The sequence below is a fragment of the Pseudorca crassidens genome, chromosome 7, assembly GCF_039906515.1.
Source record: "Pseudorca crassidens isolate mPseCra1 chromosome 7, mPseCra1.hap1, whole genome shotgun sequence".
In the NCBI taxonomy this organism is placed as follows: domain Eukaryota; kingdom Metazoa; phylum Chordata; class Mammalia; order Artiodactyla; family Delphinidae; genus Pseudorca; species Pseudorca crassidens.
The window spans coordinates 100211657-100330660 of NC_090302.1; the positions used below are offsets into that span (position 1 = coordinate 100211657).

At 40.6% G+C, this 119004-nt stretch overlaps 3 protein-coding genes across 4 annotated transcripts in view; 2 read left to right on the forward strand and 1 right to left on the reverse strand.

Moving 5' to 3' along the window:
• Positions 1-47, reverse strand: part of PHYHIP (phytanoyl-CoA 2-hydroxylase interacting protein) — a 10960-nt gene extending 10913 nt beyond the window's left edge. The window contains exon 1 of the mRNA XM_067745097.1: positions 1-47. This exon is cut by the window's left edge and continues 530 nt beyond it. The gene's annotated coding sequence lies outside the window, so the exon portion shown is untranslated.
• An 8514-nt stretch (positions 48-8561) lies between these two features.
• Positions 8562-16193, forward strand: POLR3D (RNA polymerase III subunit D). Its single transcript, XM_067745100.1, has 9 exons — positions 8562-8715; positions 8943-9112; positions 10096-10139; positions 10752-10903; positions 11066-11190; positions 11401-11569; positions 11902-12167; positions 12584-12736; positions 12909-16193. The coding sequence occupies exons 2-9, from the start codon at positions 8948-8950 to the stop codon at positions 13029-13031; spliced, it is 1197 nt and encodes a 398-aa protein (XP_067601201.1). The 5' UTR covers positions 8562-8715; positions 8943-8947; the 3' UTR covers positions 13032-16193.
• Positions 16194-27876: 11683 nt separating this feature from the next.
• On the forward strand, positions 27877-114764 carry PIWIL2 (piwi like RNA-mediated gene silencing 2). 2 transcript variants are annotated; one of them, XM_067745119.1, is made up of 22 exons: positions 27877-28068; positions 29639-29726; positions 29873-30011; positions 30513-30719; positions 31340-31450; positions 33739-33856; positions 34311-34435; positions 35495-35575; positions 35865-35978; positions 73903-74091; positions 74668-74752; positions 75454-75543; positions 77027-77167; positions 79617-79730; positions 81202-81390; positions 83690-83791; positions 84331-84447; positions 85030-85118; positions 86237-86342; positions 112829-113082; positions 113532-113639; positions 114439-114764. In XM_067745119.1, the coding sequence occupies exons 1-22, from the start codon at positions 27877-27879 to the stop codon at positions 114593-114595; spliced, it is 2916 nt and encodes a 971-aa protein (XP_067601220.1). In that variant the 3' UTR covers positions 114596-114764. The 2 variants fall into 2 exon arrangements, with proteins under 2 accessions (XP_067601220.1, XP_067601221.1); XM_067745120.1 differs by lacking the exon at positions 113532-113639.
• The last annotated feature ends 4240 nt before the right edge of the window (positions 114765-119004 follow it).

Sequence of the window (119004 nt, forward strand, 5' to 3'; positions counted from 1 at the left end):
CTCCAGCACACCCCTGCTTGGAAATCTCTCACTTGAAGGCAGCCCCTAAACTTCAGGATGCTGGGAGAGGGTGGGGCTTAGCCTAAGGGCTCAGGAGCTCCAAAGCAAGGATTCTGATTGGCGGATGGGAAGGGGGGCTGTGAAGGGGAAGGGTTCACATGGGGTATGTGAGCTGCAGGCGGGCAGGAGGGGGGTTCTGCCTACAGTCTGGATTCTCTCCTCAGGGCCTTTTGCTGATCTGTGGCTCCATTTTCTTACCAACTCAGTCAAGAGATATCAGACCTGCAGCTCCAGGGCCCCCTGATAGTCAAGGGAGAATGTCTGGCTACTTAAATTCCCCAGGGGGAAAAAAAAAAAACAAGAGAAAGAAGTTGTGGGGCAGTGAAGGAAGAGCAGAGGCAAGAAAGTGGGGGTGGGAGGGACACACAGAGCTTGGAGTGTTCTCATCCCAGCCAACCACCTGGGCTCAGAGAAGCCAAGCCCTGAATACCTTGACCAGAGAGATTCCTATCTGCTGTCTTAACAACAGGAAGCTTTTCTGCCACCCAGAAATGAGGACCCTGAGCATGCCACCATGAATAACACTCAAGGAAATTTGAGTCAAGCAAACAACAGTGACAAAGAGTATGTACGGTGTGGAAACGCACAGGCTTTGCAGTCAGACAGATACGGTCAAAATTCTTGCTCTGTCACTTTCTAGCTGGGTGACCTTGGACAAGTTACTCAGCCTCTCAGAGCTTCAGTTTCTCCATCTGTCAAGTGGGATGATAACACAGGTTTGTTGTCATCACTGAATGAGAAATCACATCGTAAATCTCAAAGCTCTGGCTGATCTACCAGATGTGCCCAGTCACGCATCAGAGCTGTTATCATCACCATCATTATTGACCGTGCCTGCCTGCAAAGAGCCCACTGCCTTTTAGGGGAGAAAAGATGGGCATTTAGAGACCCAATTAGAGAACAAGGCGTATACAGCTAAATTGAGGGTACAGATGTGGATGCACAAAAGGAGTGAGGACCAGCTCCAGAGAGCAGGGGGAGCGCAGGCAAGAGGAGAAGGTGGAAGCAGCAGCGTGGTGGAAGGTGGGGAGGTCTTGGTGCAGACACAGCAGACACAGCAGGCAGGCCCTGGGTGAGGGCCTCAGAGAGCCGTAGGAGGCCTGAGCTGAGTGTAGGGACACTCCCTGAGAGGGACTCAGAGGCTGCAGATATCGGCAGCAAAGGTTAGAGGAGGTGACAGTGGACAGAAAGTGAACAGTTCACAGAAAGCAAAGACAGCAGAAGCCAATCCTACCCTAAATGGGCATGGAGAACCCGGGCAAGTTTGGTCAGATCCTGAACCTCACAATGCGGTGTGGGGTGTTACACCGAGGCAGGGTTAAGCCCTCCCTTGGCCAAACATGAGTAGGTCCCGCTCCTCACACACCTACACTGAGAAGTTGAAACTCCAAAGAGATGCACCGTGTCATCTCATGGTCATGGCCAGCATCAGACATCTGGACCGACACCTGGCCCTACAACCCACCTGAGGACAGCAACTCAGTTTCCCCATCTGTAAAGGAAGGCTAGTCTCAGCACACCCCCACCTCCGACCTTCACAGGATGGCACACAGACCGCATGAGATCATGTGTCCCAAGCAGAGAACAGTCGCTATCTGAATGCACTTTCGTGGAGCTGGGCGCTAGTGTCAAGTGAAGACGCAAACCCTCTCAGAGCTCCTGCCTCCTCTTGCCTCAGAGGACTTCTCTGCAGATCACATGAGAAAACACATGGTAAGAAGAAAGCATGATGAGCCAAATATAACTAACTCCGGATGAAACCAAACAACTGCCAAGATGCACTTTGGCTGCATTTTTTTTTTTAAATAACTTTTTTTTTTTTTTGCGGTACACGGGCCTCTCACTGTTGTGGCCTCTCCCGTTGCGGAGCACAGGCTCCGGATGCGCAGGCTCAGCGGCCATGGCTCACGGGCCCAGCCGCTCCGCGGCATGTGGGATCTTCCCGGACCGGGGCACGAACCCGCGTCCCCTGCGTCGGCAGATGGACTCTCAACCACTGCGCCACCAGGGAAGCCCTAAATAACTTTTTATTACACAAGCTATGCGTGATCATTGTAGAAAGACGAGAAGAATTAATTCTAAAATTTGAGAGAATTAAAATTGCTGGTTTCCTCACCATTCAGAAATAGATGTATATGATATATACTTTATTAGCAAAAATAGAAAGTATAAATACTGTTTTATAACCTGCTTCTTTCACTTAACAATACTTTTTCTGTTCATTACATAGTCTTTCTACAGTTGTGTTTTTGTTTTTTGGCCACACCGCTCTTAGTTCCCTGACCAGGGATTGAACCTGGGCCTACGGTAGTGAAAGCACCAAGTCCTAACCACTGGACCACCAGGGAATTCCCTACAGTATTGTTTTAAATTTAAATATGTTCTATTTCTTTGGAGCCAATTCCCATCTCCTCTGATTAACTTAGTTTACTTTTTCTCCATTCTAAACAACACTGCAAGGGACATTCTTGCAGCAAAATCTCTTCCCACGCTTTAATTATTTTTTCCAGTAAAATATTATGAGGTATAATAAATATAAAGGGACCTTATTTGGATACTGGTTTCACAGCAGTTAAAATTTGAATACTAACTGGATCTTTGATAATATTTAGGAATTATTAGTTCTGATAATGTTTTAGTTCTTTTAAGTTCTTTTAAGAGAATATCCTTCAGCGATACACATTCTAATATTTATGGATGAATAACATCATATCTGTGATTTGTTTCAAGATAATCTCGGGGGGACATGGGGTGTGTATATGAAAGATCAGCATGGGTGGATAATTATGGAAGTCAGGCACTTTGAGATTCAATAAGCTATGGTCTCCACTTTTGTGCATGCTTGGAAGTTTCCATGTTAAATATTATATCTAAGCTATGATTACAATTATAACAAAAGCGTCTATTAAGCACCAAGACACAGTGCTAGGCATGCGATTCTCACAACGACCTCGAGGGGTCGATCTATCAACCCCATTTTCAAAGGCGGATAGTGGGAAATGAGACTCGATCCATAAGGAGTCAAGCTAGAGTCAAATCACGTCTGAGTACAAAGGCTGGGTTCTTCGTGGTAGACGGGCACAGAGCAAATATAGAGTCTGAGGTAACAGAGAATGAGTCTGTAAGTGAAAAAAAATCTACAGTCTTAACATTGCTCATGCACTTTTTAGACTCAAAATGTTTACGTCTGTTTCCCCATGGTTCAACTACGTGTGGAGATCTCAGGCGCCAATGAATGCAGACACATCCAGACAGCCTATAAAAACCACCTTGTTCATTTACAAGTGTCGACAATGACAGGAGAGGGCAGTGACTGTTTATGAGAACTGTGTGGATTTCTCAGTGCTTATTTATCTGTTCAAAATTATGTTTAGACCTCCTACAACCCTCACCAGTCACCTATTTCAAATTTACTAAAGAACATTAATTCTAAAATCTGGACACATTCCTGAGTATTCATTCAACTAAAGAATATAATGTTTTTTTAGCTTTTTTAAACTTAAATATGTAACAACTTTAAGACATGGAAAAATACCGAATTATATTTAAGGACTCTGAAAAGCTATTAGAAGAGACACTAATGAAACGTTGGAGGGGCAGAAGAAATTTCAAGGGAAGATCAAGAACAATGAAGAAAGAATCACAAGTGAAATGAGAAGGGGAAGGACTAATCAGATAGAATGAAGGTACTGGAATAGTCACTAAACTATACCTGAAGTGGACCAGCATAGCATAGGAACTATGGAATACCCCTGGGCACAGCATGGCAAGATACAACACATACTGAATATGTGAACTCCTGCCAGGCTGGAAAGGCTTCCCTCCACACTTATTTAGAGAGTTGCATAGGAAAGAACCTATAGAGAAGACATAGGAAAATGCAAGGCAAAGATGGCTTTTACATCAATGGTGCCAAAGTTAAATTACAGTTACAATCCACCTGGAAATAATCCACCCTTATTTTTCTTTTTTCTTTTTTCAAGATTTTTTTTTTTTGGATGTGGACCATTTTTAAAGTCTTTATTGAATTTCTTACAATATTGCTTCTGTTTTATGTTTTGGTGTTTTGACCGCAAGGCATGTGGATTCTTACCTCCCCGACCAGGGATTGAACCTGCAGCCCCGACACTGGAAGGCGAAGTCTTTTTTTTTTTTTTTTTTTTTGCGGTACGCGGGCCTCTCACTGTTGTGGCCTCTCCCGTTGCGGAGCACAGGCTCCAGACGTGCAGGCTCAGCGACCATGGCTCACGGGCCCAGCCGCTCCTCGGCATGTGGGATCTTCCCGGACCGGGGCACGAACCCGTGTCCCCTGCATCGCCAGGCGGACTCTCAACCACTGTGCCACCAGGGAAGCCCTGGAGAGTACTCTTAATGGGAAATGATAATAATTGTTGTTAGGAAGTAAACCCCAAAATGTAAAAGGTAGAAGGCTTAAGTATTCTTTCCTCTTGTCCTTTCAGCCTGAAAAGTGCTGCGGAAATCCAAGAAGCACTGCAGTAAGGAAACTGGTTAAGTAAAGTATGATGTAAGACAACAATTTGGAATAATATTTAGCCATTAAAAACCATAATTTAGGGCTTCCCTGGTGGCACAGTGGTTAAGAATCCGCCTGCCAATGCAGGGGACATGGGTTCGAGCCCTGGTCCAGTAAGATCCCACATGCCGTGGAACAACTAAGCCTGTGCACCACAACTACTGAGCCTGTGCTCTAGAGCCTGGGAGCCACAACTACTGAAGCCTGTGTGCCTAGAGCCCGTGCTCCGCAACAAAAGAAGACACCGCAATGAGAAGCCTGCGTGCCTCAACGAAGAGTAGCCTCCACTTGCAATTAGAGAAAGCCTGCGCCCAGCAACAAAGACCCAACACAGCCAAAAATAAATAAATTTTAAAAACCATAATTTAGAATATTTAATAACTCAGAAATGTTTATAGTATATTAAGAGAAAAAAGCAGATTATAGAACCATATATAAAATGTTTCCATTTTTAACTTTGATATAATTTTTAAAGGTTACTTTCCATTTACAATTAGTACAAAATATTGGCTACATTCCCCGTGCTGTACAATACATCCTTGAGCCTATCTTACACCCAATATTTTGTACCTCCCACTGCCACACCTCTATATTGTCCCTCCCCCACCCCCACTGGTAACCACTAGTTTGTTCTTTATATATGTGAATCTGCTCCTTTTTTGTTATATTCACTAGCTTGTTGTATTTTTTAGATTCCACATATAGGTGATACCACACAGTATTTGTCTTTCTCTGGCTGACTTATTTCACTTAGCACAATGCCCTCCAAGTCCACCCATGTTGCTGCAAATGGCAAATTTTCATTCTTCTTTATGGCTGAGTAGTATTCCATTGTGTATATATACCACATCTTTTTTATCCATTCATCTCTTGATGGACACTTAGTTTGTTTCCTTGTCTTGGCAATTGTAAATGATGCTACTATGAACATTGGGGTGCACCTATCTTTTCAATTAGTGTTTTTTTTTTTCAGATATATACCCAGGAGTGGAATTGCTGGGTCATCTGGTAGTTCTAATTTTAGTTTTTTAAGAAACCTCCATACTGTTTTCCACAGTGGCTGCAACAATTTACTTTCCCAAGAACAGTGTACAAATGTTCCCTTTTCTCCACATCCTCGCCAACATTTGTTATTTGTAGACTTTGATAATAGCCATTCTGACAGGTGTGAGGTGATATCTCATTGTGGTTTTGATTTGCATCTTTCATAATTAGTAGTTTTGAGCATCTTTTCATGTGCCTGTTGGCCATCTGCATTTCTTCTTTGGAAAAATGTCTCTTCAGTTCTTCTGTCCATTTTTTAATTGGGTTGTTTGCTTTTTTTGATGTTGAGTTGTTATACTTCATTTATAGTTATTATACTCCATTTACAGTTATTATAAAACATTGGCTGTATTCCCATTGTTGTACAAGATATCCTTGTGGCTTATTTTACACCTAATAGTTTGTACCTACTGTTGTACCCCTACTCCCAGATTGACCATTCCCCACTTCCCTCTTCCCACTGGTAACCACTAGTTTGTTCTCTATATATGTGAATCTTCTTCTTTTTTGTTACATTCACTAGTTTGTTTTGTTTTTTAGATTCCACATATAAGTGATATCATACGGTATTTATCTTTCTCCATCTTACTTATTTCACTTAGCAATAATGCCCTCCAAGTCCGTCTATGTTGCTGCAAATGACAAATTTTCATTCTTTTTTATGGATGAGTAGTATTCCATTATGTATATGTGTGTCTCTCTCTCTCTTTCTCTCTCTCTATATATGGATGCTTTTTAAAAATTTCCAAATTTTCTACAATGAATAAGTATCTTTGTAAAAAACAAAATAAAACAAAAACCTAGGAGCTGCTAGAAAGCTGCTGGACCTCAAAGCCCAGAGAATGAAATCAAAGCAGTTTTATCTAGTGCCCCAGTCAGAAGCTAAGAGCTGCTATGCGTAGCTCTGTAAGGGACAGGAAGAGTTTTCCTTTGTTTAGGTTTAGTTATATAAAACCAATATGGAGAAAAGAAGTTGAAAAAAGTCTGGCTTAGAAACCAACACAATATTAATATATTATTAAATTGACAACAATTTAAAAAATTTTAAGAGCCAATACTCAAAACAATGTGGCAAAATGTTATATATATTCTTATATATGACATACATTTATGTATACGTTTTCTTACTGGTGATGCATATCAACACAACCCTTTGAAAGCAATTCAGCAAAATGGATGAACAACCATAAAATGTGCATGTTCAGAATGGTACAAGCCACTGTGGAAACAGCTTGGCAGTTTCTGATAAAATTAAGCATACAACTATCATTCAACTCAACAACTGCACTTGTGGGCATTTATCCCAGAGAAAGAAAAACTTGCACAAAAACCTGTACATGTGTGTTCATAGCAGCTTTATTTGTGATAGCCCCAAACTGAAAACAACCCAGATGTTCTTCAAAGGATGAATAGTTAAACAAACCATGGATATTCAGCAATAAAAAGGAATGAACTAGTTATACGTGCATGATACATGCAACAACTTGGATAATCTCCAGGGAATTATGCTGAGTGAACAAAGCAGTCCCAAGAAGTCACATATTGTATTATTCCATCTTTGAATGATTTCCACTCTGGAAATAACAAAAGTATAAGATAGAGAACAGATTAGCAGCTGCCAGGGATGTGTGGGAGAGAGGGAAGTGTGGCTGTAAAAGGGCACTAGAGGATCCTTGTCGTAATGGAAATGTCTTGTATTTTTCCTACCAATGTAGATATTCTGGTTGTGATAGTGTACTATAGTTTTACAATATGATACTATTGGGGAACCTATGTAAAAGGTACTTGGGATCTCTGAATTATTTCTTACAACTGCACGTGTATCTACTATTATCTCAAAATAAATTTTACTTAAAAAAATAAAGTACGTCTTCTTTTGGCCAGTTATCAGAAGTCTGGAAATTTGTTCTAGGAATATTATCCAGAAGAAAAAACTTTAAAGGCACCAGATGTTCACTACAGTGGTATTTACAATAGGGAAAAGAAACAATTTAAGTGTCCAAACAGGAACACAGACAAATCGTGGCATAGCCACCCAAGAATTATGCAGTCGTTTGATGCAACAACAAAGCAACGTTATTTGAAAAGGGAGGATTCAAAACTGTGGTACAATGTGAAATCTCTGTGAGGAGGATTGTAATATATTACAGAAGTTTTAATAGTCTATGTGAAATTCTAACAAATGTTTTCCTTTCCTCAAGCTATCTGTAAAGTTACATGGTTTTTACATGGTTTGGGGGTGGAGGAAACGACAGTAAAGGACATTTTTTTATGTTAAATTACAAATGTCGGAGTCACGATAAAAGTTCTTTAAATCTGTCCCCCAGAACCAACAGAACAAACTTCGTTTTTCAGGTTCCAGGGTGGGAACAAGACTGCATACAAGGGCCCACAGTCACGAGTCCAGGGCAGGTGCCATTAGGCACCCGATTCATCCGCTGCAGCTGCTCCAGCGCTATGCCCACAGCCCAACCCCAGGATCCCACCAGGAGTCCTGGGAAAGGACCCTCGAACAAGGGCGAGGATGCAGCCCAGAGGTGCAGTGACCACTCCAAGGTCACCAGCGAGCTGGCAGTCCAGGCTCGGCCCGGCCCAGCCCAGAGCTCCCTGACTCTGAGTCGGGGTCTCGCTCTCTCCCCCGCGTCCCCTGCCCCAACCCAAGCTTCGACCCCAAGGCTCCGCAGCGGCGAACTCCCACGTTGCGTCCAGGCGGCCACCCGGCCCCCAGCCCCTGAGCTGGCGCCCCCACCTCACGCCGCCGGCCAAGACCCCCCGAGCGCTGCAGCGTGGCGTGACCTAGACCATTCCCCGCTTCCTTTTTCGCCCTCTCAACCCAGCTTTTCCCGACTCCGGGAAGAACCGGGAAGAGAAGGCGAAGGGGAGCCAGGCGCCGCCGGATAAATACTGTGGCTCGGCCCCGCCCACCGACCTCACTTCCGCCCCGCGACAAGATGGCGGCGCCCGCGCCGTGCCACGCAGACTTCCGCCCGGCGCCGAGGCCCGGGGCCGACCGCGGGTCGCCTCGGAGGTGAAGTCGGGACGTGCGTGGTGCGGAGCTGCAGCCTGGGTGCGCTGAGGTGCGTCGTTGCCTCGTGCCTGGTCGGGAGCCTGGGGAGACGGCGAGCCAAGGGGTCTGGCCGCGGTGGTCCGGGGAGTCTCGCCACGTGGGAGGGGGAGGAGCTGAGACGCTGCGGGAGGGACGCCCTGACGGGGGGCGGGAGGCCACGTGGGTGGGGTTTCGCCCAGGGTCCGCGTGTCCTCCCCCTCGAGTGACTTCGTTACCCCTCTCCTCCTTCTCTCCCAGGCACCATGTCAGAAGGAGACGCCGCGGGCGAGCCCAGTGCTCCAGGAGGGCCCCGACCCCTCCTTTCTGGGGCGCGGGGGCTTATCGGGCGGAGGCCGGCGCCTTCCCTCACCCCGGGCCGCCTTCCCTCCATCCGCTCCAGGGATCTCACCCTCGGGGGAGTCAAGAAGGTACCCGACGGCACCTTTCTAAAGAAACCCAACTACCCTGAATTCCAGGCACCTGGGGGTTTGACTGATGTTCCTGGAGGGCCTAGCGTGGTGTTGGGCCTCAGGACTCTTGTCCTCAGACTTACGCCGACAATTTCTGGGGCGCCTACCCTACCTTCAAATCAAGACACTGGGTACAAAATATTGACATGGCTCTCAGAGATGACTGAAGAGCAGAGAATCCTAATAAGCTCAAAAGCAACTTGAGCAGTGTTTATTTCGTTTTTGTGTGTGTCTTGGATACCTTTAACAAACCCACGAAAGCCACGCAGACATAAACTTTGCCTTCAGTTTAAGAGAGTTCTGAATTTGACCTGGATCCCAGTGTGCAAACTTCTGATCCAAAGTATTATGATTCTTAGACGTGGTGTCAGAGGCTCTGAGTCCTTTCCTGTTATGTTTATGACTGTAGATGTAAAGTGTAGCCCTTAAAGAAGATGGGGAGGATGACAGCATAAAAGTAGCCAGTTTTTGAAGACCAAAGTTTACCTTTGGAAATTCTGGTGGCAGTCTAACCTGATCCTCTGTTTGTGAGTGCTGGCAGATCTGTCTTCCCTACTTGAGCGTTGCTGCTAGAGCTCTTTCCCTATGATACTGTCTGGTCTGTATAGCAGTTTGAAGACAAGGGGTGAGGTTAGGTAAATTGCTTTGCTATTAGAAGTCCTGAGGGCTCTCCTTTCAGGGGGCAGAAGCTGAGGCTGCTATTTAAATGTTTTTTGATGCCCCTTTTCTTCTATGTGTAACTCCACTGTCACCACGACATGACATTCCTCCTTTTCAAACACATGTCCCTTTCTGTAAGTCTTTGACAACAGTGTGGAATGTGCAGAAGAGAGCCATGTTGGTCTTTGTCCACAGAAGTTGCCCCTTTGGAAGTTTTTATTTTCCCCTGTACTTTGGGATCAGAATTTACCAAATCAGTGACTCCTGTATTTTACTTTCAGAAAACCTTCACCCCAAATATCATCAGTCGGAAGGTCAAGGAAGAGTAAGTAGCTAGGCCTTCTGAATACTTGCCTCTTATTTACTTGTTCTGAATTTGGGCCTTTGGGGAAATAACTAAGTATGTGGCTCAGAAATTTAAATTTGTAGATTTAATTCTTTTCAGTAGTGATTTTCAACCCTGGCTCCCAGGTGATTCTAGCGTGCAAGCTTTAAACAAATACGGATGCCTGGGAGTCCATCCCTAAAATAGTGGTTTAACTTGTTTGCAATGAAACAGAGTGATTATCTTTTATAGCCAGAGTTGAGAGCCAGTAGTTTGGGCAAAGATGTATCAGGTTTTCTCTTAAGCTCTTTTGCAATGCAGCTTTCCTACTTTCAGTCAATACCCAAAAATCCACATTTTGGGGCAGTCTCTATAATTCAACTTTTGAGTTATAGTTCTAACATACACTCTCAAACAGAAAGGTAAAGTACAGTAAACTGAAAGGACTCTGCTTCAGCAAGGAAGTGAAAAAGGTGCTAGACTTAAGATTGGGTGTTCTGCTTCTCATGATGTAGTTGTTGGCTCATGTGGAGCGGAGTGTATGGGAGAGTAAGACCAGTTCTCAGAGGCAGGGGAAGTGAGTGGTTTCGCTTAATCCAGTGTCTTTTCCAGGCCCAAGGAAGAAGTAACTGTCAAGAAGGAGAAGCGTGATAGGGATAGAGACCGACAGCGAGAGGGCCATGGACGGGGCCGGGGGCGCCCAGAAGTGATCCAGTCCCACTCTATCTTTGAGCAGGGCCCAGCTGAAATGATGAAGAAAAAGGGTACAAAGCTGCCGGGGCTCCGGGAGGAAGGAATTGGTGGATTTCAGTTCAGACTGCTCACGAGAAGGGCAAGGGCGGTGGCATTCCCCTGCTTGCTCCCAGTTAGTGTTCCTTGCTGTTGGCCCCTTCCTTACTCCTGGTGAACTGGGTGGTTTCCCACAGGGAACTGGGATAAGACGGTGGATGTGTCAGACATGGGGCCCTCTCACATCATCAACATCAAAAAGGAGAAGAGGGAGACAGATGAAGAAACAAAACAGATTCTGCGTATGCTGGAGAAGGATGATGTAGGTACCAGCAGGCTGGGGGGATGGGGCTTCTTTGTGTGATGAAAAGCGCTTCAGGGGAACCAAGTCGGGGGAAGCAGAGCTCTCTGATGTCCCGGAAGCCTGGTGAGCGGCAGGAATCTTCGATTAGAAAAGGACTAAGGTGGACTGCACTCCCAGGTATTTGTGTGTGCTGGCCCCGCCATGTGACCCCCGACTCTTCTTTGGCAGTTCATCGATGACCCTGGGCTGAGGAATGACACTCGAAATATGCCTGTGCAGCTGCCGCTGGCTCACTCGGGCTGGCTTTTTAAGGAAGAGAATGAAGAACCAGATGTTAAACCTTGGCTGGCTGGCTCCAAGGAAGAGGACATGGAGGTGGACGTGCCTGCTGTGAAAGGTACTCTGTGTCAGTTAACGTCTTGTCTCCTTTTCTCCAGCTGTCCCCCAAGAGCGAGTTTCCCAGACTGCTGCTGCCAGGCCGGTCCTCTCCCATTCCACAGGACCTGAGCACGCTCAGCGGGTTCACGCTGACAGGGATCGGTGGGCCCAGCCTGCGATACCCTTTTCTAAATAAGTCACACAGCTTCTGGATCCCTCTTTCAAAGCAGAGTTTCCTTGCAGCTTCCTGGCTGAGTGACAGTGGAGCAGACCAGGCCGAAGGGATGGGTGCAGTGAGATGGCATAGGGGCTGGCCACTGATAGCCCTTCCAATTCTGTTATCTCGGGCAGTGAAAGAGGAGCCACGAGATGAGGAAGAGGAAGCCAAGATGAAGGCTTCCTCCAGAGCAGCCAGGAAGACGCCGGGCCTCCCGAAGGACGTATCTGTGGCAGAGCTGCTCAGGGAGCTGAGCCTCACGCAGGAGGAAGAGCTGCTGTTCCTGCAGCTGCCAGACTCACTCCCTGGCCAGCCGCCCACTCAGGACGTCAAGCCTATCAAGACGGAGGTGCAGAGCGAGGACGGACAGGTGGTGGTTATAAAGCAGGAGAAAGACCGGGTACGTTCACGATTGAGTTCTGTGAAGATGCAGGGGACCAGGAGGGGAAAGAGCCACCTGCAGGGGGAAGCAAAGGTGTGCCGCCCACCCACGCTGAAATGCGAGAATAATGTGCATTTGTTCTTTCTGCCCGCGAGGGCCTTGGGGCTTTGTACTTCAATGCCAGTTGTATGTGTGTGTTTCACAGTGAGATATTTTGAATGTGTACAAATCAGAGAACATAGACTCTCATATACCATCACCCAGCTTTATCAGTTACTGATATTTTGTCCGTTTATTTATGTTTGCTGTGGTTTGGGTTTTGTTCTGTTTTCTGACCAGTGTCAGGCAGCCCCAGGAAAAGGCCCTGTCTGGGGAGCTAAAGGATGGAGGGAACGGCTCCTTACCCAGTGTCCATCCCCTCGTTGTCTTCTCAGGAAGCCAGGCTGGCAGAGAATGCTTGTACCCTGGCCGACCTGACAGAGGGTCAGGTCGGCAAGCTGCTCATCCGCAGGTCGGGGAAGGTGCAGCTCCTCCTGGGCAAGGTGACTCTGGACGTGACGATGGGGACCACCTGCTCTTTCCTGCAGGTGAGAGCCTGCTGGGTCGGGACGGAGGCTCTCCGAGACATTGAGGAGCGTTGAGGACTCGGTGCTGAATATGGAGGAAGGGTTCTTGGGATTATCACGTTGAAACCACAGGACTGAGCGAGTGATAGGCTATGCGGTTTTGGTTCTCATCTCTCTCTCTCTTCATTGGCAGGAGCTGGTGTCCGTGGGCCTTGGAGACAGTAGGACGGGTGACATGACGGTCCTGGGACACGTAAAGCACAAACTTGTATGTTCTCCCAATTTTGAATCCCTGTTGGATCACAAACACCGGTAAAAGGAGCAGATGGAGGATGGCGGTGATTGTGTCCACGGCTGCTGCCTGCTCCAGACATTTTGTTCTCAAATCTGTTCAACCCAGAAGGCGCCTGTTTAGCCCACCCACTCCAGCCATCGTCCCAGTTTTCCCCACATGGCTCCTTCCCGCAGCAGCTGTGAACGGCGCAGTGACCTTCCCGCAGCACGGAAACTGCACACCCTCACTGCTGGGGGCTTGTCCCTGCTATTTATTTTTATATTTATGGCTTATCTCTTCAACTGACTGCACCCTCCCCAGGTGGAGAGGCGGCACGGTCTGGGAAGGGACGGGCTCCTTCTCTAGGTGACGTCTTTGTTCTCAGGGTAGGAAGTGTAAGGACAGCTGCTGCTGCTGCTCCCGCCTTCCTCCCAACAGGTGGCACCAGAGAGAGAGAGCAGGGACTTCTCGAGTCTGAGACTCAGCCCCAGCTCTGCCCATTACTAGTTGTGTGATTGACAAACTACCTAACGTTTCTGAGCCTCATATTCCTCATCTGACAAAAATGAGGACGATACCTACCTCACAGGGTTGGCATGAGGATGCAGTGGAATATTGTCGATGAAAACTTGCACAAGGCCAGACATACACAGTAGGCGCTCAATAAATGTTAGTTTAGTTTCCCTTCGACTGAATCTATTTTCAAACAAAAGAGAGATTCTGAGAATCTCAGATAAAGTGAATGGAGCTGCTTTATCCCACATTCTTACTCCGTGTCCTATCCCCCCAGCCTGATGCTCTGAAGGTTTGGGTTTGGGCCCTTCTATGCCCTTTTTTTCCTAAGCACTCTTAGGCAAGTGCTTCCTGTCCATTGCTGCGAGGCCCTAGCTGTAGGTGCCATCAGAAGTGACAGAGTCAGAGACTCACTCCTCCCAGTGCCCTGCAGATGCCTTTGGGTGACATGGTGGTCCCAGGACTCCCTCCACCCTCACTCCTGCAGTAAGTAGCTGCTACTCTTCCAGTAGCAGCTACTGGAAGAGTAGCTGCTTCCACTATTTCTCAGAAGAAACCTGTGACCACTCCTGGAGAATTATCACCACACCGAGTCAAATACTGCTGAAAAACAACCCTGGCTGAGATAGTAAGTAGAAGATTTATTGAATAATGGCCTCACTTTGAATTTGAGAGGCCCACCTCTGTCTCCTGTCCTGGCATCAACTTGGATTCCACTGCCACTGGCCGCACTGGCCTTGTAGTTCATTGGTCTGTGGTCTTGTTCCTTTCAGCAGCTCACCACACTCTTGACCCTTCCAGTGTGTGGTCCCTAAGGAGCAGCTTCTCTTTCCTCGTCCCTTGTCTGCAGGGCAGGGTCGGGGAGGCACGTCGGAGGTTGGGGAAGGCCTCCTGTTGCAGTGTTCGTGGTCATTAGACACCGGCAACTCGGCACCCTTTGCTGTGAGCTTAGCAGACCACCTCTGGAACAGGTGTGAACCACACAGACTCCTCTTAACTTAGGTGGCCCAAGAGGTTTTGGAAGGATATGCCTTTCTTTAGTCTCGCCTTCTGTTCCTTGAGCCTATTTTTCATTCATCACCACTGGGGCTTCTCCACCGAGCCCCTCAAGCCGCCTAGCCAGCAGCTAGGAGGCAGGATTGACTGTGTAGTCCCCACATCGCCCCTTCTGTAGCTAAGAGCTCACGTGAGCTCTGTTGGATGGTACTGTTCTGGTCTCTGTTCTCACTGTAGAGGACAGGTGAGCAGAAAGGGTCTTGGAGATGTGTGCCATGGAAGTCCTGTTTGGTCTAATGCTGAGCTTTGATGAACCAACTCCTTTTTGTTCTCTGGGCTTCAGTGTTTGCTGCTTCTCCTTTTCCACAGCTAATGAACTGCCAGTGAGTCTCCATTGTAATCCTCTCTTTCTCTTGGCTACTTTGGTTCAAAAACACTCTTCTGCTTTTCCCGGCTAGCTCAAAGGCCCTGCCTCGTTAGATGTTTGGTGTTTTGCAGTCTTGAGTTCTTTGACTCCTCCACGGAAGCTTGAGGAAGAGTGTGTGCCACTTTAACGTTCACCACTTTGCCATTTCAAGTATCTTGGGGATCGACCGTTATGACCCTGCGTCACAGTCCCCACGATCTGTCTCTACATTCCTGATACACAGATTGAACATCGTCAATAAAAGTGTGGCAAAAAGACGAGGCAAGTCTGCTTTCTTGGCCAAGCCTCCAAAGCATACATTTCTACCAACAAATAAATGCAAATGACAGGAGTAAAAAGCCCAAAGCCAAATTCATGTATGAGTGCAAATGGATGCAAATTTATTACTACCTGCATCTGTGTGTATGCATTTTGTTAAGATGCCGAAAGCAAGCTGTAGGCTTGTTCATTTCTTAATTACATGATTAAGTGACAGAGTGTGGGCCTTAGAGTCAGGGTGGGGTTTGAATCTAACTCCGAAAATCATTTATCCTCCCTAAGCTCAGTTTTATACATTTTCTGTAAAAATGAGATAATAGTAGCTTTTTAATAGGGTTGCTTTAAATTACAGTGGACATAAAGCATTTATTTCCTGCCAGACAGAAAGGTGCTTCTGTCAGGACGTGATCAGCACAAGTAACAGAAAACTAGACTGACAGTGACGTAAGCAATAAGAATGTTTAATTATCTCATGTAACGGGCAGTCTGGAGATAGATGGTTCCAGAGTTGGGTGGCAGCCAAAACATCAAGGTTTTCTTGGATGCATTTGTTCTGCCATCCTTGGTGTTACAAAGTGGCTGTAACAACTCAGCATCATTTCTTCAAATGACAGTGTCCAGAGCCAAAGCAGGAAGCAAAGTAGACAGCAGTTAAGGAACTTCCTCCTCATTCTCCTCATATCAGGGAGGAATGTCCTTCAGAGGCCCAAAGAGACTTGCCCCTATGTCTCTCTGATAGAGCGGACCACATAACCACCCTTGGATGGGCACTGGCAAAGAGGGATAGGTGGACCAGTTTGTCCCCTGGCACTGACGTCTTGTTGCCTTTGAGACGGGGTTTTGTTAGTAGGGAAGAAACAGGAATGGCACTTAGGTATAAACAGTCCATGATAGTTGCCACCGTGATTAAAAAATACTGTCTATTGTACTAAACTCTAACTATATCTAGGTAGAATTTTTTTTAATGTTCAATTACCTTTTATTCTAAATAAACCAGTTTTAACATCTTAGTGCATATTCTTTCAGACTACAAAATTGTGTATGTTACATATAATGATATAAACATGCTGTTTTATCACATTTCATCTCACTCAAAAATACAGTTCTTCCATGTTAATAGTAAGCCTCTTGTACTTCAGATACTTCTGATCTAGCTGAAAATATCAGAGACAGCGCCCTTTAATCCTCCCAGACCTACCCACATGGTCCAATTGATCACTCACACTTGGCTCTTTAAAGGAAGAGGCTTATTTCCTAGGTATAGTCAGAGTGAAAACAGTGACGTCCATTGCCTATTCATCCCACCCCCAGCCTAGTGCAGGATACTTCCACAGCTGGGGCATCCCCCTCTTAAGATGGCTACAGCTATAGTGACAGATGCCATGTTGACAGCTGCTCTTGGACTGTGGTTCAGCTGCCGAAGTTCTGATGGAGGGTCGGAACTGGAGTGGGCTTAGGTCTCAAGGGCATCATCTGAAAAAATGGAGATAGAATGCCAATTCTAGGAACTCCTCTGTGCGGCCAACTTCTGACTCAGCTCTTCTGAAGCATTTCTTCCGTCCCCTTCCATGGGAGCAGTCACTGGTCCAACTCCCTGAAAGCTGAGGCAGAGGTTAGACTCCCTTCTGTTTGGCTCATTTACATTTAAGACCCAGTCAGTTGGAAAAAATGCAGTCTTGATCATCATTGGCCCAACGGTTTTATCTTGTGTCCTTTTCAGGATTCAGTGGAGAAATAGAAACCATTCTAGGTACTCCAAGCAAAAAAGTTTAATACAGGAAGATAAGTATTTTTAGACTCATTGGAAAGCTGGAAGAGTGAGCCATAGGTTGAGTCTCCAGGATTCAGAACCCTAGAGAACTGATATACCAGGGGAGCTACACCCTCTGCTAGAATCAGGAAGGCGGAGGACCTGGATCGAGCTATGAGGACACACTGCACGGCCGCAATCTAGGGATCAGGCAGTGCCCGCAGTCTCAACTGCCTGGGGAACCACAGAGCTAAAGGTTGCACCCTGGAACACCTGAAGACAACCCCCCACATGCTGAGTGCCCTCTGTGTGCTAGGTACAGTTCAAGCGTAGTATTTGTCAGTGACAAAACAGAAAGGTCTCTGTCCTGGTGGAACTTGCATTCTAGTGAGGGAGACAGACTATAAGTAAGTTACAGAGTATTTAGAAGGTGATGAGAGCTTGGGAATTTTTCTTTTAAAGGGTAAGGGGAGTCTATGGGTGGTCGTATCACAGTAAGTAGGGTAGGCTTCATTGAAAAAAATATTTGAAGTGAAGCAGCCGGATCAGTAGGCAGTGGGGACAGCTAGGAGCTGACACTGTGAGAGAGGGGACAGTATCAGAGGTGGGGTGGGCAGCCCAGGTCCTGCAGGGCTTCGAAGCCATCATAAGGACTTTGGCTTTATTCTAAGGGAAATGATTAGCTGTTGCAAGTGTCTCTTAGGTTTCAAAAGGCTCCCATTAACTGCTGGGTTGAGACAAGGGTAGAAGCAGAGGCACCAGTTTGGAGGCTGCTACATTAACCCAGGCAACAGACGGCAGTGGCTTGGACCAGGGTTAATGGTGGAGGTGTTGGGAGGTGGTTGGATGCTAGATACTTATTTCAAAGGTAGAGCCACCTCGATCTGCTGATAGAGTAGATGTGGGATGTGAAAGAGCAGAATCAAACAGCCAAAGCAGTAGGAAGGTGGGCCATACTTCCACCTTTCAAATCCCAATTGACAGAACCTAACTCACACCCAGCATCCTCGTGCAAGTGATTTTGGGAAATGTAGCATCCGCCTTCTAGCCCCAGTAATCCAGGTTGGCACTTTATGAAGTGGTGGTGGTTGCGTGCATGTTCAACCACATTCAGCAGAGTTGGCTTAAGGATCCAAAATTTGAAGGTAAAGCTTTCTGTGGCCATGTCGTGCTGCCAATACAAAGTTCTCTGATTCATTTCCTCAAAACAGTATACTCCAAATGAAAACACAATACCCAAGACTGACTGTACTCAGTGTGACTCACGCATTTTCCCAGGGCAAGATAATACAGGAATTCTTTTGGAAACAGCTCTTACGCTGTACAACATAACATTAATGGCTACATTAGAATGCATCTTTGGACTATCAAAACTGACCCAAATATTCCCTGATTTCTGGACAATTTTGGTTTTTCCAATTTTTCACGATTTTAAAAGTGATGTGATAAACAATTTTGTAGTTAAATTGTTTCTGATAGCCTCATTATTTCCTTAGGATGTTTTTAAATTAAAAATGGCTTTTTTGACATTAAAAGTGTCAAATTCTATGCCATCTTTAAGGCTTTTGGTAGATAACGCCCTCCAGAATGTTTGCACCTGTCCACATGCCCATCAACAGTGTGTAAGAGTTGCTTGTGCATTTGTAAAGTTAATGTATTAAGATTCTGGTTTTGAACTATATAAATGTAAAAAGATGCTGAGTAGAGACCTGACCTGTACTCAGCTGACCCTCAGGGTAGATAACTAATGTTTCCTCTCTTCCCTCTGTCAGACATCAAAGGGGGTTGATGTGTAAAGAACACGCTGCCCCCGCGGTTGGGTTATATGCTTTCCAAAAGTCAGCTGTGTTTTTCCCAAGCTTGCTTTTGCCAGTTGTGTTCACTATTGTACTTACATAATTAAGTTAAACATGGTATAAACTAATAAAATATGAGGATTAGAAGGAAGTATTTCTGATGAAAATAAGGTAAGTACATAATTTAAATATATAAACTGATGAAATGTAAGTGCTAAAATAAAGTTCTTATTTCTGTGTAAACCAAGGTAAATGCTTTGGAAAGAATAAACGTGAGTCACTAAATACTACCATTGAATTAAGTTTAGGCAAGGTAAACGTAAAGATGGGGACAATCATAATTATCTAAAGTAATTCTGCATTCACATTTCCCCGCCAGGTGTCTAGTGCTTTGACTTCACATTCTGCTTTTGGAGATATCAAAACTGGTGATCTTAGCAGTGCATTGTAGGTGTGTGTAATTTTCATGGAATGCTAATCAGTGGACCCGTACTCAAAGAAAAGGACTTGTCCCTACACCAAAAGGGGATGAATGTCCATTTATAAGTGTTAAGTTAAAATATTTAAAATATGTGCATTTCTTTTTTTTTTTTTTTTTTTTTTTGCGGTACGCGGTACGCGGGCCTCTCACTGTTGTGGCCTCTCCCGTTGCGGAGCACAGGCTCCGGACACGCAGGCTCAGCGACCATGGCTCACGGGCCTAGCCGCTCCGCGGCAATGTGGGATCTTCCCAGACCGGGGCACGAACCCGCGTCCCCTGCATCGGCAGGCGGACTCTCAACCACTGCACCACCAGGGAAGCCCTAAAATAGATACATTCCTTGTATTAAAAATTTTCCCCAAAATATCAGTTACGATAAGGTTCAGCTAAGAGAAATAGAGCCCCAAATAACAGTGGCTTAACCAAATTGACTTTTGTCTCTCATAAAAATCTAGAGATGCACAGTCTGAAGTGGTATGGCAGCTCTGCTCTACAGAGCCCCAAGGGTCTCCGCTCCTTCCAGCTTACCTTCCCATGGTGTCTAGGGTGTGGCTCAGCCTCAACTTCTAAATTGAAACCAGACCTCTGTTCATTGCATCCCCACCCCTGGCAGCCAGATGAATGAAAGGTTTACATATTTCCCCATCCCCCCACCCCTTGCCAAATGACAGGGCATGTATTCAGGGTTATATCTTCTTTAAGGAAGACACCTAAGAGCTGTCCCATAACGTTTATGATTACAGTTGACCGTTGAACAACACAGGTTTGAACTGTATGGGTCCACTTATGTGGGGATATGGAAGGGACTTGAGCTGACTGTAAGGGAATTGAGCATCCATGGATTTAGATGTCAGCAGGGGGTCCTGGAGCCAATTCCCCTGGGATATGGAGGGGTGATTGTACACACCATTGTCCAGAAAGTAGTGATATGGCATCAGCCTCCAAGGAGGCTGAGAAATGCGGTCTTGATCTGGAATGAGCAGGTACCCTCCTAAAAATCAAGATTCATTATCATGAAAGAAGGAAACGATACTAAGGATCAACCAGCAGCCTCTGGCACATCTATTTCACTTACTTTAAGAATAACTGAACATCTACTGGTCTCAATTGTGACAGAGAAGAGCTTCCAATTTACATCACTTGTGTAAGCAAACCCTCAACTGCCGGCACAGATATAGTGTGCTGTCGTTATAACCACTTCCTTGCATACACTCTCAGTGTCCTTGCCCCTCTCTCCTGTTTACTCATAGGACAAAAGCCCACTTCTGGGTAAATCTAAATCTCTGCCTACTCTGCATCTCTCCTGAGGGCTTAAACCTGGCTGGAGAAGCACCTGACACCATGCTGAGTCATCTCACTTCAAGACCAATAATCTAGCACATTTTCCTTGTCCATTTACTCCTCGCACTCCCCAGAGAGTACTGTGTTCTCAAACCTCCAACACCCCACTCTCAGCTGGTGACCCTGCTTCTTATCGCAGTAAGAAAATAGAAGCAGTCAGAACACCACGTGTTCCCACTACTGTATCTGTCAGTCTGTTTGCAGCTGTGTCCAGGTGCACCGTCTGGCCTGTTACTATGGATGAACTGTCTGTCCTCCTCGCGGAGATCAGACCCTTCACAGGAGCCCTAGATTCCATCCGTCTTACCTACTCAAAGGTTAGTGTTCCAGCAACCCCCTACACACACATCTATTTCCCTCTATTAGGTCAGTGTCACTTAGGGATCCATCTTGAAAATAAATTTTCCTTTGAGGTAGCATTCATCTCCAATTATCACCTCTTTTCTCTGCTTCCGTTTGCAGCAAAACTTGTTTTTTAATACATTTATTTATTTATTTATTTTTGGCTGCATTGGGTCTTTGTTGCTGCGCACGGGCTCTCTCTAGTTGAGGTGAGCGAGGGCTACTGTTTGTTGTGGTGCACGGTCTTCTCATTGCGGTGGCTTCTCTTGTTGCGGAGCATGGGCTCTAGGCGCATGGGCTTCAGTAGTTGTGGCATGCACGCTCAGTAGTTGTGGCTCGTGGGCTCTAGAGCGCAGGCTCAGTAGTTGTGGCGCACGGGCTTAGTTGCTCCGTGGCATGTGGAGTTTTCCTGGACCAGGGCTCGAACCCGGGTCCCCTGCATTGGCAGGCGGATTCTTAACCACTGCACCACCAGGGAAGCCCTGCAGCAAAACTTCTTGAAAGAGTTGTCTTTGTTTATCTCCACTTCCTCTCATCCATTCTCTCTTGAACCCATTCCAATCTGCCTTCACCACTCCTCCCAACGGCTCTTCTCAAGGTCACCAGTGCCGAACTCAATAGTAAACTTGCCATCCTTATGTTACTGAATCTATTATCACATTTGACATAGTTGATCACTCTTCCCTTCCTTAAATACCTTCCTTTCTTGGCTTCAGGGTCACTGTCCTAACTGTTCCTTCTTGTCTCACTGGATGTGCTCTCCATCTCCTTTCCTGGTACCTCCCCATCAGGCCTTAGAGCATTTCTCTTGCCTGTCTACTCTCGTTCCCTCAGCCATCTCACTTAGAATCATGGCTTTAAACTCTCCATGCCTATGACTCCCAATTTATTATCTGCAGCTGAGACCCCTCTCCCAACCTTACATCCAACTGCCACTCCCTCATCTCTTCTTGCATGTCTGGCAGGCAACTCACCCCTGACTACCAATTTTGGGAAATACAGGGACAAAGAAACATCTTAAAATAACCCATGAGAGTCCCGTCAGCAAAGCCTTGAATCTGTGGGACAAATGACTCAGGTTCTTCAACAAATTGTAAGGGAAAAAAGAAGAATGAAGGAGGAACCTACAGATAAAAAGAGATTTAGGATATAATGTCAATCATACAATGCAATGTATGAACCTTATTTGTATTAATTTTATTTTTTAAAATTTATTTGATCGAAGCATAGTTGATTTACAATGTTGTGTTAGTTTCTGGTATATAGCAAAGTGATTCAGTTATACATATATATATATATATATACACATTTTCATATTCTTTCTCATTACAGTTTATTACAGAATATTGAACATAATTCCCTGTGCTATACAATAGGACCTTGTTGTTTATCCATTTTTTATATAATAGTTTGCATCTGCTAATCCCAAACTCCTGAACTATCCCTCCCCCAACCCTCTCCCTTGGCAACCACAAGTCTGTTCTCTATGTGAGTCTGTTTCTGTTTTGTAGATAAGTTCATTTGTGTCATATTTTAGATCCACATATAAGTGATATATGATATTTGTCTTTTTCTGACTTACTTCACTGAGTATGATAATCTCTAGGTCCATCCATGTTGCTGCAAATGACATTATTTGTATGAACCTTATTTGGATAGCGATTCTGAGAACTGCAGTGAATCTCAGCGTGAAGACTCCATTCGAACTCCTGCACTGGGAATTCCCTGGTGGTCCAGTGGTTAGGACACTGCGCTTCCATTGCAGGGGGCACGGGTTCCAAGCTGCATGGTGCGGCCAAACCAAAACAAACAAACAAAAAACCCCTGCAGTAGGAGAGTCTCGACCAAACTTTAACATGGCCTCTAGCAGTTTAAGGCCATGTCTCTGGGACCACCCAGCCTGTTTTGAGTGCCTGTTTGGAAAAGCTCAGAGCTGTCAAAAAAATTTGTTGTTTGTCAAAAAACTTTGCTGTTTGTTTTAGCTAACACCTGACATAGTCCCCTGGCCTCCCTTTATTAGAGCATTTACTCAAAAAGGGCTTATAATTGTGAATCCTTCCTCTGTCCCTTTGAGATGATATGTATCTTCTATAACTGCGGAGCGTCTTGTCTTAAGGACCCGAAAGCCATTCCTTTGAAATGTAATTATCCGGAAGGAGAGGGCTTCCAGTCTCTGGGAGGATAGAATCCTAACTTCCATAATCGCCAGCAGTCACTGCTGGCCTAATCACGTTTACAGTGACCAACGCTTTGTAATTTTTCACTTGAGTCCTGTCCCCATTCTCCCTTTACAATTCCTCTTTGCAAATCAGGATGGAGCTCAACTTTTTTGCCTACTGTCAGTAGTTACTGAATAAAACCTGTTTTCACCATTTTAACTAATACCTGACTTTGTTTATCTTTGATATTTTTAACAAATTTTTTAAAAAATCATGAGGCAGTCAGGAATGTTGGCATGTTGACTAGATATTTGATGATATTAAATTATTATTTTTGTTTTTTTGGTATGATAATGGTGTTGTTATATTTTCAAAATAATCATTAAAAAAAATCTATCCCAAATGTTATCACTTCTTCCTACTTATCCAGCATTATTACCCTTGACCAAACTAACATCCTCTCTTGTGGGATTTTTTTACAATTGCTTCGTAAATGATCTGCCTGCTTCTACGCGCCCCCCCACGCCACCAGTCTGTTCTCAGCACAGCAGCCAGAGACACCCTGGTAAAATGTACCATATTATACCACTTCCCATCTCATTCAGAGTAAAAGCCAAGTCTGTTCAAGCTACAAGACCTCATGGGATCCTCCTATGATCCCTGTGACCTCGTGTCCAGCTCTTCTGGGTCATTCCACTCCGTCCATTTCTTATGTAAAAGAGTAGGCAGGCCCCAGCTTCAGGGGTTTTGCATTATTTTCCCCCCCCGCCTAGAACCCACTTTCCCCAGAAACCTTCATGTCTTGTTTCCTCATTCCCTTCAGGTCTCTGAGACTCTCCCTGACCATCCTGCTTAAATTAGGAAAGTTCCACTTCTACTCCTTCTGCCCCTTTCCTTGCTCTTTTTCTCCATAGCATTTATCACCATCTGACATATTATCTATTTCCTTTTTTTTTTTGTCTGATATTCCCATTAGAACATAAGCTATGAGAGACTGTTTTGTTCATTACTGTGTCTCCAGAACTTAAAATAGTGCCTTGTACATAATAGACACCAAACAAATGTTAGTTGAAAGAATGAAGGAATGACTGCTATTGTGTGAAGGCTGTGTGTGCTAAAGTATTGATAATTGCATTTCTGAGCAAGTGCAAAAAAGACTTTTGAAGTCTTCCAGGCATCCTCCCGAGGGAAGAATGGCCCTCACTTTTCCAGGGACAAGAAAGGAGCTGGCCAACCTTGTGGGCAGGGCTTTGGGCCAATTCAGTGGACTGTCCTCGTGGCTTCCACTGCTGGGTGTGTAATTGACATTGGTGTTTTCCATGAACATTCCGTGAATTCTCATAAACGCCAGAAGGGATGATACCTGTGGGGAGTTGCTGTATGTAGAGAGGTGCTAGTGCCTTTGAGACCCCACAACCCTATGATCCCTTTTTGGTTTTTTAAATTAATTAATTTATTTATTTTTGGCTGCGTTGGGTCTTCGTTTCTGTGCGAGGGCTTTCTCTAGCTGCGGTGAGCAGGGGCCACTCCTCATCGCGGTGCGCGGGCCTCTCACTGTCACGGCCTCTCGTTGCGGAGCACAAACTCCAGATGCACAGGCTCAGTAGTTGTGGCTCACGGGCCCAGCCGCTCCGCGGCATGTGGGATCTTCCCGGACTGGGGCACAAACCTGTGTCCCCTGCATCGGCAGGCGGACTCTCAACCACTGCGCCACCAGGGAAGCCCCATGTATAACTATTTTTGAGTGCACTTGCTACTAAATGTTGGCATGAACAACAGAATTCAGTATACATGTTATTATAACATAACATTGTAACATTGTAAAGTAGGAAGGCTGTGAGGTAGAAGAACTCACATATAGTGTTAAACAAATAACATCTACAAAGAGGGAAGGGGTATCCCACCAATTAGATTCCCGCTTTGGAAATTCTCCTGCTCCAATAATTTTCAAGCTATTCTGTTTTGGGAAGGAGAGGAGAGTCCTTGAATGTAGGGATTAAAACGAGGTATGAGATATCTGAGGCTTGGAAAAGCCGTGTCTAGCCCTATTCCATATAGAGTATCTACATGTCTCTACAACATCAGCCGAGGTCTCTGGAAGCTTGACCCCAACCACCTCAGAAAACTTGGGGTTGGAGAGGAGTGCAGTTATTTGCCAAAATGATTGGAGAGGGAGAGAGATCTTTATTTATTTGGAAATTATACCGTTGCTGCAGAGTTAACCACCAATGCTTTTATATAGTTTGAAGAAAGCTCTTCTTGGCTCACAGATTCAGGTATTAATAAATAATAATGATAGGCAAAATTTATTGCAGGCAATCTTCTCCTTGTGCCAGGTATTTTACACGCATCATCTCATTAACGTATATACATTTCCATACAATCCTATGAATGGATGATTTTCTTCCAGTTTTATATATAAGTACAGTGAGGCTTAGAGATCACATAATTAGGTGTTTGAATGTCAACTCAAGCTCTTTCCTATTCATCACCCACATCCTTACATCCTCTAACTGGAAAGGATGGGGCAAGTCAATCTCTTCATGAGCGTGTAAGCTAACTCTGTTACAGGAGTTGCCAACGGCATGGGAGTCAGGATCTTAAAAACGTAACACCAAAAAAAAAAAAAAAAAAAAAAAAGTAACACATTTTAACGCTTAGGTTCACTCCTAACTTCTGGACCCCCACTTGGAGCACCCCTTTCGGATGAACCTAGTGCTATAGCGAGCGAAGCTGCTGGAACGGGAGAGGGAGGCACTCTTTGCAGAAGAGCCAATGAGACCGCTGGTTCTTGTGAGTGGCACTTCGTTTGGCCAATGGGTTCAGCCCCGGAGGCACCGCGAGAAGACGGGAACTTGGGGTCTGGAGCATGTGGGACCGTGGCGCTGCGCGAGCGTTGAGCCCAGGGTTCGCTTGAGGACTCGCTGAGGTGCGCGAGTGCTCGAACGCTGGTGAGAGGAGGGGACGCAGGTGTGGAAGGCCGCGGAGGCCAAGGTCGCTCTGCTACAGGCCAGGTACGCTTTCGCTCAAGCTCTTGCTGGTGAACGGGGGCCCCTCCGGCCCACTCGGACCCTCCCCTGTTCTCTCACCCCATATCCCTGGGGAGCCGCGAGGGCCTGTGGGCCCCTGGGTGGAGCCTGGGGCGGGGGCGAGGAGTTGTTATTTGAGGCTGGGGGGGGTGGTTAGGAGGAACGCAGGACCTGGGAGAGGTGGGAAGGTGGTGCCTGGGGAGGGAGGGGACTCTGAGGGGGAGAGGGGTTTGGGCGGGCGTGAGTGTTACTCGCACACAGGGGGTGGGCAGGACCCCCAGGGGAGTTTTGGTTTGGGGAATGATGCTTTCTCCAGCGTGGAAGGCATGTAGTATTTGCCTTCAGGAACCTCTTTTCTGGTTAGGCCCAGTCATATGCCCCAGCCCGGAGCTCGCACTTGGAGGGGTGGGGAACGTAGGCCTCACCGGTCCTGGGACCTGCCTGTCCTTGGACTCTCCCAGCTTGTACCTTATAGTCAGCCAGCCACCTGCTAACTAATCAAATGAGAAAATCCACATTAAGGGAGGGCCTGAATCTGTAGAAGTGATGGTGAAGGTGAGGGAGGGGTGGAGAAAGAAGAGGATTCCAGAAATCCAGTGATTGGTAGGTGTTATAGTGTCTCTCAGTGTGTACCAGTTAGGCTACTGAATGTTCTGGTTTCTTCCAATGGTGGTGAGAAGTTGTGAGTGAAGAGGCCAAGCTAACTGAAAAGGAGTTTAAACAATTAAAGGGGAGAACTGTAGTAGCCTTTGAGTAAGGGTATCCTCCCATTTTAGTGTAAAAGATAATAATTTATTTAAAAATTTTTTGCCAGATCCTGAACCGCCTTCACCTATAGTTGACTTAGGAATTGTATGTCAGTCTTTTCTTTATATGCATGGCCTGATTTCTCTGTAGCTAATACTTAAGACACGTTTGCAGAAGTTAAGAAGAGGCTTACTTGTTGGTTACAAAAGATTCTTCAGGGAGCAGGGGTGAGTCCAGACAATGAAGGGAGCCCCTGAAAGAAGGAGTCCTGAAGTCTACAGATTATAAAGTGATTTTGAAGAAGCTTAGTGAGTCTGAGACTTGAGGGGCGAGAAGAGCATCATCCCTGGTTACCTTGGGGGGTGGGGGGAGGTGTTAAATGTCACCTGTGAGACTCAGCAGGAATCATAGGCTCAAACCAGAAAGGGTCTGTACCCTGGAGACCTCAGTTCTGGTAGAGTTTGAAAGAAGAGTTTTATAGAGAGGAATTGGATAAAGATTCAGAGAAGCAGCTAAGGAACCAAGGAGGAGATGGAAAAGTTTAATGTGAAAATAGACTGGAAAAATATTAGGACTCTGGTAGAAGAAAGAGTGACCCAAAACGAAGCAAAACCCATAAATATTTATGGACAAAAAAATTTTATGATATGGCTATGTTAACTGTAAACTTACTTACAAAGCAAAATCATGCCCATACATGAAAAGCGTTTCCGTCTACAACTGGTAGTTAACTTACAGGACTGAGTTCTGTAAGAGGCCGTTTGGGTAGAAAATATAAGTAAATTCAAGGAGGGCTTGGCCTTTAAGAGATTGCTGATGGAGAGTGTTTAGAATATTCTGTGCTAAACAGAAGCTTTTGAAGTGAGCATAATATAGGAGGATGGTTGTATCACTGGTCTGATCCAAAGTAGCTATTTTTTTTTTTTCTTAATGCTTTGTGAGTCTGCCTTGAAGGAAAAGGAAAACAATTGGGAATCATTTAAATTATAAAATGATGGCAGATAATTAACCAGAACAGATTGACACCTGTGTCCTCTGCAGCCTTGCAATGGATCCTGTCCGACCACCCTTCAGGGGCCCGTCTCCTGTGCACCCATTTCAGTCTGTTCGGATGCCGGGCTCTTGGCAACAGGCTCCAAAACCTTTGGACCCAGCTCTGGGCAGGGCAGGACCTGCAGGCAGAGGCCATGTATTTGAAAAGCGAGAGGAGCCAGGCCCACAGAGTGGGCCAGTGCAAAAGGTAAGACCGTGTCTGCATACATAGTAGCAGCACATAGCTTTTCATCAGGGCAAATAAGGGATTTCAAGGTACTTAGGAAACTGGGAAGCCCTATATGAAAGCAAGGGTTTGTTTTTTTTTCCCTTGAACAAGTGGTTGCCTCTTGGAATATATTTCAAATTCTTGAGTTGAAAGTCTAGAAAAAGGGCCTCGTAATGAATGTTAGATGGACCTGGGTAAATGCCTTAGTTCTCTAGCTTCTATAAATATAAATATATACATACATAAATGATAGGTTTAAAGATACAGTCTTTTGTTTTTTTGTGAGTGTTTAGATTTCCACTCTGGGTTTGACTCTATGGTATTAGCAGCCACTCTTGCCTCTAAGGTCATAATTGTTAAGAATGGTTTCTTTCAGAAGGCTCTTTGCCTGAATCTTAAAGAAAAAGAGGATCTTCAGCTATTGTTAGTGCTGTGTGTATACTCGCATGGACATGCATTCTTAATCTCCTAATTATATAGTAATTTTAAGAATGGTACTTGTCTATAATTAATCTCAAAGAATAAAGAGTTAGCAAATACAGGAAGAATCTAATAGTGCAGTTATGACAATTTTAAGTAGGTTGACAATGTCAGATGTAACGTTCTGTAAGAAGAAACATAATTGACAGTAATTCTGTATTTTTACTCAAATGGATTGCTTGAGTCTATATGTGGCAACTCTAATTGGTGTAACAGTAGTAAACTTCCAAGACTGCTACAGGAAAACAGTAGCAAGTTTTGTTGAGGTTATTTTAAAAAAAACCAAAATTCTGATACCCTTAAATGATCCATTTTTTTGGAAAATTTATTAGCCAGTACACTTGTTCTCTCTTACCTTAGGTGTACAGGAAATGAACTAGAAAAATAATTCTGTTGCATTTGTTATACTGTATATCAAATCATGAACTGTAACTGTTTATGCTTGAAAACCTAATATGACATAAGTGTTTTGTTTTTTGTTTTACATAAATTTATTTATTTTTGGCTGCGTTGGGTCTTTGTTGCTGTGCACGGGCTTTCTCTATTTGCGGCGAGCGAGGGCTGCTCTTTGTTGTGGTGCGTGGGCTTCTCATTGCGGTGGCTTCTTTTGTTGCGGATCACAGGCTCTAGGTGTGCGGGCTTCAGTAGTTGTGGCTCGTGGGCTCTAGAGCACAGGCTCAGTAGTTGTGGCGCATGGACTTAGTTGCTCTACGGTATGTGGGATCTTCCCGGACCAGGGATCGAACCCGTGTCCCCTGCATTGGCAGGTGGATTCTTAACCACTGTGCCACCAGGGAAGTCCAACAGAAGTGTTTTTTTTAAGACCATAAGGATTTAAACAATTTTTATAAGGTATTTTTATTCTTGTAACATTTATAGAATTTGAAGTGGATGATTTTTATTATTTTTTAATTTATTTTTATTATTTATTTATTTATTATTTATTTATTTTTATTATGATTTTTATTATTTATTTTTTATTATTTATTATTTACCAAGACTTGAAGAAAACCAAGACTGAGGTTTTAAACTACATCTTAGAATAACTTTATTCTTTGACTTTCTATAGGAATCTATGGGTTTGGTCTCAATGTTCCGAGGACTGGGCCTTGAAACAGTGTCCCGGACCCCTGTGGAACAGGAAATGCCTCCTTTAGGTATGTGGAAGACTAACTTGAGAAAACGTGGTGTTATATATGACTGCTTTGTTCTTAAATTCACACAGTTTATCTTCAGAAAAATTACTGTACTTTATAAAATGTTCAGCTCACGATTACAGCTGGGGTTTGACTCTTCCGTTTAGGTAGAGGCATTTTAGGTCGAGGCTTGTCTACCAGTATGGCACGCAAGGACAAAGAAGCACCCCATCCCACTTTTCTGGATCCTTCAGTGTTGGCGTCTGGAGATAGCAAGATGGCAGAGGCCTCCGTTGGTTGGAGTAGGTGGGTAAAGTTGCCTTCTTGGGTAGCCATCAAATTCAGATGAAATATCTGTAAGTCCAGAGAGAAACTCTAAAGTGGGTTGTATTATCTCACAAAGAAACAATGCATGGTTTCATGGTAAGAATGGGTATTTTCCAAGAGTAGTCAGCAGCTACTGACGCAGTCAGTCTTTGGACGAGGGTAAAAGCAGTACTCCACTGCACAGTTCACCACCCTGTTTGCCCTCTTAAGAATTCAGCCTGGTGGTAGTGGTTCTTTAACCCAGGTGGGTCAAACTTCCATCTCAATTTCTGCTGTGGAAGTTGGCCCTGAGAGTCAATATTAATAACAATTGATGCATAAGTCATGTTAGCATATTGGATTTGGAGAGAATCCCAATGCTTGGGTCCCTTTTGCTGACTCCTCCAGGAAGAGAATATAGATTTGGGGGACTCATTTAGATAGGGCATAGATAGAAGCATGATTGAGAAAGTTCTGATTTGCCTCTTTTCAACATTTCAGAACGCTTGGAAGAGGGAATTTGGATGCCTTTTTATTACCGATGGGAAGAGCAGCTGGTGGTATAGGCAGAGGAGTATACAAGGCTCCCGGTGCTCTCAGCCTGAATTCTCAGGATCCTGCCCAGCTGTCATCTCAGCCACCTCTGACCCCAGCCCCACTGCATTCTCTGGATTGCCCACCACTTGGGACTGCAGAACACAAGGAAAAGTAAGTCAGGAGTGCTGCCATCCCTGCTTGGTGATGATGTGGAGGAGACCTTCGCATAGTATTGCAAACTCTGTTCTGTTGTGTCTAAAGTCCTCCTTGGGTGGTAGGTACTGCAGGGTTGTTTTGTTTTTTGCCAGTGGGGAGAATGACAGAGAGGTGGGGCAATTCCTGATGAGGTGAAATGGGGTTAGTGATGATAGTATGTATTTATCTAGAGTCTACTCATGGCTTTTCATTTCCTTCCCAATTCAGACATAATTCTTTGTCATGTTGAAGATAAGGAAATTACCTAGGAAATACATTGCAGCAGTTCATTTTTCTCTGTAGAACTAATTCTTATGTTCTTAGTTAGCTGGCCTAGTTATTCTAGTGATATTACTAGGACAAATAGGGTGACCTTGCTTCTCTAATTAGAGATTGCTAAGAATTTACCTTCTGGCTTTCAAAGCTTCTTTCGTATGTCTTGATTCTTGGTCTGTGTACCTGTAAGCAAAGTGTGAAATACTACTTCCCCCAATCTATCTTTCCTTTCCTTTTCTTTCTTTGCATTTTTGTGGCATGGATTATTTGTTTGTTTTTGGCATATGTGGGTGCTTTTGTTTTTTATTTTTATTTTCTAGAGAGCCTTTTGTGAAGCAAGGATCGAAAGGAACACCTCAATCTTTGGGATTGAACCTTATCAAAATACAGTGTCGTAATGAAGCAGTTTATCAATATCATGTGACTTTCAGGTATTCACAGCTTTTTTCCCCCCTGTATTGTTCACTTCTTAGAGAACAGTAATGAAATAGTTCCACAGGAATAACTGAATTGTTTTTGTGTATAACTCCTGATGCAGCTCCCCCTACAGTAATTCATATATTCATATCCTTGCGATAAGTTTAAAGTTAACATTTTTTTTGTGTGTTTAGCTATTTTACCAATCCAGATTTTTACTTAATAGGTGCAATTTTATGCATGAGATTAGAGGTGGATTTTCTGTAAAGTTAATGAAACTTAAGTTCAGGGCCTTTTACTTGCATAGACCCCTTCATAACCTTTTTAACTTATCTTGTATCTGTAGTTTTGTATTCCTCTTCTTAAAGAGACCCCCCCCCCCCCACAGTGGTATCAAAAACACACCCCACAATACCTGGATCCTCCCTGCATGAGTGCTATACCAGCATTTGATGGCTCACCAGTGATAGTCTAGGGTTAAACTTGAGGGTGAAAAAACCAGAGAAAATAACTTTAATTTTATATCAGTAACTTTAGGATTTATCATACTTATTTAAAAGTTAAGAATTTATATTAGTCTGTGTTCTTTTTTAAAATCTCAGGAGAGCCATTAACTGAAGGTTATTAGCTGGAATTGTGAAAATAAATGAGTGTTCTGGAATATTTATGGAGAAAAAGGAAGATGGAAGACTGAATTTTTGAAGCACAGCTATTAATTGGTACAAGAAGAAGAAGTGGAATGAAAGAGAGAAGAAAGGAACAGTTAGGGGAACAATACCCTGAAGACAGGGTTATAAAGCCAGAAAGAAGGACCCATTTGAATGAGGGAGAGGTGGTTGACTTTGGCCACAGGGAAAAAAGTTGTTGAATTTGCTTTCAAGAGGCACCCTTGGTGATTTTCTAGTAGCTTTATTAGTGTTATGGGGAAAAAATGAGACTAAAAGAACAAAGGAGAGCCTGGGCCATGAGAAATAGCCAGTGGATTGGCCACTTATTTTAAAAGTATGTAAGAGGAATGAGAAATGGAATGATAATTGCTTTAAAGGTTTCGGTGAGGTAAGAAACTGGACGTGAACACATATGACAAGTGAAGAGAAGGAGTCAGGAAACCGGGTGAAGTTGAACTAGCAAGAGGGGAAGGTGGTGGGAATGGGCCTGTTCTGGAATGTAAGGGATGGAGATGGGTGTTAATGAGAGGGAAGAGTACTTGCTCTGGAAATGGATTGACAACTGATAATGAAACAGAAAGGAGTGTGAGACTCCTCACGGGTCTCTGCATTGACCAGGCTCTGGAGAAGACATGGATTCTATTAATTTCGAGATTGTAGATGCAGACCTTTGAAGCCACAATGTGAAGAGGATGAGAGAATACCGAGAGGATGTATTACCGTGACTGGTCATCCTGTAGCTTCCTTGACATCATGGGGCTCTAAAAAGACAAATTTAAATATAGTGTCTTGGGCATAATGCCATGTATGTGTGAATTTTTTAGAAGAAGCATTTTGGAATGTGATGTTAGCATGTGAGTGCTTAGTTTGGGCGATGACTGTATTGGATTACCGCTTGATTTTTTTGTTGATGTTATCTTTCTTCATGTACTTGAACATGCTTGACCCTTTTTAGCCTTGGATTTGTTTAAACTTCGAAGTTGTAGAATAGGTTGTGTGTTACTGTGATCTGTTGGGACAGTCATTGTACAAAGTAGCTACTGGACTTTTTCAAAGCTGTAAGATTTGTGACAGTGAATTGATAAAAAGTTGAAATTGCTGTGAGTGAAAAATGGTTAGAGTAAAATCCTATATTTTTTAAAAATATACTTTTAAAAGTGTATATTTCTATAGATGCTAGAGCAGGGATTAGCAAACTGTGGCAGGCCTGCTGGGCAAATCTGGCCCACTGCCTGTTTTTGTAATAAAGTTTTGCTGGAACATAGCCATACTTATTGGTTTACATATTGTCTGCGAGGCTTTTGTGCTATGTTAGCAGAGTTGAATAGTTGTAGCAGAGACCATATGACGTGTAAAGTCTTTCCATAAAAGTTTTCTGACCCTCTGGTCTAAACTCTCGAAGAATGTACACTGACATGATAAGGCAGTTGTGTTTGGGTGGTGGAATTATGGGTTATTTTTATTTTCTGTGAGCCAGTATCCTTGGGTCAGAGTTCTTTTTTTAGTCAGATGTATTTCAATATTTTAATATGACCACTAGATGGAGCAGTAGTCATAAGTGACTGCATCTCTAACAGACCTACCACACAGCTGTAAAGTCAAACTGAAATAAAATCCTCTTTATTATTTTCTAGCCCCAATGTGGAGTGCAAAAGCATGAAGTTTGGCATGTTGAAGGACCATCAAGCTGTCACCGGAAACATCACTGCTTTCGATGGATCCATTCTCTATCTGCCTGTTAAGCTAAAACAAGTGAGACCAAATAGGAAGTGCACTTGGGGGCAAAGCACGGGTGGTGGGAAATCATAGTGTCCCTGAACATTTGAGTTGTACTTTCCTATTCTGAGAGGAAAGGCAGACTTCTCCATAACAAAGAAATTGCAAACTGAGAAACTTTTACATCTGAGTTCTTTCTAGTCCCTTCTCTCTTAAGAGGAGTGGTTGGAAGCCTTTGACCTTAGTGACAAAGAATATTCAAGATTGCAAATTCGAAGGGCTCTATTGCTAGTTCTCCACTGGGTTTCTCTTACCAAATTCTTTCATAAGTCCTACTTGTCATGCTGTGATTTTGTCTAGTGTGGACAGCAAAGTAACAGTAAAGAATAAAACATGTTTAAGATATTATAGTGTTCTAGAACACAGTTGGATTAGATTAGCGCTTGGTAGTGTTGTAATTTCTCTTTACTTGCATATGTTTATTTGTTAGGTTCTTGAGTTAAAAAGTCAAAGGAAAACTGACAGTGCCGAGATCATCATTAAGATTCAGTTGACAAAGATCCTGGAGCCCTGTTCTGACTTGTGCGTTCCGTTCTACAATGTTGTTTTCCGTCGGTGAGAAACGGCTGAAGTCTTATTTTCTTTAACCTCAGTCTTGTATTTGTAACAGAGCTCTTCAGGAAGCTTGGATGGTATTAAAATACAGTGCGTATATAGATGAGTTTGGAAACATTTAATAAATAAATGGATGACATTAAGGCTAACTTATTAAAAGTTATCTCAAGTGATTGTCCAGATTTGGGTATATGAAAGTAGGTTTGAAGTAGCTCGACAGAGGGGGCTGGTTTCCTTCCATTCATTCAGGAACTTTAAAAGCAAATGTTTATGGTACATATTTAATGGTGTCAGTGTTGGGGCTACTTGAAGAGGTAGCATGTAAAAATTTTTGCTAGAATTTTTCCCAGTCCTTTGAATTTTTGGATACAGACAGCTCATAATTTTTTAACTTTTCTGAAGACTCCCAAATTTTCATAAAACTGTTATTCCCAAACCACCTTTTTTAAAATGAAACATAGAACCTGATTTCTACTTAGTCAGCTGAACTGCCAGGAACAAACATAACTTCCTAAGCCTGACTGATAGTCACAAATTTAGAAATGGACTTTTTTTTTTTTTTTTTTGGCAGTACGCAGGCCTGTCACTGTTGCGGCCTCTCCCGTTGCGGAGCGCAGGCTCAGCGGCCATGGCTTACGGGCCCAGCCGCTCCGCGGCATGTGGGATCTTCCTGGACCAGGGCACGAACCCGTGTCCCCTGCATCGGCAGGCGGCCTCTCAACCACTGCGCCACCAGGGAAGCCCAGAAATGGACTTTCTTGTGCTCTTTTTAGTTAATGGGGAAAAGTAATGTAAATTGAGCTTGGGAAGTCAACTTGATTTTTGGTTACCTAGTTAGCAGAAAAAGCTGCAGTCAGTTGCATATACTGCAAGATAAATACTTTGGTAATTTTTATTTTTCTTTTGGCTAGAGTGTTCTCAGCATAAAAGCTATATTGTGCAAAGAGCATCAACATTTCTGCTCTTTTAGGCTTTCAAAGGAAAATGTAGCTAAGAGCAATTGAACTTAATTATTTTTAATTCTTCTACTAGAAAACCCATTCTTGCTCTTTATTTCAGGGTAATGAAACTTTTAGATATGAAGCTGGTGGGGAGAAACTTCTTTGACCCTACAAGTGCTATGGTACTGCAGCAACACAGGTTGGTGGTGTTTTCTTCTTCCTCACTTTTGAATGTTCTGGAAATAAATTTTTCATTGCAATCACCATATTAGTATTTTATGATAGTGAGTACAGTTTATGAGTTAATTATTTTCCATAATTTAGGTTTTCAGTAAGTTCACAATGATGTTGACTTAATTTGTTTCCTGTTGCTTTCTCATTGTTATTGGGGAGGGGCAGTATCTGCTCAAAGTATTGCCTCAAATGGAGGCATGGAAATATCTGTGGTTCTTTTAGAACCCCAGCATAAAGGCCACGTATGTCTTCAGATTGCAGATCTGGCCGGGCTATGCAGCTAGCATCCGGAGGACAGATGGAGGTCTTTTCCTGCTAGCTGATGTCTCCCATAAGGTCATTCGGAATGATTCTGTGCTGGACATCATGTGAGTGGATGGTGGCATCTACGTTTAACAAACAATTTTCTGAGAAGTTCAGTAATAGCTGGTAATAAATACAGATAAGCCATTGTTCCGTTTGGGTTTTAAATTGTAGAATAGATTGAGAATGCTGAATTGATGTGCTCTTTCTGTGAGTCCTACCAGGATAGGCATCTGAATAGAGACCTGCTGCACTTAGACTGAGGAGGAATGTATGTAAGTCTCTGGTTACGAAGACTTGGTTTAATATACACCTACCCTGAGTTCTTGTTTAAGTGTATTACTCTAGTAAATATTTACTGTAGTAAATATAGGTGTGTATAATTTGTAATCGTTACATGAAATCCTGTCTTATACATAAATCTGTGTGCACCTATGATTTTTTTAGGTTGTGTACCTAGAAGTGGAATTACTTAATGAAAAGGTCGAACATTTTAAAGACTTGAAATATTTACTATAATAAGATGTTTAAATATATATTGACTGATTACCCTCTAGAAAATTTACTTAGTTTATTTTCTCACCAGCTATGTATAACTACTGGGTATTACCAAGCTTATAATCTTTGCTTATCTGATAAATTCATTCATTCCATCAACATATATGTATAGCGCTCCAGTTTGTACCAGAGTTTTGGAACTTATCAGTTAACAAAACAAAGATCCCTCTCCTCATGGAGTTTGCATTGTAGTCAGGTGAGATAAATAGTAAATAATAAGCATGATAAGTAAATTGTATAGGGTACTAGAAGTGATAAGAGGTATGGAGGAAAGAAAAGATAGAACACAGGGTAGGAGAGATCAGGAGGACTAGGGGTGGGATGGAGAGGGGAGAGAGCTGTCATTTCAGTAACATGTCAAGCTCATTTGAACCAACACTTGGAACAGGTGAAGGAGTTAGCCAGGTAAATAATTGGGCTAAGGGAATTCTTGTTAGAGGGACAGCTGAGGTAAAGGCCTAAGCCAGAAATATGTCTGGCTCTTCAAGGAGCAGCAGGGAAGCCAGGGTGGCTAGAGCAGAGCAAGTGAGGTGAGGGCAGTGGAAGGATAGAGTAGTTGGAAGGAAGAGCTGAGGATATAGAGCTTTGTAAGTCTGTTGTCAAGAGTTTCGGTTTTAGTGTGAGTGAAACATAGGGCTTGTAGCCAAGGAGTGACACAATGTGACTTGAGTTGTGAAAGGATCCCTCTTGTTACTTACTGCGTGGAGAATAGGTTTGGTGGGATGGGGTAGAAGTGGGGAGACCAGCCAGGAAGCTCTTGTAATAATCCAGTGGAGAAATGAGGGGGTGGCAGCAGTAAAGGTGGTGAGAAGGGGTTGGCCTCTGGATATGTTCTCAAAGTAGCGTTCAGTCAATTTCCCAACTGGGTGGTGGAGTGTGAGAGAAAGAGAGAGGTTAAGGAAGACTCAGACCTTTTTGACTGAATTTGTAATTAATTATTTTGTCTCTCCTAGACTCACTCTCCTTGATAGTGGGGACCATCTCTCTTTCTCTCTCATAGTACACCCAGACGTAGTTTATTCCTAGCCTGTAGTAAGTGTTCAAGAATGTTTATTACATAAAAATAGATGTCTTTAAATTCACTCTTTTTTTCTTTATGGTTACTTTATGGTCTTTGTTTTTCTACTTAGAAAGGTCTACTTGTTTTAATTTCCAATGTTTTAAACCTTCTGGAACTTGGTGTGATGTTAGGATCATAATGATTGTTTTGGTACCGTTACACAATTTATTGAAAAACATTTTTCTTTAGATTTAAATCACTATCAAATGCTAAAATACTTGGATTTATTTCTGAATATTTCATTTTGAACCACTGGTTCAAACCAGTGTGATACTGTTTTAATTATTGCAGTTTTATTAGGTTTTATTATTTGTCAAGGAATTCTGTTTTCAGAATTTTTATTCTGTACCCCCCCTTACTCCTTCGTGTGAAACTTTGAATAATTTAGTGAAAATAAGACAGAAAGTCAATTGGCAATTTGATTGATATTGACTAGGGAGAGTGTTCAGTGACACTGGACTGGTTGCTCTCCAGCGTAGCTGATAGTTACTGTCTGGGATTCCCCTTCACTGTGGCGATGACTCCCTTTCCCTCTCACCACAGGTATCCTGTAGTTCGATCCCATGACGACTTCTTCCTGGTTTACTCTCTTGTTGCTGAGCTCTTAGGTGTTTGAAATCTCTTTATTTTACCTTAGTTTGATTGGGCATAAAATTTGAGTTTGGAGATAGTTTTCCCTTGGAATTTAAAAATCATGGTTCCATTTTTTTTTTTTCCTTTGGTATAATCTTTATTCATGTTCACATATTCTTTCACAGTGAGACTATTTCCTTATTTAAATTTAACTCTTTGGGTGTTCTCATAGTACCGCTCTATTTGAATACACCTTATTTCTGAATTTTTCCACTTTTTCATTCTGTAAGTGAGTAAACAACCACCTCTTACACCATCCTTATATCTTTTTTACCTTATTTGTACCTTTTGAGCAAGCCCAAACTTGATTTTAATATTGCTTCATCCCTTCTTTTTTTTCATATTTTAATTTTAGATTTGATATGTTAAATGCTGTGTAGGTACTACACTTCTAAAAAATTATTATGGTTAGTAATATATTTTAGTATGGTAAGGCAAGTCCTTCTACCTTGCTCTTATATCCACTATCTTCCTTTTTCTTTCCTATAACTATTTTTCACATTTATTTTCCAGATTAATTTCAGAATATTTTTGTTGAGCTCTCGAGAAAATGCCACTGCAGTTTTGCTCCATTTTCTTTTTGCTTTCAGATTTACTGTTGAAAAAATCTAAAGCCATTCTGATTTCTTTTTTGAAATTAAGTTTATTTTTTATTGAGGTATAGTTGATTTACAGTATTACATTAGTTTCAGATGTACAATGAAGTGATTGAAAATTTTTATAGATTATACTCCATTTAAAATTATTATAAAATATTGACTATGTTCCCTGTGCTGTATGGTATATCCTTGTAGCTTATTTATTTTGTACATAATAGTTGGGACCCCTCTGAATCCCATGCCCTTATCTTGCCCTCCCCGCTTCCCTCTACCCTCTGGTAACCACTAGTTTGTTCTCTCTGTGAGTCTCTTTCTTTTTTGTTATATTCACTAGTCTGTATTTTTAGATTCCACATGTAAGTGATAAAATGCAGTATTTGTCTTTCTCTGACTCATTTCACTAAGCATAATACCCTCCAGATCCTTCCATATTGTTGCAAATGGCAAAATTTCATTCTTTTTTCATGGCTAAGTAGTATTGCAGTGTGTGTGCGCGCACGCGCACACGCGTGCACTCGTGTGTGTGTATGTGTATGTATGTATCTCAGTTCTTCTTTATCCATTCGTTTGTGGACACTTAGGTTACTCCCATATCTTGACTATTGTAAATAATAATAATGCTGTTGTGAACAGTGGTTTGCATGCATCTTTATGAATTAGTGTTTTCTTTGGATATGTACCCAGGAGTGGAATTGCTGGCTCATATGATATATTTTTAGTTTTTTGAGGAACCTCAATACTGTTTTCCTCAGAGGCTGCACAAATTTATATTCTCACCAACAGTGTACAGAGGTTCCCTTTCCTCCACATCCTTGCCAACATTTGCTATCTGTGGTCTTTTTTTTTCTTTTTAAAATTTATTTTATTTATTTATTATTTTTGGCTGCATTGGGTCTTCTTTGCTACACGTGGGCTCTCTCTAGTTATAGCGAGTGGGGGCTACTCTTCGTTGTGCGTGGGCTTCTCACTGCAGTGGCTTGTCTTGTTGCAGAGCACGGGCTCTAGGCGCATGGGCTTCAGTAGTTGTGGCACACGGGCTTCAGTAGTTGTGGCTCGTGGGCTCTAGAGCGCAGGCTCAGTAGTTGTGGCTCAGTAGTTGTGGCGCTCGGGCTTAGTTGCTCTGTGGCATGTGGGATATTCCTGGACCAGGGCTCGAACACGTGTCGCCTGCATTGGCAGGCAGATTCTTAACCACTGTACCACCAGGGAAGCCCCATCTGTGGTCTTTTTGATGATAGCTGTTTTGACAAGTGTGAGGTGCTATTTCATTGTGTTTTCTATGTTTTTTTAAATTTTTTTTATTTTTTATTTTATTTATTTATTTTTTTAATGCAGTACGCGGGCCTCTCACTGTTGTGGCCTCTCCCGTTGCGGGGCACAGGCTCCAGACGCGCAGGCTCAGCAGCCATGGCTCATGGGCCCAGCCGCTCCGCGGCATGTGGGATCTTCCCAGACCGGGGCACGAACCCGTGTCCCCTGCATCAGCAGGCGGACTCTCAACCACTGCGCCACCAGGGAAGCCCTCTATGTTTTTTTTTTTAACATTTTTATTGGAGTATAATTGCTTTACAGTGTTGTGTTAGTTTCTGCTGTATAACAAAGTGAATCAGCTATATGCATACGTATATTCCCATATCCACTCCCTCTTGCATCTCTCTCCCACCCTCCTTATCCCTCCCCTCTAGGTGGTCGTAAAGCACTGAGCTGATCTCCCTGTGCGATACAGCTGTTTCCCACTATCTGTTTTACATTTGGCAGTGTATATGTGTCAGTGCCATTCTCTCACTTCGTCCCAGCTTACCCTTCCCCCTCCCCGTGTCCTCAAGTCCGTTTTCTACATCTGCGTCTTTATTCCTGTCCTGCCCCTAGGTTCATCAGAACCAATTTTTTCTTTTTAGATTCCATATATATGTGTTAGCATATGATACTTGTTTTTCTCTTTCTGACTTACTTCATTCTGTGTGACAGACTCTAGGTCCATCCACCTCACTACAGAGAACTCAGTTTCGTTTCTTTTTATGGCTGAGTAATATTCCATTGTATATATTTACCACATTTTCTTTATCCATTCATCTGTTGATGGACACTTAGGTTGCTTCCATATCCTGGCTATTGTAAATAGTGCTGCAGTGAACACTGTGGTACATGACTCTTTTTGAATTATGGTTTTCTCAGGGTATATGCCCAGTAGTGGGATTGCTGGATCATATGGTAATTCTATTTTTAGTTTTTAAGGAACCTCCGTACTGTTCTCCATAGTGGCTGTATCAATTTACATTCCCACCAACAGTGCAAGAGGGTTCCCTTTTCTCCACACCCTCTCCAGCATTTATTGTTTGTAGATTTTTTGATGATGGCCATTCTGCCCAGTGTGAGGTGATACCTCACTGTAGTTTTGATTTGCATTTCTCTAATGATTAGTGACGTTGAGCATCTTTTCGTGTGTTTGTTGGCAATCTGCATATCTTCTTTGGAGAAATGTCTTTTTAGGTCTTCTGTCCATTTTTGGATTGAGTTGTTTTTTTGATGTTGAGCTGCATGAGCTGCTTGTATATTTTGGAGATAATTCCTTTGTCAGTTGCTCTGTTTGCAAATATTTTCTCCCATTCTGAGGGTTGTCTTTTCGTCTTTTTTATGGTTTCCTTTGCTATGCAAAAGGTTTTAAGTTTCATTAGGTCCCATTTGTTTATTTTTGTTTTTATTTCCATTTCTCTAGGAGGGGTTCAAAAAGAATCTTGCTGTGATTTATGTCATAGAGTGTTCTGCTTCTGTTTTCCGCTAAGAGTTTTATAGCATCTGGCCTTACATTTAGGTCTTTAATCCATTTTGAGTTTATTTTTGTGTATGGTGTTAGGGAGTGTTCTAATTTCGTTCTTTTACATGTAGCTGGCCAGTTTTCTGAGCCCCAGTTATTGAAGAGGCTGTCTTTTCTCCATTGTATATTCTTGCCTCCTTTATCAAAGATAAAGTGACCATATGTGCATGGGTTTATCTGTGGGCTTTCTATCCTGTTCCATTGATCTTTATTTCTGTTTTTGTGCCTGTGCTATCTTGATTACTGTAGCTTTGTAGTATAGTCTGAAGTCCAGGAGCCTGATTCCTCCAGCTCCGTTTTTCTTTCTCAAGATTGCTTTAGCTATGCGGGGTCTTTTGTGGTTCCATACAAATTGTGAAATTTTTTGTTCTAGTTCTGTGAAAAATGCTGTTGGTAGTTTGATAGGGATTGCATTGAATCTGTAGATTGCTTTGGGTAGTATAGTCATTTTCACAATGTTCGTTCTTCCTTTCCAAGAACACAGTATATCTCTCCATCTGTTTGTATTATCTTTAATTTCTTTCATCAGTGTCATAGTTTTCTGCATACAGGTCTTTTGTTTCCCTAGGTAGGTTTATTCCTAGGTATTTTATTCTTTTTGCTGCAGTGGTAAATGGAGTGTTTCCTTAATTTCTCTTTCAGAGTTTTCATCATTAGTGTATAGGAATGCGAGAGATTTCTGTGCATTAATTTTGTATCCTGCTACTTTACCAAATTCATTGATTAGCTCTAGTAGTTTTCTGGTGGCATCTTTAGGGTTCTCTATGTATAGTATCATGTCATCTGCAGACAGTGACAGTTTTACTTCTTCTTTTCCGATTTGGATTCCTTTTATTTCTTTTTTTTCTCTGATTGCTGTGGCTAGGACTTCCAAAACTATGTTGAAAAATAGTGGTGAGAGTGGGCAACCTTGTCTTGTTCCTGATCTTAGAGGAAATGGTTTCAGTTTTTCACCATTGAGAACAATGGTGGCTGTGGGTTTGTCATTATATGGCCTTTATTATGTTGAGGTAGGTTCCCTCTATGCCTACTTTCTAGAGAGTTTATCATAAGTGGGTGTTGAATTTTGTCGAAAGCTTTTTCTGCATCTACTGAGATGATCATATGATTTTTATTCTTCAGTTTGTTAATGTGGTGTGTCACACTGATTGATTTGTGGATATTGAACCATCCCTGGAATAAAGCCCACTTGATCATAGTATATACATCCTTTTAATGTATTGTTGAATTCAGTTTGCTAATATCTTGTTGAGAATTTTTGTATCTATATTTTTCAGTGATATTGGCCTATAATTTTCTTTTTTGGGGAGATCTTTGTGTGGATTTGGTATGAAGGTGACACTGGCCTTATAGAATGAGTTCAGAATTTGCATTCCTTTGCAAGTTTTTGCAGCAATTTGGGAAGGATAGGTGTTAACTCTTGTATAAATTTTTGATAGAATTCACCTGTGAAGCCGTCTGGTCCTGGACTTTTGTTTGTTGTGAGTTTTTTTATTATTGAAATTTCATTACTGGTAATTGGTCTGCTCAGATTGTCCATTTCTTCCTGGTTCAATCTTGTGAAATTGTACATTTCTAGGAATTTGTCTATTTCATCTATGTTGTCCATTTTATTCACATAGTTGTTTGTAATAATCTCTTGTAATCCTTTGTATTTCTGTGGTGACAGTGTAACTTCTTTTTCACTTCTGATTTTATTGATCTGGGCACTCTTTTTTTCTTGATGTGTCTAGCTAAAGGTTTATCTATTCAGAGAACCAGCTCTTAGTTTCATTAATCCTTTCTGTTGCCTTTTTAGTCTCTATTTCGTTTATTTCTGCTGTGTTCTTTATGATTTCTCTCCTCCTACTGACTTTCGATTTTGTTTGTTCTTCTTTCTCTCGTTCCTTTAGGTGTAGGGTTAGGTTGTTTGAGATTTTTCTTGTTTCTTGAGATAGGCTTGTATCACTATAAACTTCCCTGTTAGAACTACTTTTGCTGTGTCCCATAGATTTTGGATCATTGTGGGGTTTTTTTCATGTGTCTTCAGGTATTTTTAAAATTTCTTCAGTGACGCCTTTTTGAGTAGCTTATTGTTTAACCTCTACGTGTTTGGTTTTTTGCAGTTTTCTTTTCTTTGTAGTTGATTTCTAGTCTCATAGTGTTATAGTCAGAAAATATGCTTGATATGATTTCAATTTTCTTAAATTTACTGAGAATTGTTCTGTAGCCTAGCATGTGATGTACCCTGGAAAATGTTCCATATGTACTTGAAAAGAATGTATTCTGCTGCTCTTGGATGGAATGTTCTATATATATATATCTATTAAGTTCATCTGGTCTAATGTGTCATTTAAGGTCAGTGTTTCCTTACTAATTTTCTTTCTGGATGATCTGTCCATTGATGTACGTGGGGTGTTAAAATCCCCTACTATTATCGTGTTACTGCCAATTTCTCCCTTTATGTCTGTTCGTACTTTTTCATGTGTTTAAGTGCTCCCATGTTGGTTGCATATATATTTATAATTGTTTTATCTTCTTCTTGGCTTGATCCCTTGATCATCATGTAGTGTTCTTTTTTGTCTCTTTTAACAGTCTTTGTTTTTAAAGTCTATTTTGTCTGATATATGTATTGCTACCCTGGCTTTCGTTTGATTCCCATTTGCACAGAGTACTTTTCCATCATCTCACTTTCAGTCTGTGTATCTCTGTAGATCTAAAGTGAGTGTCTTGTAAGCAACATATATATGGGTCTTGTTTTTGTATCCACTCAGCTCCTCTGTCTTTTGATTGGATCATTTGGTGCCTTTACATTTAAAGTAATTATTGGTAGGTATGTACATATTGCCATTCTTTTAATTGTTTTGGGTTGTTTTTTAGTTCTTTTTTGTTATGTTTTTCTGTTTTTGTTCTCTTCCCTTGTGATTTAATGACTATCTTTAGTGTTATGTTTGGATTCCTTTTTCTTTTTTGTGTATATCTATTATGGATTTTTGGTTTGTGTTTATCATGAGGTTTATATATATGATTATTTTAAGTTGCAGCTGTCTTAATTTCAAACACATTTTAATAGCTCTGCATTTTTTACTCCTCTCCCCCAATGATTACTGTTTTTGATATCATATTTTTATCTTTTTGTTTTGTGTATCACTTAACTACTAACTGTGGATATAGATGATTTTACTGCTTTTGTCTTTTAACCTTCCTACTAGCTTTGTATGTGGTTGATTTTCTACTTTTACTGTATATTTACCTTTACCAGTGAGCTTTCTTCTTTCATAATTTTCATGTTTGTAGTTGTGGCTTTTTCTTTTTTGCTTAGAGAAATCCCTTTAACATTTCTTGTAAAGCTGGTTTGGTGGTGCTGAACTCTTTTAGCTTTTGCTTGTCTATAAAGCTTTTGATCTCTTCATGAAATCTGAACAAGAACCTTGCTGGTTAGAGTGTCCTTGGTTTTAGATTTTCCCCTTTCATCACTTTAAATATATTATGCCACTCCCCCCCTCCTTTTTTTTTCTGGGAGAGGGAAGGATTTATTATTACTTGCAGCAAGTAAGGAGAACACCGGGGTTGTTTCCCAAAGCAGTGTCTCTTGTGCCACTCCCTTCTGGCTTGCAGAGTTTCTGCTGAAAAGTCAGTTGATAGCCTTACGGAGTTCCTTTGTATGTAACTTGTTGCTTTTCCCTGGCTGCTTTTAGTATTCTCTTTTTATCTTTAATTTTTGCCATTGTAATTACAGTGTGTCTTGGTATGGTCCTCTTTGGGTTGATCCTATTTGGGACTCTCTGGTGCTTCCTGGACCTGGATGTCTGTTTCCTTTCCCACGTTAGGGGGATTTTCAGCTATTATGTGTTCAGATATGCTCTCTACCCCCTTTCTTTCTCTCTTCTCCTTTTGGGACCCCTATAATGCGAATGTTATTGCAATTGATGTTGTCCCAAAGATCTCTTAAATTGTCCTCATTTCTTTTTATTCTTTTTGCTTTTTTTTTTGGTTCAGCTTCAGTGATTTGCACTACTCAGACTTATAGCTTGCTGATCCATTCCTCTGTATCATTTAATCTACTGTTGATTCCATCTAGTATATATTTCATTTCAGTTACTGTATTCTTCAGCTCCTTTTGATTTTCCTTTATGTATTCTAACTCGTTTTTAAACTCCTCACTCTGTTCATCCATTCTTCTACTGAGTTCTTTGATCATCTTTATGGTCATTACCTTCAACTATTTACTAGGTGGATTGCCTGTCTGTACTTCACTTAGTTCTGGTTTTATCTTGTTCCTTCATTTGGGCCATGTTCCTCTGTCGCCTCATTTTGCCTAACTTGCTATTTCTATGTATCTGGTAGGTTGGTTATATTTCCTGACTTTGGTGGAGTGGCTTTTTTTGGAGACATTCTATGTGTCCCAGCAGCTTGGTCCCCTCTGGTCTGTATGCCCTATGGGTGTCCCCATGTGGGCTGCATGGGTCCTTCAGTTGTGGTGGACTGACTATTGTGGGTGGTCTGGTAGGCGTGGCTGGCCCTGGTCCAGTTGGTTGCCAGGCCCTGCATTGTGCAGAGGCTGCCAGCCTCTGATTGGCATGACCAGTCACAAGGTGGCTGGCTGTGGAACTCCAGGGTGTCCTGGGACGAGTGCTGGCTCACTGGTGAGCACAACTGGCTTCTGGCATAGGTGTTTGTGAGACTGGTGTTCCCAGTTGATTGGGGCTGGTTCCTGACACAGCTGACTGCAGGTTCTGGGGTGTCCTAAGGCTGATGCCAGCCTATTGGTGAGTGGGACTGGTTCCTGGAGTGGTTGGCTGAAGAGACCAAGGTATCTTAGAGCTGGTGTTGGCCTGCTAGTGGGTAGGGCTGGGGCCCAGGACCTCCTGGGGCTGTGTCAGCCTGCTGGTATGCAGGAATGGGGCCCAGGGGGTCCTAGGGATAGTGCTGGCTCACTGGTGTGTGGAGCCAGGTCATAGGCCATCTGGTGGAGAAGGTCATGTCCAGTGGTGGCTGTGAGCTCAGGCGGGTCTTTAAGGTAGCCTGCCTGCTGGTGGATGTGGCTGTTTCCCTGCCTGGGTAGTTGCCAGATCTGAGATATCCCAGTACTGGTGCCTACAAGCTGGTGGGTGAGGTGTGGGGTTGGGTCCTGAGGCTGACAAGCTAGAGGGAGGATTCCAAAGTGGTGCTTACCAGCACCAGCGTTCATGTGGTAGAACAAGCTCCCCAAAATGCTGCCAGTGTCCGTGTGCCTAGTGTGAGCTGGAGTTGCTTCCTGCCTCTCTGGGAGACTCTCCAGATAAGCAGGTAGGTCTGGTCCAGGCTCCTTTCAAATTACTGCTTCTACCCTGGGTCCTAGAGTATGTGAGATTTTGTGTGAGCCCTTTAAGAGTGGAGTCTCTATTCCCCACAGCCCTTTGGATCGCCTGAAAATAAGCCCCACTGGCCTTCTAAGTGAAACATTCTGGGTGCTCATCTTCCTAGTGTAGGACCCTTGTGCAGGGAAGCCCAGTGCAGGGCTCAGACCTTCACTCCTTGGGGAGAACCTCTGCAATTGTAATTATCCTCCTGTTTGTGGGCTACCCACCCAGGGGTATGGGACTTGATTATATCAGAACTCCATTCCTCCTACCCATCTCATTGTGCTTCCTTCTTTATATCATCAGTTGTAGAAGATAATTTTCTGGTAGAGTCCCATCTTTCTTATCAGTAGTGCTCTGTAAATAGTTGTAATATTGGTGTGTCCATGAGAGGAGGTGAGCTCAGAGTCTTCCTTCTCTGCCATCTTCCATTCTGATTTCTGATTCCAGAATCTATGTTTCTCCCACATGCTCCCTTGGGAGTTTTGGGAGCCCCTCTTTACTCCAGTATTCTGAAATTTTATTTGTTCTTCATTTCTTCTGCATCTCTTAGGATTCTATCTTATTTTCCCTTTGCTTGAAGAACCCCCTGTAGTATTTCCTTTAGTGTGGAATCTGCTAATGACATATCTTTTTGTTTGTTTAAGGTATTATATGTTTTTTTTTTTTTTTTTGCCTTTGGTTTTCAGCAGTCTCGCTATTCAGGCATTCCTCATTTTATTGCGCTATGCATTATGGTGTTTTTTACAGGTTGAAGGTTTGTGGCAACCCTGCATCAAAAAAGTCTGTTGGCACCATTTTTCCAACAACATTTGCTCACTTTGTGCGTCTCTGTCATATTTTGATAATTCTCACAATATTTCAAACTTTTTATCGATATTATGTTTGTTATGGTGATCTGTGATCAATGATCTTTGATATTACTATTGCAAAAAGATTACAACTGGCTGAAGGCTCAGATGATGGTTAGCATTTTTTAGCAATAAAGTATTTTTAAATTAAGATACGTACAATTTTTAGACAACGCTATTGCACACTTAATAGACCACAGTATAGTGTAAACACAACTTTTAAAAAAAGTGTTTATTTCACTTTCTTTTTTTTTTTTGCGGTACACGGGCCTCTCACTGTTGTGGCCTCTCCCGTTGCAGAGCACAGCCTCCGGACGCACAGGCTCTGCGGCCATGGCTCATGGGCCCAGCCGCTCCGCGGCATGTGGGATCTTCCCGAACTGGGGCACAAACCCGTGTCCCCTGCATCGGCAGGCGGACTCTCAACCACTGCACCACCAGGGAAGCCCTCACTTTCATTTTTGAAAGATATTTTTGATGAGTATGGAATCTTAGCTTAAAATTGTTTTCTTTCAGAGCTTCAAAGATGGCACTCCTCTTCTGGCTTTCCATGTCTCCACAAAGAAGTTTGCTATCATTCTTATCTGTGTTATCCTGCATAATTTTTCTTCTTAGACTGTTTTTCAGATTAAACCAACTTGATTTAATCAATTTGATTAAAAACTGCCTTTAGTTTTCTTTATATTTTTTAAATTACTGGGGCTCATTGAACATCTGTGAGTTTACAGTTTCATCAGATGCAACTTTTACATGCACTAGGAAACCAAAAATTTTGAGGGACTTGCTTTGTAATACTCGCTTTATTGCAGTTTGTAACTTAACCACAGTATCTCTGAGGAATACCTGTAATGTGTCTAGATGTGGTTTCCCAGTATTTCTGCTGCTTGGCCCTTCTGTAATCAACTCCTCCTGCCCCCCTGAGTGTGGGCTGGATTTATTGACTTTTGTTTCTAATGAATGAAATACGGCAACAACCAACCCAATTAAAAAATGGTCAGAAGACCTAAATAGACATTTCTCCAAAGAAGACATACAGATGGCCAACAGACACATGGAAAGATGCTCAAAATTGCTAATTATTAGAGAAATGCAAATCAAAACTAGAGAAATGCAAATCAAAGCTACAATGAAGTGTCACCTCACTCTGGTCAGAATGGCCATCATCAAAAAGTCTACAAATAATAAATGCTGGAGAGGGTGTGGAGTAAAAGGCACCCTCCTCTACACTGTTGATGGGAATGTAAATTGGTGCAGCCACAATTGACAACAGTATAGAGGAACCTCCATTACTTAAAAAACTAAAAACAGAGTTACCATATGATCCACCAGTTCCATTCCTGGGCATATATGCAGAGAAAACTCTAATTTGAAAAGATACATGTACCCCAATGTTCACAGCTGCACTGTTTACAATAGCCAAGACATGGAAGCAACCTAAATGACCACTGACAGATAAATGGATAAAGATGTGATGTGTGTGTATACACACACACACAATGGAATATTACTCAGCCATAAAAAGGATGAAATAATGCTACTTGCAGCAACATGGCTGGACCCAGAGATTATCATATTAAGTGAAGTAAGTCAACAGAGAAAGACAAATATCATATGATATGACTTATATGTAGAATCTTAAAAAAAAAGTTAAAAATGAACTTATCTACAAATGAGAAATAGACTCACAGACATAAAAAAACAAACTCACGGTTACCAAAGGGGAAAGATGGGGAGGGATAAATTAGGAGTTTAAAATTAATATATACACACTACTGTATACAAAATAAACAACAAGGACCTTCTGTATAACACAGAGAACTATATTCAATATCTTGTAATAACTTATAATGGAAAAGAATCTGAAAAAGAATAGATATATATGTATGACTGAATCACTTGGCTGTCCACGTGAAACTAACACAACATTGTGAATCAACTATACTACAGTTTTAAAAAAAGATATGGCAGGGCTTCCCTGGTGGCGCAGTGGTTGAGAGTCCACCTGCCGATGCACGGGACACGGGCTCGTGCCCCGGTCCGGGAAGATCCCACATGCCGCGGAGCAGCTAGGCCCATGAGCCATGGCTGCTGAGCCTGCGCATCTGGAGCCTGTGCTCTGCAATGGGAGAGGCCTCAACAGTGAGAGGCCCACGTACCGCAAAAAAAAAAAAAAAAAAAAAATGACAAAAGGGATTGGATAGAATATTACTTTTAAAAAAATTGAGATGTAATTGACATATGTCATATTAATTTCAGGTGTACAACATAATGTATGTATATATTGCAAAATGATCACCACAGTAAGTCTTGTTAACATCCATTACCAGACATGAACAAATTTTTTCTTGTAGTGAGAACTTTTAAGATTTGAAAGCAACTTTCAAATATACAGTATACTATTATTAACTATAGTCACCATGTTGTACATTACAACCCCAGGACATATTTATTTTATAACTGGAAATTTGTACCTTTTGACCACCTTCACCCATTTTACCTATTTCCTACCCCCTGCATCTGGCAACCACCAATCTGTTCTCTGTATGAATTGAAGGTTTGGTTTCTCCCTTCCTTCCTTCCTTCCTTCCTTCCTCCCTCCCTCCCTCTCTCCCTCCCTTCCTTTCTGTTAGATTTCACACATACATGAAATCATACAGTATTTGTCTTTCTCTGTCTGCCTTATTTCACTTAACATAAATGCTCTTGAGGTCCATTCGTGTTGTCACAAATGGTGGGATTTCCTTCTTTTCTTTATAGCTGAATAATATTGCAGTGTGTGTGTGTGTGTGTGTGTGTGTGTGTGTGTATACATATATATACGTTTCCTTTTTCCATTCATCTATTCATGGACACTTATGCTTCTAGGTCTTGGCTTTTGTAAATAATGCTGCAAATATGGTAGTGTATATATCTTTTTGAGTTAGTGTTTTTATTTCCTTCAGGTAAATTCCCAGAAGTGGAATTGCTGAATCATATGGTAGTTCTGTTTTTAGTTTTTTGAGGACCCTCCATTCTGTTTTTCATAGTGGCTGCACCAATTTACATTCCCACCAAAGTGTATAAGGGTTCCCTTTTCTGCACATCCTCACCAACGCTTGTTTCTTGTATTGTTGATAGTAGCCATTCTAACAGGTGTGAGGTGATCTCGTGGTTTTGATTTGCATTTCCTTGATGATTAGTGATGTTGAGCACGTTTTCATGTACCTGTTGGCCATTTGTATGTCGTCTTTGGAAGAATATCTGTTCAGATTCTTTGCCCATTCTTTAATCAGATTGTTTGCTTTTTTTTTTGCTATTGAGTTATGTGAGTTTTTTATATATTTTGGATATTAACTCCTTATCAGATATGTGATTTGCAAATACTTTCTCCCATTTTGTAGGTTTCTTTTCATTTTGTTGATGGTTTCCTTTGCTGTGCAGAAGCTTTTGGGTTTGTTTTTTTTTAAGAGAAATGGGTGTTTTTTTTTTTTTAATTAATTAATTAATTTTTGGCTGCATTGGGTCTTTGTTGCTGCGCGTGGGCTTTCTCTAGTTGTGGTGAGCGGGGGCTACTCTTCCTTGCGGTGCGCGGGCTTCTCATTGCAGTGGCTTCTCTTGTTGCGGAGCATGGGCTCTAGGTGTACGGGCTTCAGTAGTTGTGGCTCGCGGGCTCTAGAGCACAGGCTCAGTAGTTGTGGCGCACGGGCTTATTTGCTCCGCGGCATGTGGGATCTTCCCGGACCACGGATTGAACCCGTGTCCCCTGCATTGGCAGGCAGATTCTTAACCACTGCGCCACCAGGGAAGTCCCAATCTTTTTGGTTTGGTGTAGTCCTACTTGTTAATTTTGCCTTTGTTGCCTTTGCTTTTGGTGTCAATGGATGTCACTTCTGAAGTGAGATTATAAACAGACTATGGTGTCTGTCTTGGGTGCTCTCTCTTGCTGTCTCAGGTCACTCACCCTGGGGAAGCCAGCTGCCAGGTTGTGGAGCACCCCAATGAAGTGAGCTTAGAACCAGATCCTCCTTCAGTTGAGGCTTGAGATGTCTGCAGCCCTGGTTGACACCTTGCTTGCAGCCTTGCAAGATGCTGAACCAGAGGCACCCAATTAAGCCACACTCAAATTACTGACCCAGTGAAACTGTGAAGTAATTAATATGTGTGATATATATATTTTTAATATTGACATATGTCATGAATTTTTAAATTTATTTATTTATTTATGGCTGTGTTGGATCTTCGTTTCTGTGCGAGGGCTTTCTCTAGTTGTGGCAAGCGGGGGCCACTCTTCATCGCGGTGCGCGGGCCTCTCACGGTCGCACCCTCTCTTGTTGCAGAGCACAGGCTCCAGACGTGCAGGCTCAGTAATTGTGGCTCACGGGCCCAGTTGCTCCGCGGCATGTGGGACCTTCCCAGACCAGGGCTCAAACCTGTGTCCCCTGCATTGGCAGGCAGATTCGCAACCACTGCGCCACCAGGGAAGCCCTATGTGTGATATTTTTTAACAGCTTTATTAAGACATGATTCACACACCATTCAATTCACCCATTTTAACTGTGGCTTAATATATTCACATAGCTGTACATCCATCTGAACAGTCAATTTTAGAACATTTTCATGGCCTCAAAAAGAAATCCTGGGGCTTCCCTAGTGGCACAGTGGTTAAGAATCCACCTGCCAATGCAGGGGACATGGGTTCGAGCCCTGGTCTGGGAAGATCCCACATGCCGCGGAGCAACTAAGCCTGTGCACCGCAACTACTGAAACCCACACGCCTAGAGCTCTTGCTCCACAGCAAGAGAAGCCACTGCCCTGAGAAGCCCACGCACCACAACAAAGAGTAGACCCCGCTCACCACAACTAGAGAAAAGCCCGTGCACAGCAACAAAGACCCAACGCAGCCAAAAATAAGTAAAATAAATAAATTTATTAAAAAAATAGAAAAAGAAATCCTGCACCCCTTAGCCATCACTTTTTAATTCCCTCATTTTCCCCCAGACATAGGCAACCACTGATATACTTTCTATATCTATAGATTGGCCTATTCTGGACATTTCATGTAAATAGGATCACATAATATATGTGTAATAATCTTTCACTTAGCAATGTTTTCAGGGTTCATACGTGTTGTGGCCTGTATAGGTACTTCATTCCTTTTCAGTGGCTGAATAATATTGCATTGAATGGTTGTATCTTATTTTGTTTTATACATTCGTTTATAGACAAACATTTGAGTTATTTTCACTTCGCGGGCTATTATGAATAATGCTACTATGAATATTCACGTGCAGGTGTTTCTTGTAGACTTACGTTTTCATCTCTTCTGTAGATACCTACAAGTGGAATTGCTGGATCATGTGTTAGCTTTATGTTTCACCATTTGAGGAACCGCCACACTGTTTTCCAAAGTGGCTGTACTGTTTTACATTCCCATCAGCAGTGTGTGAGGGTTCCGATTTGTCCATATCCTCACCAACACTTATTATTATCTGTGTTTATGATTCTAATCATCCAAGTGGATGGGAAATGGTGTGGTTTTGATTTGCATTTCCCTGATGATTAATGATGTTGAAAATCTGTTTATGTGCGTATTGGCTATTTGTATATCCTCTTTGAAGAAATGTCTATTCAGATCCTTTGCCTGCTTTTTAAATTGAGTCATTTGCCTTTTTATTACTGAGTTGCAAGATTTCTTTATACATTCAAGATACAAGTCTCTTATCAGATACATGATTTGGGAATTTTTTCTTATTCTGTAGGTTTTCTTCAGTTTTTTGATAAAGTCATTTGAAACACAAAAATTTTCAGTCTCATGAAGTCCAGTTTATCTGTTTTTTCTTTTGCTGCTTGTGTTCCTGGTGTCATGTAAAAATCCATTGCAAAATCTGAGGCCATAAAGATTTACCCCTATGTTTTCTTCTGAGAGTTTTACAGTTTTAGCTCTTATATTTAGGTCTTTGATTTATTTTGAATAAATTTTTGTATGTGGTATGAGGTAGGGGTCCAACTTCATTCTTTTGCATGTGGATATCCAGTTATTTCAGCACCATTTATTGGAAAGACTGTTTTTTCCTCCACTGAATGTTCTTGGCACCCTTGTTGAAAATCAGTTCAACACATGGGTTTATTTCTGGACTCTCAGTTCTGTTCCATTGGTTTATATGACTGTCTTAATACAGTGCCGCACTGTCTTGTTACTGTTACTATGTATTAAGTTTTGAAATTGGGAAATACGAGTCTTCCAACCTTGTTCTTTTTCAAGATTGTTTTGACAATTCTGGATCTCTTGCACTGTATATGAATTTTAGAATCAGCTTGTCAAACTCCACCAATGTGTCAACTGGAATTCTGATAGGGATCTGTTGCATCGGTAGATTAATTTGAAGAGTATTGCCATCTTAACAAAATTAAGTCTTCTGATCTATGAACAGAAGAGTTTTTCCATTTATTTAGATCTTCTTTAATTTCTTTAAACAGTGTTTTGTAGTTTTCAGAGTATAAGTTTCACATTTATTCCTAAGTACAGGTATTTTAGTCTTTTTGAGGATTTTGTAAATTGAATTTTTAAATTTCATTTTTGGATTGTTCATTGCAAGTGTATAGAAATACAGTTGATTTTTGTATATTGATCTTTTATCCTTCGGCCTCTTTTTTTTTTTTTTTTTTTTTTGCGGTACGCAGGCCTCTCACTGTGTGGTCTCTCCCGTTGCGGAGCATAGGCTCCGGATGCGCAGGCTCAGCGGCCATGGCTCACGGGCCCAGCCGCTCCGCGGCATGTGGGATCTTCCCAGACCGGGGCACGAACCCGTGTCCCCTGCATCGGTAGGCGGATACTCAACCACTGCGCCACCAGGGAAGCCCCCTTCAGCCTCTTTGAATTCATTTATTCTAATAGTTTTTTCATGGATACCTTGGAATTTTCTATATAAGAGGTCATGTCATCTGAAAATAGAGATATTTTTACTTCTTCCTTTCCAATATGGATGTCTTTTATTTTTTTCTTGCTGAATTGCCCTGCTGGGACCTCTTGTACAGTGCTGAATAGAAGTGGTGAGAGTGGACATCCTTTTCCTGTTCTGATTTTAGGGCGGAAAAGCATCCAGTCTTTCATTATTAAGTATGATGTTAGTTATGGGTTTTTGAAGATGCCCTTTATCAAGTTGAGGAAGTTCCTTTTTATTCTTAGTTTGATGAGTGTTTTTATCATGAAAGGCTGTTGGATTTTGTTGACTGCTTTTCCTGTGTCTATAGAGATGACCACTTTAAAAATTCTATCTGATTTTTAAATTGAGTTTTGGATGTTAAATCCACCTTACATTCTTGGGATAAATCCTACTTGGTCATATTGTTTAATTCTTTTCCTATGTTGCTGGATTTGGTTTGCTTGTATTTTGTTGGGAATTTTTGTGTCTGTATTCATAAGAGATATTCGTCTGTAGTTTTCTTGTGATGCCTTTGTCTGGTTTTGATATCTGGGTAATACTGACCTTATAGAAAAAAAAAAGGGAAGTGTTCCCTCCCTGTTCTATTTTTTTGAAGAGTTGTAAAGGATGGGTATTCATTCTTCTTTGAATGCTCAGTAGAAATTCAACAGTGAAGCCATCTGGGCTTGGGTTTTTCTTTGTGTTCAGCTTTTCAGTTACTAATTCATTGTCTTGTTAGAGGTTTCTTCACATTTTTAATTTATTCTTGGGTCAGTTTTGGTAGTTTATGACTTTCTAGGAATTTATCCATTTCATTTAAAGGGATCTAATTTGTTGGCATACTGCTGTTCAAAGTATTCCCTTATAATCCTTCTTATTTCTGTGAGGCCAGTAGTGATGTCCCCTCTTTCATTCCTGATTTTAGCAATCTGGGTCTCCTTTTTTCCACAGGTGGTCTAGCTAAAGGTTTGTCAGTGTTGTTGTTCTCTTAAAAACACCAGCGTTTGGTTTTGTTGATGTCCCTGTTTCATTACTTTCCACCCATATTGATTATTTACTTCCTTCTGCTTGCTTTATTTTTAAATGTTTTAAAACTTACTATTACTGGTTCATTATAAAGGGTGCAAACTCAGGAAGAGCCAAATGGAAGAAATGCTTGGAGCAGTGGAGGAGAATAGGGGGTCGGGGGCTTCCATGCTCTCTCCAGGCACACCCACCCTCCCAGCACTTCCATGAATTGAGCAATCAAGAAGCTCCCCCAAACCCATCAGTTAGAGGTTTTTATGGGGGTTCTGTTATGTAGGCATTATTGGTTAGATCATTGGTCTTTGGTGACCAAGTTCAATCTGCAGCCCCCTCTCCCCTCCCCAGAAATTGAGGGGTGGGGCTGAAAGTTCTCAGTTATGGGGCTGAAAGACTAGGTTATGCCTTAGTCTTTCTGGGGACCATCCCCAATCCTGAAGCTACTCATGGGCTCCCAGCCCCCTGTCATCTCATCTTCTGCTTGTTTCAGGTTTAGTTTGCTCTTCTTTTTCCAGTGTCTCAAGGTAGAAGTTTTGGTTATTTATTTGAGGTATTTTTTCTTTTTAATGTAGGAATTTACAGCTATAAATTCTCCTGTAAGTATTGCTTTAGATGTATACCGTAAGTTTGATTATGTTGTATTTTCATTTTCATCTAACTCAAAGTATTTTTTAATTTCCCTTGTAATGTCTTGTTTGACCCATTGATTATCTAGGGTAATATGTTGTTTAATTTCCACATACTTGTGTACTTCCCAAATTTCTTCCTGTTATTTATTTCTAATTTCATTCTGTGGTTGTCAGAGGACTTACTTTGTATATTTCTATCCTTTTATTGAGGTTTGTTTTATAATTTAGCATGTGATCTATACTGGAAAATGTCACGTGTGCACTTTGGGCATTTTAACTTTAACTCAAAAAAATTTTTTTTCTATTTACCAAGGAAAGTGCAAGAGTTAGGATTGTAGTGTGTCTTTATATCAGAAGCAGGGAGATGTTGAGACTTTGACATTAGCAAACCCATGACAAACAAGAGAAAGAAGCACTAAGGTCATCTAAGGATGTGTGTTTGTGAACTGTATCTCAGGTTCCAACCACAGATAGGAAGGGGCCATGAGATCAGTGACCCAACTATCATTGACCCTGGAATTTGAACTAAATAAACAGTCACCTTCTTTCACAAATTGACAAGGAATGCCTTCATGACATTTGAGAAATTTGCTTTTTTACAAATTGGTTGCTGATCTAATGGACCTCCAACCATAATGTCTCAGGAGTAGGTTGGCTTGTTTTCAAGACTTATCTGGCTATGCCTCTATCCATTCTTTATAGAACAAACACTCCCTCGTACATTTAACAGAGACAAGGAAATCGAGGACAAAACAAAAACAAATGAAAGAAGACTTTATGCATATTGACAAGTAATAGCAAAAGCAAAATAAGCAAATGAAGAATAATCAGTTTAATAGCAAAAATATTTTCAAATAGTATATCTTCAAAACAAAAAGCCTAAAAACCTTGTACAAAGAGCTAGGTCTAATTATATACCAGATAATGCACTTCTAAACTGAAAGGTCAATATTATTAAAGCAACTAGAGCCTAAAGAAACTAGTTAGACGTCAGATGGTTGTTGGGATTGACTAACTTGGCAGCAGATCTGAAGGACAGTGGAATTAAGCATAAGGGGCCCAATGAGTGCATCTATTGGTTTGAGACTCCCTGGAGTGTTGCCTGGGAAGAGTTTTCACAGTTATCTTGCTGAGACCTCCAGAATTATCAAAGGATGATGAGACCTCTTAGAGAAAGCTGATTTACTACAGTAAGAGACTGTTGATCTTATATAGAGTACTGTATTTGAGAAGTGTGTAGTTCAGGACTGCAGACTTACAACGGGCCAAGTAGGTCAACATTGTCTGTAAAAGCATTGTTGCTCAGGTGAGACTATTGATTGATTAGCGCTTGGTGGGATGCTTATTGGATTATCATTCCCTCATTTCCAGAAACAAGGGGATGACACTGGTTGAGTTGGCTTGCAAAAGTGTGTTTTCTGAGGTGAGTTGATGTAGATTAATTAAGCAGGTTTAAAATTGGTTCTTATGACTACTTGTTACCATTACTACAGAACAATCCATCTTTTCTGAAGTTTGTGGGGATTTTTTTTATTCCCAAGAGTGTATGAATATCTATGTTTTCATCCAGTTTTATTGTTTAATTTTTTACATATTAATTTTTAAAAATATTTTTAAAATTTATTTTATTTATTTATTTTTGATTGTGTTGGGTCTTCGTTGCCGCATGTGGGCTTTCTCTAGTTGCAGCGGGTGGGGGCTACTCTTCGTTGCGGTGCGCGGGCTTCTCATTGTGGTGGCTTCTCGTTGTGGAGCATGGGCTCTAGAGCGCAGGCTCAGTAGTTAGTTGCTCCATGGCATGTGGGATCTTCCTGGACCAGGGCTCGAACCCATGTCCCCTGCATTGGCAGGTGGATTTTAACCACTGTGCTACCAGGGCAGCCTCTACATATTAATTTTAAATTCATAAAGAATTTTAATTTTTAAATGAGTAGGAAATTATTCTATTTTTTTTTTTTAAATTGAAGTATAGTTGATTTACAGTATTGTGTTAGTTTCAGGTGTACAGCATAGTGATTCTTCTTTTTTGCAGATTATAGTCCATTATAAGTTATTACAAGATACTAGGTATAATTCCCTGTGCTATACAGTAAATTCTTGTTGCTTATCTATTTTATGTATAGTAGTTTGTATCTGTTAACTTCATACTCCTAATTTGTTCCTCTCCCCCTCTCTCTCCCCTTTGGTACCCGAAAGTTTGTTTTCTATGTCTCTGAGTCTGTTTCTGTTTTGTATATAGATTCATTTGTATATTTTTTTAGATTTCATATACAAGTGATTTATGTTTCTCTGCCTGACTTACTTCACTAAGTGTAATATTCTCTAGGTACATCCTTATTGCTACAGATGGCAATATTTCATTCTTTTTTATGGCTGAGTATTTTTCCATTGTGTATATATACTACATCTTCTTAAACCAATCATCTGTTGATGGGAATTTGAGTTGTTTCCATGTCTTGGCTATTGTAAATAGTGCCACTGTGAACATTGGGGTACATGTATCTTTTCAAATTAGAGTGTTTGTTTTTTTCTGGATAATATACCTAGGATTGGAATTGCTGGATTATATGGTAGTTCCATTTCTAGTTTTTTAAGGAACCTCCATAGTGTTCTCCATAGTGGCTGAACCAATTTACATTCCCACCAACAGTGTAGAAGAGGGTGCGTTTTTCTCCACACTCTCCAGCATTTATTATTTACAGACTTTTTGATAATGGCCATTCTGACCAGAGTGAGGTGATACCTCATTGTAGTTTTGATTTGCATTTCTCTGATAATTAACGATTTTGAACATCTTTTCATGTGTCTGTTGGCCATCTGTATGTCTTCTTCGGAGAAATGTCTGTTTAGCTCTTCTGCCCATTTTTTGATAAGATTGTTTGTTTTTTTCATATTGAGCTGTTTGTATATTGGAAATTAATCACTTGGCAGTAGCATTGTTTGCATATGTTTTCTCCCATTCTGTAGGTTGTCTGTAGTGTTGATGGTTTCCTTTGCTGTGCAAAAGCTTTTAGGTTTGATTAGGTCCCATTTCTTTATTTTTGCTTTTATTTATTTATTTTTTTTGCCTTGGGAGACTGATCTAAGAAAATATTGCTACAATTTATGTCAAAGTTTCACCTGTCTTCTCTTCTAGGAGTTTTATGGTGTCATGTCTTACATTTAGATCTTTAAGCCATTTTGAGTTTTTTTTTTGTATATGGTGTGAGAAAGTCTAATTTCATTGTTTTCCACGTAGGCCAGTTTTCCCCAACACCATTGTTGAAGAGACTGTCCTTTCTCCATTGTATATTCCTGCTTCCTTTGTCATAGATTAATTGACTCTAGCTGCATGGGGTTATTTCTTGGCTCTCTGATCTATTGATCTATGTTTATTGGTCTACAGTGTGTTTTTGTGCCAGTGTCACTGTGTTTTGATTACTGTAGCTTTGTAGTATAGTTTCATGTCTGGGAGGGTGATACCCCAGCTTGTTCTTCTTTCTCAAGATTGCTTTGGCAGTTTGGGATCTTTTGTGGTTCCATATAAATTTTAGGATTATTTGTTCTAGTTCTGTGAAAAATGTTCTGGGTATTTTGATAGGAATTGCATTAAATCTGTAGGTTGCTTTGAGTAGTATGGCCACTTTAACAATATTAATTCTTCTAGTCCAAGAGCATGGGATAGCTTTCCATTTTCTTTGAATCATCTTTAATTTCCTTTTTCATTATTTTATAGTTTTCAGAGTGTAAGTCTTTCACCTCCTTGGTTAAGTTTATTCCTATAAACTTTGTTCGATGTAATTTTAAAAGAGATTGTTTTTTTAGTTTCTGCTTCTGATATTTCATTATTAGTATATGTAATGCAACAGATATCTGTGTATTGATCTTACACCCTGCTACCTCGCTCACTTCATATATTAGTTCTGATAGTTTTTGTGTGGAGACTTTAGCATTCTGAAAATGGAGTATCATATCATCTGCAGGTAGAGACAGTTTTACTTCTTCCATTCCAACTTGGATACCTTTTATTTCTTTTTCTTGTCTGATTGCTGTGGCTAGGACTTGCAATACTATGTTGAATGTAAGCAGTGAGAGTGGGCACCCTTGTCTTGTTCCTGAATTTAGTGAAAAGGCTTTCAGCTCAATACCATTGAGTATTACGTTGGCTGTGGGTTTGTTGTAAATGAACTTTATTATGTTGAGATATGTTCCCTCTGTACCACTTTGATGAGCAGTTTTATCATGAATGGATGTTGAATTTTTTTCAAATACTTTTTCTGTGTCTATTGAGATGATCATGTGGTTTTTGGCTTTCTTTTTTGTTAATGTGGTGTATCCCATTGATTCATTTGCGTATATTGAACCATCCTTCTGTGCCTGGAATGAATCCAGCTTGGTCATAGTGTATGATCCTTTTTATGTATTGTTGGATTTGGTTTGCTAATATTTTGTTGAGGATTTTTGCATCTATATTCATTGAAGGTATTGGCCTGTAATTTTCTTTTTTTGTAGTGTCTTTGTCTGGTTTTGGTATCAGGGTAATGGTTGTCTCATAGAATGATTATGGGAGTGTTCCCTCCTCTTCAGTTTTTTGGAGTAGCTTGAGAAGGGTAGGTATAAGTTCTTTATAAGTTGGAAAGAATTCCCCAGTGAAGCAGTCTGGTCCTGGACTTTTGTTTGCAGGGAGTTTTTAAAAATTACAGATTCAATTTCACTTCTAGTGATCAGTCTGTTTAAATTGTTTCTTATTTCTTATATATATAAATTTATTTGTTTATTAATTTTTGGCTGCCTTGGGTCTTCATTGCTGTACGCAGCCTTTCTCTAGTTGTGGCGAGCGGGGACTACTCTTCGTTGCAGTGTGCAGGCTTCTCCTTGCAGTGGCTTTTCTTGTGGAACATGGGCTCTAGGCACGCGGGCTTCAGTAGTTGTGGCACACAGGCTAGGTAGTTGTGGCTCGTGGGCTCTAGAGCGCAGGCTCAGTAGTTGTGGCGTACAGGCTTAGTTACTCCGTGGCATGTGGGGTCTTCCTGGACCAGGGATTGAACCTGTGTCCCCTGCGTTGGCAAGCAGATTCTTATCCACTGTGCCACCAGGGAAGTCCCTCTGTTGTTCTTTTAACTCTATTTTATTTATTTCCTCTCAGATCTTTATTATTTTCTTCCTTCTGCTGACTTTGGGCTTTGTTTATTCTTCTTTTTCTAATCCTTTTAGGTGGTAGGTTAAGTTGTTTATTTGAGATTTTTCTTGTTTCTTGAGGAAGACCTGTATCACTATGAACCTCCATCTTAGAACTGCATTTGCTGCATCCCATACATTTTGTAAAGTTACGTTTTCATTTTCATTTGTCTCTATCCATTTTTTAATGATCCTTTTTTTCTCACTAATTTGAAATGCCACAGGTAATTACTGTGTACTCAATCCTAATCTGTATTTCAGTCTAGTTCTCGCTCCTTTATTATTTCTTTTTTTCATATTTGTTAAGGCACAATTGACACACAATAAACTGCACACATTTAAAGTATACACTTTGATGAGTTTTGACATATTTTTGTATCTATGACACATCATAATGAAGAAAATGAACATATCCATTGTCCTCTCAAAATTTACTCATGTTTCTTTGAAACCTCTTCTCACTTTTACTTTTCTTCTGCCCTGTGGGCAGCAAACGCTCATCTTCTCTCTGACACTAGAGATTAGTTTGCATTTTCTAGAATTTTATATAAGTGGAATCATATAGTATATACTTTTTTTTTTTTGCCATGCCACGTGGCTTGTGGGATCTTAGTTCCCTGACCAGGAATTGAACCCAGGCTCTTGGCAGTGACAGCACAGAGTCCTAACCACTGGACTGCCAAGAAAATCCCAGTATGTACTTAGTTGTAGTTGTAGGTATGAAAAGTTTGTTCCTTTTTTATTTCTGAGTAGTATTCTTTTATGTGAATATACTATAGTTATTAAAATCTGCTCACCTGTTGTTTCCACTTGTTGGCTATTACACATAAAGTTACTGTAAATATTAGGGCACAAGTCTTTCTATGGACACATACTTCTGTTTCTCTTAGTTAATACCTGGAAAGTGGAATGGTGGGTCATGTGATAGGTGTACATTTAACTTTCTAAGAAACTGTGTTCCAAAGTAGCTGTACCATTTTACATTCCCACCAGCAGTGTATGAGATTGCAGTTTGTTCTACGTTCTCACCAACACTTGATATATTCAGTCTTTTTAATATTAGAAAATCTGATCAGTATATAGTGGTATCCTGTTGTGGTTTTATTTTGTTTTATTTTATTTCTTTTTGCGGTGAGAACATTTAAGATCCTGTGTTTGATTTTAATGCTTTCTAAAGCTTTTTAAAAAATTTTTATTTTATATTGGAGTACAGTTGATTAACAATGTTGTGTTAATTTCAGGTGTGCAGCAAAATAATTCAGTTATACATATACATGTATCTATTCTTTTAAAAATTCTTTTCCCATTTAGGTTATTACAGAATATTGTGATTTTAATTTGTATTTCCCTAGTGACTAATGATGTTGAGCATCTTTTCCTGTGCTTATTTGCCTTTCATTTACCAACTTTGATGAAATGTCTGTTCAAAATTTTCACCTATGTTTTTTGGTGTTATCTTTTGTGTAAGAATTCTTATATGTGAGAAATATAATCCCTTTATCAAGATACATTATTTGCAAAACTTTTCTCTCAGTCTGTGGCTTGTCTTTTCATTTTTATTAATGATGTCTTTTAAGGATAGAACAGTTTTATTTTGATGAAGTCTAAATATCCTTTCATGGATTGTGTTTTTGGTGTCATATCTAAGAAATTGTTGCCTAACTCAAGGTCATAAAGATTTTCTGTGTTTTATTTTAGGAGGCATATTGTTTAGCTGTTACATTTAGGTCTGTGATCCATTTTGAGTTAACTTTTGTGGACAGTTTGAGGTAGTGGTCTAAGTTCATTTTGTTGCATATAAATACCCAATTATCATAACACTGTTTCTTAAAAAAGACTTTCCTTTCTTACGATTTACCTATGACACCTTTATCATAAACATGTAGGTTTATTTCTGCCTTTCTTTCTCATATAATTTAAAGCTATAAACTTCCCTCTGACCACTGCATTAGCTATAACTCATGATTTTTTGATATATTGGTTTTTTTGTTTTCTTTCAGTTTGAGATATTTCCTAATTTCTCTTGTGCGGCCTTCTTTGAATTATTTAGAGGGTGAAGTTTAATTTCTTGATATTTCCTTTTCTCTCTGTGTTTGGTTTCTAGTCTTATTCTGATGTATTTGGAGAACATATTTTGTATTATTTCAGGTGTTTTAATTTTACTGAAACTTGTTTTATGGCCTAGTATAGAATCTGTGCTAGAGAAAGTTCCATTTGTTGTTGAAAAGGATATGCATTCTGCTGTTTGGGGGTCGACTTTTTTATATATATCAGTTAGGTTCAGTTGGTTTAATAGTGTTGTTCAAGTCTTCCATATCTTTCCTGAGTTTCTACTTATGGTATCAGTTACTGAGAGAGGAATATTGAAATCTTGTCAAGTTGTTTAATTCTTCTTTAAATTGTCAGTTTTTCCTTCGGATATTTTCCTTCGGATACACACACATCTATATTTACATAAATATATATATTTATAATTGCTATATCTTACTGATGTGTTAACCCCTTTATCATTGTGAAATGTGCCTCTTCGTCTCTAGTAATGATTTTGTCTTGAAGTCTATTTTGTCTGACATTAATGTAGCCAGTCTAGCTTTTTTATGGTTACTGTTTGGTATATATTTTCTGTTCTTCTATTTTCAACCTGTTTATGTCTTTGAATATAAAATGTGTATCTTGTAGACAGCATATATCTGGATTTTGGGCTTTTCATCCAGTCTGACAATCTCTGCTTTTGGATTGGCCTATTTAATACTTTTTGTTTGTTTGTTTTTGCGGTACGCGGGCCTCTCACTGTTGTGGCCTCTCCCGTTGCGGAGCACAGGCTCCGGACACGCAGGCTCAGCAGCCATGGCTCACGGGCCCAGCCGCCCCGCAGCATGTGGGATCCTCCCGGACCGGGGCACGAACTTGTGTCTCCTGCATCGGCAGGCGGACTCCCAACCACTGCGCCACCAGGGAAGCTCTATTTAATACTTTTTAAAAATTTTATTTATTTATTTATTCATTTATTTATGACTGCCTTGGGTCTTGGTTGCTGCGCATGGGCTCTCTCTAGTTGTGGCGAGCAGGGGCTACTCTTCGATGTGGTGTGTGGGTTTCTCATTGCGGTGGCTTCTCTTGTTGTGGAGCACGGGCTCTAGGTGCGTGGGCTTCAGTAGTTGTGGCACGTAGGCTCAGTAGTTGTGGCTCATGGGCTCTAGAGCGCAGGCTCAGTAGTTGTGGCGCACGGGCTTAGTTGTTCCGTGGCATGTTGGATTTTCCTGGGCCAGGGTTCTTACCCGTGTCCACTGCATTGGCAGGCAGATTCTTAACCACTGTGCCACCAGGAAAGCCCTGATTAATACCTTTATATTAAACATTAGTATTTACATTGTTGGCTGTATGTCTGTCATTTGCTATTTGTTTTCTGTATGTCTCCTGTCTTTTTTCCCCTTTATTCCTTCTTTATTGCCTTCTTCTGTGTTAAATATTTTTTAGTGTACCATTTAAATTCCTCTGTTGATTGTGTGTGTGTTTGTTCTAAGGACTTCAGTAAGTATCTTACACGTATCATAGTCTATTTTACATTAATACATAATTCTAGTAAAACAGAAATTTGGCTCCAGTATAGTTCCATATTTCTCCCCTCTTTATGCATACACACACACACACACATAGTATATATGTTATAAACCCAACAGTACAGTATTTTAGTTATTGCTTTAAACAATCAATATAAACAGTCTTATGATTTTTTTAAGAAATGAAGAAAAAATATATTCATATATAGTCTTTTTATATTTACCTACATATATATCATTTCTAGTATTCTTCCTTCCTGTGGATCCAGGTTGCCATCTGGTATTGCTTTCTTTTAGCCTGAGGGACTTCCTTTAGTATTTCCTGTAGAGCAGGTCTTCTAGCAATATGTTCTCTTAGTTTTTGTTTACCTGGGAATGATTTTATGTCGCCTTCATTTTTTTTAAACAGCTTTATTGAGATTGAACTATATACCATACAGTTCATTCATTTAAAGGATACCATTAATGGCTTTTAGTATATTCATTATGCATCCATCACCACAGTCAATTTTAGAATATTTCCATTACCCCCAGAAGAAACCCTACACCCCTTAGCCATTACCCACCCCTACTCCCTATCAAATTTCCCTCCCCAGTTCTAGGCAACCAATAACCTATTTTCTATATCTATAGATTTACCTGTTCTGGACATTTCATATAGGAATCATACAGTATATGGTCCTTTGTGACTTCATTTTCATCTTTGAAAAACAATTTCGGGAATTCCCTGGAGGTCCAGTGGTTAGGACTCCATGCTCTCACTGCTGAGGGCCCAGGTTCGATCCCTAGTCAGGGAACTAAAATCCCGTAAGCCACAAGGCGTGGTCAAAAAAAAAAAACGGATATAGATTTTTCTGTTAGACATTTTTTTTTTCCTGCCCTTTTCTGCCCTTTGAACATGTCATTACACTGCCTTCTGGCCTCCATTGTTTCAGATGAGAAGTAGGTTTATCTGTTTATTTATTTATTTATTTTTGGGTGTGTTGTGTCTTCATTGCTGTGCGGGGGCTTCTCGTTGCAGTGGCTTCTCTTGCTGCGGAGCATGGGCTCTAGGGGCGCAGGCTTCAGTAGTTGTGGCACGTGGGCTGGGCTCAGTAGTTGTGGCTCACGGACTCTATAGCTCAGGCTCAGTAGTTGTGGCGCATGGGTTTAGTTGCTCCACGGCATGTGGGATATTCCTGGACCAGGGCTCGAGCCCGTATCCCCTATGTAGGCAGGTGGATTCTTAACCACCGCGCCACCAGGGAAACCCGAGAAGTAGGTTTTTAACCATATTGTTGTTCTCCAGTATATGATGCGTCATTTTTCTCTTGCTGCTATCAATATTTTTCTCTTTCGCTTTGGATTTTGGTCCATGATGTGTCTAGGTGTGGTTCTCATTGCGTTTATCATACTTAAGATTCATTGAGATTATGGATTTATAAGTAATTTCTTTAATCAAATTTGGGAAGTTTTAGGCCACTGTTTCTTTTAATATTTTTCTTTCCTCTCTTGTCCGCCTTCTGGGACTCTCAGTATATTTATGTTGTCACTCTTTATATTGTCTCATAGGATTTTGTGTCATTTGTCTTTAATATCTTTCTCTTCTTTGCATTGAGTACTTTCTATTGATCTATCTTTATGTTGTTGGCTATTTATTCTGCCATTTCAAATCTGCTGGTGAGTTCATCTTATCAATTTTTCTTTTTTGTTGTTGTTGTTTTTTTGTTTGTTTTTGTTTTAGTTTTGCGGTACGCGGGCCTCTTACTGTTGTGGCCTCTCCCGTTGCGGAGCACAGGCTCCGGACGTGCAGGCTCAGCGGCCATGGCTCACGGGCCCAGCCGCTCTGCGGCATGTGGGATCTTCCCGGACCGGGGCATGAACCCGTGTCCCCTGCATTGGCAGGCGGACTCTCAACCACTGTGCCACCAGGGAAGCCCCAATTTTTCATTTTGATTGTATTTTCCAACTTTATAGTTTCTTCTTCCCTGCCCCCTCCCTCTCCCCCTCCTCCTCCTTCTCCCCTTTCTCCCCCCTCCTTCCCCTCCTCCTCCTCCTGTTTTTTTTTTTTTTTCAGTTTCTATTTCTCTATCGAGATGTGCCCTATTTGGCAATTTGTCATCATATTTTCCTTTAGTTATTTGAAGATGCTTATAATAGCTGCTTTGAATTCTTTGTGTGCAAAGTCCAACATGTAAACCCTCTTGAATAAGTTTCTGTTGACTGCTTTTTTTTCATGATTATTGGCCATGCTTTCCTGTTTCTTTGCACATTTAATAATTTGTAATTGAAAAGTAAACATTTCAGATAACATATTGTAGCAAATCTGGATCCTGTTTTATTTTTCTGAGTTTTGAAAAATTATGACTTGTTCCTACTTAAACTGTGGACTCTGTATCCTCTGTGGAGTGCTGCTGCTGATGTTTCTGCTCAATTTTTCTATTCTTATCTGATATTTTAGCCTAGCTTCCTTGGGATCACACCTTTGTATAGTTTAGAGGCTCAGGCAATAATTTGAGTAGAGGTTGTACCTTATAGGTTGAACCCATAAGGCTTTCATTCTCTGCTGATGAATCTATGTGTGGGTTGAAAAGCTCAATCAAAGTTACGGGTAGTTCTCACATGTGTCATGGCTTTCACTTTTAGCAAGTCTTTCCTGGCTTTCTCCTGAGCATATGTAAGTTTCCTAGTCAGCCAAAGATGTGTGGTGAGCTTATCTTAAACCTTTCTATTGCCCTCTGATTTCCAGAATCTATTTGTTAAATTTCTAGCTACTCTGCTCCTTGTACTTGGGGTACAACCTTGGACTAGCAAAACTTTGGTTTTACCCATTACCATAGGTAGCTGGCTTGCTATCCATTTCCACTCCATCCTCAGGTTGTATTTTCCCACTCTGGCAGGTAAAACTGCCCTTTCTCAGTGACTGAAAGGGTGGGATAGAAAAGATGGGGACCATCCCAGGAAAGGTCACAAATTCTTGCTGTTCTTACCAGAAACTTTAGGTGTTGTTTAAAATTAAAAAAGTGCTTCTCAATTTGTTGTCTGCCTTTGGTTGATTTCCAGTGTGTTAAAATGGTTGTTTTTAACAATTTTGTCTAGTTTTATACTTGATTTTTATAGAAAGGAATTGCTGACATCTTCATACTGCTGTAATAAGAGGTCCTTTTTTTAATTTCATTTTTTGTTATTGAGGTATAATTAATATGCCATAAAATTAGCCACTTTTAAAATTCACTGGCTTTTAGTATATACACAAATCACTGTATGTAAAAAATGGTGAAAGCTAAATAAGGTTACTATCTTATTCTAGAACATTTTCATCACAACCCACAAAAGAAACCCCTTACTTATTGCCCCTTTTTATATTTGAAATGTAAATTTTTTCAGAACTTTCAGATTCAGGTTCCTTTACATTAATTTGCCAGCCATTTTTTGAGCTCTTTCAGCTGGACCCAACTCTTTCTTCAGCTTTTAAAAATTTTTCTTTGTTTCCCTTCTGTAAATTATTTTGTATTTATCTTTTATCCCTTGGACTTGTCTTCTGTGTCTGGATATCCTTCATTTTATCATACTCATCTCTTTATTTCCTCAGAGTGCTAAAACAATTTCTTTCTTTTTTCATGGAAAGGCATTTTATTTTAAATATAGCAGGGTGTACATGTCAATCCCAAACTCCCAATCTATTCCTTCCTCACAACCGTCCACCCTGATAGCCATAAATTTGTTCTCTAAGTCTGTGAGTCTGATTCTGTTTTGTAAATCAGTTCATTTGTATCATTTGTTTTTAGATTCTGCATATAAGCGGTATCTTACATTTGTCTTTCTGTCGGACTTCACTTAAGTATGATAATCTTCAGGTCCATACATGTTGCTATAAATGACATTATTTCATTCTTTTTAATGGCTGAATAATATTCCATTGTATATATGTACCACATCTTCTTTATCCATTTATCTGTCGATGGACATTTAGGTTGCTTAAAACAACTTCTTAAGACCAATTTTTAATTCATAAATTTGATTTTCTAGGCCAAGATTCGCTGCCTCTGTTACCTTTGCTAAAATTTCTAATGGTTGGCACTCTTGCTTTATTTATTTTTTATAAATTTATTTATTTTGGCTGCGTTGGGTCTTCATTGCTGTGCGTGGGCTTTCTCTAGTTGCGTCGAGCAGGGGCTACTCTTCGTTGCAGTGCACAGGCTTCTCATTGTGGTGGCTTCTCGTTGCGGAGCACAAGCTCTAGGCATGCGGACTTCAGTAGTTGTGGCATACAGGCTCAGTAGTTGTGGCTCGTGGGCTGTAGAGCGCAGACTCAGTAGTTGTGGCGCACGGGCTTAGTTGCTCCGCGGCATGTGGGATCTTCCTGGACCAGGGCTCGAACCTGGGTCCCCTGCATTGGCAGGTGGTTTCTTAACCACCGCACCACCAGGGAAGCCGCGCTTTATTTTTCATTAAAGCAGTCTCTACTGCTTTCAAATTATTGTCCTTTCATAAATTCAGTAGTCTTTTGAATATCATTAAAAATAAGAATTACTGTTAAAATATTTTTTATTTTATAGATGCTTTTTTCTTTTCTAGAATTAGAAAACTTAGTGTTGAGTTTATTTTTCCCTCTTTCCAGTGTTTGTATTTATGTTTTAATTATTATTTTTAATTTATTTTTTTGTTTCTTTTTGCTTCATATTTTTTATGTTTAAAAGACTTTAGGGCTTCACTGGTGGTGCAGTGGTTGAGAGTCTGCCTGCGGATGCAGGGGACACGGGTTCGTGCCCCGGTCCGGGAAGATCCCACATGCCGTGGAGCAGCTGGGCCCGTGAGCCATGGCCGCTGAGCCTGCGCGTCCGGAGCCAGTGCTCCGCAACGGGAGAGGCCACAACAGTGAGAGGCCCGCGTACTGCAAAAAAAAAAAAAAAAGACTTTAGTTATGAAAAATTTTAAACATTTTCAAAAATAGAGAGAATAGGATAATAAACCCCCTCATTCTTATTTTATATAATCAATAATTATTAATTCATGAGCAACCTGTTTCATGCGGTCTTCTACCACTTTTTCCCACTAAACTTAATTATTTTGAAGCAAATCCTGGACATCTTATTTCTTTCAGAGATATTTCAGTATTTATCTCCTAAATTGACTCTCTCTTTAAAACATAACCATAATGTCATTATTACACCTAAATTTTAAATTTCTTATGATCATTATTATATTGGTCTATCCATAGATTCTTCCTGTACCAGATTCTCTTCATAAATCAAAACCAAAACTGGCAAATGTCAGTTCTTTGAGATCTAAAACAATTTGTTTAAAAGTAGTCCTTTGTTTTAAGAACCTTATGTATTTGTATTTACATGGAAGACTATCTAAACTATATTAAGTTAAAAATCAAGTTGCAAAACACTGTATCTGATATGATTATACACTTTAGGGGGAAATTATTAGTATTCACAAATTTAAGAAAAGCTGAGGAAAAGTGGGTCTCTCACGAATGGAGTACAAACCATGTTCAATTTCTGTTTTTTTATAGTAACACTTTTATTTTATAAGCAACATGTAACACTTTTAAAGCAAAACCATAGTAAAGATTAAAGAAAAACAATGATCCCTTAAAAGTTGGGCAAAAGATATGCACTGACATTTTACCAAAGAGCTGATTTGTAAGGTAAATAGGTACATGGAAAGGTGTTCAACATCATTAGCCATTAGGGAAATGCAAATTATAACTACAGTGAGATACCAGTATACATCTATTAGAGTAACTAAAATAAAAACTAGTGAAAATACCAAATACTGGTAAGGATGTAGAGAAACTGTCCCTCGCTTACTTGTGTGTGGGAATGTAAAATGGTTCAGCTATGCCAGAGAGTTTTTTGGCAGTTTCTTATAAAGCTAAGCATATACTTATAAAACTAAGCATGCACTTAACCATACGACCCCACAGTCACACACTTGGGGCATTTTTCCCAGAAAAATGAAAATTTAAGTTCGCACAAAAACTGATACACAGATAGATGTTCATAGCAGCTTTTATTTGTAATAGCAAAAAAGTGGAAACAACCAAAATGGCCTTCAGCAGGTTAATGGTTAAACTCTAGTACCTCCATACAGTGGAGTACTACTCAGCATTAAAAACAAATGTGCTATTGATACAACAACCTGGATGGATCCTCGGGCATTACGCTTAGTGGAAAATGTCAGTCTCAAAAGGTTGCATAATAAAGTTCCATTTATATGGCATTCTCAAAATGACAGAACTATAGTAGAAAACAGATCTGTGGCTTCTGGGGCACAGGGAAGGGGAAGGAGTGTGACCGTGATGGGATAGCATGAGATAGTTCCCTTTATGATGATATGGAACAGTTCTGTGACTGTGATGGTAGCTACACAAACCTATAAATGAGATAAAATTGCATAGAACCACACACACACACTCACACACACACACACACACACAGTCAATGTGTGCAAGAAATGGTGAAGACGGAATAAGGTCTGCAGTTCAGTTAATGATATCGTAACCAGTGCCAATTCCACACATGAAGTTCTCTGTACGAATCCTTTGATTTTATAATTATTTGAAAGTAAGAAAATTTTTTAAAAAGATAATTTTTAATGCCATTAGGCTTTCATTACAAGAATCTTAAAGTTCTAATCTTATATTTATTTATTTTTTAAAAAAATTTATTTATTTATTTTTGGCTACGTTAGGTCTTTGTTGCTGTGTGTGGGCTTTCTCTGGTTGCGGCGAGTGGGGGCTACTCTTTGTTGCGGTGCGCAGGCTTCTCATTGCAGTGGCTTCTCTTGTTGCGGAGCACGGGCTCTAGGTGCTCGGGCTTCAGTAGTTGTGGCACGCAGGCTCAGTAGTTGTGGCTTGTGGGCTCTAGAGTACAGGCTCAGTCGTTGTGACACATGGGCTTAGTTGCTCCGTGTCATGTGGGATCTTCCCAGACCAGGGCTCGAACCCGTGTGGATTCTTAACCACTGCGCCACCAGGGAAGTCCAGTTCTAACCTTTTAATCTAGTGATTTCACTTATGGGAAATCTGTCTCAAAGAAGCAATTTTAAGTATAGAAGAATCTTTATAAAAGACGTTCATCCAGAATTATTTGTTAAGAGTGAAACAATAGAACTATTATTTAAAAAGTAAAACCAGTGAATTAATGTACCCTCCACTTAGTGAAATAGTATTATGGAACCATTAACATAGTTGAAGGTTTTGATTTAAAATACTTTTAATTAATTTTTCTACAATGTTGCATGCATTTAATAGACAGTAGTGAGTTAGACAAGCATAAAATGTATTGATGACTAAAACTGTGCAAATAGGAAGCAATAATTCATGAAACTATCTGAGATAAAATCTCTAACCTTATTTCAAAACAACTTTATGTTCTAAGTGCTTTATATGTATAAAGTCATGGAGTTCTCTCAGCAACACTGTGAGTTAGGTGGTTTTTTCTGACTCTACTTTCACACAAGGAAACTGAGGCACAAGGAGGTTAAGTAACTTGCTCAGGGTCTCACATGCTGCTAAGTGGCAGAGCCAAGATTTGAACCCAGGCTTTGGCTCCAGGGTCTGTAGTCAGTGTTGAACTGTTTCAAGTTTCTGATGGTTTTTCATCACTTACTGCAGCAAGTTCTGCAGGATAATAATTGCCTACAATGGTAATAGATGTTCAGTGAGGGAAAAGGGAAGGAAGAGTCTGCGGTTCAATAAATTTGTAGGTAAATGAAACTAAATATGTTTCTCTTTTTTATCAGCCTGATGTGGTAATGTATGTTGTGAACCTCTAAGAAGGGATTATATTATGCAGAATGGACTCAACTTTTTTGATTGTAGAACCTTTTTCACCCCCCTCAGGACCTCTCAAGGGACCAATGTTCCTGAGGAATGTACCGTAGTTGACACTGGCCCATAGAAGAGTCCATGCTCTGACCCACAAAGGAATTCATATCTGGTCCCTGTCTGTCTACAGCCTACACTGACCGTCTTCTGACCCTTTTTCACCTCCTTGCTCGCCCCAGTCCCAGATCCCTGATTGTCCCCTGCATACCTATGCTTCTGCCTAGGGTGTTACTTACTGGCTGCCGTGGTGTCTCTGCCTGGCAGGTTGCTCCTTCAAGTATCACCTGCCTCTGTAAACTTTCCTTGACTCCCTGTGCATGCTCAGACATGCTTTCTGTGAGTTTCTGTTGTTACCTTGTTCATGGCACTGTTATAGAGGTTGGCTCGAGAGTACATTTGTCTGTGGTGAGTCTTTTCATCTCTTCATATTTAGCATCTTCACCAGTGGTGTCTTCTGATAGGTAGTTGTAATTTCTTCCTTCAGCTAGAAAGGGCAAATATAGTTTAAAGAATGTTTTATTGTTCTTCTGTAGACTATCTCCTAATAATGATACAAATTATTTTGATGATTAGTGTACCTTATTTTAAGGAATACAGTGCATTTTGTCAATTTATAGTTGCTGTTTTCAATTTCATTTTTATCCTTTCACTTTTTTTTTTTTTTTTTTTTTTGCGGTACACGGACCTCTCACTGTTGTGGCCTCTCCCGTTGCGGAGCACAGGCTCTGGACGCGCAGGCTCAGCGGCCATGGCTCACGGGCCCAGCCGCTCCGCTGCATGTGGGATCTTCCCGGACCGGGGCATGAACCCGTGTCCCCTGCATCGGCAGGCGGCCTCTCAATCACTGCGCCACCAGGGAAGCCCTATCCTTTCACTTTTTTGGGTAATGTTAAAAAGGGAAGAGATGAGGGTCCTATCTCTTAAAAGAGACAGCTGGAAACTTTTGGTGCTACATAGTTGCGATTGTAACTCTAAAGTACTTATTTGCATCCCCTGTGCCTTTCATGCTGCTCTGTGTATACTGCATATGATCCAAAGGTCTTTTGTCTCTTTCCAAAGGCATGCCATGTACCAAGAGCACAAAGAAGACTTCCAGGACGAGTGCACTAAGCTTCTGGTTGGCAGTATTGTCATAACTCGATACAACAATCGTACCTATCGTGTTGATGATGTGGATTGGAATAAGACTCCAAAAGATAGCTTCACGATGTCTGATGGGAAGGAGATTACATTCTTGGAATACTACAGGTAGAGGGAAGAGACTGGGCTTGGGCCTGCGGGTTGGGGCCGTAGTCTCCTGTTCTGTAGGAGGAGTGGCACACAGCAGGACACTCCAAAAATAATTGGATTGGTAATGCATCCAAGATTGATGAGCTCATTTGTGGGATTTGACCTGAATTTGCTACCCTTACAGTTTTACTTCTTTCAGTACTTTTTGGAAGTTATTTCATAAGTTAATCTCAGGGCTTCGAATTGTGTTTCCTTTGCTGTTTTGGTTACAAGTCTGTTTGGAGAGATTAAATTCAAGTCATTAATCATTTGACTATCATTTTGCCTTTCTAGTTACCTAAGTCCTTGAACCTGATACAGTTTTTAAACAAATTCTTTCCTGGACTATTATCCTATTTCCCCTCTATTTAATTGCAATGTTAAGTTGAGCCTGCTTTTTCCAGTTATGTGTATGCTATGGTGAGTTTCTGATGGATCCTTGACAAGGGTATAATGCAGATTGTGTACCTCAGTCCTGGTTAACACTTTGACTGTGATGCCATAAGAGTGGTGATGCTGCTTCTGAATTTTTCTCCTGCCTCTGTTCGGCTCTAGCAAAAACTATGGGATCACAATAAAGGAAAAGGACCAGCCACTGCTGATCCACAGGCCCAGTGAGCGACAGAATAACCAAGGGATGGTGAGTTGGAGGTGGGGTTCAGGGTGTCAGGCCTATGCTTCCATCTAAGTTCTCCACCCATCAGCCCTGGGAGCCATGGGACCCATGATTACAGTGGAGCTATGATTACAGTGTGGTTGGGGAAAGCTGTGTAGGGTTTTGTCTCTCTCCTCTAGCCAGAGTTGCTTTTGCAGTCTCCTTAGTGAGGAACTAAACATCCATAGAGCGAGTTAGGTTAAGGAATAAGGAGAGTTTAGTGCTAAAGAAGATGAAAACACTGGGTCCATTAGGGAAGTTACAGGCATTTTAATAGAACTGGGAGCCAGGGAAAAGTGCCTTGGTACCTGACTCCTCTGTCTTCAGAGTAGAGAATGAAGATCAATAGGTTAAGATGAGACAGAGGCACCAGCTTGATAGGAGGTATTGTCTCAGCTTATCTGGAGGCCGAAGTGGAACAAAACTTTTAGTTTTTCTAGTTTTTTCTCTCCTTTTGACAATTTGAATATTTTTCTCTTTACCTAATACAACAGGCTATCATGATTTGAGGGAGAAAAGGGTAAAACACTTGTAGTGTTTCCTGCCCTCTTCTCTGGGGTTTTGTGTTCCTTAGTGTGCCAGTGGTACACCTGCAAGACCAGCTCTGGGCCTGGGAGCTCTTGTACTGGTCAGGGGAAGAAGATTCTCTTTTACTGCCTTGCTTTCCCTCTGTTCTCTCCTCGAAGCTGCTAAGAGGCGAAATCCTGCTGCTGCCTGAGCTTTCCTTCATGACTGGAATCCCTGAGAAGATGAAGAAGGACTTTAGAGCCATGAAGGTGAGACATGCCTGCTTTGAACCGAAGACCTTTTTGATAGCAGATATAGCTAGAACTGGGCCAGGTTTGCACATCACCTGGGCAGGTTCATTTTTCCTCTATATAAAGCATAATCTGTGTCCCTTCCCACACACTGTGAAAAAGCCAATCAGAACTTTCTTTGGAATGTTGTTACAATAGTAGAACGACTGGATTATAAAGTAAAAGGAAACAAATAGTTCTGGCATCACCCTCACCAATCAGATGGATGACTGTAAGCTGGTCATATGACCATAAATGAGGTTCTTTGAGAGCACTGAATTTTTTTAACATTTCTGTAAGCCTTCAGTTTATTTGAAGGGAGGAGGAGATAATGTAGCAAAAAGTCAACAAGTGAGAGGATGAAATTAAAGGATAGAAGTTTACACTGTGGGGCTCGGGGTGTCCTGGAAGTCTCATGTTGGGCACAGTCTTGTAGGAAATAGCTGGGAGGCAGAGATGTCTGCAGCAGTGTGGGTCTAGACCCCAAGGGCTTCACCTCCACACTGTCTGCTTGGGGCTTTCCACCCTCACACTGCTCTGCTGCCTCTCTCTCAGTCCTTGTCTGTCCTAGTTTTAGAACCCCGGCCCTGTCTCAGATGCCACGTATTGTTTTTAGTAACATCATAAAGAGCTAAAATGAATTTCTGTAAGAGACGTCTTTCATGTTTACCTTCTGATACTTCTGCTTTTAGTATGTAGGTCAAGGCTCCTTCCTTACAGCTCTCAGTAACGTAATGATTTTATGATCTATGGGGTTACCTGTATAGCCCCATAGACTCAATGCCCTAATGACTGCTACACAGGGAGCAACAGCTGCACAGTTCATTAGTCCCAGAAGAATGAAGAAAGAACTCACTTACGTGATTCAGAATCTTCATGCACACCTATTAGATATTCATTCAAGAATAAATATTTAGAAAACACCTATTATGGGCCACACACTGGATCTAACAAGTGTCTTATGGTGACATTAAGTGGCTAGTATCATGTGACATAAAGTATAAGACTGGATGTGTTTTTCCATTCCATTATGTTGGCCTGCATGCCTGGCATAGGGCATTCCCCCCCGCCCCCAGATATTAAATAGATGTAATCAAGCCCCCTTACATGGCTTTGAGAAAAAGAATAAGATTTAGATGTCATAAGAAAAAAACAGTGACAATTTTAAATACTTTTAAGTATGTATGTATATGTATAACTGAATCACTTTGCCGTACAGCAGAAATTAACACATTATAAATCAACTGTATTTCAATAAAAAAAACCCCAGTGGTTAACATTTTAACCTCATACTTCATTCACATTCATGAGATATTTATTAAAGTCCTTGGAGATATTTTTAAATTTCTATAGATTTCAATGGGAAGGAGGTTTTCTATGGAAATTTGTTATACATTAGGGTTTATTTAACCTCATACTGGAGAAGGTAATAACTTAGTATCTCCATTTTGATTCTATTTAGGATTTGACCCAGCAGATCAACCTGAGCCCCAAACAGCACCATAATGCTTTGAAATGCTTGCTACAGAGAATTTCAAAAAATGAGACAGCCAACAGTGAACTGACACGTTGGGGACTCTGTCTGCAGAAGGATGTACATAAGGTAAACCAGAAAATACGATGGTAGGAAACAGCATTAACCAAAGATTTTAGAGCTTTGTGAGACTAGGTGATAACTTCCTATCTTGTCTTTATTTTGCAGTTTTTGCTTTATAATTACACTTTTTTTTTTTGGTCCTAGTCATAATACTTGAATTTCCTTGACTTAATTTGCTAGTATCTCTTACAGATTTTTTGTATTTCCCAGGATCTGAGCTGTTAATTTCAGTCGAGCAAAAGGAATATTGACTTAAAATTTACCTCATTTTTAGTTTTCCAAAACAAATTATTCTTAAAGTTCTCTATGTCTTTTTCCATTTTTCCCCCTACGTTTTTCTTTATCTTTCCCAGTAATTAACTTGTGTTTCTTTGAATATACTACTCTCATTCTTTCCGTAGGCATAAAGTCTCAGACTTGAACATTTTAATTTTCGCATGGCCCTTTCTGCCTGCAATTTGCCTGAGTCCATTCTGTTGTATTTTGTGCAGCGCGAGCCATAGTGCAGAGGCAGCATGAGGTGGTGGTGAAGTCCTTGGCTTTGAATCTCAGTTCTACCACTTGCCATCTTAGTTACTTGGAACAAATTGCTTAGTATCTCTTATTTTCTTTATCTGTGAAATAAAGATAATGATTGAGTTAAAGGAACTAAATGGTAAAATCTTCAGCATACTATCTGACACTAGCAAGTGCTCAGTAAATATTAGCTTTTATTACTTTTAATTTTCTTTCTAGGTTATACCAAAATAATTAATTTTATCTTTTCTCTAGTTCTCTTGCACTCTGAATTGACTCCTTGTTAAAAACTGTTTCTTTTTTCTTTTTTTTTTTTTAATAAAAGTAATGGAAAGTCAATAAAGAATATGTGGGTACTGTGTAGAAAATGTAAAGAAGGAAATAAAAACATCAGTAGTTTCATCACCCAAAGATAATATCTTAGTGATTTATTTTAGACACATAAAGATGATATTATTTTCAATATATTTTGTTTCCCTAAACTTTTTTTCTGTGAGGATGAATCTTTTCTTAAAAAATTGTGCTTATAACTGTATATGGTTTTGCATCTTCTTTTTCATTTATTATTATATCTTGAACATGTGTTCATGTTATTAAATATTATTTGAAGAGGCAGAAAAGCCAGAGAAGAGAAAAGTTTATCCATAATCATGCTGTATCAGAATAAACACTGTTAACATTTTGGTATATATCCTTCAGTGTTTTTTGTCTGTGTGTATGTATATGCACACAATCACATGCAGCATGTTTTCAGATGGTTTCCTTTTTTTTTTTACTCAGTTTATTTAGAACTTTTTTCCATGTCATTTAATATTTTTCTAAATATTTTAATGGCTAACAGATATTCATTTTATTAATAATTTCCTATTCTTTTACATGCAAATTGAATTTAGTATTTTCCTGTTATAAATAGTGAATCTGTGAACATCCTTATAACTAAATCTTTGCACATGATGTTTATTTTCATAGTCAGATTTATGGAAGTGTAATTGTTAGGTCAGAGGACATTTATGTTTTTAGTACTTTTTATTACATATTACCAACTGCCTTGTAGAAAGGTTCAGTTTTTTACTTTCATAAGCAAAGGTGAACATTCTTGCTAATACAGGTATTGTTATTCTTTGTGTTAAACTTTTATAATATTAAGAAAATCATTAAAATTTTTTTTGATTATAGGTAAAATAAGTATTTTGTTACATTTTTAAGAAAGCAAGGAGTAGAGCTCATAAAAAGTAAAAATCCTACATAATTACATATTCCCCCAGAGATAGTCATTACTAAATGTGGACTCATTCAGTTTTTATAATGCATACATTACTATTTATTTTTTGCAGAAACAGGATTATATTAAATGCACTTAGAAAGTTATTTTAATAATTGCAAATATCCATCATATTGATATGTCATCAACTTAGTTATCCTCTTACTTTTGGATATTTAGATCTAATTGATTCATTATTATTAACTTTAATTTGGTCTTTCATTATATTTATGCTTTTTTTCCTGCTTTTCTTTTGTATAAAGTATAATAGTAGTTTATGTTCAGCCTTATTAAGAAATATTCTCTAATTTTCTACTTAAATTTTTCCCTTAAAATATTCTTAAAGATTATTTTCCTGTTCACCTTGTATTTATAGGCATTTTACATGAATTCCCTGGTTCTAAAGAGACAGTGTTTTCTGATTCCTTTCTTGTGGACCATGTTGGAAGCTTCAATAATTAAAGAGCAGCGCCTATCAAAATTCACCTGTATGTGTGTCCAGAGTTGTATTGACGTGGACTCTTAACTGCTAACAGTTGCATTTTTCTACCATTTTCAGAAGTTATGACAGGGACAGGTCTATATGGTAGAGTTGACCAGGCCCCAGAACAGTATCAGCGTTTTCCTAAATAGTGTTTACAGATGGTTCATGTCATAGGCACTTTATTTTCTGTTTAGATTGAAGGACGTGTTCTGCCAATGGAAAGAATTAACTTAAGGAATACGTCATTTATCACATCTCAGGAACTAAACTGGATTAAGGAAGTAACCAGAGACCTTTCCATCTTAACCGTAAGTGACTTGTGAGGTGGTAAAGAGAGTTCCAGTATTCCTAGAGGTGTGGAAATTAGGAAGCAGGAATTATTTAGTGTCCTCTTTTTGAGAGGAAGTACCAACTGAATTCCCATCCTGAATTATTTACAAAACAGAGGTCCTTTGAACAAGAGCGAGTTGATGAGTTGGTAGAGGGAACCCCTTTGCTTGACCACAGACTTAGGACAAGGAAATAAACTGCCGTGGTAATTCATTCAGTGCCAGCCTATTACCCACTCTCTCTTTGTTCTTCCTTCTTCTTTTCTCTTTCCTTCCTCTTTTTCCCTAGGGTTTCCATGAAAGAAATAAAATTAAAACAGTTCCCACCAAGGCAACCAAAGAACAAAATGGTATTTTTTTTTTTTTTCTTTGAGGTATGCGGGCCTCTCACTGCCATGGCCTCTCCCGTTGCGGAGCACAGGCTCCGGACGCGCAGGGTCAGCGGCCATGGCCCATGGGCCTAGCCGCTCTGTGGCATGTGGGATCCTCCCGGACCGGGGCGTGAACCCGTGTCCCCTGCATCGGCAAGCGGACTCTCAACCACTGCGCCACCAGGGAAGCCCAGTATATAATTTTTTTGTTTTGTTTTGTTTTTTTTGTTTGTTTGTTTTTTGTTTTTTCTTTTTGCGGTACGCGGGCCTGTCACTGTTGTGGCCTCTCCCGTCGCGGAGCACAGGCTCCAGACGCGCAGGCTCAGCAGCCATGGCTCACGGGCCCAGCCGCTCCGCGGCACGCGGGATCCTCCCAGACTGGGACACGAACCCGCGTCCCCTGCATCGGCAGGCGGACTCCCAACCACTGCGCCACCAGGGAAGCCCTATAATTATTTTTAAATGTTTTTGGCTCACCTGGTCTCTATGGCCGTGCATAAAGTACACACATTTGTTTCTAAAACTTTTTTTTTGAAATATATTTAAAGAAAAAGTACACTTATGTATATAACTTGATGAATTTTCACAAGTTAAATCTGTGTAATCAACACTGAGGGTTAAGAAACAGAACTTTACCAGTGCCTCAGAAGCCCCACCCCCATGCTCCTAATTACTACCTACCTGGCACCCTTACCCAACCCAAGAATGACCACTATTCTGACCTCTAACGGCATTGATTTTTTTCAGCTGTGTTTGTACTTAATATATACATGAAACCATACTGTATATATTCTGTCATGTCTGGCTTCATTTCTTCAGCCTTGTTTGGTAAGTTTCTCCATACTGTTAGGTATAGTTACAGATCTTCTATTCTCATTGCTGTGTAATATTCCATTGTGAGACTGTGCCACAATTTACTTATCACACACATCTGCATTAGTAATCAGCATTAGATAAGACAGGACTCAAGCAGAGAGAGTGAAAAGCAATTTGTTCTTTAGAATAACATCTCCTGATATGAAGTTGGGGTGTTGGGGAAGTTGTGGGAAGTACTAAAAATAGCTTGTTGTTGCTCCTAGGTCCCCATGCATTTCTGGGCGCTGTTTTACCCAAAGAGAGCAATGGATCAAGCCCGAGAACTGGTGAAGATGTTAGAGAAGGTAGCTGGCCCCATTGGCATACGCATGAGCCCGCCAGCCTGGGTGGAACTGAAGGATGATCGCATAGAGACCTATGTCAGAACCATTCAATCCATGCTGGGAGCTGAGGTAATAAATTAATTTGAGTAAATTTTTAGGATGTCCATTCTGAAATAGTTGAATACTTGATTTTTTTTTTTTTTTTTTTGCCATACGTGGGCCTCTCACCATTGTGGCCTCTCCTGTTGCGGAGCACAGGCTCCGGACGCACAGGCTCAGCGGCCGTGGCTCACGGGCCCAGCCGCTCCGCGGCACGTGGGACCCTCCCAGACCGGGGCACGAACCCATGTCTTCTGCATCGGCGGGCGGACTGTCAACCACTGCGCCACCGGGGAAGCCCTTGAATACTTGATTTTAAATTATCTTGGTTATTGATCTGCTGTTGATGATATCCAGGAATCTGTATCTTACTCATGTGCACGTGAAATACTGAATTAACAAAGTAATCGTTATGCCCTTTGGTTGGTTTCGCTTCTCTCCTCCTTTGTTGGCACTCTCACTCACTCCAGCGTTCTGTTCCTCACGTAATTGGCTGAGATAATAGCTGACTTAACTTCAATTTTTTATCTGTATAGAACATGTTGTGCTCAGAAAGCAATTTCCTGGGCCAGGTGCCATCTTGCACGATTCAGTACTGAGCTGTCACAGTCTGGTTTGATTCAAGATTCACATTGCTCCAATGATGAACTTGGCAGTGGGCCCATCAGCTTGGTCCAGATAGCCGAACGGGACTACTGGAGCTGAGTAGGTCATAGTGTTCACAACTCAGTAGTTCAGGCCTGCAGTTCTTATCTGTTCGTACATAAAACAGAGGAAGAAGATTAAGGAGGGAAAAAAAGCAGACCAAAAGTTTTTGGAAATAACTAGTCCTTGAATTGAAGAGTCAGTTCTTGTGAGATCAATACTAGAATTGATATTCTAGTATTGACTAGAATACTAGTCAGTCATGACTTTTTTCTCTGTTCATCCACCGCTCTGGGTGTGTCATCTGTAGCAGCACACTCATGTTCTCTCTTTCTTTGTATTTTCTTCCTGACTTCCCATGCCTTCTTACTCTGCCATGGCCTCCCCCGGGCCTGATCATTGATAAATTCTGCCCTGCTTTCAAAAGAAAAACCCAGCTGAGCACCTCAGCTCCCCCATCTCACGACTTGGCCTCTTTTATGTATGAGAGTGCACTGCCAACAGTCTTCATGTAGCATGGATATGAGTGTCATTCATAATGTTGACTCCTATTGGTCTTGCTGTCTCTCTGCCATCTCTAGGGCATTCTGTTTTATTATTCTCTTTGTTTCAGGGTCATAAACTCAGATGTCTGTGGGAGTGAAGTGGGCCAGGAGGGGACTCTAGGGAACTAAAGAGAGTAAACCCCATGACTGCAGATAACAGCCCAGCATTGTCAAATTGATTTTTAGTTTGTTTATTTTTCAATAGAAGCCAAAAGTCTAGATTTGCATATGTGTACACCTACCTATGTTTAAATGTTAATTTTAAAAAGACTTGTGAATCATTATAGGAACTAAAAAACCACATCTGTTTCCTAGATCCAGCCCACAGGCTCCCAGCATGCAGCCCATGTTCTGCGTGGCTTCGGAAGTTCTTTGATCTGATTGCTGGAACATGTGTCCTCTGAGAAGTCTTCATTTAAAATTAATCTTGATTTGGAATAGTATACTGTTGATTTCTGTTTCTGTCATAAAGCGTTGGCAACTTCATTTCACTTGTGTGCTACTTTACTTTATTCAGATTTTGAAGGATCCTCTGTTCTTAATGTCAGATCTCTTAAGCAGTGAGAGGTAGAAGATGCTGATATAAGATATTCTTCTGGCAATATCATTCTCTCTCCTAATCGGAAAGTTAGGAAGATCTACTTATGGATTTGACAGTAGCTTCATTTCCTCTGCATTTGGCTCTGAATCCTTTCTTCTGGTATTGTATCCCATGTTTCCTAGTTAAAGTTCTATGGCATGAATGTAATAAGGTGCTTAGTTTACTAAAGAGAGTGGCAAAAAACATTATAGTGCATTGAAAGCATCAACTAATAAGAAACCCTTGCATATTTTTAAGCCTGGTTCTTTTCCAGGGATCTTAAGTGTCCTAATAAATTAATCAGGTAGTCAGGACCAGCTCTAGGTAACTTACGGTAACATGTTATGTAGCTAAGCGAAGAAGCCTGGAACCCAGCAAATACTCCCTCAGGTTCAAGGACCTTTTTCTCTGTTGGAATGTCCACCATCTTTGGTTCAGTCCTCTCTTTACCCTAAAGGTCCTGTGGCTTTGCAGACTCTTGAACTGCCCCTGACTGGAGCCCTATCAAGGTCCGCTCAGAGTTCCAAAGCCTGACTTATATATACTTTATCTCCTCAAGGGGAAGATACAGATGGTTGTTTGCATCATCATGGGCACACGTGACGATCTCTACAGGGCCATTAAAAAGCTGTGCTGTGTGCAGACTCCCGTGCCCTCGCAAGTGAGTGGAAACTGGGCAGGAGGCACAGAGGGAAACTCTAGCCTCCCTTGAGGCTTGGAAAAGAGGGACTAAAGTAACTATTAGAAGCCAGCATATGTAGACCCATCTGGTGAAACTTTCCTGTTACAGTAACCTGGCTAATAGCAGATGTTCTTTGTAAATGCTGCTTTCATGTTCCCAAATGAGCACTTTTGCTTGTTCATGGGTGAGTCGCCAGGTGGTTTCACATGACTGGGTTCTGAGAGTATAGGCTTTCCTTTGAAAGGAGAAAGCTGGTTTTCCTACGGAGGTTAATTTTTTTTTTAATCTGCATGAGATCTTTTTGAAAGTTTTTGTTGGCTTGTTGTTTTTTGGTTTTGATTTGTGTCGTGTGTGTGCACACACACACAACATGCCTGACCAGAAACTCTAGAATTAGAACTGTTAGTACCCAGTGCATTATCTGCCAGCCGGAGTTTCTTAAACAAATGTAGTACTTGCTCTAGAATTGTTTACATTGTTTGAAAGGTTGATAGTGTCCGCTTTCCCCTCTATTACAGGTCATCAATGTCCGAACCATTGGCCAGCCCACCAGGCTTCAGAGTGTGGCCCAGAAAATTTTACTTCAGATTAACTGTAAATTGGGTGGTGAGCTCTGGGGAGTGGATATTCCTCTGGTGAGTGATGCTGAGATATGTCTTCATTCAATTCAGCATCCCAGAGAGTCCTACCTAGCTATTTTCCTAATTTTCCGCCTAGAATTTTCCTCATTCTCAGTGCTTATAGTCTGAGTGGTTCATTGCTTGTTTTTGTATAGCCCACAAGCTTTAGAATGGTTTTCACGTTTTTAAGTGGTTGAAGAAAATAAGACTAATATCTCCAGACACATGAAAATTATATGAAACTCAGTTTTCAGTGTCCTTAAATGCGTTTTTATTGGAACGTAGCCATACTCCTTTACGTACTACCTGTGGCTGCTCGTGTGCCGTAATGGCAGAATTGAATAGTTCCTCCAGAGACGGTGTGGCTCACAAAGCCTAAGGTATTTACTTTTTAGTCCTTCACAGAAAGTTTGCCAGTCCCTGGTCTTGACGATCTCTGACTTTGTTCATAGTGTTTAAAAAATATCAAGTTGATTGCACTCTTTCTCTTCCTTTCCCAGAACTTATTTTCGTATGTTGCTTTGGGGTTCAGATAACAATTAAAGATGGGGTGATGTGTTGCTTGGATTTTTGGTTTGTTTTTGTCTTCTAACCCAGAGACAATTAATGGTGGTCGGGGTGGATGTTTACCACAACCCCAGCAGAAGCATGCGCTCCGTGGTTGGCTTTGTCGCAAGCATCAGTCTGTAAGTACCACTCCTGGCTCTATTGTGTTTGGTTACCTTATTTTAATGCCTAATCTTACTGTAAAGCCAGAAAAAATTTTTGAATATTTAATATTATAGTAAAAGTATACTGAAATTCTTCCTTCTCTATCTTCCTGTGATATTAATTTGTACAATCTCTTATCACATGTGTAAGTTTGTTCCCTGACTACAGTGTAACCTCTTTCAGAATGGGGTCTGTGTCTTGCTGGTGGTGGGGTTTTTCCCCTAGAAATGAGGGGTTTTGTTTGTTTTTTCTGATTGTAAAAATAAAGCATGCTCATGCAAAAATCTCCAGAAATTTAGAAAGTGAAAATTCCTCATGGTCTAGCTTTCATTAACCACCACCAAAGATTTGGAGTATGTATATACTTTTAGGTACTCTTTTATGCATATATTAACATATAGGTAGCTGGTATACACATACAAGTGGCACATTACTATGTATACTGTTCCTCATCTTCTTTTATGTACTTAAACTGTATATTTTGGTCATTTTCCTGTATTGACACAAATAAATCTCCATCAATTCTTTTTAACTGCTGCATGGAATTTATTATATGCTATAGCACTATTTAACTAGTCCTCTGTTGGTGGATATCTAAGTTGTTAAATTTTTTCAATTGGAAGCAGTTTTGTAGCAGATATCCACAATTATGCCTGTATTTATTTATTTTTTTTTTGCGGTACGCGGGCTTCTCACCGTTGTGGCCTCTCCCGTTGCGGAGCACAGGCCCCAGACGCGCAGGCTCAGCGGCCATGGCCCACGGGCCCAGCCGCTCCGCCGCATGCGGGACCCTCCCGGACCAGGGCACGAACCGGTGTCCCCTGCATCGGCAGGCGGACTCTCAACCACTGCGCCACCAGGGGAGCCCATGCCTGTATTTTTATATTCTGTAGCTGGCTTACATGTATCTTTTCCCTACATCAGTGTGTGTTTTTCCATGTAACATAAATGCGTTTGCTGGGTACTTGTGTGACTGGTGCATGGAGAAGCCTGTGTATGCTGACATTCAGCTGTGGGCCTTCCTTTGTGAGTGTGTGTTCATCTCTCTCTCTCTCTCTCTCTCTCTCTCTCTCTCTGCTTGCCTCTGCCCCAGCACCCTCACAAAATGGTATTCACGAGTGGTATTCCAGATGCCGCATCAGGAGATGGTGGATAGCCTGAAGCTGTGCCTGGTGGGCTCCTTGAAAAAGTTCTATGAGGTGAGGAGAACAGCAGTTCTAAAGTATCAGGGTTTTTAAGGCCTGCCTTCCTGATCACTTTAAGAGGAAGTCTGATTTAGTGAGAGGGATCCCAACTCGAAGGTGAGTTTCCTAAACAGACTGACAGGCAGCTCAGAAGCACTGTTTTCAGGCTTCTACTTGTACAGAGCAGCTTAAAGAGCTCAGTGCTTTGATTTGATTTGGTAAGTAATGATTATTTCCCTGGTTGTCAGTCTGATGCCTGTGTGCATAATCTTCAGGCCCTTATCAGGAAAGTCAGGGTACATTTTAGTAATTAAAGCAGCTTATTAATTTTCTCAGCTTTCTATGGCTGTCATTAGGCACTGGTTCTTTTCATTTAAGTTCAAGACCAGTGCCTCCCTGAAAATCACCCCTAGAACTCCAAAGAATGCTAACCATGGAGAATTGCTGTCATTAAGCTGATATTGGGTCTGGAACAGTGAGCAAGCAAGGTACTGGGTTTTGCCTTGGCCAGTACATCAAAGGAAGCACTGATAAGTGGCTTTCATTTCTTAGGGTTCAGTGTTAGCCCTTTGCATAGAGATTAAACAGCAAGAAACTTAATGATTTCGCATGATTAAAGTCAATCTCTAGAACTCCACCTTGTTTCATTTTAGAATAATGTTTCCTATAGTGTCCTTCCAATGGTTTGGTACTGTTTCAGTATTAGAGATTATGTAAACCAGAAGTTAAATTTTGTCCCTGTAGAGGTCCATGTGATATGCTACTTTGTTATGAAGTCCCACTCACACCTTCCTTCTTGTAGTCGCTATTGTTTGCCTGCAAAGTTGTGTATGTCTTTTCAGCCCTAGCTCGAAGATTAGTTCTGTGAAACCTTTCTCATTTCCCCTCCTCTGCTCCATCCCTTAGCTAGACTTATTTCTTTATGATCCTCTCCCAAGGCCCTCTGTTAACATTCTGTGTAGTGATTATCACATCCTGCCTTTTATTAGTTGTTTGTATCCTTATTTATCTCTCCCTCTGGGTTGTAAATTACTTGAGCACTGTTTGGTTATGGATGGTTCTGTAGTATATTACCCTAAAACTTAGTGACATGCAGTGAGCATTTATGATGTTCGCTGTCAGGAAGTTGGACAGGGCACAGTGGGCTCCAGTTCTGCTCCATTTGGGCCCCTTCATGTGGTCTTTTCACATGAGCTAGTTTGGGCTTCCTCACAGCATGGTGGCTGGGTTCAGAGCTTGAGCATTCCAAGAGATTGAGAGAGCCAGGTAGAAAATGTGTTTCCTTGTATACCTTAGTCTTGAAAGCCATGTAGCGTCACTTCCACTGCATTCTGTAAGCCAAGTAGTAGTATCATTGTGAATATGCCTGAGTTTTGGAGGAGCCAGTGTGGGGTAGAGGTGGACTTAAAGAAACAACTGGTATGCTCTATAAGGCCATTACATATATTCTGATATTTCTGTACTAATTACTCTTTCCCCCCTTCATCTATTATAAGGCACTGTTTGTACCTTACAATAAACTTGTGCAGAACTCTTTAGCATAGAAGTTAGCTGGTGGTTAGCTAGTCCTGTTCTTCCTCAGGCCAGTAGTTTTTCCATTTATATTACATCCTGAGGAGGCTTTAACCCAATTTCCCAATATATTTGCTTATCAATATTGGTATTATCATAAGACTTATATACATGGTATAGTTGAATCTTACCAACAAGGTTAGTTGAATCTTACCAACAAGGTCACCCTACATCATGATGCAGGGTGGTAGTAGACATAACCTGAAATATAAGAGTCAGCAGTGGCACATTACTAGAGACCCACGCAGGCATGAATAATTAGTTCAGTTCATCATTATATTGTAGGACCAAAATATCTCCCAGAGCCATGCCACTTTAGTTTGCAGGCTTCCATTCAACATTGTCAGGTTCTGAAAGCAGCAGTTCATTCGCCATTTCAGACATTGGTATACTTGAGCTAACAGACAATGTCACCTCTTGCTCTGAGTGTCTTTTAAGGCACCAATGTAATATTGTATTTTCCTCATTGCACAACCATTTATTCATTCCTTTATCCTCAACTACCATTCTTCCTTCTCTGTATTTATACCCAAACTTTTCCACCTTTAAATGGAACATTAGGTTTAGCCACTGTGCTGGTCTAGGATGCTGCCAGCAATACTAGTCTAGCAATTGCCTCCCCCTCAGTCCACTGCCATTCACATAGGGTAGGATTACATAGGTCAGAACGAGTGGGCTGTCTCACCTCCTAGGCAATATAGATGCGTGTCCTGTGAACCTCAATTTTGCCCGAGGGGGTGAAGGCACAGTCCACCCCGTTAGGCCCTTAGGAACTCTAATTACAGTTTCTTGCTTAGGGACTGTTATGGGTTGAATTGTGCCCCCTTAAAAAGATATTGAAGTCCTAACCCCAGTACCAGTGAATGTAACCTTTTTTGGAAAGAGTGTCTTGGCCGATAATCAAGTTAAGATGAGGTCATTAGAGTGGGCCCTAATCCATTACGCCTGTGTTCTTAGGAAAAGAGGACATTTGGACCCAGAGACAGACACACATAGAGGAAAGGCAGTGTGAAGACACAGGGAGTGCACCATCTACAAGCCAAGGAACACATGAGGCCACCAGGAGTCACAGAATGATAGATTCTCTGTCACAGCCCTCAGAAGGAAACAACCTTGCCAACACTTTGATTTCAAACTTTAGACTCCAGCACGGTGGAACAGTACACTTCAGTTAGTGGTACTTTGTTATGGCAGCTCTAGCAAATGAATACATGGTTCATCACAGCTTCTAGCACCCAAAGTTGCAGTCCTGGTCCGAGAACCACTGCATCAGGTAGTAAAAAAGAGGGTTAACGTCATGTGGAGGAAAACAAAAAGTATTGTCATAGCAGCATCTTTCCCCACCCCTTTTTCTTTAGATCCCCCAGAAAAGGAGAGGAGTTTATCTAGTGGGGACATTCCCTTGGCCCCTGTCATGTTGAATATGAGTACACACTCATAAAATCATGTAAGCTAGCCCTTCACACCTTTATTCCCTTCATTTTAAACAATAAATGTTTCAGTTGCTCATTCTGATTTTCTGTCAAACTGTTACTCTGGGGATGAAAGTGTGTTCCTTGGTCTGAGGAAATGTGACTTGGCAGTCCAGATTGGTATAGTGTCTTCTGTTTTAGTTCTTTTATAGTATTTTGAGAATTTGTATCTACCAGCAGATATGCAAAACCCAGTCCAGAATAGGTGTCCGTTTCTGTCAGGAACAATTTGTAATCTCCTGGAGCTGCAGAGTCAGTCCAATTTGCCACTGTGTGCGGGGCCTTCCCCTCAGGGAATCTGACCCCAGAGCCATCTGCATTCTCTGTCCTCTTGGCAGACAGAACAGTTTATTGGAATTTTGCACTTCAGAGGGTATGAGAAAAATATGTCTAGATTTAGCCCATTTCTTCATTGCTTCAGCCCTCAGTGTCCACTCATTTCATGGACCCAGGCAGGTACCGCTCGAGCAGACACACCAAGATATCAGCTTGCTGGTAACTACTTTCTGATCCTGGAAGGAGGTAGTTACTCCCCATTCACCCTTCCCCCTACTTCCTGGTAACATCTAATCTGCTTTCTGTCTCTGTGGATTTGTGTATATTATATAGAGATAATAATAAAATACATGATCTTTTGTGTTTGCCTTCTTTTATTGATCGTGTTTATAAGGTTCATCTAAATTGTAGACTATATTATTACTTTGTTCTTTTTTATGGATGAATCATGTTCTATTGTATGTTTATCCGTTCATCACTGATGGACATTTGTACTGTTCCCACCTTTTGACTATTGTGAATAGTATGAATAATACAGGCTGTGAACATGCCTGTATATGTATTAGTTTGAGTACCTATTTTCAGTTCTTCTGGGTATATACCTAGGAGTGACATTGCTGGGTCATATGGTAATTCTTTAACTTTTTGAGGAACCCTCAAACTGTTTTCCACAGTGGATGCACCATTTCACGTTCCTATCAGCAATATAGGAGGGTTCCAGCTACTCCACATCCTTGCCAACACATCTTATTTTCCTTTTTTTAATTGTAACTCTGGTGAAGTGGTATCTCATTATGGCTTTAACTTGCATTTCCTTAATGACTAATGATGTTGTACATCTTTTCATGTGCTTATTGTCCATTTGTATAACTTCTTTGGAGAAGTCCTTTTGAGTCCTTTCCCTGTTTTTCAGTTGATCTATTTGTCTTTTTCTTTTTGAGATGTAAGAGTTTTTGTTTTTATTTTTACATATTCTGGATACAGAACTCTTGTCTGATGTACGGTTTGCAAATATTTTCTCCCATTCTGTAGAGTGTCTTCACTTTCTTGATTATGTTATTTGATGCACAAAAGTTTTAAATTTTGATGGAGTCCTGTTATCTATTTTTTCTTTTGTTCCTTGTGCTGTCAAATCTAAGACTCTGTTGCCAAATTTGAGGTCATGAAGATTTATGCCTCTGTTTTCTTCTAACAGTTTTAGAGCTTTAGCTGTTACCTTTAGGTCATTGATCCATTTTGAGTTACATTTTGTATGTGGAGTGAGGTAGAGGTCCAACTCTACTCTTTTGCATGTGGTTATCCACGTGTCCCAGCACCACTTGTTGGGGAGACTATATTCTTTATAGAATGGTATTGGCACCCTTATTAAAGATCAATTAGCCCTGGATGTTTGGGTTTATTTCTGAACTCTCAGTTCTGTTCCGTTGGTCTCTATGTCATCCTTATGTCAGTACAACACTGTTTTGATTATTGCTTCTTTTTAGTTAGTTTTGAAATTAGGAAGTCTGTGTCTTCCAGGGTTTTTTTCAATATTGTTTTGGCTATTCAGAGCCCCTTGGAATTCCATATGAATTTGAGAATAGGCACTCCCATTTCTGTAAAAAGGGCCATTGGAATTGCGATAGGAATTGCATTGAATTTATAGATCACTTTGCAAGTGTTGTCATCTTAATAATATTCACTCTTGCAATATGTGGGCACAGGATGTCTTTCCATTTATTTAGGTTGTATTTAATTTCTTTCAGCAATGTTTTGTAGTTTCCAGGTTCAAGTGTTTCACCTCCTCAGTTAAATTTATTCTGGGTATTTTATTCTTTTGAATGCTACTGAGTATGGAATAGTTCTGATTTCATTTTTGGATTGTTCATTGCTGGTGTATAGAAACATAATTCTTTTGTGTGTTAATCTTTAACCCTGCAACTTTTCTGAACTTAACTAGCTTTAGTAGATTTTTTTCCCCAATTCTTTGGGATTTTTCTATATAGAGTCATGTTACCTGCAAATAGAAATAGTCATACTTCTTTTTTCCCCAATTTTGATGCCTTTTATCTATTTATCCTGCTTAGTTGCTCTGACTGGAACTTCCAGTACAATATTTAATAACAGTGGTAAAAACAGGCATCCTTGTCTTTTTCCTGATCTGAGGGGGATAGTTTTAAGTCTTTCACCATTGAGTATGATGTTAGCTGTGGGTGTTTCATAGACTCACTTTATCATGTTAAGGAAGTTTCTTTCTGTTCCTAATTGGCTGAGTGTTTTTATAGTGAAAGTGTGTTGGATTTTTATCAAATGCTTTTTCTGCATATTAGTTTATAACAGTCTCATTCATATTAATACCAAATTGATTTCAGTAGTACACAAAAATTTGTTCCTTTCTGGTACTATGGTGTCCCTCCTTCTCTGTGCTAATTTTATTTTATTTTATTTTAATTAATTCATTAATTTTTGGCTGCGTTGGGTCTTTGTTGCTGTGCATGGGCTTTTTCTAGTTGCAGTGAGCGGGGGCTACTCTTTGTTGCAGTGGTGGGCTTCTCATTGCGGTGACTTTTGTTGCGGAGCACGGGCTCTAGGCATGTGGGCTTCAGCAGTTGTGGCGCACGGGCTTAGTTGCTCCGCGGCACGTGTTATCTTCCCGGACCAGAGCTTGAACCCATGTCTCCTGCATTGGCAGGTGGATTCTTAACCACTGTGCCACCAGGGAAGTCCTGTGCTAATTTTATATTAGGGTTTCCAGAGAGACAGATCAATACGGGGTGTGTGTGTATGTGTGTGTGTGTGTGTGTGTGTATTTTGAGGAATTGGCTCATGTGATTTATGGAGGCTGGCAAGTCCAAAATCTGCAGGGTAGGCCAACAGGTTGGAGACCCAGGGAAGGGCTGATGTTGTAGATCAAGTTTGAGTTTATCCTATTTGGTATGTTTTAGTCTTCTTGAATGTGTCAGTTAACTTTTGAATCATATTTGGGAATTTTTGGTCCAATATTTCTTCAAACACTCTTTTGCCCCTTTCTCTCTCTCCTCTGCTACTGAGACTCCAATTATTCGTATGTTGTTATGCTTGATGGTGTCTCACAGGTCTCAGAGGCTGCATTCATTTTTCTTCCTTTTTTTCTTTGTTTCTCACACTGGATAATCTTGATTGATTTATCTTTTAGTTCACTGATTATTCCTTCTGCCTGATCACATCTGCTCTTAAGCCCCTCTGGTGAATTTTTCATTTCACTTATACTTTCTGATTCCAAAATTTTTGTTTGGTTCTTTCTTACAGTTTCTATCTTTTTTTTTTTTGCGGTACGCGGGCCTCTCACTGCTGTGGCCTCTCCTGTTGCAGACCACAGGCTCCGGAAACACAGGCTCGGTGGCCATGGCTCACGGGCCCAGCCGCTCCGCGGCATGTGGGATCCTCCCGGACCAGGGCATGAACCCGTGTCCCCTGCACCGGCAGGCAGACTCTCAACCACTTCGCCACCAGGGAAGCCCACAGTTTCTATCTTTATTGGTAGTCTTTACTTTGTGAGATTTTCCTTAAGGTCTTTAGATATAGTTTTCTTTAGATCTTTGAACATTATTTAAAAATGGTTGGGGGCTTCTCTGGTGGCGCAGTGGTTAAGAAGCCACCTGCCAATGCAGGAGACACAGGTTCGAGCCCTGGTCTGGTAAGATCCCACATACCGTGGAGCAGCTAAGCCTGTGCGCCACAACTACTGAGCCTGCGTACCACAACTACTGAAGCCTGTGCACCTAGAGCCCATGCTCCGCAAGAGAAGCCACCGCAGTGAGAAGCCCGTGCACCACAATGAAGAGTAGCCCCCGCTACTAGAGAAAACTAGAGAAAAGCCTGCGCGCAGCAACTAAGACCCAGAGCAGCCAAAAATAAATATAAATAAGTAAATAATTTAAAAAATAAATAAAATAAAATAAAAATGGTTGATTTCAAGTCCTAGTCTAATATAACCAATGTCCGGGCTTCTCCCCGTACAGTTTCTATTAACTACTTTTTTTCACGTGAATGGGCTGTGGTATACTATTTTTTGGCATGTTTCATAATTTTTTATTGAAAGCTAGACATATTTATTTATTTATTTTTATTTATTTTTTTTTTGCGGTACGCAGGCCTCTCACTGTTGTGGCCTCTCCCGTTGCGGAGCGGACGCGCAGGCTCAGCGGCCATGGCTCACGGGCCCAGCCGCTCCGCTGCATGTGGGATCTTCCCGGACCGGGGCACGAACCCGTGTCCCCTGCATTGGCAGGTGGACTCCCAACCACTGCACCACCAGGGAAGCCCGACATATTTATTTTTAATTAAAAAAAAATTTATTTAAAACTACATTTCTTTCTTTTTTATTTATTTATTTATTTTTTGCGATACGCGGGCCTCTCACTGTTGTGGCCTCTCCCATTGCGGAGCACAGGCTCCGGATGTGCAGGCTCAGCGGCCATGGCTCACGAGCCTAGTTGCTCCGTGGCATGTGGGATCTTCCCGGACCAGGGCACAGACCCGCATCCCCTGCATCGGCAGGCGGACTCTCAACCACTGCACCACTAGGGAAGCCGTCTTTCTTTTTTAAAATATTTATTTATTTATTTGGCTGCCTCGGGTCTCAGTTGTGGCATGCAGGATCTTCGTTGCAGCATGCAGGATCTTTCATTGTGACACGCAGCCTTCTCTCTATTTGTGGCTCATGGGCTCCAGAGCACGTGGGCTCAGTTGCCCTGTGGCATGTGGGATCTTAGTTCCTCGACCAGGAATCCAACCTGTGTCCCCTGCACTGGAAGAAGAATTCTTAACCACTGGACCACCAGGGAAGTCCCTAGACATTTTTGATATAATGTTGGCAACTCTGCAAATCAAATCTCCACCCCCAGGGATTGTTGTTGTTGCTCTTCGATGCTTTCCCTGGCCCGATTCTGTAATCTTCGTAATCTAAACTGTGTGTAGCCACTGAAATCTCCCCTTAGTTTAGCTTAGTGATCAGCTAATGACAGGACAAAAATTTCTTCAAATGCCTTGAATGTTCTGCACCCTCCAGTGATTGCTAGATTATTTTCTCAGTTACCATGGTAGTGAGGCTGCAGGTGTCACAGCTACCGCAGAGAAAGGGGAATATGAATAGAGCAAGTTAAAACACCACAAAGGTCGAGATTCAGCCAATTTCATTGAATAAATGCTGTTCAGATTGTTTTAAGCCTCTGGTTAGTTTCCACAGTTCTAAAAAAAAGTTGATTTTGACCATTTGTGCAGTGTGCTTGTTGCTTTTATGGTTGAACAGATTTTTGGAGGTCCTTACTTTCTCATTCAAGAAATATTTCTTGAAGAGTGCTTTTGACAATCTGCTTTTGTCAAGTGCAAGTGCTTTTCTAGGTGGACAGTGATTAGAGTTTAGAACCCACTAAGGGTAGATTGCACTAGAAAACCTCCATCATTTTGTTTTAGGGCCCCAAAGGGCTACATTCTAGGAATAAGGGTGATTGAAAGCAAACTGCAGCTCATCTTTGAATTATTTTAAATTTTTGAATCAGATATGATGATCCAGCGTGCTAGTGTTTCTAAGTTTCTCATAGTGCTAATACTCTAGACACCTGGAAGAAACAAACTTGAATCTTCTCCTTATGAACAGTATCATTCCAGGCGCCATGTTATTTCTATTAACAATACTGTAAATACAGGCATACCTCAGAGATATTGGGGGTTCAGTTCCAGACTACCACAGTAAAGCTAGTACTGCACTAAAGTGAGGCACAAATTTTTTAGTTTCCCAGTGCATATAAATGTTAGGTTTATGCCATGCTATAGTCTGTTAAGCGTGCAGTGAACAAATGTGCATGTTTTAATTAAAAAATAATGTGTTGGAAAAATGGCACTGATAGACTTGCTCAACACAGGGTGACACAAACCTTTAATTTGTGAAAAAAAAAATGCAGTTATCTGCAAAGTGCAATAAAGTGAAGCACAATAAAATGAGGTATGTCTGTGCTATGTTTGGCAATTTTTAAAAAGGAATATATTTATATTATACACACATGTAGGCACATATGTGTATATATTTTTGAATATATATATTACGTATATACACACGTGTGTGTATATACACATACATATGTCATGTATTTATTATATGAATACATATACATATGTATATGTATATCTACTTGAATTTAATTGAGAAGTTAATGAAGCAAAGAAGAATAAGTAGGTGAAGATACAAAACGACAGAAACCCAGAGAGATGATGAGAGCTGCATTTGGGTCCTTTTTCTTTAGGGAAATATGCTAATTCTGGAAGAGGCAGCTGAAACATTGAAAAGCTGTGGAGAACTTTTGAAGACTTAGGGATCAAAAGCTGGAGGCCAGGGCCCCCAAGCCAGTGGTAGTCGTGAGTCTTCTCCCCACTATTTGGGCTGTGAATCTGAAGAGCTGCAAACTAGGAGTAAAGAGCTATAGGTAGATCAACTCTGAATGATACTAGTCCTTGAATATGGATTCAGATGAACTCTGACTGCTAGTTTTACTGCCCACTTGCCAAAAGCAAATAAAAACCCTCTGAAGGAAGATAACATTATCCTGGGCGTCAGATTTTTCTGCAATATCTAGCAATCAATAAATAATAACCAAGAATACAAGAGAGAAAATGAAGGGACTGAAAAACTAAGAAAACCAACAGATAATTGATCCAGATGCACAGAGGATTCAGATAGACGAGTAGTCAGACATATTTTAAAATAGCTACACTTAAGTTCAGAGAAATGGAAGACAGCATTAAGAATTTTAGCAGGGCTTCCCTGGTGGTGCAGCGGTTGAGAGTCCACCTGCCGATGCAGGGGACACAGGTTCGTGCCCTGGTCCGGGAGGATCCCACGTGCCGCAGAGCAGCTGGGCCCGTGAGCCATGGCTGCTGAGCCTGCGCGTCCGGAGCCTGTGCTCCGCGGCGGGAGAGGCCACAACAGTGAGAGGCCCGTGTACAGCAAAAAAAAAAAAAAAAAAAGAATTTTAGCAAACAGTTAGAAACTGGGGAAAAATGGAAATTTCTAGAACTAAAAATTATAATAACCAGAATTAAACACTTAGTGAATGGGTGTATTAGGTTGCTAGGGCTGCCAGAACAACGGCTTAAACAATAAAAATTTATTTCCTCACAGATCTGTGGGACGGGAAGTCCAAGATCAAGATGCTGTGCTGGCAGGGCTGGATTCTCCTGAGGCCTCTCTCCTTGTCTTATAGATGGCTGTCTTCTCTCTGTGTCGCATGGTCTCTACTGTATGTGTGTCTGTCTCCTAGTCTCCTCTTCTTAGAAAGACACCAGTCATATTTGATTAGGGCCCACCCCAGTGACCTTTTTTAAACTGAATAACCTCTCTAAATATCTGTTTCCAAATACAGTCACATTTTGGGTGTGGCAGGTTAGGACCTCAACACAAATTTTGGAGAAACACAGCTCTGTGCATAACAGTGGGCAACAGTAGTTTAGACTTAATTGAGGAAATTAAGAGACAATTGAAAGATAGGTAAGAAGAAAATAATCAAACTGCACTGAGATACGGAGGGTTAGAAAATATAACAAGGCAACAGACGTGGGAGTTATGGAGTTAAAATATATTATACACGTAAGTGGTCCACAAGGAGGTTAGAGAGAGCAGAGGGCAGAAAAACAATGGTAAAGAATATTCCAAAAGTGTTAGAAGACATTAAGTCACAGATACGAGAAACCCAACAAATCCCAAGCAAGATATAAAAAGAAAAGTACACTTAGGCACATTAGAGTAAAACTGTTGAAAGTAAAGACAAATATATATATACATATTAAGGCAAGTCAAAGGAAAATAAAAGAGGTTACCTTCAAGGAGCAACAAATTGACTAATAGTGAACTAGTCAAAAGAAACAGTTTAAGCCACAAGATAATAAAATAATAGCTACAAAATGCTGAAAGAAAATAACTACCAATATAAAATCCAATATCCACTAAAAGTAACTTCTAATAAGGTGAAAAAAGACACTTTGTGGCAAATAAAAAATTGAGAATGCTTGTCACCGGCAGATTTGCACTGAAGGAAAATACAAAAGAGCATTTTTCACCTACAAGGAAAATTATCCCAGAAAACACTTAGAAATGGTTAAAGGAATAAATACAGGAATAAAAGTGCCAAGTATGGGGATAAATTTAAATGAATACCTACCATCTAAAATAATAATGTTTTTGAGTGGATATATATTCATTTGTGTGTATAAATTTCAAATTGATGACAGTAATAGCATGTATATCTGGAAGAAGTAAATGAAGTTCCAGTGCCTTTAGTTTCTTGAATTGTTGAGGAAAAGGTGAAAGTACTAATTTATATTACAGTTTGATACACTAAGAGCTATGTTGTAATTTCTAGGGTAGCCACTAAAAGAATGAAAAAAGAGTTATGTAACAATCAAAATGAGAGAAGAGAAAATAACAAAAATTTTTTTAAGGAAGAAAGGAGAAGAATATAGAACAAATAGCAAGCAGTACTTGGACCTTGAAAATGTTATGCTAAGTGAAAGAAGCCAGTCATAAAAGACCACGTTTTATATGATTCCATTCATAAGAAATGTTCAGAACAGGGAAGTTTACAGAATCAGAAAGTAGGTCAGTGGTTGCTTAGGGCTAAGTTGGGGAGAGAATAGGAGGTGGGTAGAATGGTGGTAGTTTAAGAGTGTGGGGCTTCTTGTTGAGGTGATGAAAATGTTATAAAATCAGTTGTGGTGATGGTTTTACATATCTGTGGATATACTAAAAAACATTGAATTTTACACTTTAAATTGATGAATTATATGGTGTGTGGATTATGTCTGAATAAATAATTTTTTTAAAAAAATTTAAAGAATCATATAGAAATTCTGGACTTCTAAAATGTAATAAATGAAAATTTCAGTAGAGGGGCCTAACATCAGATTGGATTAAGCGGAAGAAATAACTACCAAATTTGAAGATAGGTCAGTTGAGATTATTGAGTGTGAAGAAAAGAAAGAAAAAAATAAGGAAAATTAACAGAGGCTCAGAGATCTGTGGGACACCGTCAGCCATAGCAATATAAACATAATGTGATTCCCAGAAGGGGAGTAGTGAGAGAGAATTGGGAACAAAGGACATTGGAAGGAATAATAGCCAAAAATTTCCAAAATTAATAAAGAAGGTAATCAGTTCATCCAAGAAGCCTAACGAACACTAAGTAGGAAAAACTCAAAGATACCCATACCTAGACACAACCAAGTAAGACTGCTAAAAGACAAAGAGAGCATCTTGAAAGCACCAAGAGAATTGCTCATTATGTTCAAGGCATCTTCAATAAGATTAAGAGCTGACTTCTCATCAGAAATCATGGAGGCCAGAAGGCAATGGGATGACATATTCCAAATGCTGGAAGAAAAAGAAGGTTGAATAAAAATTGTATATCCAGAAAAGCTGCTGTTGAGAAATAAAGGAGAAACCTTGACAATAATATTATGCTCAGTGAAAGAAGCTAGACATAAAAAGCCACATATTTATATTATTCCATTTCTATGAAATATCCAGAATAGGAAAATTTGTAGAGACAGAAAAGAGATTACTGGTTTCCAGGCATTGAGGATGCTGGCAGGAATAGGATGCTGGCAGTAACTGCTAAGGGGTATAGGGTTCTTTTGGGGGTGTTGAAAATATTATGGAATTAGGTAGTGTTGATAGGTATATAACTTTGTGAGTATACTAAAACCACTGAATTATACTCTTTGAAATGGTGAATTTTATGTGATTTACATATCATTTTTTTTTTTATTGGAGAAAGTAAGACTCTCAGATAAACAAAAACTAGGGGGATTTGTCACTAGCAGACCTGTCCTACGAGAAATACTTAAGGGAGTCCTTCAGGTAGAAATGAAATGACACTAGACAGTAATTTGTATCCACATGAAGAAGTAAGTACCACCAGGAAAGGTAACTATATAGGTAAACATAAGGAGAGCAAAAATTTATTTTTGTTTGTAATTTTTCTTGTAGTCTGTGTCTTAAGAGACAAGTGCATAAAGTGGTAAATATAAATCTAAGTGGATATGCATACAGTGTATAAAGATATAATTTGTATGACAATAAAGGCACAAAGTAGAGGGGAGGGAATGGAGCCATAACAGGAGCAAAGTTTTTGAATAATACCAAAATTAATTTTGTATTGGGACTTCCGTGGTGGTCCAGTGGTAAAGAATCTGCCTTACAATGCAGGGGACGCAGTTTCTATCCCTGGTCAGGGAACTAAGATCCTACATGCCACAGGGCAGCTAAGCCCACGTGCCACAACTACTGAGCTCGCGCGCACCTCAACTAGAGCCCATATGCTGCAAATTACAGACCCCATGTGCTCTGGAACCCGCGTGCCACAACTGCAGAGCCCACATGCCCTGGAGCCTGTGTGCCACAACTAGAGAAGAGAAAACCTGCACACCACAAGTAGAAGTCCTTGTACCACAACGAAGAGCCCGCGCACCGGTGCAACGACAGATCCCACGTCTAAGACCCAACACAGCCAAAAGTAAATAAAATAAATAAATAAATCATCTTTAAAAAAAATAAATTTATTTATTTACTTATTTTTAGCTGCATTGGGTCTTCACTGCTGCATGTGGGGGGCTTTCTCTAGTTGCGGCGAGCGGGGTCTGCTCTGCATTGTGGTGCATGGGCTTCTCACTGTGGTGGCTTCTCGTTGCAGAGCACGGGCGCTAGGTGTGCGGGCTTCAGTAGCTGTGGCACACAGGCTCAATAGTTGTGGCTCATGGACTCTAGAGCACAGGCTCAGTAGTTGTGGCTCACAGGCTTAGTTGCTATGAGGCGTTTGGGATCTTCCTGGACCATTGCTCAAACCCGTGTCCCCTGCATTGGCAGGCGGATTCTTAACCACTGCGCCACCAATGGTTTAAATCTTTAAAAGAATCTTTAAATCTTTTAAATCTTTAAAAAAAATTTTTGTATTAACTGACCAAATGAGATTGTTATAAGTTAATATGTTAACTGTAATCGCCAGGTGAAACACTAAGAAAATAACTCTGAAAAATAAAAGAAAATGAACGACAAGGGAATTAATATGGTAACTAGAAAGTGTCTATTTAATACAAATTAAGGCAGTTGAGGAAGAATAGAGGGACAAAAAAGATATAAGGCATGTGGAAAAAAATAGTAAAATGGCAGATGTAAATCTTAACCGTATCAGTAATTACATTAAATATAAATGGACTAAACACCAAAGGTAGAGATTAGCAACTTGGATTAAGTGAAAATATGAAGATGTGCTTTCTCCAAGAGACATATTTTAGTTTCAGAGACACAGGAGGTTGAAAGTAAAAGAATGGAACAAGATAAACCAAAAGAGAGCTGGAGTAGCTATACTAATAACAGGCAAAACAGACTTTAAGATAACAATTCTTACTAAAGACAAGAAAGGACATTTCGTAATGGCAAAAGGGTCAATCCATGAGGAAGTCATAAAATATAAACATATATGAAACTAACAACATACATCCAAAAATATATGGAACAAAAACTAACGTAAGTGAAAGGAGAAATAGACAATTCTACAGTAATAGATGGAGATTTCAAAACTTCATTTTTGATAATGGATAGAACAGTTAGAAATAAGATCAACAAGGAAATAAAATACTTGAACAACTCTGCGATCCAACTCAAACTAACAGACATCTACAGAACACACACCAACAGAACACACATTCTTCTCAAATGTGCGTGACACATTCTCCATGATAGAACATATGTCAGGTTATAAAACAAGACTCAGTACATCTTAAAGGATTAAAATCATGCAAAATATGTTCTGAAACCACAATAGAATGAAATTAGAATATAATATGTGGGACATTTGGGAAAGTCACAACTATATGGAAATTAAACAATATTCCCAAGTAACCAGGAGGTCAAAGAAGAAATCAAAAGGAGATTAGAAAACGCTTTGAGATAAATGAAAATAAAGACAAAACATACCAAAACTTGTGGATGTATGTAAAAAAGTGCTTCGAAGGAAAATTTATAGCTGTAAACACCTATAATAAAGAAGAAGAAAAATCTCCAAATAGCCCAAGTTCCACCTTAAGAAATTAGAAAAAGAAGAGCAAACTAAACTCAAAGCAAGAAAGAAGGAATTGATAGAGATTATAGCATAGAGAAATGAAATGCAAAATTGAAAAACAACAGAGAAAATCAATAAACCACAAATCGATTATTTGAAAAGATCAACAGAATTGATAAGCCTTTAGCTAGACCACCCATGAAAAAGAGAAGATCAGATACTAAAATCTGGAATGAAAAAGACTACACTACTGACCTTACAGAAATAAAAAAAGGATTTTAAGAAAATACTATGTATGAATGGCTGTATGCCAAGAAATTAGGTAACCTAAGTGAAATGGACAAACTCCAAGAAGGGCACAAACTATCAAAACTTTTTAGTTGTACCAAACATTTTAAGAATTAATACTCTTTCACAAACTCTTCCAAAAAATAGGAAAGGAGGGAACACTTCCCAGTTCGTACCATAAGGCCAATATTACCTTGATACTAAAGCTAAACAAAAATACCACAAGAAAACTGCGGAAGACATCCAGACTGGAAAAGAAGAAGTTAAACTATGTCTGTTTCTATTTGACATTATCTTACATATAGAAAACCCTAAAGAATAAACACACTCTATTGTAGCTAGTAAAAGAGTTCAGCAAGGTTGAGGATACAAGACTGCTGTACAATAGCCAACTATTTCTTTACACTAGCAATGATCAATCCAGAAATGAAAGTAAAATAATTCCATTTATAACAGCATAAAAGAGAACTATGTAGGAAAATGTTTAGCAAAAGAAGTGCAAAAAATATACTGAACACTGCAGAACATTGTTGAAAGAATTGAAGAAGACCTAAGCAAAAGGAAAGACAACCCATATTCAAGACTTAATATTGTTAAAATGGTAGTACTCCTTACATTAATCTACAGATTCAAGGAAATACATATCAAAAGTCTAACATTTTTTTTGCAGGAATAGACAAATTGATTTTCAAATTCATATGGAAATGTGAAAAATTCCAGAATAGGCAAAACAATTTTGAAAAAGAAGAAAATTGAAGGACTCATACTTCTGAATTCAAAACTTACTACAAAGCTAGAATAAACAAGACAGTCTGGTACTGAAATGGAAAGAGACGTAGAGATCAGTTGAGAGTCTAGAAGTAAACCTGTGTGCTTATGGTAAACTGATTTCTGCAAGGGTGACATTCAATGGCGAGAAAGCATAGTCTTTTCAGGAAATGGTGCAGGGAGTACTGGATATCCACATGCAAAAGAATGAAGTTGGATCCTTGCCTCACACAATATATAAAAAATAACTTCAAATGGATCAAAGACCTAAATATAGGAACTAAAACTATAAAACTCTAGATGATGGCATAGGTTTATATCTTTGTGACCATTTAACAGACAACAGTTTATTAGATATGATACTGAAAGCAAAAAGCAAGTCAAGAAAAACATAAATCAGACTTCATCAAATTCAGAATATTTTGTGCTTCAAAGTACAAGAAAGTGAAAAGACAACCCATGGAATGGGACAGAATCATTCATCTGGTATATCTAGTACAGGTATAGTTTCCAGAATATACAGCTGAAAAACAAAGAGACAAATAACCCAGCATAAAAATATGCAAACATTTGAATAGACATTTCTCCAAAGAGCATATACAAATAGACGAGAAGCACATGAAGAGAGCATAATATCATTAGTCATTAGGGAAGTGGAAATCAAAATCACAATGAGGTACCACTTCACATGAAAACCAGATAAAGGCATTACAATAAAGGAAGCTACAGATCAATATTTCTCATGATTATAGATGCAAAAATCTTCAACAGAATATTAGTAAAGCAAATCTAACAATGCATAAAAAGAATTATACACCATAACTGTTCTGAGTTGAATACTGCCTCTCCAAATTCATGTCCACCTCGATCCTGTGAATGTGATGTCATCTGGAAATAGGGTCTTTGCAGATTCAGTCAGGTTAAGATGAGGTTAGGCTGGATTAGGGTGGGCCCTAAGCCAATGATGTATTCTTAAGAAGAGGGAAGTTTGGTCAGAGTCTTAGAAGGTCATGTGAAGGAGCAGAGACACAGACACACAGGAGAAGGCACTGGAAAGGTGGAAGCAGAGATCAGAGTGATGTATCTACAAGCCAAGAAACACTAAGGATTGCCAGAAACCACCAGAAGCTAGAATAGGCAAGGAAGTATTCTTTCCTAGGGCCTTTGGAGGAAGCATGCGAACCTGCTGATACCACAGTTCTGGACTTCTGCCCTCCAGAACTGTGAGAGAATACATTTCTGCTGTTCTAAGCAACCCAGTTTGTGGTTGTTACAGCAACCCTTAAAAAGGATACAACAACCAAGTGGTTTGTATTCCAGTTATGCAGGGCTGGTTCAGCATTTGAAAATCAATCAGTGTGGTCTGTCACATCAACAGGCTAAAGAAGAAAAATCCTATCATGTCAACAGATGCAGAAAAAGTATTTGACAAAAGTCAACTCACATTCGTGATTAAAAAAACAAAAAAGAAAAACAAGCAAACAAAAAACAACAACAAACCTCCCAGCAGACTAGAAGTATAGGGGGAACTTCATAAACTTAATACAGAACATCTACAAAAATCCTGCAGCTAACCTTGTACTTAATTGTGAGAAACTAGATACTTTTCCCCTAGGATCAAGAACAAGACAGTTATTTCTTCTCTCACCACTCCTATTCAGCATCATACTGGAAGTCCTAGCTAATGCAAAAAGACAAAAGGAAGTAAAAGTTATACAGTCAAAAAGGAAGAAAAAAAACTTTGCAGGTAGCATGGTGTCTATGTATACAGCTCAAGAAATCAACAACAAAACTGCTGGAATTACAAGGTTGCAGAATACAACATAAATATACAAAATTAAATTGCTGAAAAAACCCACAAAATCAATTCCTTTTCTATATATCAGCAATGAACAATTGGCATTTGAAATTAAAAACAATACCATTTGTATTTGCACCAAAAAATGAAACATTAGATGTAAGTCTAACAAAGCTTATATGAGATTTACATGAAAACTCTAAAACTCTCATGAAAAATATCAAATATCTAAATAAATGGAGAGATAGCCCATGTTCATTGATAGGAGGACTCAATATTGTTAAGATGTCAGTTCTTCCCAATTTATCGATTCACTGTAGCCCTAGTCAAAATCCCAGCAAGTTACTCTGCAGATATTTACAAACAGATTGTAAAGTTTAAATAGGTAAAAGACACAGGGTAACCAACACAGTACCTAAGAAGAACCAAATCAGAGGGCTTCTGTTACTCAAAGAGTTACTATGAAGCTACAGTAATATAGATGGTGTGGTATTGACAAAAAGAAAAATAGACATGTCAAGGTAACAGAATTGAGAGCCCAGAAGTAGACCTATACAAATAGATTGCAGTGATCTTTGATAAAAGATCATGGGCCACTTCAATGGAAAAGGAGAATCTTTTCAACAAGTGGTGCTGGAACAGCTGCCCATCCACATGCAAACAAACAAAACAAACAAAAACTATACCCAGATCATATACCTTTCACAAAAATTAACTCAAAATTATCACAAACTTATCTTTAAAATGCAAAAGTTTAAAAAGTATAGAAGATAACATAGAAAATCTTGGTGACCTTGGGTTTGGTGATGACTTTTTGATACCAAAGCACTATCCATGAAATAAAGAACTGATAAACAGGACTTAATTAAAATAAAAAAACAACTGTGAAACTTCTGTGAGAGGCATTAAGAGAATGAAAAGAAGCTACAGACTGGGAGAAAATATTTGCAAAACATATCTGATAAAATACTGTTATCTGAAATATACAAAGAACTCTTAAAATCTCAATAAGAAAACAACCTAATTAAAAGATGGGCAAAAGACTTGAACAGACTTCTCACCAGTGAAGATATACAGATGGCAAATAAGCATATGAAAAGATACTCAGTATAACATTAGGGAATGGCAAATTAAAACAACAAGATACCACTACACATCTATTAGAATGGCCAAAACCTAAAACACTGACAACACCAAATGCTAGTGAGGATGGGGAGCAATGGGAACTCTCATCATTGTCTGAGGGAATGTGAAATGGTACAGCCACTTTGGAAGGCAGTTTGGTAGTTTCTTACAAAACTAAACATACTCTTACTATACGATTCAGCAGTCACACTCCTTAGTATTTACCCAAATGAGGTGAAAACATATGTCCACACAAAAACCTGCACAAAGATTTTTATAGCAGCTTTATTTATAATTGCCCAAACTGGAAGCAACGAAGATGTTCTTCAGTAGATGAATGGACAAATAATCTATGGTACATCCAGACAATTAAATACTCAGCAGTAAACAGAAATGAGCTATCAAGGCATGGGAAGATATGGAGGAATCTTTTTTTTTTTTTTTTGGTGGTACGCGGGCCTCTCACTGTTGTGGCCTCTCCCGTTGCGGAGCACAGGCTCCGGACGCGCAGGCTCAGCGGCCATGGCTCATGGGCCCAGCTGCTCTGCAGCACGTGGGATCTTCCCGGACCAGGGCACGAACCCGTGTCCCCTGCATTGGCAGGCGGACTCTCAGCCACTGCGCCACCAGGGAAGCCCTGGAGGAATCTTAAATGCATATAACTTAAGTGGAAAAACCCAATCTGTAAAGGCTACATACTATATAATTCCAACTATAGGACATTCTGGGAAAGACACAAAACTACGGACACAGTAAAAAGATCAGTGATTGCCAGAGGTTTGGGAGGGTGAGGAAGGGAAGTATAAATAGGGAGCACAGGGGGTTTTTAGGGCTGTAAAAGTACTATAATGGTAGGTAAATGACATGCATTTCTTAAAGCCTATAGAATGTAGAAGAGAGTGAATGCTAATATAAACTGTGGACTTTAGTTAATAGTAATGTATCAATATTTATCAGTTGTAACAAATGCACCACCCTAATGTAATATGGTAACAATAGGGGAAACCATGTGTATGGTTGGTGGGGAAGGTGTATACGGGAACTCTGTACCATGGCCTCAAGTTTTTTGTAAACTTAAAACTGGTCTGAAAAATAAAGTCTCTATTTAAAAGCATGCACACACAGTGAGATACCACCTCACACACACTAGGATGGCTAAAATAAAGAAGATAATAAGAGTGTTGTCAAGGATGTGGAGAAATTGGAACCTTCATACATTGCTGGTGGGACTGTAAAATGGTAGAGCTTCTTTGAAAAACAGTTTGGTATTTCGTCAGGATGTTAAACATAGAGTTACCATATGACCCAGCAATTCTACTCCTAGGTATAAACCAAGAGAATTGAAAACATATGTCCACACAAAACTTATATATGAATGTTCATAGCAGTATTATTCATAATAGCCAAAACTGGAAAAAACCCATATAATCGATGAATGGATAAATGTGATATAGCCTGTAATGTAATATCATTTGGCAACATAAGAGAATGAAGGACTGATACAACATGGGTGAACTATGAAAACATTATGCTCAGTGAAATATTTAGTCACAGAAGACCACATATTACATGATTCTGTTTGTCCAAAATAGGCTAATCCAAAGAAACAGAAAGTATGTTAGTGTGTTCCAGGAGTTGGGGTTAGGGTGGGCGATGGGAAATGACTGCTAATGGGTATGAGATTACCTTTTGGGGTGATGAATATGTTCTAAAATTAGATAGTGGTGATGGTTGCAAAATTCGATAAATGTAAAACTTTTGACTTTTATACCTTAAAAGAGTGTCTTTTATGGTATAGCAAATTATATCTCAATAAAGCTGTGATTTAAAAAAAAAGCACCACTCCCAAACATCCATCTAGCTTACGTACCCTTGTGGAATCAGCAAAATCAACACATGCTGCCGGGGAAAAACAAGTTCAAAAGGCTGGCTTATTCCTCTGGGCCCCCATCCTTCCTCTGATACTGCCTTCAGGTAGATGTTTTTATATTTTGTCCAGCTTTTCCAGTTGTCCTCAGTGGCAGGGTTTCTTAGAAATCCTGGTCCACCACCTGAAGCCTCGTTGGCAAGCTTAATCTCATCTGTGGTTTTATTTTATTTTATTTTATTTTATTTATTTATTTTTTTTGCGGTACGCGGGCCTCTCACCACGGCAGCCTCTCCCATTGCGGAGCACAGGCTCCGGATGCACAGGCCCAGCAGCCATGGCCCACGGGCCCAGCCGCTCCGCGGCACGTGGGATCCCTCCAGACCAGGGCACGAACCCGTGTCCCTTGCACCGGCAGGCGGACCCCCAACCACTGTGCCACCAGGGAAGCCCTGTGGTTTTATTTAATATCTGTATTTAGATTTATATTTCTGGTCCAGCAAATTTTCTGGTCTCAAATTTTCTGGTCTAAGGAAATCTTCACCTTCTTAAATATTATTGACTTTTTTGTTTGTATAGGTATATATCAATAATTACCATATTAGAAGTTAAAACTGAGAACTTTTTAATGTTTTTTAATTTACTTTAAAAATAATAAGCTCAATATAGTTAATAACATAAATATTTATTTTATTTTTTATTTTAATTAGTTTATTTTTGGCTGCATTGGGTTTTCGATGCTGCGCGCGGTCTTTCTCTACTTGCGGCAAGTGGGGGCTACTCTTCGTTGTGGTGCGTGGGCTTCTCATTGCGGTGTGCGGGCTTCTCATTGCAGTGTGCGGGCTTCTCGTCACGGTGTGTGGGCTTCTCGTTGCGGTGTGCGGGCTTCTTGTTGCAGTGGCTTCTCTTGTTGCAGAACATGGGCTCTAGGCACACAGGCTTCAGTTGTTGTGGCACGTGAGCTCAGTAGTTGTGGCTCACGGGCTCTAGAGCGCAGGCTCAGTAGTTGTGGTGCACTGGCTTAGTTGCTCCGTGGCACGTGGGAACTTCCCGGACCAGGGCTCGAACCCATGTTCTCTGCATCGGCAGGCGGGTTCTTAACCACTGTGCCACCAGTGAAGTCCCATAAATAACATTTTAAATTAAAGATTACTTTCAAAATGTTCGGTGATGTTTTACATTTTGGCAAGTGGCTTTAATGTTTGGGTTAGTAAAAGGCAAGTGAATATCCTACATTTAATTTATTGCAGTGTCACACATCATTTACTTTCTGGAAAATTCTACTGGATATTTATGAGCGAATTAGAGTGAAAATGGCAAGTAATGTAGTAGGAGTATTGTGAAATTAGTTTTGACTCTGTGCACTCCCTAAAACATCTAAGGGGAAGAATTGGAGCCCAGAGCACCCATTGAGAATCACTCTGGCCCATACCCTTCATCTGAGCTCCTAGACCACATGTGAGTCTGAGTGCCAGTGTTGCCTTCCACTCATGTGTGAAAATCAAAACCAAGCTACATTCTTGACACTTGCCTTAGCTTTAGCTCTCATGATTAGTAATCACTTAATGTTGAGTTCATCTGTTATTTGGCCTGAGGGTTGAGAAGATTAAACTCAGCTGTAGTTAATTCAGCCCCTTTTGCTTTTCCTGTGGCTGTGGCTGTGGCTGTGGCTGTGGCTCTGGCTCTGGCTCTGGCTCTGGCTCTGACTTCATATTGCTGGACTGGTCTGACTAGTGTTCAACCCTGGAGACAGAAGGGAGTGGGCCACGGTATTGCCTTTGGAATCAAAAGCTTCAGGCAGCCAGTTTCCAATGTGTGAGAGTATAGGTTCTTTCTGCTTCTCAGTTCCACCTTCACTTCCCTTTTCTTAGCACAATTGGGAGGATCTTAGGGTGGAGAGTTATCTTGAGCAAGTGATTATTTGGGGACTCTTCCAAACCTCAGCCTGCCCTTTCTGGACCTGCCACTTCTAGTAGCTTGCCTGGCCTCTTCTTCCTTTTTTTCCCCCATTTTTTTTAATTGAGTAAAATACACATAACATAAAATTTACCATCTTAACCATTTTTAAGTATAACATTTCAGTGGTATTAAATACATTCAGAATGTTGGGCAGTCATCATCATCATCCATCTCCATAACTCTTTTTTTTATCTTGTAAAACTGGAACTCTGTCCCCGTAAAAGTAATTCCCCATGCTGCCCTCCCCCTAGCCCGTTGCCACCACCCTTCTACTTCCTGTCTCTGATTTTGACTACCCTGAGTAGCTCATACACGTGGAATCATACTGTATTTGTCTTTTTGTGACTGGTTTATTTCACTTAGCATAATGTCTTCAGAGCTGACCCATGTTGTAGTATTCAATACATTGCAGTGCTACCTGGAATCCTTTACCCGTCTTGCTGACTGAATTGTCTGCTAGTTCTTTCACTGAGGCATAATATTCACTTTTTCCTCTAGAGAACAAATGTCTTATACTTCTCTGTTCCCATAGCATTTTATTTATATTCTTTGTTATGTTATTTGTAATGTATTGAGAGTATTTACTTTGTGTCTGTCTCCCCAGTGTTAATTTGAGTTCCACTGATAATTTGGAAGGTATCAAGATAATTTTTAAATTTTCTGAGACTAGCACAGTGGCTCATATCTAGTGGTCATTAAGTGTTTGTTCAGTGAATAATGGAATCACACATAAAAGAACATCTCAGACTTCCAGCAGATACTTATTTTCTACTTGATCCTCACCGTTGTATTCAGTGCTAGGGATAGTAAGCCAACAAGCACAGTCCTGCTTTCATTAATTTATTGTTTCATGTATTTACCCTAGTACTGAAGTGATTTAATAATGTATATTTAACGTTTATGTTTCAGTATTGTGATTTGTCTCATATTTTGACCCCCCTAGATCATAGTCTTATCATTTATGAAATGAAGAGAATGGACTAGATGACCTAGAGAAGTTACCATTGTTGACTGTTATTATTAGATTTGAAAGCTCCTTAATAACAGGAATCATGCCTTTCACTTCTACTGGAATCTTACATAGGGCCAAGTATAATGTCTCACACTCAGGAGTTGGTTAGCAGATTTTAAAGAAAGAGGTAATATCAGTGAATACTTCAGACGAATTTGATTCTATTTTTCACTCCATTGATCTTGTTAGATCCCTTCCCTGTGCTTCAGAATATCTGTATGTCCTTGATCTAGTTTGTTCTCAACTTTTGTTTGTAGCTTAAAAAAATTATATACGTATATACACACACTTTATCCCTCTTAACCCTGAGAAGAAGAAAAGTAAGGTGCTCATTTACATCCATTTTTCAAGTGAGGAAGCTGAGTCTTCAGGAGCACAGCTGAGGAGCAGCACATTCAGACTCAGTCCCAGGTCCCCTGACCCCAGACCCAGTGTAATTCTTCTCTGTTTCCTCATCTGTGAAATCAGGTTTTCTTCCAGATCTAAGTGCCTGTGTTACCCACCCTTTTACACAACGTATCAGTTAGGGGTCTTTGGGAAGTCACAGAAACGTGCTAACTTTAGCAAAATGGGGATTAATTGGTAAGATCATGGAGAGTCTCAGAGGATTCGTGAGAAGGTTGAGCGTCAAGCTGGGAAATGGATAGGGTTCAGAAGCAGGGACCTGAAGAAGCACCACCACAAAGGGAAAAACTCCAAGTGTTTCTTATTCTCTGTCGAAGAGTCAGAGTGAGGGAGGAGTGTTCTTCTGGGGCAGTTTTGTTCCCCCAGTGGGCAGCCTAGAGACATTTTTGGTTATAACTTGAGAGAGATTGCTACTGGCATCTAGTGGGTAGAGGCCAGGAATGCTGCTAAACATCCTCTAGTGTCAGCCCCCCAATAAAAGGAATTCACTGGCCCTACATGTCAATAGTGTTGAGGTTGAGAAGCCCTGGATTAGGGGAAGGTACCTTGATTAATAATCGCACGAATTCCAATGTACCCTGTTGGAGGCAGGAGGACACTTAAAATGCTCTTACCAAAAAGAGGTGGAATAGATGCTAGACAGCCAAAAACAACATAAAAACAAAAAAGTACGACTGGGGCAATAATTCCAATATTGGAATGTGAAGATGAATCACATGTTTGTAAATACAGTACTTGCGGGGTCTCAGAAAAAAGAGACATTTATAAAATATTTGAATTTTAAACTTAAACTCCAAAAAGATGCTAGGTGATTATTTATTATTAAAAAGGGTTCTTTGAAATGAAACTTAAATTTTCATGTAGAGTAACCTATAAAGAATATGTAGTATAAGCCTACCTAATTCAATGATAAATTAGGGTTTTGAGGGGAATTGTGAACAAAAACCTAGGATGAACCAAAATCAGAATCAAACTGTCACTAACTGAATTAAACCAAAGCACTTTATTTATTTATGTATTTCTTTGGCCATGCCACATGGCATGTAGGATCTTAGTTCACCAACCAGGGATCGAACCCGTGCCCCCTGCAGTGGAAGCATGGAGTCCTAACCACTGGACCGCCAGGGAAGTCCCTAAACCTAAGCACTTTAAAGAAAACTTATAGTTTAAAATGAAACAGCTTATTTTTTAAAATTATTGAAGTCACATACAACTAGAACATAATTATATTCTCTAAATGGGGAAAAAATTATTTTTCAAAACTGATTCAAGCCAGCATTTAATTTGATTTGGATCCATGGACAATTTACCAGGACTGGAGTTTACTTAGTTATATTAAGAATATTTAAAAAAAAAAAAAAGAATGTTTCACACTATACCTGATGGTAGGATAATATTTAGTAAAGGATCCCCTTTCATTTGTCAGCAACTTTGGATGTTGCTGATACACAGAAACGTGAGGATGGTGGATCTGTGGGATGTGCAGTTGTATGTTAGAATTTCTGCAGCAGTTCACCTTGTTTTTTGCCTAGACAGGTAATTAGTGTTAAATCCAAGTAGTAGGAAGATTGATTCAGCCCATAATTTTCCTTCCTCTTAACTTCTTTTCACACCGTTTCAGTATAAGCCGTATATATGTGACTCAGAGCCTGCTTATTTGGTTTCATATTTTATAACACCTTTGGTGTACCAGACCGGTTTTACTACCCTGAGGAAGTCTAGAAATGACTAGAAGCTGCTTCTCCCTGCCCTTCCAACATGATGGCTTTGGGTCCAGCTGTGAAAGGGACCTACTGCCGTGTCTCCAGGTTGTTCACTGAGTGAGCCTTTCTCTGCCTGTGGTCATTAGCCCCAGGGCCACACAGTTCACCTCAGCAGGGTGTTGTTTCAGGTGAACCACTGTCTCCCAGAGAAGATTGTGGTGTACCGTGATGGAGTGTCTGATGGCCAACTAAAGACAGTTGCCAGCTATGAGATTCCTCAGCTACAGAAGTGTTTTGAAGCTTTTGAGAATTATCATCCCAAGATGGTGGTATTTGTAGTTCAGAAGAAAATCAGCACCAGTGTGTACCTGTCTGCTACCGAGCACTTTGTGACTCCCTCCCCCGGGACTGTGGTAGATCATACAATAACAAGCTGTGAGTGGTAAGTGGGCGAGACACAGTATTTCAACAAGAATAGGTTGGAGAAGTTGTCTGTTCCCTGGGTATTGGAATGGGGAGGTTGCCTAGAGAGATGTGGAATGGGATCAGAGATTTTACTGTTAAAAAGTAAAATTTTAAAAACTATTTAAGAACACACAAACCAACAATGAAGCTTTTCCCTCTTAAGTATATAATATTGAACATACAGTCTTTTCCTAAGACTATGCATGCTTAACCTTCTGCACACAGATGTCATTTCTACCACCATTCTTAAATAGCCTGTTGAGTCAGGAGACCTGAATTCTCAGCCTAGTTTGGTCCTTGTATGTCCTTGATCCAGTCATTTGACCTCTCTGAGCCTTAGGTGAAGGAGCTAGAATGAGCTCCAAGATCTTTTCCAGCTCTGGCCAAATCCAACTATACCATTACTTTGTACTTTTTCCTTTCTAGGGTGGACTTCTACCTTCTTGCCCATCATGTACGACAGGGTTGTGGCATTCCTACCCATTATGTTTGTGTTCTCAACACTGCACACCTGAGCCCTGATCATATGCAGAGGTGAGCTGACCAGTAACCTACTCCTCACTTGTAAATAATTCAGGCCAGGGAGCTAAGGCTAAGACCTGGAATTTTAAAACCACTGAATTAGACAAACTGGATCACTGGTTTTTGGTGATAATTTTGGTAATAATTTTCTGATTCTCTTTGGAAGCATTTTGAATTTATCTTTTGAAGTTGGATTTCCTAATACTCATTTTCTCTTATATAATCAGAAAAGACAAATACTGCCCACTGCCAGGAATATTTACCCCTTGAGTTTCTTCTTGCCTTTCATGATAATGGTATCTTTTTGAGGTGCGACTGATAATCCTTGTTGTACACTAAAATTACTTGGAGACCTTTCAAAAAATACACCCAGGCTTCACGAACTCCAAGCATTCTGAGGCATTCGCATTTTTAAAAACTGATTCTAATGATTATGACACACAGCCAGGTTTGAGATGCGTTGCTCTTGCGCTCAGATTATATAAATACTTTGCTGGGGTACTTACCTTTCTGCAGCTTTTTCTTGAGGCAGAAAACAGAAACAAAAACATGTTCTCCTTACTGTTTTCCTTGTTTTGATATAAAAAGAGGAGCACCTAAAGTGGGAATTTCCCCATGCCCTCTTGACTTACAAATAGTGGAAATAGATACAATTCCACTTAAAAATAATGATTCCCAAAAGTTGCATCATCTATTCCTCAGTCCCCCAGTTTGCTGGTAAGTATGCTGTGTCACACACCCAGAAGTACATAATGTGCTCCAAATTGAAGATGAAAAGTGAAAAGGATCATGTTTTCTTCTTGGCCTACAGGTTGACTTTCAAACTGTGCCACATGTACTGGAATTGGCCTGGTACCATTAGAGTTCCAGCTCCTTGCAAGTATGCCCACAGGCTAGCTTTCCTGTCAGGACAAATCTTGCATCATGAACCAGCCATCCAGCTGTGTGAGAACCTGTTCTTCCTGTGACTGAACAATCAGGACATGGGCTGGTCAGAGCAATCAGACTTCTGAACTCAGCTGTGAACTCAGCTGTGCAGGATTAACAGTGACTGAAAGGGGTTTTGTGTTGGTGTTTTCCCTTTCACCAACCCAGTAGAATAAGATATCTTTTTTTTCTTTTCTCTTTTAAACCTGATATCACCAAGAAGCAGTTTCCACCCTAAGAATCAGCTAGAAATTGTCTCGTTGCCTTTGTAGAGCACATGGGGGTAGTCTGCTACTGCGTAGATGGGGTGGGTGAAGACAGGGGACCCTTCAGGAGCCTCCAAAGCCAACTTGAGCTGTAGAAACCCGCAGAAGCAGCGATTGCACTTACAAACTCTGTTTACTAATAAGCAGTTCCCATTTCTGGTGCCAGAGGTGATAATGAATGAAGTCTTTGCAAGTTTCTTAAAGTAGAGAGCTACTTTATTTGGGCAACTGGGAAGGTAAGAAGGCAAGGTTTTTCAAGATATGCCTATTGCTGGAAAATGTGAAAGGCATGTAGTAAAACCAGCTGGTGGGATAGTCAGGCCCTTGCTGACCTAATCTTCTCTAGGGATTGAGTTAATGACACGTGACTTGAGCTGGCTTTGAAAGAGGCGTTTAGCTATTCCTTGGCCTCCTAAGAGAGGCCAAATGCAGTTTTTTCTGTATATTTCAGTTGCTTTATAGCATGCCATGTTGATTTCTTCCTCCCTCCCTCCCGGCCACATATACACACACTCAGGCACGAAGACAGCTTTGCTTCTTGTTACTGACCTTTAGTAAGTTTCAGTTTTTTTTAAATTAAGCATCAGAACCTGTGAAATTCAACAGCTTGGAAGGTTCATGAGGGGGCATGAGCTTTTCTCGACCCTTTCTCCCCAGTGTGTCACCTTCTTTTCTGTTGATATGTTTGCAAATTGAATCACTCATTTCCCTTGCTCAATACCCTCTTCCCGGCTGTTGGCTCATTTTGTTAGGAGTTTTTCTGAATCCATGTTACGATTTCTAGAAGTTGGTTTTGGGAAACATGACACTCCTTCCAAAGTCCAGAGGTTTCAGTTTAGAAAGTTGTCACTGTGTCTGTGGGTTTCAGTGTTTTGGGGAAGCACTGTTTTTGTGTGTTTATTTTTCCCCCGTTTAAAAATTTCCAGTCCCTTCAGGGCTAATTCAGTCATACCTTGCTTTACCTGGGTTTTAAAAGACAGTTACATTTAATCTTTTCAAATTTGTATTTATTTTTTGGTATGATGGCAGGGAGGGGACGAAGCAGAAATCCCTATTTTATATGACAGTGTGTGAGAAGAGAAACTTCAGCTTAGAAATCTTTAGAAGAAGAAAACTGAGCAGGCGTTGCGTTGGCAGAGGGGGAGCGGCTCTGGGTGTCAGTGGTCTTAAGTGCACTTCGGTTCCGTTTGGAGTGAGGGCCAGCAGAAGGCTGAGACCTGGGATTTAAACACCATGGAATCAGACACATTGGATCACTGGTTTTTGGCCTAACAGTCTCTGATTCTCTTTGGAAGCATTTTGAATTTGTCTTTTGAAGTTAGATTTCCTAATACTCGTTTTCTCTTATATAATCAGAAAAGACAAATACTTGAATATAATACAAAAATTTCACTTTTTATGCCTGGTTTTCTTGTCTTGTTATTTCAGTCTTAATGTGAAATGACTGAGTCATGGGGTGGGAAATAAATAAAAACAAATTCGTATAAATGTGTAGTTGTGTTTGAAATAATGTCATTGACATACGATATTGATATAGTTCTTTTCCTCTGTAGAGCTGTAACACTTGTTAAAATTACTAATTTGTTACTAGGCATGCTGGACGCAGCTCCAGTATTAGTACCCAGGTAATTTCACTGAGATCTGGCAGTAAGATTTCTTGGAAAAGACTCTAACAGTCTTACTTCTGGGACAAATGAGGCAACTGTGTGTGTGTGTGTGTGTGTGTGTGTGTGTGTGTGTTGTCTTGTTTTCAAAAATCTCTTTTCCCATCAGACAATTTCCGTTAGCCTAAGTGAGAGCCAGCTCCTAAGGGTGACCCTCCCTTCTCACCTTTTCCTAATGCTTGCCCTTCTTTGCATGTACTTCATGGTGTGTCTGTAACCTTTAAAAATACCTTCCCAAAGCACCCTGGCTGCTTGCCTCACCACTACGTCCTTTTCTGTTTATTTAGAAACTCCATCTTAAATGATGCAGTGCTTCTTGAACTCATTCTAGAAAGAATCCAATTTCTTTTTTATTAATTTTTTAAAATTAAAAAAAATAAATTTCTTTTTTAAAAAAATTTATTGATTGATTTATTGGCTGCATTGGGTCTTCGTTGCTGCACAGGCTTTCTCTAGTTGGCGGCGAGCGGGGGCTACTCTTCGTTGTGGTGCGTGGGCTTCTCGTTGCGGTGGCTTCTCTTGTTGTGGAGCACAGGCTCTAGGTGTGCGGGCTTCGGTGGTTGTGGCTTGCGGGCTCTAGAGCACAGGCTCAGTAGTTGTGGCGCACGGACTTAGTTGCTCTGTGGCTTGTGGGATCTTCCCAGACCAGGGCTCGAACATCATATGTTGATGCTCAACATCATATGTCATTAGAGAATTACACATTAAAATGAGATACCACTGCACACCTATTAGAATGGCCAAAATCCAAAATACTGACACCATCAAATGCTGGTGAGGATGTGGAACAACATGAACTCATCATTGCCTGAGGGAATGCGAAATAGTATAGCCGCTTTGGAAGAAACTTTGGTAGTTTCTTACAAAACTAAACATATTTTTATCATATGATCAAGCAGTCACACTGCTTGGTATTTGCCCAAATGAGTTTACAACTTTTGTCCACACAGAAACCTGCACATGAATGTTTAAAGCAGCTTTATCCGTAATTGCCAAACTTGTAAGCAACCAAGATGTCCATTAGTAGGTGAATAAACTATGGTACGACAAGGCAATGGAATATTATTCAGTGCTAAAAAGCAATGAGCTATCAAGCTACTGGAAAGACCTGCAGGAAACTTAAATGCATATTACTGAGTGAAAGAAGCCAATCTGAAAAGGTTACATACTGGATGATTCCAACTATATAACATTCTGGAAAAGGCAAAAACTATAGAGACAGTTAAAGGGTCAGGGGTTAGGGGAGAGGAGGGATGAATGGGCAGAGCACAGAGGATTTGTAGGGCAAGGAAACTATTCTGTATGATATTGTATTGGTGGATACATGTTATTATATATTTGTGTAAACCCATAGACTGTGAAACACTAAGCATGAACCCTGATGTAAACTGGGACTTTAGGTGATTATGATAAGTTGATGTAGGTTCACTAATTGTAACACATGTACCATTCTTGTGGGGGATGTTGATAATGGGGGAGGCTGTATGTATATGGGAAATCTTTACCCTCTGCAAACTGTGCTGTGAACCTAAAGCTATTCTAAAAGATACATACATATTTTTAAGAATGAGTAAGTGTGGGTGTTCCTTGCCGGTCTAGAGGTTAGGATTTGGCGCTTTCACTGCCGTGGCTGGGGTTCAATCCCTGGATCCCGAGTTAGGGAAATGAGAATCCCCCAAGCTGCACGGCACACAAAAAAAGAAAAAGAATGAGTACGGGAGACTTCTGGCAACACGGCAGGCTTGAGCTGACCATACTGACGAAGGTTGGCCGAAATAGGAAAAAAAATTTTTTTTTATGTTAAGTAGCTGGATTTTCAGGAAATGGAACGAGGGAAGAGAGGAAGATGTGGGGGAAGGAGGAAGGAGGGAAAATATTGAGGAACAAGAAAGAAAGGGAAGCCAGAGTGGTTATAGTTGATGCCAACACGGCATCCCAGGGTTATGGACAAAATGCAGGGACAGGAGCACTGAGCTTTTTCATTTCAGATAAGGATAGAAGATGCAGCCTTAGACCTTATGAGGTGCAGGATTGCTGGGGTGAATTCTCCTAGATGAAGAGAGCTGGAGCCTGGAAGGGGAGTAGAGTAGAAGGTCCGTGCCAACCATCCATCCTGGGGCAGCAGCAAGAAAGTTAGACGAAAGGCATTTATGAGAAATCCCCAAGCTTGGGCCACAGACAGGTGTGTGCAGCCTGAATTCATATTAGCATGTGGAAGGACCACATGCTGACAAATTACCATGAAGATTGGCCCAGACTGGTGAGAGCCCAGAGCCCTGGAGAAACAAATAATCAACTGGATTGCAGCACACACAGGTATAAATGGGAACTATGAAAAAGAAGATATAGGAGAGAATGAGAAGGTCTAATAGGAGTTCCTGCAGGTTAAAATAGAATAAGCCACACGATTATGGACAATATAGAGTTTTCCAGAATGAGAGACAAATATGAATACCTGAAGAAACTCATTGAGGATAAAGAAAAGAACAACCACTCCTAGATGTACTGTAGTGAAACTAC

Bases quoted from the DNA above. Each gene is read 5' to 3' on its own strand.
- POLR3D (XM_067745100.1), top strand. From the start codon at position 8,948: ATGTCAGAAGGAGACGCCGCGGGCGAGCCCAGTGCTCCAGGAGGGCCC. The intron at 9,113-10,095 runs GTACCCGACGGC...TTTTACTTTCAG, and splicing joins CCCTCGGGGGAGTCAAGAAG to AAAACCTTCACCCCAAATAT. The intron at 11,191-11,400 runs GTAGGTACCAGC...CTTCTTTGGCAG, and splicing joins GTATGCTGGAGAAGGATGAT to TTCATCGATGACCCTGGGCT.
- PIWIL2 (XM_067745119.1), top strand. From the start codon at position 27,877: ATGGATCCTGTCCGACCACCCTTCAGGGGCCCGTCTCCTGTGCACCCA. The intron at 31,451-33,738 runs GTATTCACAGCT...ATTATTTTCTAG, and splicing joins CAATATCATGTGACTTTCAG to CCCCAATGTGGAGTGCAAAA. The intron at 113,083-113,531 runs GTAAGTGGGCGA...TTTCCTTTCTAG, and splicing joins ACAATAACAAGCTGTGAGTG to GGTGGACTTCTACCTTCTTG.